At 47.0% G+C, this 141,545-nt stretch overlaps 5 protein-coding genes across 7 annotated transcripts; 3 read left to right on the forward strand and 2 right to left on the reverse strand.

Annotated features, from left to right (window-relative positions):
- Positions 1-10,801: 10,801 nt before the first annotated feature.
- Sgk2 (serum/glucocorticoid regulated kinase 2) lies at positions 10,802-35,849 on the forward strand. 2 transcript variants are annotated; one of them, XM_052723994.1, is made up of 13 exons: positions 10,802-10,933; positions 12,100-12,261; positions 12,803-12,852; positions 13,370-13,427; positions 13,605-13,688; positions 15,894-16,022; positions 18,102-18,214; positions 18,483-18,519; positions 19,731-19,817; positions 23,460-23,555; positions 24,377-24,532; positions 26,930-27,019; positions 32,028-35,849. In XM_052723994.1, exons 2-13 carry the CDS (start codon positions 12,226-12,228, stop codon positions 32,190-32,192), a joined length of 1,101 nt encoding a protein of 366 aa, XP_052579954.1. In that variant the 5' UTR covers positions 10,802-10,933; positions 12,100-12,225; the 3' UTR covers positions 32,193-35,849. The 2 variants fall into 2 exon arrangements, with proteins under 2 accessions (XP_052579954.1, XP_052579953.1); XM_052723993.1 differs by having other exon boundaries at positions 15,891-16,022; positions 32,028-35,844.
- Positions 35,850-36,816: 967 nt separating this feature from the next.
- On the forward strand, positions 36,817-69,320 carry Ift52 (intraflagellar transport 52). 2 transcript variants are annotated; one of them, XM_052723991.1, is made up of 14 exons: positions 36,817-37,100; positions 39,424-39,636; positions 41,982-42,106; positions 43,431-43,518; positions 44,424-44,553; positions 44,983-45,058; positions 47,237-47,308; positions 48,321-48,447; positions 49,679-49,765; positions 55,718-55,786; positions 58,120-58,274; positions 62,754-62,841; positions 65,296-65,404; positions 68,630-69,320. In XM_052723991.1, the coding sequence occupies exons 2-14, from the start codon at positions 39,523-39,525 to the stop codon at positions 68,785-68,787; spliced, it is 1,398 nt and encodes a 465-aa protein (XP_052579951.1). In that variant the 5' UTR covers positions 36,817-37,100; positions 39,424-39,522; the 3' UTR covers positions 68,788-69,320. The 2 variants fall into 2 exon arrangements, with proteins under 2 accessions (XP_052579951.1, XP_052579952.1); XM_052723992.1 differs by lacking the exon at positions 39,424-39,636 and having other exon boundaries at positions 36,819-37,100.
- Positions 52,575-55,692, reverse strand: LOC128101147 (GTPase HRas-like). Its single transcript, XM_052723995.1, has one exon. The coding sequence runs from the start codon at positions 53,145-53,147 to the stop codon at positions 52,575-52,577; it is 573 nt and encodes a 190-aa protein (XP_052579955.1). The 5' UTR covers positions 53,148-55,692.
- Positions 69,321-70,575: 1,255 nt separating the features above from the next.
- On the forward strand, positions 70,576-113,350 carry Mybl2 (MYB proto-oncogene like 2). Its single transcript, XM_052725109.1, has 14 exons — positions 70,576-79,355; positions 82,795-82,888; positions 84,758-84,829; positions 85,813-85,905; positions 87,552-87,772; positions 93,010-93,169; positions 102,084-102,377; positions 103,872-104,288; positions 105,114-105,250; positions 107,452-107,551; positions 109,367-109,480; positions 110,245-110,346; positions 112,210-112,359; positions 112,829-113,350. The coding sequence occupies exons 1-14, from the start codon at positions 79,336-79,338 to the stop codon at positions 112,955-112,957; spliced, it is 2,103 nt and encodes a 700-aa protein (XP_052581069.1). The 5' UTR covers positions 70,576-79,335; the 3' UTR covers positions 112,958-113,350.
- Positions 113,351-118,172: 4,822 nt separating this feature from the next.
- On the reverse strand, positions 118,173-123,618 carry Gtsf1l (gametocyte specific factor 1 like). Its single transcript, XM_052723841.1, is given in 2 exon segments — positions 118,173-119,315; positions 119,317-123,618. Coding segments are annotated over 2 exon segments (537 nt in total). The 5' UTR covers positions 119,719-123,618; the 3' UTR covers positions 118,173-119,180.
- Positions 123,619-141,545: the final 17,927 nt, after the last annotated feature.

A 141,545-nucleotide genomic window follows, 5' to 3' on the forward strand; every position in this document is an offset into this window, starting at 1 on the left:
GGTGAGACCCTATCTCAAATGCTGCCCCCTTCCCAAATAGAAGGAAAGAGAAAATAAAACTGTAAAGAGGAAGATCCCAGAAATCAAAGATGGTTCAATTAAGAAAATCTAGGTTTACCAGGCGTGATGATGCATGCCTTTAATCCTAGTACTTGGGAGGCAGATGGATCTCTGAATTGGAAACCAGCCTGGTCTATAAAGCAAGTTCCAGGACAACCAGGGCTACACAGAGAAACCCTATCTAAAAAAAACAAAAAACAAAAAAATCAAAAAGAAAAAAAAAAAAGATCTAGGTGACAGTACATTAATAAAATATGGGGGAAAATGTGATAGTCTCAAATGACACAAAAAGGCATTTGACAAACTTCAACATTCTTCCATGAGAAAAATGGAAGAAAACATGAAAGGAAACTTACACAATATGACAAAGGGTATCTGCACACAGTCCACAGCTACTCCGCTCTCGGTGGTGAAGAGAGGAACATTTGTGTCAAAGGTCAAGAACAAGACGAAGACTCCTGCATTCGCTGCTGCTGTTCTGCCTTTATTAGATGTTTCAGTCAGAGAAACTAGATAAGAAAAATAAAATAGAATAATCCAAGTTGGAAAGAAGTAAAATCGCATTAAAAATAATATCTTATTTCTAGAAAAGTCCCAAGTCAATAGGAACCCTACAAGCTGCCAGATCAAGCTAATTCATCAGAGTTGCAAGACAGAAGATTAACACACAAAAATCAGTTGCATTTTTATACACCTGTAATGAGCAATCCAAAAATGTGTCAGCTTCCCACTGCTGTACTAATTATCCAATAGCAAAGCGCAGGAGGAATATTTCTTTTAAAAGTCAGCAGCTCTTAATGCCACTGAACTGCACATTATAGACAGTTAAAATGCTAAATACCACCATAGATAGATAGATAGACAGACAGATAGAGTTTTAAATCCCCGGTTCCTAGGTATCCACTGCCACCGATGTAATAAGCCAATTAAGCCGAATTCATAAATCCTGGTTTAATGAACAGAACAAAGCAATGCTGGGTGACCCTTGGAAAGGCAGGGGAAGAGTCACATGGCAAATATGGCTACCAGGCTTTAAGCAATCTGTTGCCATGGTCTTGAGCAGCCCCAGGGAGGGGCTGGCTTTTGTTGGCCTTACAGGGGGCAGGTTTGGGGAGAAAGAGAGATGGGGGAGAGGAGTTGAGGTGGAGCTCCCACCAGAACATATGTGTGTATGTATGTATATATGTATGTATATACATATATACATATATATATATATATCACAATAAAATAATTTGGGTGTGTGAATGTGGGCATGCATACACCTCTTTAAGTTTGTGTTTGAAGGTCAGAGGACAACCCTGGATGTTGATCCTCACCTTCCACCTTGTTTGAGACAGGATACCTCTTGTGTAACACTGCGTACACTAAGTTAGCTGGTCTGGAAGCTTCTGGTGAGTACCCAGTGTCCACTTCCTATATCCCAGTAGGAGCTCATTGGGGTGACAGGTGCTTGAGCTACTTTGTCCAGCTTTATAGGATTTGGGGGACCAAACTTAACTTGTCAGGCTTATCTGGCCATGACTTTACCCACTGAGCCATCTCCCTGGTTCACAATAAAATAGTTTGTGAGGGGAACGCATAGGGTCCTTTAAGCAGGCCATTAAATGAGAGAGATGTCTGGAGAATTTCCACAGTGATGGGAAAGGAAAGGCCGGTGTGATATCACACACTATCCATGAAGAATCAAGAATGAGAAGGTCCAGGAAGGTGGGAAGAGCTAAACAAACTCAGACTGACATATTAAGAAGATACGATGTTTCTATCAGAATTGTGTATGACAATACATAATTCTCAGTAGGGATATTCCATATGTAGTCAATAATCTACTATAATTAGGATAATTGATCCTATAAGATCAAATCTAGTAACACTATGTCTGTCTTAGTTTATGGGAGGACACTATATGACCCTCATATGAGATCATATCCCCATCATTAAGCAATATGTGATATATGTATGTTCTCTCTACATATATTGAACATATATGTGTGTGTGTGTGTGTGTGTGTGTGTGTGTGTATTCTACATTCAGAGGCAATTTTTCAAGCCATTTGTCTTAGTTAGGGTTTCTTTTCTTTTCTTTCTTTCTTGCTTTTTTTTTTTTTTTTTTTTTTTTTGAGACAGACTTTCTCTGTGTAAGAGCCCTGCTGTCCTGGATCTCGCTCAGTAGACCAGGCTGGCCTCGAATTCACAGAGATCCACCTGCCTCTGCCTCCTGAGTGCTAGGATTAAAGGCGTGCGCCACCATGTCCGACTAGTCACCATGTTTTATCACAGCGACAGAAACTCTAACTAGTTAGTCATGGTGGCACACTCCTTTAATCCCAGCACTCAGGAGGCAGAGGCAGGTGGATCTCTGTGAGTTCCAGGCCAGCCTGGTCTACAGAGCAAGGTCCAGGACAGCCAGAGCTGTTACACAGAGAAACCCTGTATTGAAAATAAGTAAGTAAGTAAGTAAGTAAGTAAGTAAGTAAGTAAGTAAGTAAATAAATAAATAAATAAATAAATAAATAAATAAATAAATTAAATAAATAAATAAAAACATCATGACTGTGGTGATGTGAAAGAAAATGGCCCCCAAAGGGAATGGCACCATTAGCAGGTGTGACTATGGTGGAGTGGGTATGGTCTTGTTCACGGAAGTGTGTTACTGTGGAGGCAGGCTTTGAAGGTTTATTTATGCTCAAGCCACACCCAGTGAGACAGTCTACTTCCTGTTGCCTGCGTATCAACTTGTAGAAGCTCCTTCTCCAGCACTGTCTGCCTGTACTGTCATGCTAATGGACTGAACCTCGGCAACTGTAAGCTGCCACCTCAATTAAATGTTTTCCTTTTAAGAGTTTTCCTGCTCAGGGTGTCTCTTCAGAGCAAGAGAACACTGACCAAGACAGTGACCGAAAGCATCCTGGGGAGGAAGGGCTTTTACTTCATCTTACACTCCAGATGACAGTCCATCCCTGAGGGAAGTCGGGGCAGGAGCTGAAGCAGAGGCCGTGAAGGAGTGCTGCTCTCGGGCCTGCTCAGTTTGCTTCCTTATTTTCCTTTTCTTGTTTCTACATCCTAACCAAAGCTTCCCCTCCCTCCCTTCTTCCCAGTCCCCCCTACCTCCCCTCTCCTCTTCCCCACCCCATCCACTTGTCCTCCACTGTTTCTCTTCAGATACAGGCAGGTACCCCATGGATATCAGCCAGCCATGGTGTATCAAGCTGCAGTGAGACCAAGTACCACCTCCTCCTCCACCAAGGTTGGATGAGGCAATCTGGAAGGAGGAATGGGTCCCAAAAGCTGGCAACACAGTCAGAGACACACCCACCACCCACCACCCACTCTCACGGCTAGGAGTCCCACACAAAGATCAAGTTACACAACCCTAACACATATGCAGAGGGCCTAGGTCTGTCCCATGCAGGCTCCCTGGTTGTCGGTTCAGTCTTTGTGAGCCCCTATGAGCCCAGGTTAGTTGGTTCTGTGTTTTTTCTTGTGGTACCCTTGACACCACTGGGTCCTACAATACTTCCTCCCCTTCAGTTTGCCTTCTTATACCATCCAGGACCACCAACTCAGGGGTGGCCCCACCCGCAGGGGTCTGGGCCCTCCTACATCAACCACTAATCAAGATAATATCCACAGACTTCCCTGTAGGCCAAGCGTATGGAGGCATTTTATCAATTAAAATCCCCCCTTTTTAGATATGCGTAGGTTTGTATCCAGTTGACAAAAACCAACCAGCACACCAGCAGATGAGGCAATGGTGGATTAATTTTGGAAAAAAGCAGAAATGTGTGTCTGTATAAAAAGTGAAAGGAGAAAACCAACTCCCCCAAAGTTGCCTTCTGACCTGTAGTTGTAAGGGCTGGTGCGATGACTCAGCAGTTCAGAGGACCCAGGTTTGGTTCCCATCCAGCGCTCACATCGGGGGAACTCACAAGCACCCATAACTCCAGTTTCAGGGGATCAGACAACCCCTTCCGGCCCCTCAGGTACCTGCGTGCATGTAGTGCATATACACTCGGGCACACATACACATAAAATATTGTTGCTGTTGTTTTGTTTTTTTTTTCAAAGAAAATGGAACCTGTGTTGACATGGAAAGATATACATGAGAAAAAGAAATACATTCCTGAGAAGTGAGTGGCTGAGCAATGCATACAGTATGATTCAGTTTTATATGCAGATGTGTCCACTAAGGCACAGTCCAAAGTCAAGAGATGTTGTCACTGTTTAATCAACAGCACATACCTCTAGAAATATAAGTGAAGATGGAAGTGTGTGTGTTGGGGGGGAAGCTTTCACTTTCTATTTAATGTTCTTCTTTCTGTATGCTGAAATTCTTGTATACAGTCTGTGCAATCGATACCATTGTGGGTGACCGCCTTTTTTTTTTTTTTTTTGACAGCTCTAGGAATGAGGGGAGGAGCTTGTGGTGGAAGAGGCAGGACTCTGGCCACAGTCCTGATTTGCTCCGTACACTCAGGCCAGCTGCCTCCCCTGTCTGGACCAGGGCCAGACATGTGCTAGTGTGTGTGTTGGAAAAGGTGGTGAGTTGAGGCCATGAAGAGCTCTGGAGGGCATGGGAGCAGTAGTTTTTAAGGCACTGGGCTTGACCATTGGCTTGTTGACATTTTTAACAAAGAGTCAACGATAAAGAGCTGTGGGAGCAGCTCGGGTAGAGTGCTTGCCTGGCGTATGCAGGGTGCTGGATTTGGTCCCCAGCACTACACAAGTTCTGGGCATAGTGTTACTGGCCTGTAATCTCAGCACTTGGGAGGTGGAGCAGAAGAATCAGAAGTTCAAAGTTGGTCTCAGTTATGCACGGAGTTGCAGGCTAGCCTGGGACACACGAGACACTATTTTAAGCAGAATGAACCTCAAACTCTAAGGTGCAGAGACGTCATAAGGACGGTCTTGTCCCACCTGTCCAGTTGCCTGACCCTGACCCCTGCCTGAGTCAGAATGCTTGGTCTGGCACCTTCAGAGCATGCAGTTGGTTCCCATGAGCTAGGACCAGCTGAGCCCTGGTACCTGACCCTCAGATTTCCTAATTCGGAGCAGGATGCAAGTCTTCACCCAACTGTCGTTCTTCTAAAACGATGCCAGGTTGGTGAACCCTGGGTGGTTAGGCACCAGCTCAATACAAGAGGGTTCGAGAGGGGTCTATCCACGAAGCAGGACACAGCAGGAATAAGCGCTCCATCCCTGGAAGTTATCAAGGAAGGGCTGGATGCAGGGGCAGACAGCCCTCGTTAAGGAAAAGGTGGGTGAGAGTTGGGTGAAATAGTTTTTTTATTGTCCATTTTCTGTAGTGATATATTGAGTACCCTAATAAAATCTGCCCGAAGATCAGAGAACAGAACAAGTCACTAGATTAAACATAGAAGCCAGGCAGTGGTGACATACACCTTTAATACTAGCACTCGGGAGGCAGAGATCCATCTGGATCTCTGTGAGTTCAAAGCCACCCTGGACTACACAAGATTGACTCAGTCTAGGAGAGAAACCGAGCCAGGCAGTGGTGGCACACACCTTTAGTCCCAGTTCTTGGGGAATCACACGCCTTTAATCCCAGCACTAGGAAGGAAGTATAGCTGGGTGGAGAAAAGTGTATAAGGCCTGAGGAGACAGGCACTGAAGGCTTTTCAGGCTGAGGAGTCCTAGAGGTAGGACGTGGCAGTGGCTTGCTCCTTTGTCTCTCAGATCTTTCAGCATTTACCCTAATATCTGGTTCCGGGTTTTTTATTAATAAGACTGATTTAAGATTCAAGCAACATTTGGTGCCCAACATGGGGCACGAACCCACAACCCTGGGATTAAGAGTCCCATGCTCTACTGACTGAGTTAGCTGGGCTGAGTTAGTCTTATAGTTTTTGCTATTAAGACCTTTAGAAATCCGAGCAACAATTCTCCCAGTTCCAGGAGAATGAGGAAGTGATTTAGATGATGACAAGTGGGAAAGCTAAGTGGACAAGCCTAACTTTCACTGGACTGTGGGAAGGGGGTGATCTGAGAACAAAAGTGTGACAGTGTCAGAAGGGACTTGGAAGAGCCTTCATCAAGGCTCCGGAATTCTCATGAGGCTCTGGGAGCCCAAGTCGCTTGCCCAAGGTCACACAGCTTAAGTTGTAGTTTTTTTTTGGTTTTTCGAGACAGGGTTTCTCTGTGTAACTTTGCACCTTTCCTGGAACTCACTTGGTAGCCCAGGCTGGCCTCGAACTCACAGAGATCCGCCTGGCTCTGCCTCCCGAGTGCTGGGATTAAAGGCGTGCGCCACCACCGCCCGGCAAGTTGTAGTTTTTTAACAGTTCAGAGGGTCCCAAGGGCACAGTTGTCCAGAAGCCAGTGATACAGCAACCAAGGTGATTCAGTCCAGCAGTTAATTAGTAACTGGAAGGTCCTGAAGCCGACTCCAGCTGGCAGGGCTGGGAGGTTGAGCTTGTGCTGGTTTGAGAGACAGGCGAGCGAGCGGGTGACAGGTCACTCCTGCTTGGGAAGGTTGCTGGGTGAGTCAGGATTGGGTACACGGAGGAAGCACAGTGCTCCAGGACCTGCGCTGGGACCCAGGGTTTCGAGGTGAGGGGCTCCCCTGTGAGCAGAGTGCCTGCCTTGCTCCCAGCTTAAAGCAGCATCTTCTGTATTCCAACTGACTGCCTAGGCTAGATGGCTTCCTAACTAGCCCTTTTCTGTCTTTTTCATGTCCTCCCCCCCCAACTTTATCCCCCTTCCTCCCTTTTCTCTACCGACTTTTCTTACTCCCTAACTCCCTTCCCCTTTCCCTACCTTCCCATCCAACTGACTCCTTCATTTCGTCTTCTCTGCCTAATTTCTTCTTCCTTCATGATCCAGCTAATATATTCACTTCATCTTCACTTTCATTCTTTCCATTTCTAGCTGTCTAATCTCTTCTGGAGATTCTAGGCTGTGGGTTTGGGGGTCAACTTGCCTGGGTTCAAATCCTATTTATATCATTTGCTGACATGGTATCTCACTCAAGTTATTTCTCTTCACCACGCCTCAGTTTCCTCCTCATTTAAACCGGAATAATAGGGCTGGGGGGTAAGCTTAGAGGTGGAGCACTTGGTTGGCAGTGCTGGAGTCAATCTTCATCAACACACACATTCTCTCTCTCTCTCTCTCTCTCTCTCTCTCTCTCTCTCTCTCTCTCCCTCCCTCCCTCCCTCCCTCCCTCCCTCCCTCCCTCCCTCCCCCCCCCTCTACACACACACACACACACACACACACACACACACACACACACGTGTGGATGATGACAATTCCTATCCTATGGGGTTTATAGGAACAAAATAAGACCAAGCTGGCCCTTGGGCTGAGAAGGCAGGTAAATGGCACAGTCCAGTGGACTGAAGCCAGGAACAATGACAGGAGCAGCTACAAGGAGAGGACACTGGGCAAAGTTTTTAGGGGAGGCAAATGATGACCCATGAAAGGGTTGGGCATGCAGGCCATGTTGGTGGAAGGATGTTCTCAAGAGAGAGATCTGTGTATTACTCCTTCCCTAGCCCACCATGCCGGTCTAGGGAGATGGAAGCAGACACACCAGAGATGCGGCAGGGGAAGGCAAGTCTAGATGGCAGCAAGTGATGGGAGGGATGGTATTAATGGCTCGGGGATGAGAGACGGGCTGGTGAGATCGCCCGCGGGATAAAGGACTGGCCATCAAGGCCGATGACCTGAGTTCAATCTTAGACCCTCATGGTGGGAGAAGAGAACTGACTCCTCCTTCAAGTTTTATACACACACACACACACACACACACACACACACACACAGAGAGAGAGAGAGAGAGAGAGAGAGAGAGAGAGAGAGAGAGAGAGAGAGAGAGTCAACAAATGTAATAATAAAAATAAAATAAAATAATCAGGAGAAGACACTGATGTCAAGTTGGGCCAGGTTGTATCTATCACAAGAGACAAGGAACTCTTAGGAACTGCAGGAGTGGGATGGGGTCTTAGGCAAGGTGACGGGAGACTGGGCAGTGAACATGATGAAGCTTGGTACTTTAGCAATTAAACAGTCACACTATAAGAAATTTTATACAATAGTTCAAAAACAAAAGCAAATACCCTGACCGAATAGCTAGTGGTCATGGCCTCCTGCATTTTATTGTAGCCATTCATGCAAATGTCCATTGTCTTTTTTTCCCACTTTAATAAAATTATTACCCCAGCGCACCCACCATTCTGAAACTTGCTTTCTCCTTGATAATTGCATCAGATGTGTGCCCAAATTTTGATCTATGTAAGCTTACACAGACAGAGGTTTGGGTTATATAACTTTTCATTTCGTATGTATACTATACTTGATCATTCCACTCCTTGACTTCATTAGTCAAATGTGTCATGAACATCGCCACTATTTCACACTGGTTCTAGATGGAAAGGATTCAGTAGTGAGCAAGCAAAGTCTGCCTTCATGAACTGATGTTCTAGTTTGAGATGGAAAATTAGAGCACTCGACTAGTGACATGATAAGAGGACATGACTCTAAGTGCACAGTCAGATACACAGCCTCCAGAGAAGAGGCCAGCTACTGTGGAGGGTGGACCAGTCAGCAAGATTTGCTCAGGACTTCACAGGCTCAGCACTGGATGCCCTAAGCCCCAGATAGACCAAGACAATCCGTCACCTGCTCTCAGTCAGCACAAGCCTCTCCTGGAGGTGTCACTGAAGCAGGGTCCTCTGCCATGTTATTGGAAGTCAGCCATGTATCGTCTGGGACAAGAGCTTTCTAGACAGAGGAAGTAGACACAAGGAGCTGAACCACTGAACTGGTTTATGGACATAGGAAATATATGGAGATGGAGACCCAAGGACTGAGCCAGGGTTGAAAGGGGAAGAGGAAGAGAGTCTAGTAAGGAACCCCAGGGCCTCTCAGAACCAAGTAGGCAAAGGAAGGGTGCCAGAGAAGATGCCAGAGCCTCATCTGAGCAAGATGAGGATGCAGGAGTCATCACTGGCTCTGACATATGAGTCCACTGTCCACTGATTCCTCAGGATGCTGGGATGAAATCTGCGATGAGTTCAGGAGTGGAACAGAAAAGGAGTGTGGATGAGGGGTGCGGATAGCTCCTCAGAGAAGTTCAATGAAAAAAGAGAGAGAGAAATGGGCTCTTTAGCCAGGGTGCAAGGTGAGGAGCTGAGCCAGCATGGCTGAGGTGGTCCTAAGTGCCAGGCAGGGGCACTTAGCCTACTGTTAGCTCCTTTATCTTGTTCTTCTAAAGTCTTGCCGCCCAGCGAAGACCCCATGGGGTTTTTGCTATTGAAAAGAAATGTCCTTGGTAAGGATGTGTGTTTTGTCAACATGTCACCGGCAGACTTGTGTATTGGTTCAACATTGCTGTTTTGTGGGAAAAGGAAACTGCTACTGTTTCCTGCAGTGTTCTTAGACCAACACATCCAGGTCCCTTGAATTTTAGAGTCTTTAGAATACCCCTCTGTGCCTACAGTGATTGTATAGCCACACAGAAAGCTCCAGGAAGACGGGGGCTATATGGCTCCCATGACTTCCTTCCTTCCTCAGAACACCTGCCTATGCCTCCTGATCCCCTGATAGAGGAAGGGACCCCTGAGAACCTAACAGTCACACCTAACAGCAAGGCCTTCCTGGGCCAGGAGCTCCTGAGATGTGAGTTCTCACACAGCAGAAGAGCTGTGAGCTAGCCAGGCCTGGGACAGTGAGCCAGAGCTCTTGAAGAGCCCATAGGGAAAACCTAGGTAGCCAAGTGCTCAGTAATCCAAAACCAAGGGCAGCTGGACAGAGAGCCAGCTTCAGCTTCCCCGGAGCACCTACAGGGTTTTGGCAGATGGATTGTTCCCCGTGGCCATAGCTCAGGTCCCAGGGACCTCTTTTCTAGACCAGGTGGTCTATATAGTGCCTGGTTAGAACCCTGGGTTCTAACAGATGGGCCCTTTATATACATATGCACTTGTTCACACACACACACACACACAGAGAGAGAGAGAGAGAGAGAGAGAGAGAGAGAGAGAGAGAGAGAGAGAGAGAGAGAGGTTATCCAACACATAGCAATATGGACACAGACATACAGTGATGGACCTATACATACATACATATATAATATATGCTGATATATACTACACAGTGACACACTGAATGTCTGGGGACATTCCATCAACTACACACACAGCAAAACAATGATGAACTCAGAACAGATGCACATTAATGTGTACATGATTCTGTCACACCAATACATGTATACTTTCTTTGTCTTTTTTTTTTTTTTGTTTTTTCAAGGCAGGGTTTCTATGTGTAGGCTTGGCTGTCCTGGAACTCGCTCTGTAGACCAGGCTGGCCTTAAACTCACAGAGATCTGCCTGCCTCTGACTCCCAAGTGCTGGGATTAAAGGTGTGTACCACCACTGCCCAGCACATGTACACATTCTTACACACACACACACACACACACACACACACACACACACACACACACAAATATCTGAAATCTGTAGCCACACTGGCACACTAGAGACAAAGCACATCTCTGCACAAAATACTTGCAGGGAGCACATTCCCTGACCCACATGGTCACACATTCTTACAGTCCCCAGTGGTCCCCAGGTTCTCCTGGGACTGGTGCATAATCCTTCATCTCCTAGGGAGAAATGGTATCCCAGAGAGAACAGAGGTCTCCCGTCCCATCCTAAGCACTGCTGGATCCTGGGTGACATCACCAGCCCCCTCACTGCTGCCACTTGCTGGAAGTTCTGAGCTCTGTGCTGGGGGCACCAGGCACTGACACTTGGCTCTTGTTGGGAGAACAGAGAGAGTCTCTCTTGTCCACGGCCTGTGCTCGGCTCCAACTGCTGCCTCCCTTGGAGATCTCTGCCCAGGCTGGAAAGGTATGTGGGACCCGGGCAGCCAGGGCCAGGCACAGGACCCATGGGGGACAACCTCGGGAGGGATGGCGGTGTCTCAGGCCGGCTGTGGGAGCACAGCCTGGTGTGCATCGGAGAGGCCAGGAAGCACCTCCCTCTGCTAGAATTCTATAGCCTGCTGTGCAGGAGTTTGGCAGGGGGAGGCCTCTAGACCAGCCTAGCATGGAATTCCCTTCTATTGCAGGTATTTTCTGGGCTGGGTGGCCTCTGATCTGGTAGATGTTCCTGGCCACAGGTGAACGGGTTTCAGTGTCCCACCTAACCACAGAGTGGTGCCTCTAAGACCTTTCCTGAAGAGAAGGTGATCTAAGAGATGCCAAGCTGGGGTCTTTGAATGAATAATTTGCACCAAGCCCTGTGGGAGGTACAGCACCTATGAGGTTCCAAACCCCTGAACCAAACCTTAGACAGTACACTTCTCCCACTGTGCTGCTGGCTGCATGGACCAGCTATCTAGTCCTTCTACCACTTGAACTCACACAGACACTGGCTACTTACGGGATTACATGATTCTGGCCCAAAGTTTCCAGTGTAGTTGCGGTTACTGGACTCTGGGGAAAGTACCCAGGCAAGACTGTATTCAACACAGAGCTTATCCTGGGACTGTCCACAAGAATTCAGGACTGCCAACATGCCTATGTGTGAGTCTGGAGAGCCCAGGCTATCCCAAAACAGTAACAACCAAGAAAGTACTGTTCTAAATCATGTGTGGTAGCACATGTCAATGTTCTTATCATTTCTGAGGCTAAGGCAGTTCAAGGCCAACCTGGGGTATACAGCAAGCAAGCTCAAGGCCAGCATGGGCTACAGAGCAAGGCCCTGCCTAAAAAAAATAGAGAAACAAAAATACACAAAGCCTCTTTCAAGGTCTCAGTGCCTCACTGAGAAGAGGAAATATTCAGCTTTAGGCCTGCAAGAGTCCTGCCTGCTCTGGAGGCCATCTTAGAGTTCTGGAGCTTCTGTTAATCACAAGAATCTTCCTGTCCTGGGTGTCCCCAACCTTTGCAGAGACACTGCCAGGCAGGGACCCCCTAGCTGTCCCTCTCCATCCCTTCTGAACTGTTTGGTGAGAAAGGCTGGGTCTGGCAAGTGTCATTTGTCTCATTCATGTGTGGACCTCTGGCCTTTAGGGTAAGAGCTGCTGAGGCCGTATCTGAAGTTGAAGGTGGACAAGAGGGCAGCCCTGCCTGGAGGCCAATCTCCTTTGTGCCTGGTCTTCCCTGTACCCCCAGAGCCTACCTCATCACAGCTACAGAATGGCCTCCAGTCCAGCTGGAGTTCCTAGCCCACAGGTGAGTGGTTCTTATTCTTCCCCCCAACACCCAGCACCCTGCACCAGGGACTCACATTCTCCCAAGGCTGAGGAAATCTGTAGAGATATCAGCCAGCCCTGTGGACTTTTAACCAGAACTTGTATCTGCCAGGTTACTGTAAACTCACAGAGATGGCCATTTGCAAGGAAAATTGAAAAGAGATTTGCCTGGGGGCTATAAGAAGTAGATTTGGTTAGAAAAAAATATGCCATTGGTTGTGAAAATACATAGGTTCAAATCCCACCTTGGCCACACGTAAGGCCTTGGACAACTCCTCTCTGGCTTCAGTTTTCTTTCCTTATGATTGCTGTGATGGCCAGCAGCCTCTTAAGGTCATTAGGAGAAGCAAGTGTGATATGAATGATTAGATGGAGGAGTGGGTGGGTACCAGGGAGGAGAACCAATAAAGGAAGAGGTAGGTAAGCTGATTAGCAGTAATGTTGGCAAAACCAGAGCCTAGGCCAAAGGAAGAGGAGGGAGCTTGCTGATCTTCATCGCCTCTTTCTTTTAATGTCTTCAGCCCTCTAGGGCCAATGGGAGCATCAACCTGGGGCCATCAGCTAACCCAAAGTGAGTTCTGTTTTCCAAGACAAAATTCCTACCTGGCTGTCCCATGGCTGGCTCTCTTTGCTTTAGAAAAAAAATCCAAGGTCCCTGGTGTACTCAAAACCTTTACCAGCTGGACCAGAATCCCTTTCACCCTGTGCCTGCTCAGCTTCATCTCTCATTAACTTCCCAGCTTTGGCTCAGGCTGCGCTCTCTACCTGGAATGACCCCAAACATCTTCATGGTCAGCAACTCTTCACCTTCAGGCCCTTCTCCTGGCCAGGGGCGGGGGTGGGGGTGGGTGGAGGAGACTGCCTTCTGCACCATGTACCTGATTGTCTCTCTTAGTATTAACTGGTCTGTGCGCTGGGCTGGGTGTAGGGAAAGGTATGTGAGGATCTGTCTTCTGAGCTTCTTTGGGCTGTTAGACATAATGTTCTTCAGGGGCGAGGCCATGAGGCTCCTGAAAGGTCACCTGAAATTCAGAGACCCAGCTTCCTGGGATTCCCAATGCTGATCTTTATTCTTCTCCTGTCCACAGTGCCCGACCCACAGACTTCGACTTCCTCAAAGTCATTGGCAAAGGGAACTATGGGAAGGTAAGGAGAGGAGAGTAGGGCTGGGGTCTCTCCCTTCTGCTGCCTTCCACCTGCTGTCTTCCATTAGCCTATGCAAAAGGAAGGCTCACATACCACATACCTGCAGAATGAGTTGAGGGTGGGGGCTGCCAGGGGAACCCATCATCCCCGATATCTTGTGTCTGTACTTTTCTTCAGGTCCTACTGGCCAAGCGCAAGTCCGACGGAGCCTTCTATGCAGTGAAGGTGCTGCAGAAGAAGTCCATCTTAAAGAGCAAAGAGGTACCAGAACTCAGGAATGGTCACTTCCCCTCCTGCGTCTTGATCCCCAGCCTAGGGTGGCTTCCCAAGGTGGTTCCATCTCCAAAAGGTCCAGTGGGGACAGCTCAGAAAGTCCAGCTGGCACACAGGACCCTAGCCTTTTTAAAGGAAGACAGGCCAAGCCGTCTCCCTAGAAGCCTTCTGGAAGATGAGAAGGTCTTTACCTTCCAGTTGTTAACAGGATCCACTGACAGACCAGCTCTCTGCCCTCTCTAGGTGTCAGGCTCTCCATGAACATACTGTGGGCTCACACTGCACCCTCTTCAAAGGTCCCTCAGCCCGGCCAGCTTGTGTAGGCGTGGAGTTTTACTGTCCCAACGGCCTGCTCCCAAATAACCAGCAGCTGTTTCCCAAATAACTGACTCAGAGACTTAATATAAATTATAAATGCTTGGCCAATAGCTCAGGCTTGTTACTAACTAACTCTTACAACTTAACCCATTTCTATTAATCTATGTGCTGCCCTGAGGGTTGTGGCTTTTACCTTTATCCCATTTTGTGTATCCAACTTATTCTCCATCTGCCTGGTGACTCTTCTGACTCTGCCCTTCCTCATCCCATCATTCTCAGTTTGGCTTTCCTGCCTAAGTTTATCTTGTTCAGCTCTTGGCCAGTCAGCTTGTTTATTAAACCAATCATAGTGACATATATTCACACAGTGTACAGAAGGATTATTCCACAGCAAGCTTAGATCTCTAGATGCCTCAGTAACTTGAATCCCTTCAACACAGGATAAAGAGAGGATAGAATGCCAAGTCAAACTACTCAGGAGACAGAATGATTCATGCCAACAAGGAGGGGAGGTCTTCTTGCATAGGTGGTCTTGAACTGACCCTGACAGTAAACAACATTCTGATTGTTTGAAAAGAAGGTGGCATGCCCAGGGGCTAGGGAGATGGCTAAAGTGACATAGTGCTCTCTGTGCAAGCATGAGGACCTAAGCTTGATCCCACAAAACCAACATAAAAAAGCTAAGCATGGCAGCATGTATCTCTAATCTCAGTGCTCTGGAGATGGAGAGAAAGGACCCCTTTGTCTTGCTAACTGGTTAGACTAACCCAATCAGTAGGCTACAGGTCCAGTGAGAGATCCTGTCTCAAAGAATAAGGTTGAGAGTGCTGGAGGGAGGCATCCATCATCTACTTCTTGTACACACACACACACACACACACACACACACAAACACACACACACACACACACACACACACACACACACACACACACACACACACACACACACGGGGAAGGGCAGTCCAGATGTATAAAATAGCAGGATCAAATGTTGTAGAATATTATTTTAAGATGTGTTACGTTTGTCTGTGCTGTAGAATATTTGTTTAATGATGCAAAGATGTGTTAACATTTTTTAATGTTGCTTTTGTTTAACTCTGTGAAGCTGTGTTACTTTGTCTGTCTAAAATACCTGATTGGTCTAATAAAGAGCTGAATGGCCAATAGTGAGGCAGGAGAAAGGATAGGTGGAGCTGGCAGGCAGAGAGAATAAATAGGAGAAAAAAAGAAAAAAGATCAAAGAATGAGAGAAGGAAGAGGACCTTGGGAGCCAGCCACCCATCCACCCAGCTACACAGCCAGACACAGAGTAAGAAGGAAAGAAAAGCTATACAGAAACAGAGAAAGGTAAAAAGGCCCAGAGGCAAAAGATAGACGGGGATAATTTAAGTTAAGAAAAGCTGGCTAGAAACAAGCCAAGCTAAGGCTGAGCATTCATAAGAAATAATAAACCTCTGTGTGTTTTATTTAGGAGCTGGGTGGTGGGCCCCCCACAAACACTGAAAGAGTAAAACAACCAGCTATAATCAAAGGCATGAGTATAGGTATTCACGGCATTTTTTTTCTAGAGAGCTTCCCTGGGACTCAATTATCTTGTCATAGTATATGCTTTGCTTGTTACCCAGGGGCAGGGTTTCTGAAGTTACACTAGTACGAAGTGGCTGGGGATGAGGCTCAGGACACTGACCTTTAAGTATTAACAAGGAGGCTAGGCCTGGCTTGGGGACAAAAGAGAGCCAATGTGGGTATTTGAACTGGGGCAGGAAAAAGCCTTGGGCAGACACCTCCATAAACCAGGCCACTGGATTGTGCTGCAATTAAAGGAGCTGTACTAGACTGTGACATGGACCCTGTCTGTGTGACTCCACAGCAGAACCACATCATGGCAGAGCGCAATGTACTGCTAAAGAACGTGAGGCACCCCTTCCTTGTGGGCCTGCGCTACTCCTTCCAGACCCCAGAGAAGCTCTACTTTGTGCTTGACTATGTCAACGGAGGAGAGGTGAGTGGACCTCAGGAAGGGAGGGAGCTTTGATTATAGCTGGTTGTTTTACTCTTTCAGTGTTTGTGGGGGGCCCACCACCCAGCTCCTAAATAAAACCCACTCCAGAGTGCTCTCACTGAGTCCCTACAACAGACCCACGTGGTAGTCTAAAGAAACTGAGAGGCTCAGCTCAGCAAGTCACGTCTCAAGACAACCAGTCTATACCAAGTCCTTTTCACCCCTGCTGCTGCAGGGGTGTTTCCCACACAAGGTGGCTCATAATCACGTCCGTAGACCTTAGGAAAGGGCTCTTCCAAGAGAAGTGTGTGGTCACTATTTCCAATACTTCCTTTTCCCACACCCAGGCCACAGGCCCACACCCATCACTATCATTTTTTAAAATTTTATTTATTTCTACGTATGTGTATTGTGCATGCCTATTTTTATGTGTGGGGCAAACGTGTAGGTACATGTGTGTTTGCACATGGAGGCCAGAGGTGGATGTCAAGAGTCATCTTCAATTTCCCTTCCATTTTTTTTTTTCAACAAATCAGGGTCTCTCAACCAAACCCAGAGCTTGACAGTGTAGCTAGTCTTGCTAGCCAGCTTGCACTGATGATCCCGTCCCCATCTTGTGAGGCTGGAATTACAGGTAGGCAGCCATGCCCCCCTGGTATTTATATTGATCTCTGGGGACCCAGACTTGGGTCCTTATACTTACACAGCAAGTACTTTAACCACCGAGCTATCTCTCTAGCCTGATGTCACTATCCTCAGTAGAGACCCGAGCCACCTGCAAACCCCAAAGCAGGGCAGGGACAAGCTGGGTACCATCTTGGACTTTGCTTTGTCTCACCGAACAAGGGGGCAAAATTTAGTAGGGGCTTTCCTCAATTGCACCAGGTTTGGCCTATCACCAAATGTTTTTCAGCCTGAGTCCAACAGGGGAGGTTTCATCCTCCACATCCCCAAGTGATGGCTTTGCAATCAACAAAGCAGACCAAACAGGGAGATCTAAGCTGAGCTCAATGTGACATCCTATGCTTGGGTTGGAGGAAAAGCACGTTTTTGTTGAGTATGGTGCCTCACACCTATAATCTCAACAGTGGGACACAGAGGTAGAAGGACTGAGTTCAAGGCCAATCTGGGTTGCATAGAGTCTACCCCTCCCACCCTACCCCAACCCCACACACAAAGTATGTTGTAGCAGGAATCTTAGAAGGTCTTATTAATAAAATAAAACCTGAGGCCAGTTATTGGGGTGAATGCTGGAAGATCAGAGAAGCAGAACAAGCCACAGCTACCTCACTTTGCCAGTTCCTCAGCTGATCCTGTTTCCTCAGACTGGAAGCTTCTGAGTCCTCATCCAGAATGGGTCTCAGCTGAACTGTAGCTCAAAAGCCTAAAAGTTTAACCAGCCAAATGCTGCTAGTTTCTGGTCTTCACACTTTATATATCTTTCTGCCTTCTGCCATCACTCCCTGGGATTAAAGGCTCACTTCTTGGGATTAAAGGCGTATGTCACCATGCTTGGCTGTTTCCAGTGTGGCCTTGAACTCACAGAGATCTAGAAGGATTTCTGCCTCTGGAATGCTAGGATTAAAGGCGTGAGTGCCACCGTTTTCTAGCCTCTGTATCTAGTGACTGTCCTGTTCTGTGACCCCAGATAAGTTTATTAGGGTACACAATATTTGGGGGAACACAATACCACTACAGTATGTCTTGAACTACCTGGTTTCAAATTCCAGCTCTGCCAACTGGGAGATGTGGGACCTTAGACAATCCATGTAACTCCTCCTCCTTTGACATGGAACTGGCGTCACGGCTGAGATCTTGAAGATAGTCATGAGGATTAAACAAGCGCTGTGAGGGAGGCTGACTTGCAGCCTGGAACACAGTAGCTGCTTAATTATGCTGACTGAAGGCATGGAGAGCACACGTGCCCTGGGGGTGGGGTCAGCATGCAGTCTTTTGGTTCAGGTACACTGAAGTGTACACTAGGGTAACTGGCCTGCATGGAGTAGAAGGTCTTGAAGGCTCGTGTCTGGTGATCTAGGAGCTGGAATCCAGCCACCATCTCACTGTCCCCTCTCCTAGCTCTTCTTCCACCTGCAGCGGGAGCGCAGGTTCCTGGAGCCCCGGGCTCGGTTCTACACTGCAGAGGTGGCCAGTGCCATTGGCTACCTACACTCTCTCAACATCATTTACAGGTGAGGCCTGCTCTCAGCTCACAGTCAGTCCCGGGACCTTTTTGCTCCACCAGGCAGGGATTATGTGGGCCATGAATCTCACTGAACTTGGTCCTTTTACTGAGGTGGTCTCTTATTTAGGGTTGGGGTGTCCTCCTTTCTAGAGTCAAGTACCCAGCCTCCCTGGGTTTTCTTTTTTGCCTGTGGGAGTGTCCATGAGTAGTTCTCCTGCTAGGACCCCAGTTCCCAATTCATTGAGTAAATGGCTGTTTTCTCTTATTTTCTGCAGAGACTTGAAGCCAGAAAACATTCTCTTGGACTGCCAGGTGTGTGGGGTGTGTGTGTGTGTGTGTGTGTGTGTGTGTATGTGTGTGTGTGTGTGTGTGTGTGTGTGTGTGTACATGCAGCACAAATCTGTGCTATCCAGCCATGGTCTGTGTATATTGGTATTTATGCATTATACATATATACATATAATAACATACCTTCTTGTATGTATTGTGTACATATGTGCTCATGCACATATTTATGTATATAAGTATGTGCACAGGAGACTATGTGCATGTATGTCAGTATAGATATATATATGCAGACCTATGGTGGGGGGTGGGGGGTGTGCCACATGTAGCCAGATAGAAGCTAGGGATCTGTAGACCTTCCATGTTTCCTGATTCCCTGGAGACAGACCCTGAGATGGAGAATGGAATGTAGGTTTCTTGGGGAACACTCTCCAAAAGATATAGCTTTAAGGGGGATGAAGAAAACAGGGTGAGCAGAGGGAGAGGGGCAGCCACAGTGTGTTTGCAAGAGAGACCTCAGTACCTCTCACAGAATGGGAGCCCTAAGCAGAGATGACTCTTCTGCATGGTGATAAATTGATACAAGGGAATTTGGACCTTCATGGCCCCCACTGCTCAGTTGCTGGATGTGGATTGCCCGCTAGGGAGCAGCATAGTTTTGGACAGGAGTAAGTCCCAGCAGTGAGGATTAGGCACGGCAGCTCCTAAAGTCTGATAGCCTTCGGTATCTGTCTCCTTTCTCCATCCTCACACCCAACTAGCATTGGTGGGCTTGACTTCTCAGTCTTCGGCCCTCCATCAAGGGATTGCTACCCAGCAGAGAACATCCTGGAGCTGCTACTGTTGTAGACATGGACCTAAGTCATGATGAGCTAGGGCAGGCTGCGGTGTCACACCCCAAGCCTGTGCCCTCAGATCTCCTGGCATCCAGGCCAGGAGCCCTGAGTCTGCATGAAGCATGCAGCGTGTGTCTCCTCACCACGCTGTACAGCCTGCATGAAGCATGCAGCACGTGTCTCCTCACCATGCTGTACAGCCTGCATAAGGCATGCAGCGTGTGTCTCCTCACCATGCTGTACAGCCTGCATAAGGCATGCAGCGCGTGTCTCCTCACCATGCTGTACAGCCTGCATAAGGCATGCAGCATGTGTCTCCTCGCCATGCTGTACAGCCGTTGCTCTAGGGTGTGGCATCTGAGCTTTGACCACCAACCCCTTCCTGTTTACTCTCACCCACAGGGACACGTGGTACTGACGGATTTTGGCCTTTGCAAGGAATGTGTGGAGCCTGAGGAGACCACATCCACCTTCTGCGGCACCCCCGAGGTATGTGAAAGATCTGTGGAAAAGGCTGACCGTAAGTGGCTGAGGCCACAGCCCCTAAATAAAGCCACCAGGCTACAGCAGTGAGGCCTCACTCCATCCTCACAAGCTCTTCCCTGAGTCAGCCTACAAGGAGCCTTCATCTCCTCATGAGTGTTAAGGAACCAGCTTTTGGAATGGTGGGCTCCCAGCTACCTCTAGTGAGTTCTACTACTGCTCAGTGGGATGTGAGGTTGCATGCCACTTGGGGGGGTGGGGACAGGAAGATCAGGAGTTTGAAGCCAGCCTCAAGTATATAGTAGGTCCCAGGTCAGCTGGACTTCATGAGACCAAAAACAAATAGATGCAAACCTTATGTATTTATTGTGATGTTGGGGGTTGAGCTCAAAGCCTCAGGCATGCTAGGCAACTACATTTTAAAAGTAAAAAGATGTGCTGGAGAGGTGGCTCAGTGCTTAAGAGCACTGGTTACTCTTCCAGAGAACCTGGGTTTGGTTCCCAACTTCCACGTCAGCTCACAAGTGTCTATAGCTTCAGTTCCAAAGTATTCAATGCCCTCTTCTGGCCTCCATGGATACTGCATGCAAGTGGTACAAGCAAAACACCCATGCACACAAAATTGAAATAAATCATGTATGTGTATGTATTATGTATGTATGTGTATGCATGTCTGTATGTCTGTATGTATGTATGTATGTATGAAGACAGGGATGGAGAAATGTCTCAGAAGTTAAGAGCATTTGTTGCTCTTGCAGAAGATCGGGAATCAGGTCTTAGCACCCACATGGCTGCTCACAGCCAATCCTCCACAATAACCCCAGTTCTAGAGGATCTGGCACCCTCTTCTGGTCTCTGTGAGAACTGCACACATGTGGCATACATGACATGTGTAGGCAAAACACCCATAGGCATAAAATAAAACAAATCATTAAGAAAAGTACAAAAGACAGGACTGGGGGGTGTGGCTCGATGGCAGAGCACTCACCAAGACCCTGGGGTTGAATCCCACTAACACACACACATACACACAAAGTAAAAAGAAACAGGTCATGCTAGGCATGGCGACACATCCCTTAATCCCAGCAGTTGGAAGGCAGAGGCAGGCAGATCTCTGTGAGTTTGAGACTAACCTGGCATAGATAAAAAGCTCCAGACCAGCCAAGGCTGCATAGTTAGATCCTGTCTTGGGGGGGGCGGGTGTGGAGGGAAAAATGGGTGAAACAAACTTAACAAGGTATTTTATTTAGCTCAATATATCTCAAATCTCCTCATTTAAATATATAATCAGTGTAAAATTGTGAAATAGGGATGTCAAGCCATATTTCAACAGACACAAATCTTTCCTTTTCTTTTTTTTTTTTTGAGACAGGGTTTCTCTGTGTAACAGCCCTAGCTGTCCTGGAACTCACTTTGTAGACCAAACTGGCCTTGAACTCATAGATCCACCTGCCACTGCCTCCCTAGTGATGGGATTAAAAGCATGCACCAATATGCCCAGCTAGACCCAAATCTTGATTCTCTGCAAAAGCAATTAATTGTTCAATAGCCACATGTGGCTAGTGGCTGCTGTGTAGGATGGTACTGCTCCATAGGGCCACATCTCTGACCAGGAGAGAGTAGCCTGAGAGTTAAGGTCAGGGCTTGCAATTGTTAAACATAAATATGCCTCCCTCTTTCAGACAGAGAGTCTAGAAGGCTACAATTTGTAGATTTCTATAAACCCTGTACTTACCTTCATTGAGAGGATGAGGCATGAGGATTGTAAAAAAGTGCCTCAAAATAACAATAATTAGGACAGGTAATATAGCTCAGTGGTAGAGTGATTGCCTGGCCTGCATGAGGCCCTGAGTTCAACCCCAGCACCACAACAAACAAACAAACAAACAAACAAACAAACAAACAAATAAATATAAATAAACAGCATTGCATGTCTGAACCTGTCTATCTGACCTGCCTTGGGTTTAAAACCTTTCCTTGAACTCCCACTGGTCTTGAACATTGGACCTTGAACCTGAAGGGTCCCTGTGGGTTGGATAGGCACCAGAAAGGGGCAGAGGGCTGAGGCTGCAAAGTGGAGCAGCGCCTCTCTGTTTAGTCTGGAACAAGACATAAGAGCCATGCTATTTGTCTCCACCAGCCTGCAGAGCTGTGCCTGGACCTTCAGGTGGGTTCCGCCAGTTGATACTCAGGGAACTGATGGTCAGGTAACCTCTCCCAGAAGGGACCATTGTCTATGATTGTGCATGGGGTGTCCACTGGAGAAAGCTGACCCCAAAGCCTGACAGCAGCCAGTCCTTCAACGGGTGTAACTAGCATTAGGGAGCAGGGGATAAGGAATTGTGACTCATGTAGGAGACATCCCTTCTTCCATGACTGCCACTGCTGAGTGCCAGGCACACAGACCTACATTTGTTCCCATGTCCCCAGTAGGGACTCCATGTCCCTATTTTTATTTATTAGTTAATGTATTTTGTGTGTGTGTGTGTGTGTGTGTGTGTGTGTGTGTGTGTGTGTGTGTGTTGCATATGCACATGTTCATGTGGATGTGGACAGGTTCATATGCACATGTATGCATATGGAGGCTAGAGGTTGATGTCGGGTGTCTTCCATAAGCACTTTCCACATGATATTTTTGACATAGTGTCTCAAACTGCACCTGCAGTTCATTGATTTGGCAAGACTGGCTGGCCATTGACCAGGGATCTGCTTATCTCCCCCACCACTACCCGGTATCACGGAGGCTACATATGTGAGCCATCTCACCTAGCTTTTATGTGACTGCTGGGGATCTGGATATAGGTCCTCATGCTTACAACAGCAAACATTAACCAATCGAGCCATCTCTCCAGCCTCCACTCCAACTATGTTTCCATTTTAAGGATAAGGGAGCCAAAGTTCTGGCAGGTCCAGTGCTCTGCCTGGACCCAGACACAGAAGAGGGCTCAGGGCGTCTGATTCTCTTCCCTTCCAGACCCATACATCCCTTAGGGTAGCTGTGTCTGTTGCTGGGACTCTGTTCCTTAGCAGCAGAGAACCCCAAGCCAGGAAGTCACTAAACCCTTGCAACTAGCAGAAACAGACCTGCCTGTGGTTTTTCCCTTGTACCAGGCACGGCTCCTGGCACATTCCCATCCACCAATGTGACCTGGAATACCACCCCTTTCCTGACCATCTCCCATGCACTAAGGATTCCAGAACAAGTGCATGCCACATTCCTTTAACTTTGCCCCGTTGTTGCCCTGCTATATATTGTGAGGTGCCGCCAGGGCTTTCCCAGTGCTAGGATACAGATAGGTGACCACAGGTGACCGTGTGCAAATGAGAAGGCACTCCCTGCTTCTGAATTACCATTCTAGCTTAGCGAGTAGATCACAGACTGGTTGTAGCTCCCTTCGCCCTCTGGCTGGTACTCCTGTGCAATGTACAGTGTGCACAACTCTACAGGGCAGTCTGGCCGGATCTCCTGTATGTCCCCAGTGCACTGCAAAGAGCCTGTCACCAACCAGGCCTCTGGTGAATGGATGCTAATGAACACAGGAGAAGCCATGAAACTATGACAGCAGGAGCAACCCCCTTCAAGTGCCTTCTTTACAGATATAGACACAGAGGCTAGGCATCCTCCAATAACTGTACTTCCGCCAACAGTACCTGGCCCCTGAAGTGCTTCGTAAAGAGCCTTACGATCGAGCGGTGGACTGGTGGTGCTTAGGGGCAGTCCTCTACGAGATGCTGCATGGCCTGGTGAGTGGACAGAGATGTCTACAGGGCACATGTGTCCTGGGAAAGCTGAGGCTGGTCCCCATTTTATGTAGCTTACTCTAGCTTTGCACAGGAAATTAAACGAGCTATCCATCTACCCCGGGAAGGAAAGATGAGGCCGAAGTGAATATGAGGAATGTATATCTTTTGTAAATAGTGTTATTTTCAGTTACCATTTATAACACGCCCTCTTGGCAGAGCATAGAGTTACTTTTATTGTACTAAGAGAGAAACTGAGACTGAAAGGTCACGGTGCTGGTAGATTGGGAGCCATCCTGGGCTGTGTGCTTAGGTGGAAGCCTGTGTGGACCTGCCTGAGGCTGGCTTTACTCTGGGCTGGATTCTCCAGCGTGGCATGCTGTAGAAGGACTAAGCTCTGTGGGTTCTGAAGGACCAGTGGGTAGAGGAGCTGGAGGAAGAGCAAGGCGGGATAGACCGTGGGTATAACTTAGAGTCCTGCTCTTTTCTTAGCTGTGCGGTTTAGTGGTCCCCAGACTTGTCTTCTCTCATCTGCCTATCTGCAGCCTCTGGCAGAAGATGGCTATGAAGTCATGAAGAAATGATGAGGTTGGGAGGTCCCAGGACCTCCAGGAGCCTCCTGTGCATGGGCAAAGTCTGTGGCTTTCTCAGCGGTACTCCCCTGTGCTGGAGGCCTGGAGGTCCTTTCTCTCCTCATCTGCCCCACGAGCTGTGGTACTAGATGCAGGCCTGGCTACACACTCCTGGCTATCCAGTTTGCTCTAACACTCACCCCTTTCTTCGGTTTCATGGCTAAAGCCCAACTTCTCTCCCTGTCTCCCCAGCCCCCCTTTTTCAACAGTGACGTGGCCCAGATGTATGAGAACATTTTACATCAACCACTACAGATCCCTGGAGGCCGGACAGTGGCCGCCTGTGACCTCCTGCAAGGCCTTCTCCACAAGGACCAGAGGCAGCGGCTGGGCTCCAAGGCAGACTTTGTAGGTGACCAAGCAGAAGAGCACAGGTCCCTTCCTGCATGGACAGCTCAGAAGCACCTGTGGGGGAGACTGCTTTCTGTTGCCCTGTAAAGCCAGGAGCTGCTAGTTCATTTCCCTAGAAATGACCTTTTCTGCCAGTTGAACTATCTCTGTATGTCTGTGTCTATCTATCTCTGTCTCTGTCATCTCAGTCTCTCTTTCTGTGTGTGTGTGTGTCTTCTCTTTGTGTGTGATGTATATGTATATGTGTGTGTGGAGGTCAGAGGTTGATGTCAAGTGTCTTCCACTTTATTTCTTGGGACAGGGTCTCTCATGGAACCTGGAGCTAACTGATTGGCTAGACTGTCTTTTCTCCTCAGCTCTGAGATTATAGACTATGCCATCATTCTCAGCTTTTGCATACTGCTAGCCATCCAGACTCAGGTCCTCATGCTTGTCTACCAAGTGCTTTACCAACTGAGCCACCTCTCCAGCCCCTGACTACTCTTTTAGAAGTACAGTTTTTTAGCCAACCAATATTCGCTGAAGCCTTATTCGGGACCAGCACTGAGCTAGGTGCTAGGGCTTTAATAGCCTGGGTCCCTGATGTGATTAAGTTTGAAGGTGGAAGGAAACTAACAAAACTCAGAGATTCTGTACGATTGTCACCAAGTGTGACATGTTTTGGGAAGGAAATGAACAATGAGCAGAGATAGACGATAAGGGTGTATAGGGGTGGTGCCGTTTCACACTGGCATGGCCAGGCAGGTCCCCTCTAGGGAGGCGACAAGCTGAACTTGGAATGTGAGGAACCATGCAAGGAACTGGATGAAGGCTCCCCGGCTGTAGGCACAGCATGTGTAAAAGTCCTGTGGTCTGTACAAGGAGGAGAACAGCAAGAAGAGAGTGTGATTGCTGAGCAGAGGAATAGAGTGATCTACACTTCTAGAAGCTTCCTCCTGCTTCTGCACGGAGAAACTGCATAAATACCTTGCTTTTCACAGATGTCTGAGCAATTCACTTTGCCAGACATCTGGCTGGATGCGTAAGATATGGGGATAAATAATTCATAGAATTCATTGCCTGTTCCTTTCATTCCTGTTTTGACACATACATGTCTTAAGAAAAAAGATTACAGCATCACTTTAAAAATAATCTTAAACCAGTCATGCTGGCTCATGCCTTTAATCCCAGCACTCGGGAGGCAGAGGCAGGCAGATCTCTGTGAATTCAAGACCAGCCTGGTCTACAAAGCCAGTTCCAGGACAGCTAAGGCTATTACACAGAGAAACCTTGTCTCAAAAAACCAAAAAAAAATTTTTTTTTCTTATTCATTGCTCAGTGTAAGATTATTTGGGGGTCAGCACGCTAGTTTGGGTGTAAGATGCCTGCCATCAAGCCTCACAACCTGAGTTCAACCCCCAGGATCCACGTGGTGGAAAACGAGAACTGACTCCCAAAAGTTGTTCTCTGACCTCCACCCGTGGCAGAGGCAGGCAGATCTCTGTGAGTTTTAGACCAACCTGGTGTAAAAAGTGAGTTCCAGGCCAGCCAGGGCTACATGGTAAGACCCTGTCTCAGATGAGGAGGAGATGACTGCAACCCCGATGGCCGAAGCATCTAAAGGATAGGGTCCAGGACTGCTCACCCCCACTCTGTGGGTGGCACAGCTTTTTGACACGTGTCTGGTATATTACAAGCGTTTGTAAGCATTCTGTACACCGAAACCTCTCCATGCCAGGTACTGTGATGTGTGACAACACTTTGGCTGTTTACCTATCCGTTCCCCCGGCCAGCTTAAAGATCTGGGCTTCTGTGGAGACAGATCCCTTCCTTCCAAAGAGGAGTTTGTATCTTAGAACATGCCCATGACTCTTGAAATAAGTTATGCATTCACAGAAATCAAACCTCTAAGAGGCAGTACTGACGTGAGGTGTTGGAGGATTGTTCAGCGTGAAACAGACAGAGGGAAGAGCTGCAGGGAGGGAAGGCCGTTTAGGAACAGAGTGAGAAACCATGCCCAGGACTCACTCCTCACTTCTGAGTCCCTGGAAATCTGCAGTTTTTCCTAGAGCTTTATTTCACGTGTCTCCTTTGGTGAGCAGGTTTATTCTATTTCCCTGGATTGCATTCTGGAAGAATCAAGATGTATCAATGTGTGTGACAGTGGGAGGCTGTCTTCAAGCCAGAGCCTGATATGCTGTGGGTGCTGAAACCTAGCCATGAAAGGCACCTGCGGCTGCAGAGGGAAATTTGGGTTCAGATGATTCGGGAGATAAGATGTCTGTCAACAGAATGCTCCCTGGGCTGAGCAAACCAGCCAGAGCTGCGAAGTTCTGTCTAGTTGGTGGCCAGATGTGGGCACCAGTTGGGGAGCAGCTGTGGTAAGGACTGCTGACCAGTGTCTTCTCCCTGCAGCTCGACATAAAGGACCATGTGTTCTTCAGTTCCATAAACTGGGATGACCTGTACCACAAGAGGCTAACTCCACCCTTCAACCCAAATGTGGTAAGTGAGCCCAAGGGTCTCTCCATATTTGGGCTTCTGACTTTCCAGGGCTCTCGGCCAACTCCCTTTATACAGCTGGGGGAAGCTGAGGGGCCAAGAGTCTCAGAGATTCATCCAAAGCATCAAGAGTGAGAGCCGGCCCTAGCTGCCCTGGCCCCTGATGGCTAGTTCAGACTTAGAAGGATGAACTGTGAGCTGATCCTTCATCTCGAGCACTGTAACCCCACCACAGAGCTGATTCAGGGTTTGTTTTTGAGGTGTAGTAGCTCAGGCTAGTCTTCAGCTTAAGATCCTCCCACATAGCCTTTTCCTGATGATAAAAACGATGTGTATTTCTTATACAAAGTGTGCAAAATGAAGTGGAAGCAGCAATAGAGAAATGGCAGGGTGTCTCACCAGGCAAGGAGAACCACCGTTGGTAGACTTTCTTCCATTCCTCAATACTGCCAGGATTCATCATTCTCTAATCATTCTCTATTCACATTTTTCCTTTGGGGAGTTCCTGCCCGTGAATGTGACATTAGATTTGTTTTTCCTTTTTTTTTTGAGACTCTGTAGTCTAAGCTATCCTAGACACTATCTCACTATCCCTGGCTGACCTCAAACCATGGTGATCCACCTGCCTTTTGAGTACTGGGTTTTGAGTACTGAGTACAAGAGTGAGCTACCATGGCCAGCTAACACCAGTTCTGTGTGTGTGTGTGTGTGTGTGTGTGTGTGTGTGTGTGTGTGTGTGTGTGTGTGTGTTATAAAGACTCTAGCCTGTCTGAGCATGGCAAACATAGCCCTGACAGGCTTTGCCCTTCTCCCCCATTCCCTCTGCCTTGCTAAACACCATTAGGTTACATTCCTAAAGCTAGCCACCAAGGTCTATTCCATTATTTGGCCACTTCCTCCTCCTGAGTCTGACTGCCAAGGTCCAGCTATCCAAGTGCTGAAGCCCAGCAATCAAAAGCCCCCTTTGGCTCACCTAATTAACATGCCCAATTCAAATGAAACACCTCATCCTAACACAGGGTTCCCCCTTTTGCCATTTGCCTATGTGCCATGTCTATCTTCTCTCTATTCAGAGACAGTCAGTCCTTTATCCCCCTTGGAACAAATACCCCTTACCCCTCTCCCATGTGCCCTTCCCTTCTCCTCATCCTCTTCCTCCTGTCTTTGTCTCCTATTTTCTGCCCTTTGTCTCTCTGAGGCAAATACATCTTCTTTGTCTGAGAACTTGGTCTTGGGGGATCCTGAGCTAACACCAGTCCCTGAACTGTAAACACACACCACACACACACACACACACACACACACACACACACACACACACACACTTTTTTGAGACATTTTCTATGCAGCCCTGGCTGTCCTGGAACTCACTATGCACACCAGGCTAGCATCAAACTCAGAGATCCACCTGCCTCTGCCTCCTAAACACTGGGATTAAAGGCGTGCATCACCACCCCTAGCATATGACTATATTTAATGTAATGCTACGTTAGAAATGAAAATGAATTTGAGGAGCTGCAAAAGTAGGCAACTTCATGAAAATGATGAAGCAGTTGAGGGTGCCTCTATAGGTCAAAGTTGGCTTGCCCTGCAGAGGCGAAGGACTTCATGCACCATGACCGACAATGGTGAAATTATTGGCAGTGGGATTTACATATCAGAGGGAAGTTTGGAAGCAGACTTAAGGAACACTGGCTACTGCTGCCTCTTAGCCTGTCTGTATAGGTGTGAAGCTATCACCAAGTGCCTAAAATCTCTACAAATACACAGTTTCCAAAGGCAAACCTAGAACTAAGAACCTAGGGCAGTGCTGATACTCACTCTTGGGACAAGATCATCTTATGAAGTTTGGATGCTTTCTCCTGAGGGAGAGTTTCTTTTAATGGAGTGTTTCCTTTTCTTTGATATTTAGTTGTGATGTGTCAGCCTTGTCCACTTCTGACAAATCTGGCTCATCACTCATGCTGATTAACAGAAAGATTGCGGACTCCAGGGCTCACACGAGGCCACCAGTATGAGACACTGCTTGCTGGGGACCAGGGTCCAGCACCAGGTTCTTGATAAAAATCAGACAGGATACATTTAGTCCAGGGTCCTGAGATGTCTCCTCCTTTTTGGATTTTATTTTTGTCGTGTTGGATTTTATTTTGTCTTTTGTCGGGAATGGAACCTGAGCCTCACACATGCTGGACAAAAGTACTCTGCCACTGAGCTACGCTGCAGTTCTATTTCTTGGGACTTAAACTGACAGTAAGGAGAGTGCTAAACATGTACCTGTTCGTGTACACAACTCTCAATTAAGAGGTAATAAGAGATAGTATATCCTGGATCCAAATATGAGTGACACATATTGAAAACACGGATTTAGCTTACCTGGAATTCCATGTTCCAACAGGACAGGTTTACGAGCATTTTCTAATAAATGTCCTAAGTCAAGGCCCTTTTCAAATATAGTGGTGGAAACATTAGGTAGGTGTGTTACAGCAAAATAGGCAAATCTCTGCTTTAGGCCTTAGATGCCACCTAAAGACATTCTTACGGTCTCTTATACATTCCAGAGGTTTTTATCTGTTAGCCATGGGTTGCTAGATCAGACACAGAGGTGGGCAAGGAATGGCTGTTAAGGGGGTGGGGAATGGCTAAAGACAGCCCAAGGTGAATGGTAATGAGGCCCTAGACCAGCAACACTCCAACCTCTCCACAATTATCGATGCTTTAATCAGTTAATTGGGCCTATGTGCAGTTCTTTTCAGGAACTTTGGTTCACAAGAGAGAATGTTCATAGAGTTCCAGGAGAGGATACAGGAAAATACAGTAATGTATGGGCATTAGAGTGGCACATAATAGAGGCTTCCTGCTTCTGCTATTACTTATGAGACCTCATACACATTTCTCTAGTACCACATTTTTTATTTGTAAAAAAAAAAGGAAACTATTTGGTCATCAAGAGCTACACAACTTAACAAGGTTAGGCAAGGAACATGGGTGAGATTCACATTCTGGTCCAGGAGCTGAGCCCTGGGCTGGACCACTGCACCCTATGGCCCTTCTGAGAAGCTGAAAGTCCAAGACCTGCATGCTAAAGCAGATCTGCAGACCCTTCCACACTTGTTCACCTGCTTATATCGTGAGACCCAGGGGCAGTGTCTTTTCCTCTGCAGAACCACCACGACTGGCTTACTCATGCCCTCTAAAGTAGGGAGCTTCGAATAGCAATCTTTTTCAAGATTTGACTTATTTATTTTTAACTATGTGTATTATGGAGGTTAGTATGTGCAGGAATGTGGTGGTATTGTGTTCCCCAAAATATTGTGCACCCTAATAAACTTATCTGGGGTCAGAGACAGAACAGCCACTAGATACAAAGGCTAGAAAATGGTGGCACTCACACCTTTAATCCTAGCACTCCAGAGGTAGAAATCCCTCTGGATCTCTGTGAGTTCAAGGTCACATTGGAAACGGCCAAGCATGGTGACTCACGCCTTTAATCCCAGAAAGCAAGCCTTTAATCCCAGGGAGTGGTGGTAGAAAGCAGAAAGGTATATAAGGCGTGAGGACCAGAAACAAGAAGCATTTGGCCTGGTTAAGAATTTGGCTGGTTAAGCTTTCAGGCTTCTAGCAGCAGTTCAGCTGAGACCCATTCTGGATGAGGACTCAGAGGCCTCCAGTCTGAGGAAACAAGACCAGCTGAGGATCCAGAGAGGTGAGGTAGCTGTGGCTTGTTCTGGTTCTCTGATCTTCCATTTCACCCCAATAACTGGCCTCAGGTTTGATTTTATTAATAAGACTCTTTAAGATTCCTGCTACACAGGTGGGTATAGTGTAGGTGCAGGCTAAGCTCAGAAGAGGGCATCAGATCCCCTGGAGTTGGAGTTACAGGTGGTTGTGTAGCTTTCCAAGGGGTGCTGGGAACCACACTTGGGTCCTCTGCAAAGGCAGCAAGCACTCTTAACTACTGAGCCATCTCTTCAGCTGCTGAACAACAATCTTCTATTTGGATTCTATAGGGTTTTTGGAGTAGACCAGAGCAACTTGTCTCGATGGAGCCCTCAGGTCTGTGGTTAGCAATGAAAGAGCTGATGCTGGTGGTCTGGAATTACCTCACTTGTGTGTGTTTCCTGAGTCCTCTTTACCTGAATCAAGCCAGTCTGAGTTTGTGTACATGGTGGCCTCAGAGTACAAAATAGACAACTCCCAAGGTACCCTTTCCAAGCCTTTGCTTAGTTCTTTGGCAGTGTCATGACTGGCCCATCTTAAAAAGATGGGTATATACATTCTCTCTCTGGAGTGGAAGTGGAGAATCTATTATCATTTCTTTTCTTTTTGTTTTTGTTTGTTTGAGACAGGGTCTGTCTATGTATCTCTGGCTGTCCTGGAACTCTTTATGTAGGTAGACCAGGCTGGCCTCCAACTCAGAGGAAACCGCCTATCTTTCCTCCCAAGTGCTGGGATTAAAGATTTTCAGCACTATGCCCAGCATCATGTCTTTTTAAAGACAGGATCTTATGCACCTCTGGCTAAATTCGAATTTACTATGTAGCTGAAGATGATCTTGAAGTTTTGATTCTCCTGCCTCCATCTCCCAAGAGCTGGGATTTCAGGTGTGCACAACTATGCTGTTTGTCTGTGACCATTTTTTTTTGCCATTTCCCATACAGATCTCTGTCCAATATAGCTGAACAGCCCCAGTTGACTCTATTATCTAAGACTTAGCAGATCCCTAGATGATCCTCCTGCCTCTATCATATAAGGTCCTTGAGAGTAGAGGCTTGCTCTGTTTTGTCCTCCCGTATTCCCAGTGTCATGAACTGGGAATGTGGTAAGCACTTAGGAAGTAGACATTGACAAATGGCTTGTCTGAGGATTGGTGTGGAGCATGACAATCACTACTAAGCATGAAGGACCAGGAGGCGCTCAGAGAGGAAGGCCTGACATCCTTCTCCCAGGCTCTGGAATCCTTGGTTAACTCATATCCCGGTACCTCCTTTCCAATCTTGGCTTCTACTGACAGGAAGGACCTGCTGACTTGAAACACTTTGACCCAGAGTTCACCCAGGAAGTTGTGTCCACGTCCATTGGCTGCACCCCTGACACCATGGCCAGCAGTTCTGGGGCCTCAAGTGCATTCCTCGGATTTTCCTATGCACAGGAAGATGATGACATCTTGGACTCATAAGAGACAAGCATTTGCAAAGCCACCAAGACCAGCTGGCAACTGCAGGGACTGCCTTCTGCTGCCAGCAAGACACATGAAATTGATGACTCAAAGAAGAGGGAGGTGCTTTCCATCGTATGAAAAACCAGTGCTGGGCTCAGGCTGGCAGGGATGGGTCACTGGGTACCCAGGTGTCTGTAGTTCCGATTCACCCTTCTTGAGAAATGACTTCTGGGTTTGGTTTTTGTTGTTGTTGTTGTTGCTATGACAAAATATCCAAGAAAAGTAACGTAAAGAGGATCTACTTGGGCTCACCATGTCAGAGGTTTCCATCCATAGCTGGCTGGCTCCATTACTGTGGTCTTTAGCCAGAGCTGAGTCATCTTGGTGGAAGGAGTGGTACAGAAAGGCTGCTTACCTTATTCCTACCAGGAAGTGGAAATAGAAGACTGGGCCAGAAATAAGATTTACCTTCAGAGTTATGTCCCAAGTGACCAACACCCTCCAAGTGGGGCCACCTTTTTAGTTATCATCGCCTCTACATGCCATACAATTACGAATCCATGAATGGATTAAATCATGTACCCTATCAGCTGAACATGGGAACCTTCAGAAAACACTTCCGATCCAAACTATAATAGCTTTGAATAGTGGGGTTACATGACCACAAAATAGTTACTGGTACCATAGCCACCCTTGTGTTCTAAGCAAGATAAAAGGAGGAACGGGACAGGAGTGGGTTGCAAAAGGCCACCATTAAAGAGTTTCCCAGAAGCACAGTCCAGTGGCTTCCTTTAGCACATCATAAATCCCCAGCCCTACTTAGGGGAGCCAGGGCACAAGCTACCTCTCATAGCAAGGGAGTTCAAACACTGAGGAAAGAGGAAAATGTTGCATAGGCAACCTGCACGCTGGGAAAGGATGTCCTGGTACCTGAATTTTTATTTTAATGTGTAAAATGATGAGATGTAGTGTATTGCCTTCAGTTTCACATTTCTCTGTGTGGACAGTGTCTTTGTTTTGGGTGGTATTAGATGAACTAGCTATTTGTTACTAGGTACAGTTGCCTCAACACCTTTCAATATTCAAGGAATTCTCTACTTTTGATGCTCGATGGAGGGTGGTGGCTACCTCCATTTAGAATAGCACAAAAAAAAGAAAAAAAGAAAAAAGCCAGATTCTGACTTCCTCATCTGCTATGGGATGTCTTTCTGTAAGCTGTGAATATGTGTGGCTCCCATTGGATAATAAATAAAGCTGTATTGGCCTATGACAAAAAAGCTTACAGCCAGGCAGGAAATCCAAGCAGACATACAGAGAGAAGGGCAGAGTTGGAGGAGACACTAGCTGCTGCCCAAGGAGCAACAAGTTGCCAGCAGACTGGTAATGCCATGGTCACAAGGCAACATATAGATTAATAGGTGTGGGTTAATTTAAGGTGAAAGAGTTAGCTAGCCAGAAGCTGAAGCCATAGGTCATGCAGTTTGTAATTAATATAAGCCTCAGAGTGATTATTTTATCAGTGTCTGCAGGACCACAGGGCCTGGTGGGATTGGAGAAACTTCTAGTTAAAATTGGCGCCCAATGTGGGGCATGAACCCATGACCCTGAGATTAAGAGTCTCATGCTCTACCAACTGAGCTAGCTGGGCTATGGCATCCTGGGGACTCCTTGTGGCCAGTGCCTCCTTCATGTCATTCCAGGGGCTGCACTGGGGACTGCAGATGCTGCCCACCCTGGAATCTGCTCAGGACAGCTGGATGTGTCAGAATGTTTTTGTTTCGCTGATGCACAGCCTACTCTCTAGAGCAGGGGTGCTGGTCGGGCTGTGGCTTTATCATCAGATGGTCACCGACTCAATTTATGGCCACACATCATGGGCAGTGGTCCTAGCAGTGTCAGTGGGTTATTTCCTGGTGGATGGAGTTGATATGCTGTGGAATCAGACCTTGGCCCAGGCCTGGGACCTTCTCTGTCACCACTCATTCTCCTCTGAGCTCAAGCAAGGCGTATGGTCCAGAGATGCATCTGTGCCAACCTGGGCCCAAGGACAGGACTAGGAACTCTCTTTTGAGTTCCTTCTGTAAAAGAGGTGATAGTGAAGATTGTAGCATCCAGTCCTCAGCATACCAGGGCTGTGGCTCTGCTCCTGGAAGCCTCGAGGTTTTCTTTGAAGATTTCAAAATCTTTTCACACACTCTTTGTTTACTTAGTTGTCCAAAGTCAGCCTTGGAACACTTCTCTTGGACAAGTTGTGGAACAGATGTTCATGTCTGTTAGCATTTTCATCCAGATGATCCTATGGTAGTAATTACTTCCCCTTCCTTTGTCAATCAAGAGACAAGGTAAGAGAGACTTCTTGCTTGAAGGCCACACCACTAAAACAGGCTGAGATGTGGAAGTATTTGACCGAGGGCTCTACTCTGTAACCTTTGGACAGGTCTGCTCCTCCTTCAGGCTGTTAGGGCCAAGAAAAGACTCAGCATCTCTCATGAGAGATGGGCACAGTGCACATGCCCTTAATACCAGGGAGGCAGAGATGGGTGGATCTGTGAGTTCTAGGACATCCTGGTCTACATAGTGAGTTCCAGGTAGTCGGGGAGATACAGCGAGACTATATCTTAGAAGAAAAAAAAAACCTCTTAGATCAAGGCAAGAATTGGCTGGAACAAGCCAGAGTGATAAAGAGGGGTCTTAGAGAGACCCTCACTTCTGGTCTGGGTCTGATTATCAAGTTCATGTGTTTTACCTCAAGTACAGAGCTGAAGCCTTCAAAAGAGGTCAATCCCCTGGCTAGCTACTAAACTCCAGGTGTTCAAGATTCATCATTTCAAAAGGTAATTCTGGCTGGCGAGAATATGAGCATGTCATGTATGTTCAGGTATGCCCATGTGGGGTAGGTCATTCTGTTTTATTTGAGTTTCTTCTTCACAAACCTGTATCACAAAGTTCAGGGTGGCCTCATTAGCTTGCTGGTTTGGGGACAATGGGAGGACTTCCTAAGAATCAGTGTATGCTGGCGATTTCTATTGCCTTTCCCTCTATACTTTGTCCCACTCCTTTCCTCTCAGGTTTGTTCCCTCTGTCCCCTGCCCTAGGAATTAAGTGGTGAGGCAAGGCTGGGACTCGAATCATGAAAACAAAACACCGGTAACATTGATCTATTGGAGATCAAAGCTGAGTCAAGAATTACTATTAAAACTTGGTATGGAAAGCTGATTTCCATCTTACCTAGTGCAGATTAACTGCTAGAGGTGGGACACAAGGAGAGAATAAGTACTCCCACTTTGGGAGTGTAACTCAGAAATCTGAACATGCTGTCAAGTCCACAGTCAGCTGGTTCTGTTCTAAGATTGTAAAAATCACAGAATATTTCACCAGGATAGGAAATAAAACTGAAGAACAACTACACTATTAAACTGATTGTGTTATATCTATGTTTATTGAAATATCCAAGGTTTAAAACATATATCTCTATATGTGTGTGCATGTGCATAAACATGCCACAGGGTACATGTAGAGGTCAGAGGACAACTTACAGAAATCAGTTCTCTACTTCCATTATGTGGGACTCAAGGATTTAACTCAGCTTCTCAGGTTGAAGAGCAAGTGCCTTTTAACCAGCTGAGCCATCTCATTGGGCCCACCCCAAGTTTTATAAGCGTCATCTATAATCCTCAATAAGAATTTAGGAACTATTCTCAATTTATGGATAGGATACACTCAGATTCAGCAGCTTGTCCAATTTCACCTGATACAAGCCATAAGTCAGAAACTGGATTTGGGAGCATCTGACTCTAAAATCTTCTAGCTCCTTCTGCAACCTGGTACAGTAGGAGAAAAATGCTCTGGGAGGCGCTCTCTGCTCTACTAGCACTTCTAGAACACACTGACTGTACACAATGGTCCCGTGACTTGCCCAACTCGCTTTCATTTGCATCCTTAATTGCACACTGTTCAACTTGGCATGCTGTGCAGAGCTCCTCTAGAAAAGTCTCTGGGCTGGGGATTAACTCAATGGTAGAGTGCTTGATGTGGAAGGCTCTGGATTTGATCTTCAGTGGGAGGGTAGAGATAATTCTCCTTCACACTCTTTCCCACTTTTTAAATTCGTAGTGACCGTAGTTGTGAAAACGCCAGACAATTTGTGTATTTTAATATTCTAAACGCCTACTGTTCTATGCAGGAAGATGTATATAAATGAAAATTAAAACCCCTGGGGCTCCTACACTCGCCTGCTCCAAGCCTTGAAGCTGCAGCCGCTTTGTACACAAATCCACAGCCCTCTGGATAAAGGCAGAGTGCTCTCCTGAATAGAAGGGTGTCTGTTTTGTGGATGCAGGCGTTCCTCGTTTCCATAGTAACTGTTTGCACACGCATTTCCCTCTGCCCGAAATGCTTGCCCAAACTCTACATCTCCAACCTCTCACAACTCCCTAAGGCAGTTTTTCTAAATTTTGGTAAGATCTGGCATTGCAGGACTCCTGGCCTCCCAACCCTCTCATATACCGCAACCCTGCAGGTATTTCGGCCTCTCCCAAAGCCTGCCCAGACGCCCTGCGCCTGCGTCCTGGAGCCAGGCCGGGGCGTGGCTTGCCGCCGCAGGCCGACTGCGAAGCCCACACAGTCTCCGCCCTCAGGGAGGCCTGGGGCCCTTTATCGGTCTTTAATGGCGGCTGTAAGGAGATGAATGAAAGGGACTTCTTATTAAAACGTGAGTCCTCAAGCTTGGCTGCTCCCCTCACCCGTGGAAACGGTCCAGCCGGGCACTAGCCCCGCCCCCTACCCATCAGCCCCCGGCGCTCGCTGCCAACTGGCACTGCCAATCTGTCGCTCTGTCGTCATCACACCGCTGCGGAAGTCGCTCGGGGCCCAGAGCCACGCCTTCTCGGCGCGCGGCCTTGGATACCTGGCGGCCTCTGGCCTCAGGTAAGGAGAGGTGGGGTTGCACGGGCCGGCAGGGCGCTGGGCGGCCTGGGCTTCATGACGGCTTCGCCATGCCGCTCTGGAGACCCCTAGGCCAGCCTTATGGGAAACCCGAGGTCGGCAGAGGTAAACTGAGGGCGCGTGAATGGGCTGGGAAATGGTCCTGGAAATGATCTAGACTGTCTAGCTCCTCAGACTTGGCGGGTTTGTCGTCGTCATGCAGAGTATCAAAGAACCCTGGACGAGGCCAGGCCGTGGTGGTATAGACCTTTAATCCCAGCACTCGGGAGGCAGAGGCAGGCGGATCTCTGTGAATTCGAGGCCAGCCTGGTCTACAGAGCGAGTACCAGGACAGGCTCCAAAGCTACATAGAGAAACCCTGACTGTAAAAGCAAAACAAAACATCAACAACAAAAAGAAATAAAAAAAGAACCCTGGACGAGGAGCCTTGTCTTAGATTCAGCTATCATTGGTGCCGCCCTTTTTTCCTCTGAAAAAATTTGATTTACCTAGTAAGGTTATTGAAGAGAAAATAAGAGAATAAGGTTGGACCTTATTCTACACAAACATTGTTTATTATTATTGTTATTGTTATTATTTCTTTTTAGCCTTTTCCTATCCTTAAGGAAACTCATTTTTAATTCTAACAGGACAGGACCCCAGATCTACTGCTCTCACCGGGGGCTAAACTACAATAAACTGCTAACTCCAAGTGTATTCTCCCTTAAGAGCCATTCAATAACCAAAGAAGGTTATTCACTTTTGCCAGAAATCTGCTCTTTAGCAAAACAAACAAAAAAATGGCAGAAGCAGAAAAATATAAATCCCAGCACTGTGATGCTTGGGTTCGTTGTTATGGTGTAATATAGTAATAAATCAATGTCATCACTAATGTGATCGGTAAGACTTTCCAATCAGGAAACTGGAGGAGGCAGGAAACTGCATTGTATGTACACAAAATGAAAACAAGCATGCACAGGATGGTATGGAGCATAAAAATACAGCTTTGTCATGTGGTGCAATCATGACAAAATTTTTTATTTCATCGAAGGGGTTAAGGATGTAGCTTAGCACTGAGTGCCTTTGTGAGGCTCTGGGTATCTGGTCCACAGCACAGAAAAAAAAATGCCATTGGAGAGGCAGCAGCATGGTGGCAATGTGCCTGTAATCCCATTGCCTGGGAAACCAAGGCAAGACATTAAGAAGTTCAAGGTTACCCTCCACTACATAGTACATTAGAGGCTAACCTGGGCTATGAGACTGTCTCAAAAGAAAGAAAAAATATTGAAGTTATCTCATATCAGCTTTGAAAATATGGATTGGGGGGCTGGAGAGATGGCTCAGTGGTTAAGAGCACTTGCTGCTCTTCCTGAGGACCTGAGTTCAATTCCCAGCACCTACATGGTGGCTCACAACCATCTGTAATAGGATCTGATGCCCTCTTCTGGTGTACAGGCATATTTGCAGAGCACTCATACATAAAATATACTCATAAAATATAAATAAATAAATTTAAAAAAAAAGAAAATATGGATTGGTATTGGGCAGTCTTCTAGTAATTTAGGAAAAAATAATGATGTCCATTTTGAGGATCATAATTAGTTTCAAATGGACCAAGAGTGTTTTTCATTTTTAGTTTATGTGTATTTGTTGTGTATGTGTGGGAGCACATGCCATTGAGTACTTGTGGAAGTCAAAAGACAACCTGCAGGAGTCATCCTATGGGTTTTTCAGGCTCAGTGGCAAGTGCCTTTAACTACGGAGTCATCTCTCCAGTCCACAGATGGAGCCAAATTTCAGTGTCAAAAAATTATATCACATTTGCCTGCACAAGACCTATTGGGCCTGTCAACATTGTCTCATAGAGAGGGGAGGGCTCAGGAGGCCTTTCCATCACTAAAGCTCTGTGGACACTTAAAAGTTGCTAGGGCAGGGAAAGATATTTTCTTCAGTGGTGTGGTACTGCCACTCATTTCTCACATTCCCATAAGCAATACTAACTAAACTCATTTATTTAAAAAAAAAAAAAAAAAGACATGAAAGTTGAGGGAAGACTATTTGGGAAAAAGAAGGGAATTAGTGGAAGGGAAAAAGCACAAAATGGGTATATGATAAAAATACATCCTGTGCATGCATGAAATTGTCAGATTAATATATGCTCATAAAATCTTAATAAACAAGAATTGTGAAAATTCAAGAAGAAAACATCGTCAGATATACTTACAAATCTTATCACAGCAAAAGCTTTTCTAAATGCATTGTGCTGTCCAGAAGCCAGAAGGAGAAATATTAATACTTTTGGATCTATAAACCCTGTGTCCTGCAGAATTAAGCCAGAAGGTTACCAGAAGCCAAGGCTAAAGGCGAATAAAATTTTAAAAGTTTGATGACATAAAATCCTATGGAAAAGTGAGCAGACAAGAAAATGAGAAGAAATACAGATGACCAATGGCCAATACAATATTTTCCTCATGTCTGCAGAAACTGTGCTAAGACTGTCAGTGGAGGCCTGAAACCACAACAGCGTCGAACTGTGCATGTGTGTGTTCATATTTGTTTAAAAGAACTAATATTATGGGGGCTGGAGAGATGGCTCAGGGGCTAAGAGCACTGGCTGTTCTTCTAGAGAGCCTGGGATTAATTCCCAGCACCCACATGGTGGCTCACAGCTCTGCAGTAATGGGATCTGATGCCCTCTTCTGGCATGCAGGCATACATGCATACAGAGCACTCATACATAAATAAAAAACAATAAAACGTAGGTGAATATGGTTTCTCAAAATACTTTATTCTAGACTTACCTTTGTGATTGAGATGACACCTGTGCGATAGTGCCTGTGTGATGCAGTGTAGCTAGAGTTTTCCTGACTGGCCCACAGTCAGGACAAATCTCTGACACCCGCCAGTCCCACAGCCACTCAGACCCGACCAAGTAAACACAGAGACTTATATTGGTTACAAACTGTATGGCCGTGGCAGGCTTCTTGCTAACTGTTCTTACAGCTTAAATTAATCCATTTTTATAAATCTATACCTTGCCACATGGCTCGTGGCTTACCGACATCTTCTCATGCTGTTTGTCATCATGGCGGCTGGCAGTGTCTCCCTCACCCAGCTTCCTGTTCTCTCAATTCTTCTGTTAGTCCCGCCTATACTTCCTGCCTGGCCACTGACGAATCAGTGATTTATTCATTGACCAATCAGCAGCACATTTGACATACAGACCATCCCACAGCAATGCAGTGAAGTAAGGAGAATGACATAGGCATTGTGACATACACCAGATCAGGATATTGCTATGGTTCATTCAATATGAGCCCTGTGATTTCAAGAACATCAATCTGATTGACAGAATCGGTTTCTGGGTGACTAATAGCTAGATAGTGTGTGTAGCATTGATAGGCTACACAAAGGAATGCCTCATGTCCAGGGCCAGTTAGTGTAGGATAGTGTTAAGATTTCATCATACTACCCAGAATGGTTCACAATTTGAAATTTATTTCTGGAACTTTCCATTTAAATTTTCAGACCACATTTAACCTTTGTTAACCCTTGAAAAGCAAAATCTCAAAAAAAACAACAAAAAAAAAAAAAAAGAAAAGCAAAACCATGGATAAGAATATTATTCTGTTTTGTTGGTAAAGATGACAAAAATAGTGTTGTATGGGAACAAGTTGTTAATGGAAGTATAAATTATTAGTGTTTTGAAGGGCAGTTTGCACATTTTTTTAACCATTCAACAGATAGTAATCTAATGCTGCAAAATATATAAAATGTCACATTCAAAATGTTTTTAGAGAGATGGAGAGATGGCTCAGCAGTTAGGGGACATACTGCTTTTGCAGAGGACCCTGGTTTGGTTCCCAGCACATCAGGTGACATATAACCATTTGTAAGTCTACCTCTAGGGGATCTGCTTTCTGGCCTCTGTAGGCACATGTACATACACATACATACACACATACATATAAATAAAAATAAAATGGGTCTAACTGGGCATAGGAATACAGGCCTTTAATCCCAGCACTTAGAGGCAGAGGCAGGTGGATCTCTGTGAGTTTGAGGTCAACCTAGTCTACATAATGAGTGTTAAGACAGCCAGAGCTACATAGTGAGACGCTGTTCTAAAAAATAAATAAAATAAAAATAAATAAAATTGGCCGGGCGGTGGTGGCGCACGCCTTTAATCCCAGCACTCGGGAGGCAGAGCCAGGCGGATCTCTGTGAGTTCGAGGCCAGCCTGGGCTACCAAGTGAGTTCCAGGAGAGGCGCAAAGCTACACAGAGAAACCCTGTCTCGAAAAACCAAAAAATAAATAAATAAATAAATAAATAAATAAATAAATAAATAAAATTAATCTAGAAATGTCTTTAGTATTTTACTAACAAAATTGAAAACATATCACTAAATTTATGATTGGTTAAATATTTGTGTTATGTCCTTAAAACAGACTACTTTAGTTATTTGAAAGAATTGGTCTATATGTATTGACAAGAAAGGATGTCAAATATATGGTATGTTTTGGAGTAGCATTGTAAGATTTTATTTCATAAAATTAAGTTATGCCTGAAATGATGTAGAGAGCTATACTCCACACGTGACAGTGGTGAGCAGTGAGGAATTACTTTGGAAATATGATCTCAGTATACAACAGGAGGGTGGTGGTAAGCAAGGTCATGAAAGTAGGCTGGTAGGAGAGCCAGAGAACATCCTGAAAGCTAAAGCCAGGCACAGACTGGATTGAGTTTGGCCACTGGTTTTTCAGCTATGATTATGCATTTCACTCTCAACCTTTGAGAATCATTAGGGTTTTATAGGTATCCTTCTCCAGCGTTATGGGGCACTTTTTAAATGCTGCTTCTCTGGTTTGTCTTTATCTGTAAGGTAACCATGGAGAAGGAGGTGCGGAGTACCATTCTTTTCAATGCATACAAAAAGGAAGTATTTACCACCAACACTGGCTACAAATCTTTGCAGAAAAGACTTCGGAGTAATTGGAAGATTCAGAGGTAACCATGATCTTGGACACTGCTAAGTGATAATGGTGGCCTGATGGTAGAACTGAATAGTCATTTTTTTTTTCCTTATTTTTTTAAATTCCCACGAATAGTCATTTCTTAACTTCGATTGTTTGGGTAGGAGGGGCTCAATTTAAAAATATTGACTGCTCGGTCATTATTTTGAAGGTCAGACAATATTATTAAGTTGCCTCTCATAAAAAACATTCATTATATAAGCCGGGCGGTGGTGGCGCACGCCTTTAATCCCAGCACTCAGGAGGCAGAGCCAGGCGGATCTCTGTGAGTTCGAGGCCAGCCTGGACTACCAAGTGAGTTCCAGGAAAGGCGCAAAGCTACACAGAGAAACCCTGTCTCGAAAAACCAAAAAAAAAAAAAAAAAACATTCATTATAATTATACATATATATTTTAAGATGTCAGAGTTTTCTCCATATTTTGTACTTGATCTTAGCCAAAAGGCAGAGACGTTATTCTCCATATTTTAAGTTGGTTTAAAACTTCAACTTCAGGAAGGAAAAATGAGAGTTAAATGAGAATGTCTGTTTTTATTTTATTTATTTTATTTTTTTTTTGGTTTTTCGAGACAGGGTTTCTCTGTGTAGCTTTGCGCCTTTCCTGGAACTCACTTGGTAGCCCAGGCTGGCCTCGAACTCACAAAGATCCACCTGGCTCTGCCTCCCGAGTGCTGGGATTAAAGGCGTGCGCCATCACCGCCCGGCAAGAATGTCTGTTTTTAAATGTGCTTCCTTTAAATGTCTTTTTCCCCTTGTGGTCATGAAGATTGAACGTGACCCCTTGCATAGGCTCAGCAAGTACTCTACTGCTAAGTTACAGCTCCAGGCTTTAAATGTTTTGTTTTGTCAATGAGTGAAAACATGTAGTCATGTAAGTTAAGGTTAGAGCCAGGCATGGTGCATGTGCCTGTGATCTCAGCACTTGGGAGGTAGCGTAGGTGGAGTAGGAGTTCAGGGTTAAACTTGACTGCATAGTGAGTTTGGGGCCAGCCTGGACTATGTAAGACCCTGTCTTAAAATGTAGATAACTTAATGGAAGAGTTGATTGAATTAATATTTGGAAGACTTCTTTGTACTTTAGTGTGAGTTAATTTGAACTCCTTTGATTATTGGGAGTATCTGAACAGGGGCCGGATGCCTCTAGGGCACTTGTGAAGGGGGCTCTCACTATGAGAGAGAGGCTGTTCTAGGCCCCCTAACTGTCTCAGCCTTTGTGGTGTCATATAGTTAAGAGGCTAAAATAACTTATAAATTGGTTTAAATTATGGATCTAACTTGCTTTTAAAATCATATTTCCAGCTTAAAAGATGAAATCACATCTGAGAAGTTAATTGGGGTGAAACTATGGATTACAGCTGGACCAAGGGAAAAATTTACTGCAGCTGAGGTAAGGAATATTTATACAGAATATTCACCTAGAAAACAAGAGAGGACACCAGGAGCAAGCAAGGGCCTAACATCGTGGATTTGAGTCTCCTTTCTACACCTACTATGTTGCCTTAGAGTAGACATTTCCCCTTTGTGGTGATGAACTGTGATAATAACCCAGAGTCCTAAACCCACGGGGAAGGTAGATAAGGGTCAGGCACATGTCTTTGCCTTCATTTTACTTTGAACATAGGAAAACTCCTATGTAGCTCAGGCTGGCCTCAAATCTGTGATCCTCCTGCATCCACCTTCTGAGTGCTGGAATTACAGGTGTGCCCCACCATGCCCAGCTTATCAATCCATTTAAACCCATAACAACAAAGGTGGCATTTATAATACAGGTGGATGCTAGTCCTAAGTGCTGGGTCCTCTTACAGGTGTGCAGCACCACACTGTTTTATACGTGCTAGGGAGTGAACCCAGGACCTAGTACCTGCAAAGGAAGCACTTTTGTCACCTAAGCTACATCCCTGGCCCCTGTTTGAGCATTTTAGAGCTTTAATGTTCAAAGGTAGACTTAGAGATAGATCTTTTTGTGTGTTTTTGTTTTCGTCTTTTTGTTTTTTGAGACAGGGTTTCTGTACATACTACTGGCATCCAGAATCTCTCTGTGTAGACCAGGTTGGCCTCTAACTCACAAAGATCCTCCTGCTTCTGCCTCTGCTGGGATTAAAGGCATGCACCACCACACCTGGAGGAGATAGATCTTGTATAGTGAGAAAATTTTATACTATTCTGTGAACATTGAAATGTTTATAGATTTGAGATGTTTGTTTCTAGATACTTAAGACCTTATTCATGGTGTGGTTATTTTAAACAAAAGTCTTTTGACCATATTCATAGTTTGTTTTTCCCTTCATACAGTTTGAAGTCCTGAAGAAGTACCTTGACAATGGTGGGGATATCCTTGTGATGTTGGGAGAAGGAGGAGAATCCAGATTTGATACCAATATTAACTTTCTTCTAGAAGAATATGGAATCATGGTTAATAATGGTGATTATTATCTTAATACATTTTATTTATTTGTGTGTGCATGCCTGTGCCATGATGTACATTTGGAGGTCAGAGGACAGCATCGGGGAGTTGGTTCTCTCCTTCCACCATGTGGATTTCAAGATTCAAACTCACGATGTTAGGCTTGGTGGCAAGCACATTTACTCACTGAGCTGTCATTGGTTTGGTTATTATTATTTTAAACAAAGGTATTGATTGCCGATTTAATGTTTGTATCATAGCTCTCTTGATCTGCTGGTGCCAAGATGGCATGGTCACCCCATTCCTAGCTCACTAGTACACTGAACCTTTGGTAAAATGGGAGGGATTTGAACAGAGTTCTAGGTTCCTTTTTATTTCAAAATTCAGATGAGTCTGTATCAAGCTTGTTTCTAATCTAAAGTATACCTTCCTCTTTTGCTCCATAAGATGCTGTGGTTAGAAACGTCTATTACAAGTATTTCCATCCGAAGGAAGCTCTGGTTTCAGATGGAGTGTTGAACAGGTAAGGGTGTTGAAAAACAGCATACCCTTCATGTGGCTTCTGTTCTTCTCACACGCCTTTTCACTGCCACACCTCCCTCCCTTCTTGGTCTTTTTCCTCTATTTATTTCTTATTCTCCAAATTATATTCTTCCATCTTTGGAAACTTCACATTTACCTTTGGTCAGGATACTCTGCACTCCAAGTAAAAGAAAACCCTATCCAAGCGGGATTAAATAGTAAAGAAACTTCATTGCTTTGTCTCACTGGGAAGTGCAGATGTGGGGTAGGCTTTGAGTATGGCGCGACTGAAGGACTCACAACCTTAGGACCACAGTTCCTTTGCTCTCAGTTTTGCGTGCCTGTTTGTTTGTCAGGGTCGTCATCTTCTCCCCCCACTTTATTTTTTATTTTTTATTTTTTTTTGGACCAGGTTCCCGTATGTAGCCCGATCTGGTCTCAAACTTGTGATCTTCCTGCCTCACCCTCCCAAGTGCTGGATTACAACTGTGTGCCGTTCCAGCAAGTTTTAACAGGTTCCTTAATTCATAACTACTCGCCACACCATCTGGAGATATCATGATATGATTTGGTCTCACTGTTCCCTCAAGAGCAGCTCCAAGGTTTGCTGTTTGAGCCATCCTAGGTCCCATGTCCATCCCAGACTGACCCTGATGTCACCTCATGGAGACTGAGACTGCATCAGCTTTCATTGTTCTGGATTCTAAAACAGATGAGGGGCTTTTAGAATTGCGAAATGAATACATGAGGTGGCAGTATCAGATGCCTCATGAACTTTTTCCCATGTTGAAAATTGTTCATTCTACACTTGAGCTTGCCACGTGCAAGGACTCTGCTGACCCTAGTTATACAGTGTAGAATGTGGATCTAGGATGTAGACCCTTTCCTTAGGACTGAAAATGGAGGCACTGAGACTGTGGTATACACACCTGTAATCCCCACACTTGGGAGTCTCATACAGAAGGATTGGCTCAATTTTGAGGCCAGCCTGGGCTAAGTAGTGAGTGCCAACCAGTGCTTCGTGGAAAGACCTCCTTCCTTCTGTCTTTTCTTTCATATGATAGATTCATTCTTTGAGAATTTCATACAATGTATTTCAGTCATATTACCTCCCTCCTCCCCCTAATTCCTTCCAGATCCACCCCATCTCCCTACCCCTTCCAACTTTGTATCCTCCCTCTTTTTTTAAGACTTTCTTCCTAAAACAACACAAAAAAGAGCTGGGTGGTGATGGCTCACGCCTTTAATCCCAGCACTCAGGAGGCAGAGGCAGGTGGATCTCTGTGTGTTCAAGGCCAGCCTGGTCTACAGACTGTGTTCCGGGACAGCCAGGGCTACACAGAGAAACCCTGTCTTGAAAAAACAAAACAAAACAACAACAACAACAAAAACCCAAACAAACAAACAAAACAAAAAAGGAACTGAACCAAGTATTTGTCCAGTTGATTTCTTTTTTGAGTCAGTCTCACATAGCCTAGACTAGCTTTGAACTCCTGATCTTGCTACTTCTCTCTCCTAAGTGTGGAGATTTCACAAGTGTACCACCAGACCTGTTTATGTGGTCCTAGGGATTGAACTCGGCCTTGTGTGTGCTAGGCCAGCACTCTTCCAAGGAGGTATATCCCCAGTCCAAGCCTAAGTTTTTTGTTGTTATAGTCACTTTGGTTTTTTTCTGTTGCTGTTGTTTTGTTTTTAGAGACATCATATATAGCGTTAGGTAGCCTGGACCTCACTCTGCAGACCAGGCTGGTCTGGAACTCATAGAGATCTATCTGCCTTTGCCTCCCTAGTGCTGGGAATAAAGGCCTACACCACCATGCCTGGTTCAAGCCTAATTTTTTTTTTTTTAAAAACAGGGTTTCTCTGTATAACAGCTCTGGCTGTCTTGGAACTCCCTTCATAGACCAGGCTAGCCCCTAACTGAGATCCGCCTGCCTCTGCCTTCCAAGTGTTGGGATTAAAGGCGTGAGCCACCATCGCCTGGCTAAGCCTAATTTTTTAATGTTAATTTTTGCAAGTGTCTAAAAAGAATGCGGGTATGTGGTTGTGTGCTTTTATTTACTTTTTAAAAACTGACAAAGTACAGGGTCCTTGTGTCTGGTTCATATTTACTGTTGATGAAGGCATTGTGAAATCGCCAAACTTCTTTGCTTAATAGATTTTAATGTTTTCCTTTTAGGGAAATTAGCCGAGCTGCAGGAAAGGCTGTGCCTGGAATCATTGATGAAGAGAGCAATGGAAACAATGCCCAGTGAGTGTGTTTCTGCAGCTCCTTGACGAGGAGGGAACTCTTACTTCCAAGAGTTGCCTTCTTCAAATGAAGAGTTTTCTGGTTATAAAAGTAGTTCCCACCAAAAGAACTCCAGCCACCACCAGCAAAAACCCAGTTGGGAGCTGGAGAGATGGTTTATTGGTTAAAATTGTATACTGCTTTTGCAGGACCTGAGGTGACTCCTCAGCATCTATATCAGGTAGCTTCCAGCAACCTATAACTCCAGCTTCAGAGGCTCTGACGCCTGTTCTGGACTGTGTGGGCACCTACACACACATGCACACATGATTAAAAACCAAGAAAATAAACTAAAACCCCAACCTATGGTACTGCTTAAAAGGAAGCAAAGAACTTCTGCACTGTAAATCTGTGCTCTTCCCCTCCAGAGACTCATTGTGTCTTAAGAGTATGGAATTTAGATTTCCGGGTTGGTTGGTTGTTTTTTTTCCACATATAATGGTATAACTAAGTACTTGATTATTTTGAATGACTGGATCAAGTTAGCTACATCCTAATTTATCTAAGTAGTGGTAAATGTAATTGCCCAACTTCACATGACTAATCTGTTGTCAGAACTTAGATTCAGTCCTCTGTGGTCTGTGGCAGAATGTACTTTTTTTTTGAGACAAGATCTTGCTGTGTGTTCCAGGCTGGCCTGGTACCTGCTGTGTAGTGTGAGCTGGCCTCACCGTCTTCTTCTTGTGTCAAGCCTTTGAGTACTAGGATTACAGATGTATGCCACATGCCCTGCCAGAGGCTGTACTTGGTTGGTTTTTATTATATTTTTACTTACTGGGGAGGGGTGTTGTGTACACATGTACAGCAGCGTGTGTGTGGAAGTTGGAGAACAGCTTGCAGTCATTCTCTCCTTCTCCTGGGTGAGTTCTAGGGATTGAAGTCAGGACCGGTGGCAAGTCTTTTCCCCTGCTGACCCATCCCATGGCTCCTACGCTCCATTCTGTAATCACTGGATGTGTTTGCTTTCTTACAGGGCTCTCACCTTCGTCTACCCTTTTGGTGCCACACTGAGTGTCATGAAGCCAGCAGTGGCTGTTCTGTCCACGGGCTCTGTCTGCTTCCCACTGAACAGACCCATTCTGGCTTTCTATCACTCGAAGGTATTGACTTTCTTAGATATGGGAGGGGTATACTTTTGTTATTGACGTAATAAAACTACTTTGTGATGGGCACATGCCTTTAATCCTAGCACTTGGAGAGACAGGCAGTTAGAGCTGTAGTGGTCTACATACTGAGTTCTTTTTTGGATTAAAAACAACACAACAAAATAGTAATTTTTTCCTGTGAAATATTTGCTTTTTATGAGGTAGAAGCTGGTCTGTTTTCCCACTGAACAATTGGATTTATTTCTAATTATCTGTAATTATGACCAGGGATTGTGTGTAGACTCTCTGTATGTTTTGTATTGTTGGGGGGTTTTGTTTTGTTTTGTTTCTTTTTTAAAAAAAATTTTTTGCCTTTGGATGCGTGTATGGTGTGTGTGTGTGTGTGCATCTGCATTTGTGTGTATGAATGAATGTGGGCACATGTGTTCATTGGCACACAAATGGAGGTCAGAGAACAACCTTGGAAGTTGGTCTTCATCCTTGACTTTGGGACAAAGTCTCTTGTTCTTGCTATATGTGCAGGCTAGCTGGCTCACAAAATTCCAGGGATTTTCTTTTTCTCAACCTCCCATAACCACACAGGAATGCTGTGGTTATAGACGTGTGTGCTACCTCAGCTGGCTTTATCTGAGTTCTGGGGATTCAAACTCAGGTCCCCATGCTCACACGACAAGTAGTTTACCCTCCAAGCTATCTCTTCAGTCTTGGCTGCAGATCCAATGTTAGTAGCAGTGTAGTATAAGAACTCACTTAATTGAAATCTAATCAACACTGATTGTCATCATTTTTTCATATTTATCAGAAAGGCAAAGATACTTTGTTTTCATTTGTTGGCAATTAGTAATGTAGGAGTTGCTGAGATGGGTTAGTAGTTAAAAGCACTTGCTGCTGTTTTAGAGGCCCCAGTTTGGTTCCCAGGACCCACTTGGGGTCTCACAACTACCTGTGATTCTAGTTTCAGGGGATCTGATGCCCTTCTCTGGCCTGCACAGGCTGTTACATTCACATGGTGCACATGTATTCATGTAGATGAAGCACTCCTATACATAAGTGAAAAATAAATAAGTCTTTAAAGGGTAATAGTTTTCATAGTCGATACTTTTCAAATGTTAAGTCTTCGTGTGAATTGGCATTTATTGGTGTATCAGACATTTGCTAATGTGATAAATGATACATGCAGTGTGTTTCGGGATCTAAGTATCTGACATTGCTTTGTCACCAACAGAACCAGGGTGGGAAACTGGCAGTGCTTGGCTCATGTCACATGTTCACTGACCAATATTTGGATAAAGAAGAAAATAGTAAAATTATGGTAAGCTTTTCTCTTTCATCAAATTAATGTACACTTCCATGTCGTTAGAAAATACTGAAAAGTATGTTTATTACTCATCGACATGAGTTGTGCTGAACATATTAGATGTCAGGCACTAAAAATACAAGTTGAGTCGGGCATAGCGCGTGCTTTCTAGAAGTTTATGGTATGTCAGGAGAGTGACATACAGACTGGGGAGTCTAGAAAAGTATTGGGGAAGCATGCTGAATTGGAGTGATGGCTGACTCTGGGCAAGTCACGAGGAGCAAGGGGCAAAGCAAGTAGCTTAAGCTTACGCTGAAAGCACAGGGAGCTCTTGCAGGGTTTGTGGCAACCTTGGTGGTCCTCAGACCCCTCCAGATGTGTGGACGCTGGGAAGGAAGAGGGCAACCAGAGCAGTTAGGAGGCTGATGGAGTCACCCAGGCAGGTAAGGACGATGACTAAGTGAAGGTTGTGACTAGTGAGTGTAGCAAGGGCTGACAGCATGAGTTAGTGAGGGGTATATATAAGACTCATCGATGATGAGGAATGAACTAAGAGCCTTTGCTCTGTCTGCATATCTGGAAGAGCGCGTGTCTTGTGAGGAAGCTAATGGGGAAATGTGGGGACCTGCCCCACCGGGAAACTTAGGTCACCTGTGAAGAGGTGGCCTGAAACTGAGGAAAGGCAAGTGCACACCACTCGTCCATTCCCCAGCCTCCCTCTTACCTGGAGACGATCAGACGCAGTTGGGAGTCAAGTCAAGCAAGAACTCGTTTATTGATAGGCAGTAAGCCTCTTTTATACCAGAAAACCTCAGAACCCCAGGAGGGGGTGAAGGACCCAACCAGTCATTTTAAAGGTCACCCTATTTACAAGTTGTTTATGCCCTGACATCATCTCCTGTTTTTAGTATCTTATCTTAGCATAAATAACTTGAGCTCGGGGGCTGGAGAGATGGCTCAGAGGTTAAGAGCACTGGCTGTTCTTCCAGAGGTCCTGAGTTCAATTCCTAGCAACCACATGGTGGCTCCCAACCATCTGTAATGAGATCTGGTGCCCTCTTCTGGCATGCAGGCAGAATACTGTATACATAGTAAATAAACCTTTAAAAAATATTTATAAAAAAAAAAATAACTTGAGCTAACTTTCTTTCTCACCGTTTGTCTTTAGTCTCCATACAAACAACCCAAGCTAACTTTTTCTTAGCCATCCTTTGTATCTATTCTCTGCACAAACAGCTTAAACTAACTTCCTCTGGTACCATTTGTATCCACTCTCTGCATAAACAGCTTAAAGCTTAAGCTCTATTTATCTGAATTTCTCTCGGCACCCTCTTTGCAGCCCATGTATGCCCCACAGATTCCTACTTTTTGTTTTTTAAATAAGGTGAGCTGTTTATCTGTTTGGCATTCCCTCCCCCAAACCCCCCCGCTACCCCGCTCCTTTTTTTTTTTTTTTTTCAAGTCAAACCTAACATTTATTGAGAACACAGAAAATCAGTTGACAGATTAGCCCTATTGTCCTTGAGTGATTTTGTTATGAAGCAAACACAGTATAGGTTTTTAGTCCTAACACTAGTTAAAAATTTTAGGGGATTTCTCTAAAAAGTCTTTTTTACCAATGTCGTGGCCAGGAGAAAAGACTTTTACTATCTGAAGTACTGACATGAACATCTACAGGGAGAAGAGTTAAGAAACCAGTTAAAGTTACAAAGAGAGAGTTATCCTTTCCTACCCCTACCCCCAAAGATAGCTGGTGATTTCCAAAACGAGGCTGTTTTAGTCACATTCAGGAATTATTAGATCAGTCCATCTTTGAGTCCAGTCCCATGGAGAATTGTCAGCCCCACACCTCCAGAGAAGGTTGGTGTTGAGTTGTCCTCATCATATACGGTCACCAGTGTCCATTATGCACTTGGCCTCCAGCACATAATTCTCCTGAAACTCCCAGTCCAGGACCCAGGGAGTGCTCACCTCTAAGCTGTCTGGGTTGCAACAGAAGGGCAGATTCTCCCCTTCTTAGAGCCTAGAGGTCCTGGGATTTGAGGGAGCTACACCCTGGGAAGGAGTCTTTGATGAAGGAGAAGTACACATGGGCATAGTCTGGCCAATGATATCCGTCCTTCTGTTGGGTTGTGGACCCCAGGAAGACCTGGAGAAAGATGGTGAGCAAGGGGAAGCCACCATTGTGAATGTTGAGCTGTTCCCAGGAACTGTGGTCCAGGCTTTTGGTTGAGGTAGAGAAGGTCAGTGTCCTCTTAGATGTAGATCCAGTCATCCTCATGTAGCCGTGTGCAAAAAGATGCTGGCCCAAGTGAAAAGCTTGGGACTTCTTCAGCAGCATAGAGCAGAGGTATGCCATTCGGCTGTTCCACGTACAGCCTCTCTCAGTAAGCATCCATTGAGAGAGAAGTAGAGGTCCAGCGGGGTTTTGCTCAGCAGCGGCAGCAGCAAAGACAGTTTTAACCTCAGCCCCGGGGCGCTGGACGTCGCTTTCGCCATTGGCTGTGCGTGTGAGGGCTGCAGCGGAAGAGCAGGTGGGTCTATGGCAGTGGGGTGCGGCCACACCAAAGGCCATCTCAGTACAGTCACCATTGTCCCCAGGCTCCGAGGATGTTGAGGAGCCAGTAGTGGGGCCCTGGAAGTGGTAGCGGATACTGGAAGCAGGTAGTAGAGTTCTCCTGGGGTGGGTGTCAGAGGCTGCTGTAGGGAAGATGGGGAGGCCGAAGGATGTGGGGGCAGCAGTGGTGTGGGAATGAGATCTCTGGGCTGTAGCAGGAGCCAGGAAGAGCAGGACAACCATCAGCTGGAGTACCGCCATCTGATGTCACAATAGCACACACTTGCAGCTCATGTAGCCAGGGTCACTCCTATCAGGAGGGTTTAGGTCCCGTAGTTTGTGTTGCCGAATCTCACGGACAAGTGTGGAGAAGGCATCCTCCACACCCTGCCGGGTCCTGGCTGAGGTTTCGATATAGGGGATGCCATAGCTGTGGGCAAGGTCCTGGGCCTGCCAAGACTTAACAGTACGAGCAGCTAGGTCACACTTGTTCCCCACCAGCACCATTGGTACATCATCCGAGTCCTTTATCCGTTTGATGTGCTCCCTGTACTGATGGATGTTGTTAAAGGACTTGGTGCTGTTGATGGCAAACACACAGAGGAAACCTTCCCCTGTGTGGATGCATTGGTCCCTCACGGCACCACATTCCTCCCGACCCGCTGTGTCTAGGATGTCCAGCAGACATGTCTCCCCATCAATGACCACCTGTTTCCGATAGAAATCCTCTATGGTGGGGTCATATTCATCTACAAAATGATTCTGGATCAGCTGGATCGTCAGGGCACTCTTTCCCACACCTCCAGCACCCACCACCGCAAGCCTGTATTCTGTCATCATTTTTTGTAGGGACTGTCACTCCAGGAGTTCCTGCCCCACAAGGGGCACGAAGGAGTGGCTGGGGAGCAGAAGGCCCTGATTGGGGCCCTACGCTGGTGTCCTTGTAGCCCTGAGGCCAGAGTGTGATGGCCTCAGGGTGCAGAATAACTGAATATGGGTGCTAATTCTCTCTTTTGTTCTATTAAAACAAAAACATATTTAAATTTAACAGCTATTTATCAGAGGATATTTGGCTCTGGGGTTAACTCCCTGCGTTTGTAAAGGGGGTACCTTTAGGAAGGGTTGGCATGCCTTGTATGGACTGTCTTTTAAGGTCAATATCCTAAATCCCAATGTCAGCTTGTTGACTCGCCAGTTTCCCTTGGACAGAAATCCTGGAAGCCCAGAATGCCCCCTCATATGTTGTATGGGCATTTCTGTCCCTCCAGTAATCCCTTGAGGGCAACCATGAATGGGGAAATTAACTACATACTCTGTTGGACTCTATCTATGAACTCCGGTAGGGGTTTGTTGGGTTTTTGTCTTACCCCTACTATGGGAGATTTGGTAGACCCTTCATCTAATTTGTTCCAGGCTACAAGTCCCGTTTGTTTAACCTGATCTTGGTACAGCCCTTGCACGACCACCTGTTGGACTCCCGTAAAGTACCCTTCAACTGTACCTGCTAGCATGCCATAAGTGATAGGGATGGGGGGGTGGTTGGGCACCCGATTGGCCTCTACCCTGGTCTAGCATTCCTCCTTATCTTTAGCCTCCTAGGGGTGCCACTCTAGAGGTCTATTAGGGCTGGGGGCCGAGTTTTCCCCTGACCCATACCTCCCAGTGAGGGGCTGGTTGTAGAGGTCCATATTACAGAGATCTCTCCTTAATGCCATGTATGGTGTTTGAGCGACCTCAGCTCCAGGGTCCAAGGTGGAGGGCCAGAATCCCTTGAGGCCCAGGGATCGGGCACAGTGATTTTTACTTTTGCTTTAACCTCTACTGTATATTTCTCTGTGAATTTTGCACGCTCCTTGCCAAATTTGGCCCCAATTTTTTTTTCTTTATTCTCAGAACCTTCCCAGTCCTTTTTGGCCCCTGGGGGGGGGGGTGTGTTTTCCTTTCTTTCTTTTCTAACCCTTGGGGAGAATCATTTTCCCTCTTTGACTCCTGAAAAGGGGGTAGCAGAGAATCTGGGTGAAAAGCCACCTTAAGGGCTGTGATAGTGGGGTAGAAGCCCAGGGTGGCAGTATGCCGAAATGTTTCCCCCTTTCTCTTGCCAACTTTTCCATTTGGGCCCAAGTGCTGCAGGAAAAAGGTTGGCACTAGGCACCCAAAAGGCAAGGAGAATTATAATCTCCCAGGTGGCGACAATATTACTTTTAGAAATTTCAAGCCCTCTAGACTTAAACATATAACGCAGGACCTTGAGGGCTGGCTTATCACTTGAGGAGGTTGCATTACCCATACTGAGGGTTTCACTTACCCTGGAAGACCGCTTGGCCTCAGCCGAAGTACTTCAAGCCCCACATTAGGGCACCAGCTGTGGGGACCTGCCTCACCAGGAACTTAGGTCACCTGTGAAGAGGTGGCCTGGAACCGAGGAAAGGCAAGTGCACACCGCTCACCCCCGTTCCCCAGCCTCCCTCTTACCCGGAGACAATCAGAGGCAGTAAGCCTCTTTTATACCAGAAAACCTCAGAACCCTAGGAGGGAGTGAAGGAACAAACCAATCATTTTAAAGATCACCCTATTTACAAGTTGTTTATGTCCTGACACCATCTCCTGTTTTTAGTATCTTATTTTAGCATAAATAACTTGTCTTTAATCTCCATACAAACAACCCAAGCTAACTTTTTCTTAGCCATCCTTTGTATCTATTCTCTGTACAAACAGCTTAAACTAACTTCCTCTGGTACCATTTGTATCCACTCTCTGTACAAACAGCTTAAAGCTTAAGCTCTATTTATCTGAATTTCTCTCGGCACCCTCTTTGCAGCCCATGTATGCCCCACAGGGAAACAAGCATTTTCCTAGTGTCTGCGAGACCTGAACACCATAGAATTCCAGCAACTCACCTGCCAGAGGAAGATGTGTCCACTGAGCTTCTCTGTTAGTGGGACGAGCCCTGCTCATCTTACATTGTAGTGGGAGGGGGACTTAGAGGTCTACCTGGTTCTAGGGCCTCGACTGAGCTCCAAAACCTAAATGTCTGCTTTTGAAAAGTTGAATTTTTTTTGTTTTGTATAATTATGATTTTGTCATATTATAATAGCCAAAGTTAAAAAGGTGTGTTTTTAAGAGTTTAGCCTGTCATCCTAGTAAACAAAGGTTGCTTTAGGATTGTGAACAGGTTTTAGTAAGTTTTGCTTGTTACATGTTAGAATACCCTAAAGCAAATGATAATAAAGGTTGCATAGACTGAAGAAAACCTGTTAATTTCCAGAGATTTTACTGACAGAAGGCTGATCATCCTTTTTAAAATTACTAGTTGTCTTTTCTCCCCTTCTCAATTAATTTGTCTAGCCTGACCTTGAGCCTTCCCAAACAGCCAGGTGTCTAACTAACTATATTTATCATTTTAAATGCAGGATGTTGTGTTCCAGTGGCTCACAACAGGAGACATCCACCTAAACCAGATTGATGCTGAGGACCCAGAGGTAGGAGACTGAATCATCAGAAGACTGACATGGAGAATGAGGCCAGCTTCTTAGAACCACTTCAGAGGAATAGATGTCTCTTAACTCAGCCCCAAGTCAGTTGGAAACAAAGAGCTGCTGCTTGGGGAAAGGAAGGGCACGTTATAGAAAGCCAGATAGCAATAGTTGAAGCCAGTGCTTCCATATAAATATCAGGATTTAAAATGGACCCTCGAGGGCTGGAGGGATGGCTCAGAGGTGAAGAGCACTGGCTGCTCTTCCAGAGGACCTGAGTTCAGTTCCCAACAACCACATGGTGGCTCACAACCATCTGTAATGAGATCTGGTGCCCTCTGCTGGCCTGCAGGCATACATGCAGGCAGGACATTGTATACATAATAAATAAATAAACAAACAAACAAACAAACAAATCTTAACATACATACATACATACATAAATAAATAAATCTTAACAAAAAATTTGACCCTCTAGAAGATTGCTGGGCTAGAGAGATGGCTCGGTGGGTAAAGGCCCTTGTTGCCAAACCTGACAGCCTGAGTTCAATCCCTGGGACCCACATGATGGAAGGAGAGAGCCAGCTCCTTTGTATTGTCCTCTTGCTGCCACCTGCATGCCTTGACCCATGTGTCCCCACACATACAATAAACAAGTAAAATGCAAAGTAAACATAAAAAGAGAACAAGTTAGGACAGCTAGTCATCCTGGGAGTACTCTTTATGTTTCTGTTTGGATGTGTGAGTCTTGATGACTGAACTAGGATTTCATGGAGGGCCTCTGGCCAGGAAGTGAAAAGAGATGGCTGGCCTGTTTCTGTCTTCCAGGTTGTGTGCTGGGCTGTGTCATGGCACAATTAGTCTCCTTGCCATTGCTCTCGCCCTTAGCCCACTGTCATTGGAGACTGAAGTTGTTAAAGCTGCCCCATGTTGCTGGGAAGGGCAGTTATCTGTCTGTTTCTTGATTTAAAAAAGTTTGAGGAGTGGGAGAAGTTGTTGGTTTTTTTTTTTTTTTTTTTTTTTTTGGTTTTTTGAGACAGGGTTTCTCTGTGTAGCTTTGTGCCTTTCTTGGATCTCACTCTGTAGACCAGGCCGGCCTCGAACTCACAGAGATCCACCTGGCTCTGCCTCCCGAGTGCTGGGATTAAAGGCGTGCGCCACCACCGCCCGGCTCATTTTTGGTTTTGTATTTATTTAGACTGGGTTTCACTGCATGGTCTTGGTGAGCCTAGAACTCAGTGTGTAGACAAGGCTGTCCTTGAACTCACAGATAGCCACCCACCTCTGCCTTCCAAAGTACTGGGATTAAATTGATGGTAGGGCTACAGAAAAAAAGTGAATGCATTGTATTATTTCTATAATGCTCAGGCAAGTCTCCTGTGCTGAAGGTAAAGATTTTTGTGAAACAGGACTAGCTGTTTGGTTTGTTTGTTTTGTGGTGGAGGTCAAATCCTGAGTTTCCCATATGCAAAACATTCAATGTCTGAGCCATCCCCCAGCCCTTCAGATGACCAGCTAGAGTAATAGGTAGTTGTGAGCCACATGAAGTGGGTACTGGGGACCAAACGCTGGTCCTGGGGAAAGCTCTTAACACTGAGCCATGTTTTCCCTTTGCTTATACTGCCCTTTATTAAACAGTGTCCTCTTGAGATGGACATTTAGATTCTCCTGGTCTTTTACTATTACCAGCATAGAGCACATCTTCACTGCTTCTGAACAGTGCTAGGGGATGTCCCTGGCTAGGGGAGAAGGACTGGGATATAGTGTGCACAGGGTAGGCCTGTTTGCATTGGTGCTACACATGCTCATGCATCTCTAACAGGAGAGAGCAGACATGGCCCGGATGCTGGGGGAGAGGGGGTGTATGTTGTAGTGGGAGTTTATGGACTTTGTCTTTTCGCCTCCAATTTCTCACTGTAATAATAAAAAAAAGTTGTTCGTTAAAAAAGTCTTAAGGAAAATTGTTTTGAATGGTTGAAGTGATAAAGGGGTATTGCCTCAGATGGAGATGTGAGTAAACTTGAGAGAAAAAGTTGATTGCTTAGTATTCAAAGTGAAAGACCATGATAGTAAAAGGAGAATGCCAGAGTCAGCACGGCCCCAGCTGTGTTCAGCTGTGTGTAATTGGAGAGTTGGACTCAGTCAACTTTGGGGTTCAGTCCAGTAGCTGTTTTCCTCTTTCGGCTTGAGGTGTCTGATGGGAGTTGTCAGTGATGGCAGTGGTGAGATCTCTCGGCAAGGAAATAGAGGTTTCGTAGACTGAGACCTGAGATGGTGGCTGCTTGTCAGAGTGAACTCCCATTTACTTGTGCTGAAAGGAACTCTCTTTTGGCTTTTAGATTTCCGACTACACGATGGTACCAGACACTGCCACCCTTTCAGAGCAGCTCCGAGTGTGTCTCCAGGAGGGTGATGAGAACCCTCGTGACTTTACCACCCTCTTTGACCTGTCCATTTACCAGCTGGATACCACCTGCCTCCCCAAGGTCATCAAGTCAGTACTGAGGCTGCCTGGGCTCCACACTGCAGTCCACTGTTTGAAAACATGAGCCTGAAGATTGTAGTTAGGTCATGTCAGATTAACAGGAGAACGTGTTCTCAGATCTGTGATGAAGTCAGTAGGGAAGTTGGTGTTGGGTGCATGCATGAAATAGAGGAACTACTACTAATTACTATCCCCCTGTGTCCCAGGATCTAAAGGGCATTTAGGATAACCAATACTTTTCTACTTTGCCAACAACTTTTCTGGGTTTAGCATGAGTGCTGGGTTCCAAGAACTCCTTAGTAAACAGATATATTTGGTCCTCTTTAGAAGCACTTAAACAGAGCAGAGAGAGCACTGAGTCTCTTGGACTTATCATCACAGCCTATGAGGCACATGCCCGAGAGCCTTTAAACCTCAGCTACTCTTCCTAGCTCCACTGTTAACACTGCATCTACAGTGAGTCTCCATTCTTCCTGACTCTGGTCATTTGACAGGCTGCTGCAGTATTTTGAGTGCTAAGCCCAGCTCAGTGGAAGAGCACTCACCTAACATGTGAGGCTCCCAGATACTGGAAAAAATTGTTTTGGCTATTTCAGGAATACAGATTGAAGCATGTGCCTCTACTAGACGTCTTTTCTAGTTTCCCACAGATTGGACCCTGGTCCTGTCTCTCAGCTGCTCCCTTGCCAGGACTTATACAACATGGGTAAATTTCCAGGGCTTTGTTAGATAATGAGGCTTGCTGTAGAGTCTCGTACTCCAGCGGATTCAGTTCCTAAAACCATTCTCATCCCTGACAGCACACAGCTTGGCAGACACAGGTTCAAATAAAGAAATGTTTGTTGAGTGGGGTGCACTGGCACAACCTTGTAATATCAGCACAGGGTGCAGAGAGACTGAAGGAGGATGACTGAGTTCAGACTCAGCCCAGACTACATCTTACCTGTCTCTTAAAAAGTCAACTTTGGAAGCTACTTCAAGTCTCCACACCTCTGCTTCCTCTTGCTTCAGTAATTATGCCACAGTCTAGAGTGTTTTGAGGCCTAATGAAATGAGTTCTGCGACCCTGCACTGCAGGGTCAGAAAACTTGTGATGTGTAGTGGGTAGCTGTTCCCCACATGGTGTGTAGTGGGTAGCTGTTCCCCACATGGTGTGTAGTGGGTAGCTGTTCCCCACATGGTGTGTAGTGGGTAGCTGTTCCCCACATGGTGTGTAGTGGGTAGCTGTTCCCCACGTGGTGTGTAGTGGGTAGATGCTCACCATGTGGTGTGTAGTGGGTAGATGCTCACCATGTGGTGTGTAGTGGGTAGATGCTCACCATGTGGTGTGTAGTGGGTAGGTGCTCACCATGTGGTGTGTAGTGGGTAGATGCTCACCATGTGGTGTGTAGTGGGTAGATGCTCACCATGTGGTGTATAGTGGGTAGATGCTCACCATGTGGTGTGTAGTGGGTAGATGCTCACCACGTGGTATGTAGTGGGTAGCTGTTCCCCACGTGGTGTGTAGTGGGTAGATGCTCACCATGTGGTGTGTAGTGGGTAGATTCTCACCATGTGGTGTGTAGTGGGTAGGTGCTCACCATGTGGTGTGTAGTGGGTAGATGCTCACCATGTGGTGTGTAGTCGGTAGATGCTCACCATGTGGTGTGTAGTGGGTAGATGCTCACCATGTGGTGTGTAGTGGGTAGATTCTCACCATGTGGTGTGTAGTGGGTAGATGCTCACCATGTGGTGTGTAGTGGGTAGAGGCTCACCATGTGGTGTGTAGTGGGTAGATGCTCACCATGTGGTGTGTAGTGGGTAGATGCTCACCATGTGGTGTGTAGTGGGTAGATGCTCACCATGTGGTGTGTAGTGGGTAGATGCTCACCATGTGGTGTGTAGTGGGTAGATGCTCACTATGTGGTGTGTAGTGGGTAGAGGCTCACCATGTGGTGTGTAGTGGGTAGAGTCTCACCATGTGGTGTGTAGTGGGTAGGTGCTCACCATGTGGTGTGTAGTGGGTAGAGGCTCACCATGTGGTGTGTAGTGGGTAGAGTCTCACCATGTGGTGTGTAGTGGGTAGGTGCTCACCAGTTGTTGTCTTCCGTCCATGGGACTCTGTCCTTTTGTATTGTCTGTAACTCTGCTAAGTAGTGCAACTCCTTGTCCAACTTAATTTTCCCCTTATTCTGTTCATGTAGTATTTCTGAGACAGGGTCTGGCTTGTCTTGAACCCATAACCCTCATTGCTAGGAGAGGTTCTCCCCCAGGCACCCGAGAGTGTGCAGACAGTGACTGAGAGCAGTAGCTTAGCTGATTGCCTTTCTCTAGACATAGACCTCACCCCTGCCTGAGGTTGTAGACTCACTGGCATTTGCTTCTCTCACTTAATTTTGAAAGGCCACAAATATGTATTAAATGTACATGTGAGGCCAGGTACAGTGGTGTCAGGCCTGTGATCCCCACCCACACTTGTGAGGCTGAGACAGGAGGATTACATGTGGAAGACAAATAAACCCTGTCTCAAAAACACTAAATGAAAAGAATAAGGAGAAAAATTAAATTGGACTAGGAGTTGTGCCAACTTGCAGAATTACATACACTACAAAGGACAAAATGAATGCCAGGGCCAGTGAAGGCAAAGCAGAAGCCACACAGCAGCCGCTTGAGCTTGGCTCCTGAGTCTCTGATGGCCTCACCATTCTCCCCACTGTACTGTGACAAACAAGGAGTCTTTGCTGCCTCCTAGAAGCTTATTCTTGAGATTAGGTTTTACTTTGTACTTCAGGTTGATGTGAAACATACAGTGTCCCAGACTGGCCTTGAACTTGCGATCTTTTGCCACAACCTTCTGGACACTGGGATAGGCATGTCCTACACAAGCCTGACTCAGCTTAAGATCCTTTCCAAGATAACTGTGTGACTTCTTCCCTCTCTCTTACTCAGGGCTTCTCTGACCAGCCCCACTTCTTGCCTCCTTCCTGTCTTTCTATCCTGGATTTGTTTTTCTTCATACTACGTACTGACACCTGCATGTTACCCGGTTTTCTGTGTGTCTGTTCCGTAGCATGTAGGTCCCAGGAGAACCCCCTTTGTCCCTCCTTGCTGTGGTGCTTATGACAGTTAAAGCTGCCTGGCACACAGCAGACAGTGAGTCAGTACTGCTGAGAAAAGTGTCCCCATGGGAGTCGATATCATGAAGATGTGTTCACTTACCAGAAGCAGTCTCATACTGGACTGCTGTCTCTCGGTAGTGAAAACAAGTCTGGAAACACAGTGAGTTACAAGAGGCACAGTATGCATCAGGTAAAAACCAAAGCCCGTTGAGAGGACAGTTGAAATTTAAAAGGAAGTTTTCCTTTCAGTTCTCAAATAAAACTTTGTGATTCCCTAGAGAAGTATCTTAGAAGATATCCTGTTAGGCAGAGTAACACTCTTAAATTAAATTATTTTCCCTTTGCATTATATTTTATTTAATTTTATGTGTCATAATTTGGTTTGTTTCTGTGATAAACACCATGACTGTGGGCATTTACCCAACCACCCCCACAGTTCCCCAGAGTTTTCTTGAGTGTGAGCAGCAGGAAATATTAGATAGAAGGATTTATTGCGGAGAATCTTGCAGAGATAAACAGATAGAAAATAAAGGATAGCCTCGAGAGGGCCTGGAACCTTTTCCAATGGGCCCCAACTGTCTCTGCCCCAGGGTTTTTATAGAGACGCCAAGGGGTGGAGCAAAAGACCTCCTCCCCCAGCACAGCCAAGTGCAGACCATCTCAGACACCTGCACTCAGGCCCGTGGTCTAATCATCCTCTATGCGGACCTGCTGGGTAAAGCCACGAGGAACCCGAGAATGGGCTCACACACATGACCAAAAGCAGCTTGAAGAGGAAAGGGTTTATTTCATCTTATACTTCCTGGTCACAGTTCCTCGCTGGAAGCTTTCTTATAAACTCTGGATGTCTGCTCAGAGGATGGTACTGTTCACGGTGGGCTGGGTCCTACTGTATCAATAGCAACCAATAAAATGCCCCATAGGCCTGTCTGATGGAGGCAGTTCCTCAACTGAGGCTCCTCCTTCCCAGGTGTGTCAAGTTGACAAACAAGATTAGCCATCACAGTGTGTGTGTGTGGCACGTGCGTGTATGTGTACGTGTGTACCCATATGTGGAAGTCAAAGGATAACTTACAGGAGTTGGTTCTCTCTTTCTACCATGTGGGTTCTGGGAATCAGACTTAGGTCATCAGGCTTGGTGGCAAGTTCTATACCTGCTGAGTCACCTCACCAGCCCAGAACAACAGGTTTTGTTTTGCTTTGCTTTGCTTTCTGGAAGTGATGAGGCTAGAACCCAGACCCTTGCACATCTTAGGCATATGCCCTATTACTGAACTGTTTCCACGACTGTTAGAGCAACACACTGTGTATTTTCTGAATAGTGTTGATGTGTGCCTTAACCACAGTGTCTTACCTTTATTCCCACATTTTTGTCATCTTACTAACCCAGGGCTCATGAGGAGCTAAATGTGAAACATGAACCACTCCAGCTTGTCCAGCCTCAGTTTGAGATGCCGCTGCCGGCCCTTCAGCCTGCGGTGAGTAATTGTGTTTGGGGGCTCCTGCTGCAGAGCTCACTGCTTGCCCTCCATGTGGGCACCTTCATAGAGTCCCAGTGCTCTACCTTTAAGCACATACAGACATCACATCTGTTAGCATTCTATAGGGACTTCTACATGGGGAAAGTGACCAAGGAGTCAGAGCATGGGCTTTCCTAGTGCTTAAACTTTTCCATCTTGGGGCTGGGTGGTTGGAAGGCATATATGAGACTGTCTGAGTGCCTTAATTACTTTTCTATTACTCTGACAAGACACTATAACCAAGGTAACTTGTAAAAGAAAGCATTTAATTGGGGGATTGTTTACAGTTTCAGAAGGTGAGTCCATGACCGTCATGATGAGGAGCATGACAGCAGGCACGCAGGCAGGCATAGCATTGGAACAGTAGCTGAGAGCTTACATCTGATCCACAAGTAGGACATGGAGAGAGCACAAGACTGGGCCTGGTGTGAGCTTTTGACACAACTCCTCCAACAAGGCCACACCTCCTAATCCTTCCCAAAACAGTTCCACCAACTAAGGACACAGCATTCAAATACATGAGCCTATGGGTGCTATTCTCATTCAAACCACCACATTGGGTAAAGAGGTAGAAAATCCTTGAGGTGCCTTCCCAGGCATTGGGTACTCAGATCCTTAGTTTAGTTTTAACAGCCTGGGGCCATACAGCCACTGTATGACTTACTAAGGAGATGTGAACAGACATGTTCACCCTAGAGAGCACTGATGACAGACCAAAAACATGATTCCACCCAAGTCTACTTTAGTAAGCCAGTGAGTTTTTGTAGTGGCTTACTTACATGAGCATGGGTGAAGAGTTATTCACAGGAGGGCAGGAACAGGGTTACTTCTCAGCCAGCTGCATCACCAAAAAGCCCAACCCCAGCATAGGTGAATTTTCAGGAAAGCTGCATCTTGGAGTTTTCTACCCACCTTGCAGGCAGTTCCACTTGAGAGTAGCATCCAACTCTCCAAGTAATGTACTGCTTATTTAACCTCCAGATAGATTGTGAGTCTTGTAATTTTGTGAGCTTCCTGAGACTTGTAAGTTTTCTAACTGGTATGAGTCTCTATTTTCCCTTCTGGGGGGAATGTTTCAGTTGAGAAAAAGAAGCTACAGAACAGCGGCCATATGTAAGGCATTGTGTAACTTTTGAGTACTTTATTGTCTTAGGGTTTCTATTACTTCAACAAAACACCACGACCAAAAAGCAATTTGGGGAGGAAGGGGGTTTATTTGGCTTACATTTCCACATTGCTGTTCATCACTGAAGGAAGTTAGGACAGGAACTCATACAGGGCAGGGTCCTAGAGATAGGAGCTGATGCAGAGGCCATGGTGGGGTGCTGCTTACTGGCTTGCTTCTCATGGCTTGCTCAGCCTGCTTTCTTATAGAACCCAGGACCACCAGCCCAGGGTGGCACCACCCACAATGGGCTGGGCCCTCCCCCATTGATCACTAATTGAGAAAATGCCTTACAGCTGGATCTCATGGAGGCATTTTCTCAACTGAGGCTCCTTTCTCTCTGATGACTCTAGCTTGTATCAAGTTGATATAAAACCAGCTGGTACAATTATTAACCGAACTTGTGTTATCTTTCCCTGTCCCCATACATTCTGGCTTCAATTTGCTAACTTGAAATTGCTGATGGTGATATTTATATCGTGGAAGGCATCAGGTTACTTGTCATGAGTGTAAGGATTATGTCCTTAATTACGTCACCAGCCTGTGATGGAGTCCCAGCCTAAAAAGCGAGAGTGCCCTCTGTGCGTGCCACCCCCCCCCCCCCCAGGTAACCATGGCTTGTGACTCTCCTCCAGCACTCTCCTCCGTTGGCATGGCCGCCACAGGCGGCAGCCAGCCATGAGCACCACCACTTAACCAACAATGAGAGCTGGTAGTTACTAGTTTACCAAGGATCCATACCTATGAATGTTAAGTTTAGCCCTTTCTGCACTACATCTGCTTCTCCAATGACTTCTGTTCCTAATGAACACATAATAACTAGCTGGGTGTAATGATGTACACCTATAATTCAGGACTCAGGAGGCTATGGCAAGAGGATCACAAATTTGAGGGCACCCTGGGCTATACAACAAGATCCCGTCTCAAAACAAACAAAGGCATGATTATATAGGAACAGGTTGTGGCATCAAACGTTCCACACCAGCCTAAGCTCTGGGTTTTTGCTGAATTCATGGCACTGCTATATTGGCTTGGTCAGTTTAGTGGTGTAGTTAAAGCTGGTTCTGCTTGATTGCTCACAAGAGACTCGGCCTTACTTGACATAGGCCTAATGGATGAGGGCAGCTGGAGGTGATGGAGTTGGGCTGGTTCCTCCCAGGGGAAGGGCTCAGTCAGCCTCTTGTTGCTTCTTATTCTTGTCTTGTTAGGATCTGAGAGACTTTGCTTAAAGCCTTCATTTCTTCTAGGTCTTCCCTCCTAGTTTCCGGGAATTACCACCCCCTCCCCTGGAGCTGTTTGACTTAGATGAGACATTCTCCTCTGAGAAGGCACGTCTTGCTCAGATCACCAACAAGTGTGAGTATTAGCCAGTTCCATTGTTTTCTTATGACCTTTATATACCGTGAACCTCTATGACCTGCTGTAAGCGAATGTTTAAAGATTGTTTATGGAGAACCAAATTCAAGCACATGGATAAAGCTGAACATGTCTTCATTCATGTGAATGCAGTCCTCTGAGGTGAGGTAATCTAGAACATGATGCTAAGCAGAAAAAGTCCGGCTCACTTTTGATCCCCATAGGCCCTTAGTTCTGACCAATTGAGTGACCGTAAGATGAATACTAACCTGGCTTCTACCCTACAGATCTGGGTCACAGGACCATGTAGATTAAAAAGAGCCACAGGCTGGCAGATGGCTCAGCAGGTAAAGGTGCTTGTGAAAGCATGATTGCCTGCGTTCACATCCTGGAACCCACTTACAGGTAAAAGGAGAGAACCAACTTCATAAAAGTTGTCCTCTGACCTCCACATGGATGCCATGGACTAGCTGCTGCCCCAACACACATACAAATAATAATAATAAAACAGTTAAGTGTTCTTTAAAAAAAGAAACAAGAATAGAAAGAGAAGTCAGGGCCAAAAGACTTGTGTAGACTTCAAATCGGAGTGTCCTTCTGCCTGTTGAACCTCCTAATATGCTCTGCTTCTATACAGTGAACAGGCCTGCACCCAAATAGCAAGAGACATAAAATGAACCACTCACTGTGAAGCAGTGACCCCACCCCGGGAATACGATTTAAGAAGACATATGAGCATACACAGATGACATTATTTATTTTTAAAATGCAATGAGCTGTATGTTGTGCACACCTTTAATCCCAGCACTCAAGAGGCAGAGCCAGGTGGATCTCTGTGAGTTTGAGGCCAGCCTGGTCTACAGAGCGAGATCCAGGACAGGCACCACAGAGAAACCCTGTGTCCAAAAAACAAAAACAAAACAAAAAAAAAAAAAATGAAATTGGGAATATCCTTCATGTTAACTAGCAAATGAATGGTGGTCACTTGTTTCACATTTAATCTGTGGTGTGGAGCTTGGCTCATGTAATCCCAGCACTCAGGAGGCTGAGACAGGAGGATCATTGTGTTCAAGGCCAGCCTGGGCTACAGTGTACAACCCTGTCCCAAGAAGAGCTGTAATAACTATCCATCTTAGATATAGGACTGCTAAGGAATGGCTTCACAGAAGTCTGTTGTAATTACTGGTACATTTTTCTTGGTGTTTTTCTAATTTTCAGGGCATGGGATGAAGGTTGAGATGGGCTCATATAGCTGACCTTGAACTCAATATGTAGTTGAGTCTGACTGAACTTCGGATCCCCCTGTGTCCTCTCCTCATCAGGCCCTGCTTTTTTTGGGGTTTTTAAAACAGGGTTTCACAGGGTAATGTAAGTTGATTCTGAAACTGAGCTGGGTCAGTTTGGCTGGCCTCAAACTCAAGAATCCCCTGTCTTAGCTCTTTGAGGACAGATGCAAACCACCTTGTATCATGGCCTGCTTTTCTATGATAATCTACAGTAAACGGTGGGGTTTTGTTTTTGTTTTACTAAGGACTGAACCGATGACTTTACTTTTCTATAATGCTCTTCCGGTGAACGCCCCTTCCTTTCTCCCGTACTAGACATTGATCCCGGTGCTGCAGCCCAGTGCTCTACCACTGAACTAGATCCCTAGACTTCTATTTTTCTTTTATGTGACAGGCTCTTCCTGTGTCACCTAGGCTGGTCTCAAACTTGTAATCCTCTTTCCTCAGTCTCCCAGATGCTGGGATTCTGGGTGTGTACCACCATGGTTAGCATAAATGCTACTTTGAACTTCATACATCACCTTTTCACAGTGACCTTTATATTTAGAGCCTGGTAACCTGAGTTCCTTCCATTTCTTTTGTGCTTTGTGGTGTACCAGTGCTTGATTTGGGGAGTGGGAAAACCAGAACAGACGAGCTTTACTCTGATTAGGCTCGTCCTTTTAGGCTGGGCATAGTGCTCACTCCTGTAATCCCAGCACTCAGGAAACTGAAGTCAGGCATAGTGCTCACTCCTGTAATCCCAGCACTCAGGAAACTGAAGTCAGGCATAGTGCTCACTCCTGTAATCCCAGCACTCAGGAAACTGAAGTCAGGCATAGTGCTCACTCCTGTAATCCCAGCACTCAGGAAACTGAAGTCAGGCATAGTGCTCACTCCTGTAATCCCAGCACTCAGGAAACTGAAGTCAGGCATAGTGCTCACTCCTGTAATCCCAGCACTCAGGAAACTGAAGTCAGGCATAGTGCTCACTCCTGTAATCCCAGCACTCAGGAAACTGAAGTCAGGCATAGTGCTCACTCCTGTAATCCCAGCACTCAGGAAACTGAAGTCAGGCATAGTGCTCACTCCTGTAATCCCAGCACTCAGGAAACTGAAGTCAGGCATAGTGCTCACTCCTGTAATCCCAGCACTCAGGAAACTGAAGTCAGGCATAGTGCTCACTCCTGTAATCCCAGCACTCAGGAAACTGAAGTCAGGCATAGTGCTCACTCCTGTAATCCCAGCACTCAGGAAACTGAAGTCAGGCATAGTGCTCACTCCTGTAATCCCAGCACTCAGGAAACTGAAGTCAGGCATAGTGCTCACTCCTGTAATCCCAGCACTCAGGAAACTGAAGTCAGGCATAGTGCTCACTCCTGTAATCCCAGCACTCAGGAAACTGAAGTCAGGCATAGTGCTCACTCCTGTAATCCCAGCACTCAGGAAACTGAAGTCAGGCATAGTGCTCACTCCTGTAATCCCAGCACTCAGGAAACTGAAGTCAGGCATAGTGCTCACTCCTGTAATCCCAGCACTCAGGAAACTGAAGTCAGGCATAGTGCTCACTCCTGTAATCCCAGCACTCAGGAAACTGAAGTCAGGCATAGTGCTCACTCCTGTAATCCCAGCACTCAGGAAACTGAAGTCAGGCATAGTGCTCACTCCTGTAATCCCAGCACTCAGGAAACTGAAGTCAGGCAGGAAGACTGTTACAAGTTTGAGGCCAGTCTGGACTGTAACATGAGACTGTCTCACTAAAGAACAACAAAATGTGCCACTTTTGTCCTTATTTATGAAAACACATCCAAGTCCCCAGAGTTGCCAGAATGTAAGTCCCATGATCATATCATTCTAGGAAGAATTGAGTAATCTCAAGAGGAAGGGAACACCTCAGAAACGGTGTCTGCACTCTGGAAAGAGTGGGAATGAAGGCTTAATCAAACTGTACTGTGTTTAGGTACTGATGAAGACCTCGAATTCTATGTCAGAAAGTGTGGTGACATTCTTGGAGTAACCAGTAAACTTCCAAAGGATCAGCAGGATGCCAAACATATCCTTGAGCACATCTTCTTCCAAGTGGTGGAGTTCAAGAAATTGAACCAAGAGGCCCACTGACATGGCGGCCCTTCAGGTGATGTCACCCATATAGACTGTTTACAACATTCATTAGTTCTGCAAGTACTTACCAAGTGTCTACAGATGAACAACATATGACGATCCCTTCGAGAATGAGACTTCTATTCTGGCTGGAGGGTCTTAACACATAGTAGCAGAGTATATAGGCAAGCACTTAGTGGGCTGAAGGATGGTAAGTGCTGTGGTGTAGAAAAATTGAGCCAGGCCAGAGGGATCCAGTGTTCGGTAGAGTGAGCAGAGTTGGCCCAGTACACATGGATGCCAAAGTCTGGGCTGCTGTTTGCTCCAGAGCCTTCAGCTGTACTCGTGTGACACATGGTTGCTGTGGGCAGTGGGCAGAATCCCCGTCCTGGAGTTGTGAAAACTTCATCCTTGGGTTAGAATCAACCATCAAGCCAGCTAATTCCCTCTTGTCCCAACTAATGGTGATTCCAAATGTCAAGTTAATGTTCAAAAGACCAAAGAGTTCCTATTTCAGGCTCTGAACTGAAATAAAATAAAATTAAACTCTGTGTTTACTGTCTCATCCTGGAACATGATATTGATATAAGTGGAATGACATTTCAGGACTTCTGGACTGTGCCTCTTAAAGCGCCTTCTGACTGCTGACTGGTTTTGAATTCATCCTCCCTACTAACGTGTCTGTACTTTCTTTTCTCTAAGCAGTGGAAGGTTTGTGCATCCTCTGGAGTGCCCAGATGGAAGAGGTGATTCATTTGCTTGAATTAAATCTAGGACTGAACTTTTATAATTTATGAAATGGTCTGTCATTAATATCTTTTTTTTTTCTCCTCATTGCTGCTCAAGATTTGAGTCTTTTATTGAAGATATACTGATGATCAAACTTGTTAAAATACTTTACAGATTTCTGGGCTGGTTCAAAGTCAGATGAAAGCCTAGCAGGAAATAATTGCTTAAGCTAAAGCTGAACCTGTGCACTAATTTGAAAGAATACAAAAGAAGCTGAACATGTGGTCCATGCCTTTAATCCCAGCACTCAGGGAGAGGCAGGTGGATCGAAGCTAAGATGTGTGGCTGTAAAGTCTGAACTGTGCATATGAATTGGAGCCACTGGGATAGCTTGTCAAAAAATGAACAGCTTTTAGCCATGGCTCATGCAGCACTCAGGAGGCAGAGACAAGAGGTATTGTGCAAGTTCAAGGCCAGCCTGATCCATATAGTGAGTTCTGGGTCAGCCAGGGGTGCGTGTGAGACTCTGTCTCAGAACTGGAGGGTGGGGAGAGGAAAATATTTTTAGGCATTTTAAACTGGAAAAGATTGGGGGTATGACTCAGTAGTAGAACACTGGCCTGTAATGTTCAAGACCTTATTTTCAGCCCACAGCACCTCCCAGAAGTAGTTAAGAGACAAATGACATGATATGTAAACCTGACTGAATCCTGGCTTGGAAAAACATCTACAAAACACATTTTTAAGAGCCAAGCATGATAGCATACATTTGTAGTCCTGGCTTTTGCAAGACTGAGGCAGGAGAATTGCCAGCCTGAGCTATGGAGACCTATTGGTGAAATTATTAAGGCCACTCCACGTAGTTAAAAGGGAGATTTATTTAATGGCATAACTTACAAATGAAGGGATAGGTAGGTGGCGGGTTCTGTGAAAGACACACCTGCCTCTCCCTGAGTGCTGGGATTAAAGGCATGGACCACATGTTCAGCTTCTTTTGTATTCTTTCAAATTAGTGCACAGGTTCAGCTTTAGCTTAAGCAGTTATTTCCTGCTAGTCCGGCGTTGTTCTCTGGAGAACTCTCCTCGGTCTGCCTCTAGAGTCCCGGTCCAAGCAGGAAGCGAGGCCGCACAACCGGATCTCGGTCTTCAGGGTCCTCTCTTCGCCCCGCCTTGTAGGCGTGACAGTTACCAAAGCCTCAATGGGGGTTGGAACTTCCAGATCAAAGCTGGAATGGCTACCCACTATAGAGACCTTTTCTCAAAAAGAAAGAAAGAAAGAAAGAAAAAAAAGTGGGGCTGGAGAGTGGTTAAGACTACTCTTACCAGAATTCCATTCCCTGAACTCACATGGTGGCTCACAACCATCTATAATTCCAGTTTCAGGTGATCTGTCCCCTCTTCTGGTTTTTATGGATACCAGGCATGCACATGGTGCACGTATCTACATGTAGGAAACACACACACACACACACACACACACACACACACACACACACACACAAAACTAACAAAAAAAGGGAAAAATTTAAACATATGAGGGACAGTCTGAGTTCATAAGATTTGTAACAGATGAGATGACATAATGAAGTGTGTAGGGAACAAACACTCTTTACACTGATCTGTACCCACCCTCTATAGCTTTAAATTCAGAACGTGTGACTCTTGTCTACAGTCAAGCACTTACAAAGCTAAGGCAAGAGGATTGTTCAGGGTTGAGACCAGCCTGACATGCCAAGTCAGTTCCAGGCCAGCCCGGGGTATGTAACACATCCCTGTCTCAAATCAAAAGAAGCCTCAAGCCACCTCAGAATGTCAGCTAGTGCAGTGTGGACTCCTGTAACCCTAGCTGCTCAGGAGGCTGAAGCCGCAGGGTCTAGGCCAGACTAGGTACATGAGAAACCCTACCCCACGACAACAACACACACACCACACTAGGCGTCAGAGGGCTGTTTCACTCTGTTCCTGGGGTGGTTCATATGCCTTACAGAAGTTTAGGGAGTGTTTGTTGTTTGATTGGTTGCTCATTTTGTTTTGTTTCATTTTTGTTTTAGAGACAGGGTTTTTCTCTGTAGCCCAAGTTGGCTTCCAACTCCTGATGATCCTCCTGCCTCAGTCTTCTGAGTGCTAAGATTACAGGCATGGGCCACCCTGACTAGCTTGAAGTTTAGGTTTTCTTGTTTTTCTAAGTTAAGATTTCATTTTTTATGCCGGGAATTGTGGCACATGGCTCCAGCACTCTGGAGGCAGAGGCTGTCAGATCTCTGAGTTTGAGGCCAGCCTGGTCTACAGAAACTACTGTTTCAGGATAGAGGGTTACACAGACGAATCCTGTCTCAGAAAAAAATCTTATTTTTTTTTATTTTATGTATGCATATGTTTTGCTTGCATGTATGTGTGTGCATCATATCTGTGTCTGGTGCCATTGGATCCAGAAGAGGTCACCAGGTCTTCTGAAACTGGAATTAACCATGGTCGTGAGCTGGGTACTGAACTCTGGTTTAGTTTTTAATTTAAAAAAAAAAAAATTAACAGTGCAAGTCTTGAGCACTGAACTAATGGTGTAAGGGGAAAGAACTCTACCTTCTTCATCCAGCCAGCTCCTCTCTTTGGAACCAGTGCTACCCATACATAAATAGAAATATATGCTTTAACTGTACAGGCAAAGCAAAACCGCGACATATTAAAACCTGCCACGCTGGGGTTGGGGATTTAGCTCAGAGGTAGAGCGCTTGCCTAGCAAACACAAGGCCCTGGGTTCGGCCCTTAGCTCTAAAAAACAAAAAAACAAAAAATAAAAAATAAAACCTGCTATGCTGAGAACTCCCGGCCTGGGACTCACTGCGGAGAGGGGCACAGCTTGAGGTCTCTGCCGCTAGGGGCCGCCAGCTCCGCCGACCCACACCGTCAGGCTGGCGAGGTCCAAGCGCCCTCTAGTGACACCAGGCGGCGCGGCGCCTCGCTCCTGTCCGCTCTGGGAAAGAGCCAAGGTGCTAACATGTAGGTCTTCCGACTGCACACTTATTCCCGTGATTCTGGAGAGAGACCCGTAGAGTCGTGCAAAAGGACAGAACTTACTGTGTCCCGCTGTTAGCCTTTCCTCTCCCCCACAAATTGTCACGGTAGATGGGATTGGAGTTCCTGGACTTCTGTACTAATGGCATCAACCATCTTGTTCTCTTGGACTTCTTTCAGCATAATTTTTTGTTGTTGTTGTTTTGTTTTTCGAGACAGGGTTTCTCTGTGTAGCTTTGCGCCTTTCCTGGAACTTGCTTTGTAGACCAGGCTGGCCTCGAACTCACAGAGATCCGCCTGGCTCTGCCTCCCGAGTGCCACCACCGCCCGGCTAGCATAATTATTTAGAAATCAATTTCTTTTTTGTTTGTTTGTTTTCAAGACAGTGTTTCTCTGTGTAGCTTTGGTGCCTGTCCTGGAACTCAGTTTGTAGACTAGGCTGTCCTCAAACTCACAGAAATCCGCCTGCCTCTGCCTCCGGACTGCTGGGATTAAAGGCGTGTGCCACCACCGCCCGGCTGGAAATCAATGTGTATCTGTAATTTGTTTACCCAGTCGTTGAGTGTTTGAACTGTCTTCAGTTTGGAACTGTTATAAACATATAGGAGGAAGTCTTTGTGTGGACATACACACTTATCTTTTGAAGATCTGATCATACAATAGATGTATAGCTGTTAGGCTTCTCTTTGTGTTCTGGGGAAGTTTTTATCTTGGCTGGGTTTGTTTCTTTGATTTGAGGTGTTTGTTTTTGAGATGGTTTCACTATAACCCATGGGGATCTGGAATTTACCACGTAGAACAAGCAGGACTCAAGTGACGCCCCTGCCTCTGCCTCTGGTGCTGGGGTTGCAGGTCTGGGCCACCAGGCCAGGTTTATGTGGTGTTTGAGATCACACCGGGACCTTCATCCTGTCCAGTACTCAACCAAGCTTTTCCCAGCCCATCCCCCACACCCCGACTCCTGCTTCGTAGGCCAGCTGTTGGGTCTGCAGGACCTTTGCCTCTAGCTCCTGAGTGCTAGGAGTATAGGTGTGCACTTTTTTTCATTCTCTTCCTTCTCTGACACAGGGTCCTTTTATGTTGCCTAGGCCGCTCATGGACTCCTGGGCTGTTGACCCTCCCACACCAGCTTCCTCCTAGCTGGTACTGTAGGCCTGCACCATGACTATGTATGTGTTTAAGAAACAACTATAGAATAAAGCGAATTGAAAGTTTAAGGTTGGCCCAGTGTGGTGATGCACACCTTGGCAGGTGGATCTCTGTGAGTTCAAGGCCAGCCTGGTCTACAAAGTGAGTTCTAGGACAGCCAGGGCTGTTCCACAGAAACCTTATCTCAAAACAAACAAAACAACAACAACAAAAGTTTAAGGCTGGCTATAGAGTGGGTTTCAGGCCAGCCTAGGTTCCATGGAAAGGCCACCTCCCATCCCCCCCCCCCTTTTTTTTCCTTTTTTGTGTTTGTTTTTCAAGACAGGGTTTATTGTATAGCTCTGGCTGTCCTGGAACTTGCTCCCAAGTTCTGGGACTAAAGGCATGTGCCACCACCACCATCCTTCCTTTCTTTTCTCTTCTTTCTTTCTTCCTCTCTTTCTTTCTTTCTTTCTTTCTTTTTTTTTGAGACAGAATCACACTATTTAGCTCTGGGTGGACTCAAATTTACAGTCCACCTGCCCCATCCCCCACCCCCAGTGCTAGGATTACATGGGGGCACGTGGTAGTTTCAATAGGTCTGCCTCCCACAGATTCATGTGTTTGAATGCTTGGCCCATAAGGAGTGGCTTTGCTGGAGTAGGTGTGGCCTTGTTAGGAGAGGTGTGTTACAGTGAAGGCATGCTTAGAGGTCTTATATGCTTAAACTATGCCCAGTGTAGAATACAGTTCATTTCTTGTTGCCTGTGGATCGAGATGTAGAACTCTCAGCTGCCTCTCCAGCACCATGTCTGCCTGCATGTTGCCTTGCTTCCCACCGTGACTATAATGGACTACACCTCTGAAACTGTAAGCCAGGCCAGCCCCAATTAAATGTTTGTGTTTTCCTTTATAAGAGTTGCCATGGTCTCCGGTGAGTTTGAGGCCAGCCTGGCCTACAAAGCAAATTCCAGGACACCCAGAGCTGTTAGATAGAGAAACCCTGCCTCAAACAAACAAACAAATAAACAAACAACAACAACAACCAAAAGTGCCTTGGTCATGGTGTCTCTTCACAGCAATGGACAGTGCATCAGTATTTCATGAAATTTTCCTGGGGAGACTAGAACGTCCACTCAACCCGGACAGGATAACCAACAACAGACCAAAGTAACAATTTGCCCAAAGTCTCTTTTGGTGAACCAGTGAGTTTACTGGGCTTCCTTGAAGAACTCACTGTACCACTGAGTCTCCCCCCACTGTGGAGACCACTCCCTCTGATAGCTGTGAAGATGGAGTTCCCCCAGAGTTAACCTTCCACACTACATCCTCTCTGGCAGTCTACATGAAGCCCGAGCAGAGATACATATAGGTGGGAGGGAGATGCAGGAAGGAGGGCTAAAATCTCAGGGGAGGCTCTAATGACCCCACCCCCACCCCCAGCTATGAAGAAATGTCAGCAAGCCATTGAGGGACACTTGGAAGTAGTCACAGCTGCTCTGATGAAGATATTAAGGGCTGTCAGGCTTGGCGATCTGTCTTTTAAGACAACCACCATGCCTCTTTTCAGAATCTCATGATGTAGCCTTGGCTAGCTTGGAACTCACTATGTAGACCAGGCTGTCCTGGAATGCTTGCCTCTGCCTTATGAGGGCTTCATTAAAGGTGTGGGCTACTGTGCCCAGCCTTTGTCTGTTCGTTCTTTCTTTCCTCCTCCTCCTGTTTTTGTTTTTATTTTGTTGGTGGTGCTGGTCGTAATGCTAGAGATTGTACCCAGGGGCTCATGCGTGCCACACAAGTGCTGAGCCTCTGAGCTAATCATTAGTTCTCTTACTTTTTGAAAGCTCTCACTAACTTCCTGTGTAGTACAGGCTGGCCTTGAACTTGTTATCCTCCTGCCTCAACTTCCTAAGTAGCTAGGATTACAGGTCTGTGTTACAAGAACTGGGTCATGTCCAGCTTTTGAGCATCTTTTGTGCTTTTGCTAACTGAATACATTCGGATTTGTAGATGATCAAGATTTGTGACTTGAAAGGAGTCAAGAATGGCTTTGAAGTCTAGCTAGTCTCTATGGATCCCCCTGCCTACCTCTCCTTTTGGTCTTTTCCTTCATCCTTCCCACCTTCTTTCCTTTTTCTTTTGATACGGGCTCTCCTTATCTAGTCCATGCTAGTCTTGAATTCTCCATCCTCTGGCCTTAGTCTTCCAGAGTGCTGGAATTTCAGACATGCACCAGTATTCTTCAAGGAGAATTTTCTTTTTTCTTTTGGTTTTAGGGACAGGGTCTCCTTGATCTCAGTCTGGCCTGGAACTTCCTGTGTAGTGTAGGCTGGTCTTGAACTTGGGATTCTTCTGCCTTGGCCTTCCAAGTATAGGGATTATAGACTTGTGACATGCCTTGCATAGATTTTCTAATCTTTCTCTTCCCTGAGTGTTCTTTGCCATAACCTACATTGTCCCTCTTGGAAATCCCTAAATAACCCAGCTCTGAAGAGCCTAACATGAACCAACTGGGTGAGTGCACACAGCTTCAATCTACCAGCCCAATACCTATGTGATTAGTCAATTTACCGAATGGCTTTTGGTCTCAGTTTTCTTATCTTTCAAATGTGGGTTGCAGATGTAGGATGTAGCTTGTTTATAGGTAGAGTCGTTGCTTGGCAGGCTGAAGACCCAGAGTTTGAAGCCCAGCACAAAGCAAAGCAAAAGCAAAACAAATGTTGCTCAGTAGGTGGAAGCCGTGACTCCAGACAGAAAGGCAGGCGATACTATACATTGTTTGCCGTCAGTCAGTGGTTTTGTGTCCTACCAGTTGCTTGGCTAAGCATGTCTAACAAGAAGAGTTGATCTTTGTCTTCCTGACACAGGAATAGCTTTGAGTTTGGAGCCCAGGGTGGGGCAGATAATTGAATGGCTGAATGACTGGAGCCTTTCCATCCCTGGAGGTCCCGTCCAAGAAAGCCTCCCAGCACTGTTCAGAATATGTGTTATCTGCCTTGAGTCTAGAGACCACTCCCAGGTGTGATGGCACCCTGGATGCTGGGAGTCCTCTCTCCAGGGGCTTGTGTTGGTGTGTTGATAACTAGAGGACATACTTGTGGAGCTCACCAGATTCCTTGTGACACTAGAGTGATTTTGCTGCTCAAATTCACAATCCTGACCTCCAGGCTCTCTCTGGTGTACTGGTTAACTGTAACTGGTGCCCCAATTTCAGGTCCCAGGTGGACTCTGCATCTGCTCTCTGCCTCTTGCCTTGGGCATATATCTTATGCAAGTTTCCGGATCCAGTTTTTGCCCAAAAGGAGATTGGTAATCTACATGAGAGTGTGTGCAGCCTGCACAGGAGTTTCTTGGACCTCACAAGACAGGTGTGATGGCAGCTGGAGTCAGAATAATAATCATAGTACTAACAGAAGGGGTCCAGGTGTTGAGAGAGAGGCATGTGGGAAGCCCTGGGTCTAACCTCAGCAACAAAACCAACCTAACAGTAATATAATACTAATTATGTGCCATATATATTCATATATTTGATCCTATAACTGCCATATAGGGTAGGTATCTTTGTAGTGCATGGTTTAAAGGCTCATACACCACCCCAAAATAGACTGTAGGAGAAAATAGTTCACACTCCTTTGGCTTGCTTCGACCTGGCTGTTCTGCACCGCCTGAGGACTAGGGAATAACTTTACAAGGCAAACCTTTAGTAAAAGAAATTTATATTAGTAAGGGAAATCTCCATTAGCCAGCGTTCCAGGACCCCAGCTGCTGCCAATAGCTTTTTTTCAACTGGGAGACTTATATCTGCATGACAAGAACATCTCTATTTGCCTTACAGTTCCTTTCCTTAGCCCCAATAACTTGTGTCACTACCACCCCGACAGAAGCCCTAGGACCCCATTCCTTTCTGTAGTTCAGGAAGCTTCAATCATCTGAGCCTTCATATGACATTATTTTTTGGGACTCCCATGGATATGTAACTAATCAAATAGGAGTTTTTTTCCTTGTTATTTCCTACCCATTTAATTTGTAAACAAGCCAAAGACACTAGGGGGAAGCCACTTTTCCCTTTCCTTACTATAAACTCTAGAATTAGAGTTTGGCGAAGTCTGTGCCTCCCTCAGTTTCTCCATCTGCTAACAGGTAAGACTAGTATATAGCTTATTGGATTGCTAGGAAGATGAAATTTATTAAAATTTGTGTGTGGAATGGTGACTAATACCTAGTTAAAAAAATCTAAGATTTTGATAAACTTTTTGTAGATGAGGAAACTGAGGCACAAGAGGAGTTTGATAATTTGTCTGAGATGATGCACCGAGGGAGAGGAAGGCTGGGAATCAACCCCTGGAAATCTGGCTTTGAACACACTAGCAAGAAAGAACAAATGTGCACGTGATTTCTTTTGTGACGTGATTTCCTTTGTGACGTGATTGGTGGGGAAATCCTGGAATTAGGCCAGGTGGAAGGAAACTTGCAGCTCTTAAGTCTTCATTCAGCCCTTGTAAAGGAAGTTTGCAGAATTGGACTGTGTCCAGGTGGCCAGTAGATTTTAGAGGAAGGATCTGAGGCCTGAGGTGGGCCTAAATAAAAGGTGTTTGGCTGGGGCTCTCCCAGGCTCCCGTCCTTCCAGGAAGTCCCAGTAAAGTGACACTCAGTAGTTGGTAATAAATGACAACCTAAAATGGAAAATCCTTGACAACAGAGTTTAAGTCAACAAAAATTGAACTTAAGTCAACAAACACTGACCTGGGGGTTCCTACACCTCGTAGGAAAGGCTGCTGGAATTCCAGGATGCTCACAGTTCAGTTGGGGAAATGCAACGTCAGCAAGTACATGGGCAAGAGACCCCAGAGGTGGGAGGTGCGGGAAATTACTAGTCCAGATAATGGCCCAAGCAAAACCTGGGAGACTAAATATCCCTCTCTGGGACTGGTGTGGTGATCTGGAAGACCTTTACACACTTGAATATGGAGTAGAAGAATTAACCCCCGAGAGAAGAGAGTTTAAGTTTGGTGAGAGAAATGTTAGCATTTTTAGCTGGTTCTCTCAGAGGCAGCTGAAGAAGCAAGAAGACTGCAAGGGAAAAGGGGCAAACCCAGAAAAAAAAAGCGTGGGGGCTAGAGGGACAGTTGCCTGGACTGGAGCAGTGACAATTTGGGCGGGAAGTTTCTCCCATCTGACTCTCCTCATTTGGTTCTTTGTTGTGTATGTTGCTCGGGGGTCTAGCTAATATCCGCACAAGGTTGGAACCCTCGCCTCATTGAGTCGCAAGGTGTGTCTATCTGGAAGTCCTCGCATCTGCCCAGCCAGGCCCGCAGGCTCTGTCCCTGCTCCTGCTGACTACTCCCTTCCCCTCCTTAGTCTCCGCCCCTCCTGTAGGCTCCTCCTTGGGCTCTGGCGCCCGGGCTCCGCCCCTCGTCTCGTCCACCCCGCCCCTTCCGTACGCCCCGCCCCCGCGCTCGCGCGCCAGGTCCGGGCGGCGCCGACGCACTTGGCGGGAGATAGGAAAGTGGTTCTGTGCGCTCCCGAGGCAGCTGCAGTTCCTGAGAGCGCGCGACGAGACCTGCAAACACACAGACGCCTCAGAGCGCCGCCTGGGGCCGGGAGCGGCCGGAGCAGCCCGAGTCCTGACCCCGGCCCGGCTCCCGCTCCAGGCTCGGCCGGTGGGCGTGAGGGCGCGGCGCGGCCCGGGCCGGGGGGATGTCTCGGCGGACGCGCTGGTGAGTTCTGGGGTTCTCGCCCCTCTCCTTGGGTCTGCAAACAGGAGGTGGGGGGTCCCCGCGGGAAATGCACCCCGCGCGGCCGTCCGGTGCAAGGGCGCCGCCCGATGCAGGGGAGCGTGCCACGGTAAGGGGCCCTAGGGACCCCTCGCTCGGATTTCCCGGGCCTTCTGGGCCCAGGAGCACGAAAGCGCGGGTTCCCTCCCCGAGACCCGGTCCCGGCCCTGGGTGAGGTCCATCATCTCCCGCCTAATTGCAGGGTGGGGAAGGAAGGCTGGTGCGCGCGGTGTCAGCTGGAGGTTCACTACTGGGCCGGGAGAATGTCTCTCCAAGTCGCAACGAGTGGGGAGGCAGAAGTCTCCGAGACACTTGTCGTTCAAGAGTGGCTCGAATTTGCTGGAATCCCTTTCTTGTTTGCATTCTGGGAAGCACAAAGCCCCTGGGCCCTCTGCCGGGTGTGAGACCGGGGATTCATTGTCTCTTGGGGATTGGGCGGCCGGTTCGGTTTGGTTTCAGAAACCCTCTTCCTGTCCCACGCTAGTTTTGGGGCTCAGTAGAGACTGCTGATGTGTAACGAGACTGCTCTGCCAGCGGTCGCTGGGCCAAAGGCAGGAGCCGCGTTTCCCTCTTACTAAATTTCCCCAGAGGGTAAGTGACTGGGTCAAGCCTGGACCTTTCGTACACCTGTGTATCTGGGGGCTAATTGCGGGGCTTTCCAGCCTCTAAGGAGTGCGATAATGGGGTCCTGCCGTGTTCCCTCTGGGTCTCTCCAATTCAGAACACTCATGTCCTCAGATGGCCGAACTGGGCTTAGGATGAGGATATGAACAGAGATGCCTAGCTTGCTTACTTTCACAGAGTTCCTCATTGCTTGGAAAGTATTCGGTCCATGAGCGCTGGTCAGGGTGGGTTCCCATGCCCCAGTTTCTAAGGCAATTCAGTGGCCAGGAAGAGTCTCTGGACATATTAACTCCAGGAGTCCCGGGGCTCATTTGGAGGGACCCTTGTGAAGCATGGGCTCAGTGCCCCTGTATCCTCACAAGCCTCAGTCCTTTTTCTGCCACGTTATAACTCTCTTGTACCCCAGTGCCCCACTTTCCTCTTGGCCTCTGACTCACCTTTCCCTGGCGCACAGCCCAGAATGTACATGGGCAAGAGAAAGGGTATGTGTACAAAAATGTGATTTTTTTTTTTTTTTTTTTTTTTTTTTTTAAAAACCACTCACTGGTCTCTACAAGCTGTGATTACTAGGGAGGTGAGGGTGTAAAGGTGTGGAGCCTGACGCAGCATAACCCTGGTTGGCCTCAATGTTCACATCTGTTAAATGGAGACCTTGAGAATGTGAGAGGGGGCATCGTGTGAATGCCATCATCTGCCATCTTTTTAATAGTATCGCATTACACAGCATCAGAACTTCTCTACACAGATGCCTTTGTTCCGGGACATTGGGTGAGCTTCTAATAGAATCTGGGCCTCGCCGGGCGGTGGTGGCGCACGCCTTTAATCCCAGCACTCGGGAGGCAGAGCCAGGCGGATCTCTGTGAGTTCGAGGCCAGCCTGGGCTACCAAGTGACCAAGTGAGTTCCAGGACAGGCGCAAAGCTACACAGAGAAACCCTGTCTCGAAAAACCAAAAAAAAAAAAAAAAGAGAGAATCTGGGCCTCGTGCTGGGTACTGGAGAAGCAAACTCAGTTGTTAATACTTAGTAGATTTTGTCTCCTGCTTTACAGTGGGTAAGTGGTGCGTGCATTGGGTCAGAAGTGACAGAACAAATCTGCGTTCCAGATCCAGTGACATGTATTGTTAGGTTTGGAAACTTCTTTTCATTGTAATTGAATTTTAAAATGGGTTAGTAGGTAGCTTCTCTTTGCAGTATTCATTCATTCACAAATCCACTGGTGCCCTGGGCAAATATTTCTTAAGGTCTTTCTATGCCAAATTCCAGGTTGTGAAGGTGGAGCTGACCTTTGTGGGTGATGTCAAGACCAGAGGTTGGAGCTGAGGTCAGGGCCTGGTTTTCCAAAGTGCTTTGGGGGTGTAGGAGTGACTGGGAAGCTCTGCTGCCTTTGGGGGAAGAAAGGGAAGGTGTGTAGACACCATCAGAACCCATTTGGGTACAGAGCATGGCTTGTTTTGTTTGCAAATTTCTCTGCTTTTCCCAGCAACAGATGACAGGCATAGGAGTATGTTTGTTAGAAAGCAACGCGATGCAGGTCCTGGGGAATTGGGGAAGGATCAACATCTCCTGTGAATAACTGTTTTCCTTCCTTCCTTCCTTCCTTCCTTAATTAAGTACGAGTGTGGTTATATATATGCACTTGGGTGTAGGTGCCTACAGAGGCCAGAGCCATGGATCTTCCTAGAGCTGGGAGGTGGGGATAAAGGGTGCTGGAAACTGATCTTGGTCCTCACCAGGAGCAGTATGTTTCAACCCAATGAGCCAGCTCTGCAGTCCCTGACTAGCATTCTTGGAGGTTCATAGTGTGATCTCCTCTTTCAAAGCATTAAACTAGATAGTAGGAGTTTGGTAACAGTTAAATAAAAATCCCATGTTACTGGCCCGTGGTGGAGCAAACCTTTAATCCCAGCAGGGAAGCAGAGGCAGGCCAGTCAAGTTCCAGGATAGCCAGAGCTACACTGAGAAACCCCTTCTTGAAAAACAAAACAACAAAAACTTCTTTGTTAGTTTCTTTAAAAGCCTTCAGACTTCAAATGATTATATTCTGATTTTTTCTGTCCATCACATATAGGCGAGAATTGGAAAGGGACAGGCAAGAATGAATGAAGTGAGGCTGGGTGCGGCAGAATATGCCTTTAATCCCAGATAAAGTGGATGGAAAAAGATAGTGATGACATGTTTTAGTTGTTTCCTCTAAGTAATTAGGACTTTTAAAATCTTGCATGCTTGATGATCTTGAAAATATCCAGTGCTAGCGACTGGAGAGATGCCTCAGTGGTTAAGAACACTTATTGCACTTGCAGAGGATCCAGGTTCAGTTCCCAGCACCCACCTGGTAGCTCACAATCATCTGGACCTCCAGTTCTAGGGAATCAGGCACCCTCTTCTAACTCTGCATGCACTGGGTATAGATTGATGTGGTGCACAGACATACATGCAGGCAAAGCACTCATAAACAAAATAAATTTTTTTTTTCCCCGAGACAGGGTTTCTCTGTGTAGTTTTAGTACCTGTCCTGGATCTCACTCTGTAGACCAGGCTAGCCTTGAGCTCACAGAGATCCACCTGGCTCTGCCTCCCGAGTGCTGGGATTACCAGTATGGGCCACCACACCTAGCCTGTACCTACTTTTGGAAAGTAGAAGAGAAAGGCCTGCCTCCCCAAACCTCCCTATAGTTGACCTGACCCTGACCATACACTACCACCCCCAGGTAAAGGTATGTAAACATGCTGTCCATGACCTTTAGCTTGCTTCCACAGTGAGGAGCTGGATGAGTTACACTACCAGGACACAGACTCAGACCTCCTGGAGCCGAGAGACAACAAATGCAAGGTCAAATGGACCCATGAGGAGGTGAGCCACAGCTACTCCATGGAGCTGGGGAGAGGGTTAATGGCGGCTGGTGGCGTCTAATGTCCCCATCTGTGGACAGTGAGGAAGTTGATGGGCCTTCTGCTTCTCCCCTTTGCCTCCTCAGACTCCAAAATCTGTGGTTTATGGCATGGTCCTCAGGCCTCAGGACCTCCATCTCTCTTAAGTGCTTCTTGCCCTTTATCTTGGTCTGATAAATCTGCGGTTGCGTCCTCATTCCAGAGAGTAGGTAGTTTATAAAGACAGGTTTAATCACCTTTCCATTCTGCTGTGCAGCTAAGGAAGTCCTTTTTCCTCGTGGGGACTCTGTTTCCAGACAGGGTAGGGTTATGTAAGAGGCAGTGCCATACTGGCTTTTATGACAGACTTAAGATACCAACTGAGTGATCCATGCATTGATAATCCGTTCTGACAGCAGAGATTAGATGACTTCATCACCTCCAATCCTCCCAAGACTGCCTCTTCATACTGCATGGTGGGGACATTTGACCCTGAGAACCCTTGGCTGCTAGGAAGCTAAATCTATAGTCTTGTAAAAAATGTTTGTCATTACTTTAAAAATTTAAAACAAAGTAATTTTATTATTTTGTATGTGTGGGCATTTTGCCTGCCTGTGTGTAGGTGCAGAGGCCAGAAGAGGGTGCCAGGTCCACTGGAACCAGAGTGACAGACAGTTGTGAGCAGCCATGTGGGTGCTAAGAATTGAACCCAAGTCCATGAAAGAGTAGCCAGTACTCTTAACCGCTGAGCCATCTCTCTAGCCCCTTTTAATTAATCTTATGTATTGTTGTTCTTGTGTGAGAGAGGGCTGATGTGTACTACACATTTTCTTTTCCTTTGTTCTATTGTGTGTGTGTGTGTGTGTGTGTGTGTGTGTGTGTGTACAACATTTGGAGGTCGGTTCTCTCCCATCTGCGTCCTAGGGAACGAAGTCAGATCGTCAGACTTAGTAAGTGCCTTTCCCCACTGAGCAGTTTCTCTGGCGCTTTTTCGTTTTGTTTTGAGATCGGGTTTTTCCACAAATGCTGGGCAGGCCTCCCAGTTTGTTATACAGCTGAGGATGATCTTGAATTTCTTACTTTTCCTGATGTAGGTGCCGGAGATAGAGCGCAGTGCACACTGGCAAGCTCGGTAGCAGCTCGGCTGCCTTCCCAGCCCTGAGTGGGAGAGTGAATTGTTTTTTGTTTGTGGGATTTTGTTGTTTTGATTTGATTTGAGGTGGGTCTCTTGTATCCCAGGCTGCTCTGGAATACCAGCTACCTGTATACTTTATGATGGCCTTGAACTCCTCCCGATATTCTTTGCTTTTGTCCCAAGTACAGAGGTTAAACTAGACGCCCCCCACCCCCCACCCCCACCTGGCTTCTGTTTTCTGAAAATTTCCCATTGTGAGTCAGCCCACCAATACTTTGTAACAAGCACACTGGACCTTGATCATCCACTGCCCAAGTGCATAAGTGCCTCTTGGTGATGGAACCCCTGAATCACTGAATCAATCCTAGGGGCCCTCACTGTCAGCCTCTCCAGCAGGATCCCTCTTCCCTCCCCCTTCCTCAGTCTAGCTCTCTCATTTTTTTTAAAACCTGTCTGCCTACCTACCTGAAGAGTCAGTCACCACAGCTCCCAGCATCTCCTCCACTACAGAGTGGCGATAAGCGCGCTTGCCTGAGGCATTGATTACCCTCTCCTCCCTGTCAGGCACATCTGCTGCTGCCTGCCACTGTGACTGATACTTGACACTTAGTAGGCACTGAGTTCCTGAGTGAATGTATGAATATGGCTGTATCGTGGCATCTATAAAACTTTCCACACACACGTGAGCTAAATCCTGTGTCTTTCTTCGGTTGGCAGGATGAGCAGCTGAGGGCCCTGGTGAGGCAGTTCGGACAGCAGGACTGGAAGTTCCTGGCCAGCCACTTTCCTGTGAGTACCGGCCCTCCCCCAGGGCAAGGGCTCCGGTGGCCTGCTGTGAGTTGTTTAGAAAGCAGAAGTGAAGTGAAGCCTGGGAGGCTGGGTGCCAGTGGTGGTGCATACACCTTTAATCCCGGCATGCACATGTGGTGGGCGAGGGGCAAAGGGCAGAGGCAGGCAGATCTCTGAGTTCAAGAGGCCAGCCTGGTCTACAGAGCGAGTTCCAGGACAGCCAGGGCTACACAGAGAAACCCTGTCTCAAACCCCCCTCCCCCCCCAAAAAAAAACAAACCAGAAAACCACAAACCAGAAGGCACCCAGTGAGAAGATTCCACACAGCTGCTTTAGTGTGTCCTCTATCCTAGGCCCAAAGGCTGTTTGTATTTCTTCCAGCAAGTCAGGAACAGCTGGATACTTAGCTCTGGGCCATGAATTGAAACTGAGGGCGGCATACTTTGAGGAGAATTCAAGCTGAGGCTCCTGCCCAGGTGGCTGTGCCACTACACCAACATTCCAAGCCCTCTGGGGAGAGAGCTTGCTTTTACACACCCTCCCAGGACTGCAGGAATCTAGACAGGACAGTGCACAAGGCTGCCACTTAACTGATGGGGTTCCATAGGCATCTCAGGCTATATCATCATACTTCTCTCTGCCTCCCCCGTTTCTTCCTTGTAACCTTTAAAGAATAAAAATGGTATCCAAGAAGAAAACAGGAATCACTAATAAGTCCCACGAAGCTTTTATAGACTTTGAGATAGTACACCCCACACACGTTCTAGGTACAGAGGGTGGGAGGTTCCTTTCTACAGGGCCTGGGTTTATCCTTTGAAGCAAAAATAATGCACCCTTGTTCTGGTAGGTCAGCCTCTGGCGTGTGGTGGGTGAATGGCACAGGACGCAGCTACCTGACATAGGCTTGTACATTGGTCCCTGAGCTCAGGGCTCCACCAGAGTTCAATTTTATGGTCCCAGAGTTATTTCTGTTCCTGTCCCAGAACCGCACAGACCAGCAATGCCAGTACCGGTGGCTGAGGGTTTTGAATCCAGACCTCGTTAAGGGACCATGGACCAAAGAGGAAGACCAGAAGGTAAGTGCTGGCTAAAGGGCCGGCATACACTGTGAGCTTCCACCACCGCCAGGCACTGGGAGGTGTCGGAACACTCCTGTAGCACTCTGCTTTAGTCCTGAGTATCTTCGGGGTGTGTGTGTGTGTGTGTTCTGAGAAAGACCAGCTTTATAGCCCTGGTTAGTCTCGTATTGGTTGTGTAGCCGAAGCTGGCCTTGATTCAGACCTCAGCCATCCTGAGTGCTGGGGCTTGTAGTGGCCACGTCACCCCACGAGTTACCCAGCTTTTAACTGGTAACCTTACCTGTCACATAGAACATGGAAAGGTAATGAAATGTCTGGTGCACATAAGGGGCTTGCTCAGCCAGTGGCAGCTGCCACTGATGCTATGATAATTTGGTAGATGCTGTGATAATGGTTATACCACAAAACTCAGAGGCTTTGCTTTTTTGGTGCTTCAGATGAAACCTATTGCAATGCTGGGCAAGCTCTCCACCGCTGAACTTACTTCCCCTCTAACCCCTTCTCTAGGATTTTTTTTTCTTTCTTGTTTTTGAGACAGGATCTCGGGTAGCCTGGGATGACCTCAAACTTGCTAAGTAGCCAAGGCTGGCCTTGAACTCCTGTCTCTATCTCCCGTGTGTTAGGATTACAGGTGTTTGCCACATTTGGCATTTTAATGCTTTATTTCTGTAGCATCTGTAGTCCTGTGAGGTGGGTTATGTCCATGTTAAAGCTGAGTAAAATCAAGGCACAAAAAGGATTTGACATTCTCCAAACTATGATCACCCTGGGCTGCTTTTCTGGAGCTCCTTTATAGAGCTCTGGTTCATCTCGCTGGTGTTAGCCCATAAGATACCATTCCACCTTGGTAAACACAGCACCCAGGAAAAGCGGGGGATAAAAAAAAGCACTGTCCTAGTAGATGCATACACCCATCCAAATGGGATGTGATTACTAAAACATTTAAATCACAGCAAACTGGGCATGGTGGCACACGTCTCTAATCCCAGCCCTGGGAAAGTGGGAGCTGAAGGATCAGATGTTCTAAGCCAACTTGGTCTACATAGTGAGATCCTGTCTCAAATTTTTTTTAACTACACAGAAATGAAGTAGAATATTTCCACACAAAAGTCCCTTTTTCTGTGAGTATCTACTCTTCCCTGGTTGTGGCTATGTGCACAGGAGAATATGTGTGTATCAAGAATTGAGGAGGGAGCTGGGCAGGTAGTGGTGCACACCTTTAATCCCAGCACTCAGGAGGCAGAGGCATGTGAATCTCTTGAGTTCGAGGCCAGTCTGATACATAGATCAATTTCCAGGACAGCCAGAGCTACACAGAGGAACCCTGTCTCAGAAAAAAACAAAGAACTGAGGAGGGCCTAGCTTGAGTTGCTGTTACTGTTAGGGTTTGTGTCCTGAACAAAAGAGCCTTTCTCAGCGGGGTTGAAGACTGGAGTCTAGTTCTTGGTGCCATGACTTGGGCTCTACCCTTGTGATTTCCACAGAAGTATCAAGAAGACTTGATCTAACTCTCTAGTGTGAATGGGGCTGACCTCATAGGCTTGTACCTCTCTAAAGTCCTGCAAAGTGAGGCCCATCTGGATATGGCGATGCTTAAGTGGAGGTGATTGAGGGGCTGGTTCTTCACTGATGTTTTCTTCAAGGTCATTGAGCTGGTCAAGAAGTATGGCACAAAACAGTGGACTCTGATTGCCAAGCACCTGAAGGGCCGGCTAGGGAAGCAGTGCCGTGAACGCTGGCACAATCACCTCAACCCTGAGGTGAAGAAGTCCTGCTGGACCGAAGAGGAAGATCGCATCATCTGTGAGGCCCATAAAGTGCTGGGCAACCGCTGGGCTGAGATCGCCAAGATGCTGCCCGGGAGGTAGGTAGGGTGCAGGCAGGGTGCTATGCCCAGTGAGTGAGGCCCGTGCTTGGGATGGAGTGTCCCAGAGTGCCATGAGCAGTCCCATGTTTTTTAACATTCAAATAGCCTTGTCTTCAGTCTCCAGGTCGCCCAGAGACATGCATCAGAAGGGAGAAAAGTAGATCTAAAAAGACTGGACTGGAAAGTCAGGTTGTGTCCTGTTAGAGGGAATATGATGGAAACACCAGTTTCTGTCCCCATTTCCCACTTTCTACTAAATCAGACTCATCTTTTGTTTTTGTTTTTTTTTTTTTTTTTTTGTTTTGTTTTGTTTTTTCGAGACAGGGTTTCTCTGTGTAGCTTTGCGCCTTTCCTGGAACTCACTTGGTAGCCCAGGCTGGCCTCGAACTCACAGAGATCCGCCTGGCTCTGCCTCCCGAGTGCTGGGATTAAAGGCGTGCGCCACCACCGCCCGGCTTTGTTTTTGTTTAGAGACAGGGACTTGCTTTTTTTCCCACACTGGTGTTGAACCCAGGCTGACTTGGAACTTGTGACCTTAGCCTCATGACTGCTGAGGATGTGGGTGTGCACCACAATGCCTAGCTAGTATCCGTATGTTGTTCGAGTTAACAATAAAAAACCCAGAACCAGATATTAGGGTGAAAGCTGAAAGATCAGAGAAGCAGAGCAAGCCATAGCCACCACCTCTTACCTCACCAACTCCGCAGCCTGAAAAAACTCCAGCCAGAAGGGCTTCTAGCTGAAAGGGATGCTTCTGCCGAAAAGCCTTAGTTCCTGTCTCCACATGCCTTGTATACCTTTCTCCACCCACCATATCACTTCCTTCTTAGTGCTGGGATTAAAGGCGTGTGATTCCCGAGTGCTTGGATTAAAGGCGTGTGCCACCACTGCCTGGTTCTATGTTTAATCTAGTGGCTTGTTCTGTTCTGTAATCTTCAGGCAAATTTATTAGGGTACACAATATATCACCACATCCATATTTATGAATGATACGTTGTTGTTTTTAAGGATATTATACTTGTGGGTTCTTTTTTATTTTTGTTTTTTGTGTATGAGTGTTTTGCCTGCTTGTTTATACCATGTGCATGCCTGGTGCCTGAGGAGGCCAGAGGCATTGGTTGCCCTAGGACTAGAGTTAGAGTTGTGAGCTATCTATCCTGTGTATGTTGGGAATCAAATCAAGGTCCTCTGGAAGAGTAGTTGGTGCTGTGAGCTGCTGGGACTCTGACCCTCTTTCCCTCCCGATGCCCCATTCATTATATCCTATTGCTCTGTTTTCCTTTCTGTTGCTGTGATAAAACACTGACCTAAAGCAAGGTGTGGGGGAGGGGGGGGCCCTGGTGGCGGCCTTCATTTATTTGTCTTCCACTTCCAGGTCACAGTTGAGGGAAGTAAAGCAAGAACTTGAAGCCCAGACCAGGGAGGAACGTTGACTGCTGGCTTGTTTTAGCTCACTTGCAGGCACTTGCCCCTACCCCTCTTCCTGAGACAGGGTCCTGACATAGCTATCCCAGAACTCTCTGTAGACCAGGCTGGCCTTAATCTCACAGAGATACCCCTGCCTCTGCCTCCCAGATGCTGGGATTAAAGGCCTGTGCCACCACTGCCCTGCAGACTGCTAAGTAGTTAATTTAAAAAAACGAGGTGCAGACAACTTGATGTGGTGGTGTGCGCCTTTAATACCAGCAGTTTGGAGACAGAGGCAGGTGGATCTCTTAGTCCAAGGCCAGCCTAGTCTAAAAAGTGAGTTCCAGGACAGCCAGGGCTATAAAGAGAGACCCTGTCTCAGGCAGGAAAAAAAAAAAAAAAGCTAACTAGTATACTTATTATATCCCGGGACCCCAATGTTTAGTTAGGGTAGCAGAGCTAATGTTACTACCTGGAACATAGTGCTCAAGTACTAGTACTATCCATGAGTGTATCTCCTTATCTGGCTACCGTTTTTCCTAAGTGGTCCCCCTTCACAGGTGTTTTTTGTTTGTCTGTACTTTTAATCTCAAAGACAATTTTGTTAGCATTTAGGAGAAACGTGGTACAGGTAGGTGGAAGTCCCATCAGCCACCAGGAGATGGAGAGAAAGTCATGCCTTTGTTTTGTTTGTTTGTTTGTTTGTTTTTGAGACAGGGTTTCTCTGTGTAATGGCTCTGGCTGTCTTGGAACTCATTTTGTAGACCAGGCTGACCTCGAACTCAGAGATCTGTCTGCCTCTGTCTCGTGAGTGCTGGGACTAAAGGTGTGTGTCACCACTGCCCGCCGTAAGTCATGCCTTATTAAGAAAGGTAAAAACAGCCGGACGATGATGATGCCTTTAATCCTAGCACTCTGGGAGGCAGAAGCAGGCAGATCTCTGTGTTCTAGGCCAGCATGGTCTACAGAGTGAGTTCCAGTACAGCCAGGGGTACACAGAAAAACTTTGTCTGGAAAAACAAAAAGAAAAACAAAACAAAACCAACCAAACAAACAAATGTAAACAAATAGAAAAAAAACAGCACTTGGGAGGCAGAGCCAGGCGGATCTCTGTGAGTTCGAGGCCAGCCTGGGCCACCAAGTGAGTTCCAGGAAAAGGCGCAAAGCTACACAGAGAAACCCTGTCTCAAAACCAAAAAAAAAGAAAAAAGAAAAAAAACAAAAGAAAGGTTGAAGCAGGGCTGGGGAGATGGAGTACTTGCTGCCCTCGTGGAGGACCTGATTTCAGTTCCCAGCATTCACTTGGTGGCTAACCACCCTCTGGAACTCATTTCCAGAGGATATAACGCCCTCTCTGGCCTCTGCATGTGTATAGTCCACAGACTGCAGACAGGTACACTCATTCCTTTGTGTTCATGACTGCTACCCTGTTGTTAGATTGGATGTCTTTTATCCCTCATCCTGTTAGATTTCTCCTGTGTTGTTTACTTTCTTGTTTTAGTGGAACACATCCTTCATTAACATCCTGAGCTCTGTCCTTGATTTTGTCTCACATGTAATAGATGATTTAAGTAGATATAGAGTTTGAAAATAATTTTTGCTCAGAATATTGAGAGCATCCCGTGATTTCTTCATCTTTCTCCTGTTTTCTCTTTGATTTCACTTCCTGAGAAGTTTCTTGGTTTTTTTTTTTTTTTGGTTTTTCGAGACAGGGTTTCTCTGTGTAGCTTTGCGCCTTTCCTGGAACTCACTTGGTAGCCCAGGCTGGCCTCGAACTCACAGAGATCCGCCTGGCTCTGCCTCCCGAGTGCTGGGATTAAAGGCGTGCGCCACCACCGCCCGGCGAAGTTTCTTGGTTTTTAACCTTCAATCCTTTGGAAATTATTTTAAGAAGTTTTGTTTTCTAAATTCTTACTCCTTTTCTGGACCAGAACCTTAATACATGTTTGCAGCCATTGATTTCACTATTGATACTGTGTTTAAAAGATCAAAAGACAGCCGGGCGGTGGTGGGGCACGCCTTTAATCCCAGCACTCGGGAGGCAGAGGCAGAGGCAGGAGGATCTCTGTGAGTTCGAGGCCAGCCTGAGGCGCAAAGCTACACAGAGAAACCCTGTCTCGAAAAACCAAAAAAAAAAAAAAAAAAAAAAAAAAAAAGATCAAAAGACAGAAATAGTCTTCTGCTTTGTGTGTTTGCCTGATGCAGTGGTTCTCAACCTCTGGGTTGAGACCCCCTTTTATGGTCAAACAGCACTTTCACAGGGATCACCTGAGACCATTGGAAAACACACAGATACTTTATAATTCATAGCAGTAGCTAAACCACAGTTATGAAGTAGCAACGAAAATAATTTCATGGTTGGAGTTCACCACAACATGAACTGTACTAAAGGGTCGCAGTGCTAGGGAGGCTGAGAACCACTGGCCTAGTATTTCTTGCTCTTTGTTTTGCCCAACCATATTGATTTAATACAGGAGGTTTGCTTTGGAGGATTGCCGATCTGTGGTTGGCCCTTCACAGTTAGGAAGCAGTCAGTGAACATAGTTAGGAAACGCACTGCACACTGCTGGTGCTTATCTGCTGATGACCTTTACTGCCCAGTTTTGTTGTCCGCTGGCCCTCTGAGAGGACGCTCTAAGAACTGATGCTTTTCTCTGGAGTTACTTACTTCCCCAGGGGTAGATGATTCCTGTAAGGAGCTGTTGCCTGGGGTGCCGTGCCAGGTAGAAGGGCATTGGGAATCTCACCTCCAGGGTGCAGATTTCCGTGGAGCCCCAGTGTCTGCCCTGTGTACTGTGTCCATTGTGGCCACTGTTGCCTGGTTAGGTCTGCAGTCAGATGCTGTAGCGCTGAGCTATACCCCCAGCACACAAGTCGGGTTATTTTTAAAGAGGAAACATCTTTCTTCCTGCCTGGAGGTCAGGGTCAGGAGCTGGAGGTCAGACAACCACTCTGCTTAACCTGGGCTTGTCTGAGCTCATTCAGTCTGGTTGCTCCAATCCTGGGGCTCCTGGAGTTCTGGTAGGAGCCGTGGGAGGAGCCTTGGGGTGAACTGATTCTAGCTAGAATCTTCCGTCAGGACTCCAGTCTCTAGCTGTTGCTCCCCTGACCGCTTTCCATTTCTGAGAACTCCTAAATCTGATTTGCTGCCCCTTGTTTTCCTGTCCTTACTTCGCTTTTGTTTTCTTGTGTTTTGTTTTGAGTCCATCCTTTGTCATGGCAGTGGGAGGAAGAACAAAGAGAAGAGGCCAGTTGATAAAGTGTCTCTGGAGTCTGAACCGCCTAGTTTCATAACTTTAGTCCCCGTGTGTTTTCTTTGGGGGCCTGCCTTGTTTCTTGGTTGGGGACTTAGAGCCCCTTCCCTGTATGGCATGGTTGGCCTTGCACATGCCGTTCGCCTCAGCCTCCATCTGCAGTCACCTTGGTTGCTTGGTCCTGAGTCGCTCTTTTCCTTTCCCACAGCTGCTGGGCTCTGACAACGCCCCCTCCGCCCCCCCCCCCCCACACACACACTGCTCTGACAGCCTGGCGTGCATTGCCGCCTTGCCCTGTTGTGAGGCCCACCGGCTTGCTGTCAGCTTCACTGCTCTTTCTTCAGAGAAGCTTTCTGGGTCAGTCCAGCTTGCACTGCGTATTCCATGGAGATATATGGAGATTTGCTAAGCCATCGAGGGCTACAAACAGTGAGGCTTCATTGTAGAGCTGAACGGTGTTCACCGCGCGTTCTGCCGAACCTTCACTTACAGATGTGGGTGGGGATAAGCGGCAGCAGGGCGGGAGAAGCCTTCAAGCTGCTGTGTGTCAGAGGCCCCTGGGTTTCCCCGCAGGACGGACAATGCTGTGAAGAATCACTGGAACTCTACCATCAAGAGGAAGGTAGACACAGGAGGCTTCCCAAACGAGTCCAGAGACTGCAAGCCTGTCTACCTGCTTTTGGAGCTTGAGGACAAGGACCGCCACCAGAGTGCCCAGCCTGTGGAAGGCCAGGTGAGTGGTCACCTGCGGCTCCGTCTCTGGGTTCCATTCCAGGGTGGTTGGTTTGCTGTTTTCCCTGGTTATCTGACTCTCTCCTCAGTACCTTCCCCAGAGCCACTCACTCATTTCTGCCCTGGGGTCCAAGTGTGACCGTCATGTTTCTAGGGCTTTCCTTGTGACAAGCTAGCCCTAGTTGGCCTGCAGGACAGGAAAGCGGTCAGATAACATTTTGAGAAGTGGGTTGGGGAGGAGTTCTCAGTCTCCTAGCCCTTTCAGCAACTTTCCTATTAAAGGTCTTTCCAGTCTACAAACTGAAAGTGTGCTTGCTATGTGGTGGTGGCGCACGTCTTTAATCCCAGCACTCAGGAGGCAGAGGCAGGCGGATCTGAGTTCAAGGCCAGCCTGGGCTACACAGAGAAACCCTGCGCCCCCCCCCCCCCCACCAAACCAAACCATTTTTATAGACCTTTTTTTCCGTGTGTGTGTGTGTGTGTGTGTGTGTGTGTATGTGTGTCTGTGTGTGTGTGTGTGTGTGTCCGTGTCCATGTCCTAGAGCCCATGTGGAGATCAGAGGACAACTTATTCATGGTGTCTTTTTCATTTTCTTTCTCTCTTTCTTTCTTTTCTTGATTATTGTTCTCTTCCTCTGCTGAAGTCACCTTTTGATGAGCATTTACATGAGACACACATATCTTCACACTTCACCCATTTGGAGATACCACATACTTCTTCCCCAGATGTCTTTCTTACCAGTTTTCCAATCAACTCTTTTTTTTTTTTTTTTTTTGGTTTTTCGAGACAGGGTTTCTCTGTGTAACTTTGTGCCTTTCCTGGGACTCACTTGGTAGCCCAGGCTGGCCTCGAACTCACAGAGATCCGCCTGGCTCTGCCTCCCGAGTGCTGGGATTAAAGGTGTGCGCCACCACCGCCCGGCCCCAATCAACTCTTTCCAAGTCTCTAACCATCCAGCCAATCCATTGCATGGATGAATCAATTAAGTTGCACATCTTGTCATTTCTCCTTCCAAACAAAATGTATGGCCATGTGTACTGCCTGAAGTTCTGTGAAGAATTCCCTTCACCAGTGTCTTCAGGATTATTCCAGAAAGGGCTTGTAATGCTGCAGCTGTCTACTTCTGGGTGGTGCCTGCATAATGTGCAGACCCATCAGTAAACCAGACTCTAGTTTTCTCTTTATCAGTCAGCCAATCATAGAGCCCCATGAGGCTACAGGTTCATGCTTAGCAGTAAACAGTGTTGTAATGGGAGTAGAAACCATAGGCATTTGGGCAATCTGCATGTAAACTTGCTTGTACCTTCAGGACCTGCTTGGGCCCAAGTATATATGAACTTTGATTTGACAATAAATTGCTGCTGTGAGCCTCCTACTTTATGGCGTGGTGAGTCAGATAACACCCAGCTTGTGATGAGCAGCACAGGTCACATGGTAACTTGGTGGCCCATTGTTAAATGTTCAGTTTCCACCAACGCCCAATAGCAGGCCAAGAGCTCTAATTGTCTGCAGATGGTGGAGCCTTGCTCTCAAATCCCAAAGGCCTTTTCTGTGATTCACCTAGAGGGGCTTGCAAACAGCATCCTTGTCTGCCACTGACACCTCAAGTACCACCGGGTCTGCTGGATCATGTGGTCCAAGTGGTAGAGCAGCCTGCACAGCAGCCTGGACCTGTTGAAGAGCCTTCTGTTCCAGGCCCCAGTCAAAGCTAGCAGCTTTCAGAGTAATACACCCAAATGGGGAGTGTGCTGTTCCTAGACTCCAAATAGGCCCCACTAAGCTTGTTTCTTTGGTGGTGGGAGGGGCCAGGTGCAATAACTTATTCTTCAAAAGGTGGTTCTGATTTCTGCATGCCCCACACTACTAGATTTCTAAGAATTTCACTGAGTTAGAAGGCTCTTGAATTTTGGTTGGATTTATTTTCCATTTGATGTGTGTATGTGTTACCAAGTCCAAAGTGGTTGCTACCTCCTGCTCACTTGGTCCAATCAACATCACGTCATCATTATAGTGCACCTGTGATATTTTTATGGAAGAGACAGATGATCAAGATCCCTTTTGAGTTATGACACGGGCCTGGGGAGTTAATACATCGTTGAGGTAAAACTGTAAAGGTATACTGCTGGCCTTGCCAACTGAAAGCAAATTGGCAGTCCTTATGGACAGGTACAGAGAAGCCATTTGGTCCATCAGGAGCTGCATACCATGTACCCCAGGAGATGTGTTAATCTGCTTGAGTGAGGACACCACATTGCAATTGGAGTCACTACCTGATTGAGTTTTTCATAGTCAGCTTTCATTCTCCATGATCCATCTGTCTTCTGTCTGGCCAGACAGAGTTAAAGGGAGATAGGGTGGGAAACACCGCACACACACACACACACACCCCCGCCCCCTGTTTCGATTCACTATGTTCCCTGCAAAGGCAACTCTAAAAGGTTTCCATTTAGCTTTTCTAACCATCATAGCCCTCGCTTCACAGGTCAGGGACCCAGTGTGAGGATTCCGCCAACTTGTAAGTAACTTCTGAGTATCCCAGTTATACTTTCTAGAACTGGGGAAATAACTACAGGATGAGTTTGGGGACCTACTGGACCTACTGTGAGTTGGACTTCATCCAAAACTCCGCCTGTCCTCCCTAAGCTCCTACTTTACCTGGAGGGCCACAGTGTGTCTTGGGATCTCCTAGGAGTCAGCGTCAATTCAGAACGGATTGTTTCCTTTCTTCCATTGTATAGTTACATAGATCCTCTGGAGAAGGGCTGGAGACAGACTAACAGTAAAACTCTTAGGTATTTTATCAAGGTCCTTCCCCAGGGGGACCCAGCAAGTTCCTTCATTTAAGGGGTTCTGGGTCTACAAACTGGCTCAAGTCTGGATATTGGTTCATGGGCCAAGATTCTCTTTTTGCCACAATCCAATGTAGCCTTTCTTTCAAATCATTTGTTTGATAATTTTTCTGCTTATGCAAATCAAACAAAAATACAGTAGGCTTTTTAACTACTTCATGCCTGGAAACATCATAACTGAGTAGCCAGTACCAAAGGTCCATAACAGTCCCTTTGCCTGTGCTGACCATTAGGAGTCAGGCTTTGTCTATGCTGCCCATTATAACTACAATCACCTTGCCTTTGGCAATTGAGTGCTACTACGTGGCCCATGCTACCTTGTGGCCCAATTAAACCCATTGCATTTAATTCATCCAACTGAGCAGGAGCATCTCCAACTCTTAGGTGTCTGGCACAGGAAAAAGGTGACAACGAAGCTCTTCAAATGTGCTGGTGCCCTCTCACCTTGCATCTTACAGGATTAGTGAAGGGCTTGTCTTCTGGCCCTTCACATGGTGGAGGATTAGGTTTATACATTGTACCCACTCGAGTATTGCAATTTCCCTGAGCCTAAAAATCCTTTTGTCAACACGAAGCTAGGGATGTCAGACAATTCCAACTCATTTTCAGTAGGCCATCTTTTGACAAATGTTTCAGCCAACCATTCAAACAAACTTGTGCCCTCCCGCTTTTATTGTGAGATATTAATAATATGATATTAATAATATTCTAGGTTTAAAAAAGAAAGAAAAATAAGAAAAGAGTATAGATATGAGGTAGATCATCGAATCTATTCTGAGAAAAAAGATAAAGAAATAGGATAAATGGGTAGATCACTCAGTCTACACTAAAGAAAAGGTGGAAGATATAAAAATGACAAACGGTAGATTACTGAATCTATTATGAAAAGAAAAAATACTTTTAAAAAGGAACTACTTGTTTTAAATAAGCTAAGTAATGAAAATTTTTTGCCTGAATCTGTCAAATGTTAATGGATTAGACATCGTTAAAGTAATCTTGACTTATTGGATATAATTTTTCTTGTATTAGTTATAAGCTTTTTTAAATTTTAGACAAAAAAGGGGAAATGTGGTGTTATTGTGTTCCCCAAAATATTGTGCACCCTAATAAATTTAAATAGATATTAAACCTAGAATCTTCCTTCAGTGGACCCATTTCAATAAACTCAGCCTGATCAAGTTTTATGTTCTTTTCACCATTATCCCACACCTTTAAAATCCGTTCCCACACATACTCCCCAGACTCCTGCTTGAATGAAACTCTGCTTAACAAACTCATTAAGCTCTTAAGTGGTATAGCATACCTTCTTGTGAACTACACTTTCTGTCTCCTCTCTAGGAACCTGCTTAGCCTTAAGTATGGATATAGGTCTAATTGGTGGGCTCTGAGGGACATCAGTATTGTCTTGCCTGGCATCTCCTTTAGGGAATGTCACTGCTGGTTTAGCAGATAATGAAGGATTAATTTCCTCAGTCAAAGGTGGGAAGGACGGTATATTTCAGGGTGTTGGGGTGTGAGTACATCTTCTGCTGAGGGTGGAGAGAGTGCTTCCTCAGGTGAGATAAGCCCTTGAAAATCTGAGGGTTCAGCCGGGCGGTGGTGGCGCACGCCTTTAATCCCAGCACTTGGGAGGCAGAGACAGGCGGATCTCTGTGAGTTCGAAGCCAGCCTGGGCTACCAAGTGAGTTCCAGGAAAGGCACAAAGCTACACAGAGAAACCCTGTCTCGAAAAAACCAAAAAAAAAAAGAAAAAAAGAAAAGAAAAGAAAATCTGAGGGTTCAAAGTTCCCAGCCTCACTAGGGTCCTCCCACGCATCCCCTTTCCAAGTTACAGGATCCCATTCTTTGCCATTTAATGACCTTACTTTAACTGGGACACCTTCCAAGGCTGGGCCTTGAACTCTTAAATTTTTTTGTAATTCAGCCATTAGAGTGAGGCTTGCTTTAGCTTGGTTTTCCACAGCTGGAGCCTGTGGCTGCTGGAGAGATTTTCTTCAAGAGCACACTGAGAAACATTTAGGCCTGTGGGTCGAGACCTTTCGGTGTGGGGTAAACATTCACAGGGGTCGCCTAAGACCATCGGAAAACACAGATATCTACATTACTGTTCATAACAGTAGCAAAATCACAGTTACGAAGTAGCAACAAAAACAATTTTGTGGTTGGGGGTCACCACACCACGAGGAACTGTGTTAAAGGGTCAAAGGTTAGGATGGTTGAGAGCCACTGCTTTAGACTGTTATGTGCATCTGGAGTCGGTCAGTTTACCACTTAGTTCATTGTTGTCCTCTATCAAATTCTGAGATGTTGGAAATGTAATTTTATCACAGAACAGAGCACATTCTTTTCCTTTGTCAATTTATCTAGAGATGTTAGGAGCAACCTACCAGCATCATCATTTTCCTTATTTATAAAATCTCCAAATCCATTGTCTCTCACTATTGGTGAATCAGAATAATCAAATGTATTTGTCTTCTTAAGTTTATAAAATAGTTCACATCATGGGCTTCCAATACATTCTGCGCTTCTAGGAGAGATGTCAGTAACTGGAAAGGCTTTAATAGCTGTAGGTGGGGGTTGGGGATTTAGCTCAGTGGTAGAGCGCTTGCTAGCCCTGGGTTCGGTCCTCAGCTTGGCAGGGGGTGGGGGGGGTGGGAGGATAGCTGTAGGTGTTGGCAAATTACAAAGCCTGTTCAGATACTTAAAACATTCATCCTTATACTTCTATTGTTCTAGAACCATTTCTGGTACCAAAAGCTGTATTAGGTAGGGTTCTCTAGAGGAACAAAACCTATAGAATCTGTCTGTCTATTTATAAATATAGAAAGGGGATTTATTAGAATGGCGTACAGGCTGTGGTCCAGCTAGTCCACCAATGGCTGTCTACCAACAGAAGGCCCAAGAATCCAGTAGTTCTTCAGTTTACAAGGCTGGATATCCCAGCTGGTCTTGAGTTACAGCAGAATCCTGAAGAAGTAGACTAATGCCAGTGAAGGAATGGACTTGCCAGGGAGAGTGAGAGCGAGAGCAGACAGGCAAAGAGCAAAAGCTTCCTTCTTCCCGTCCTTATGTAGGCTGTCACCGAAGGGTGGGCCAGACTAACGTGGTTCCACCCACTTGAAATGATTTAATTAAGAAAATCCCTCACGGGTGTACCCAGCTGCTTGGGTTTTAGTTAATTCCAGATGTAGTCAAGTTGATAACCGAATAGCCACCACACTATTAAACTGTGTCTCCAGTAATTTGTTTTTTTTACACTCAATCTTAACTAAAAGGTCAAGGAACTGATTTATTTTTTAAAAATTAAGATTGGAGTTAAATTCAGTGAACAGCCCCTGCATTGTCTTGTGCTGTCTGTGAGCTGAGCTGGTCACTGATGGGTATGTCTGTTTTGTACCCCTCTTACTGCTTGGAGGGAACTTGCTTATTCCAGCTCTACACCGCCCTACTAGAGAGTTAGAGCACGTTTTTGCCTCTATTTCTTGGGATTCCAACTTCTGGGAATCTGATCCCCTGATGTCAACTGCAGCTATGTAGGGGGATGTGATATGAAATTGAAATTGTAGAGAAGGATGGAAGAAAGTGGACATCTCTAGTCCTGACTCCCTGAAGGTCCCCTCACCAAAGAAGTCTGCTGCTGGCAGTGTCCTGCTTATCTAGGCAGCATGCTTTCCACCTGAGATTTCTGAGGGAAAGAAAAACCGTCCACCAGGGAAGCCGAGAGCATGAGGGGGAGTGGTACTGCTGAAGACCTGCTTGCTCTGCAGGAAGTCAGTTTATTGGTGCCCCTTTCTTCCTTTACACTGGAGTGTTGTCTGAAGGGCTGGCCGTGCCCGCTGGGTCTCAGCCCCACAGGGACCAGAACACAGGAGACCAGCTCAACCTTCGTCTCACCCCTTCCTCTCCAGGTGAATTGTTTGTCTGCTTTTGTTCTCATTTTTTTAATGATTTATTTTTTTATCTTAAGTGCATTAGTGTTTTGCCTGTGTATATGTCAGTATGAGGGTGTTGGATCCTGGAGTTACAGACAGTTGTGAGCCGCCATGTGGGTGCGAGAATTGAACCCAGGTCCTCTGGAAGAGCAGTCAGTGCTCTTAACTCCTGAGTCATCTCTCTAGCCCCTTGTTTTCAGTTTTTTATTGCATTTGTTTTTCTCGTGTGTGTGTGTGTGTGTGTGTGTGTGTGTGTGTGTGTGTGTGTGTGTGTGTGTGTGTGTGTGTGTGTGTGTGTTGGGGAAGGGGTGTTCATACGCTGTGCAGGTAGAGGTGAGAGGACAGCTTGCAGATCTCTCCTGCCATGTGGGTCCCAACGAACAAACATCAGGCTTGGCAGCAAGCGCCCTTATCCACTGAACTATCATGCCAGTCCAGCTTTTGCTTTTTGAGCCGGTCTCGTGTAGCCTAGTCTGACCTCAAATTTGTGGGAATCCTGGGCTGGGCTCATTTCCTAGGTTGTGCTTTGAGAATTATAACTGTGAAGGATTTTCCTCAATTTCTATTTTTCTGTCACATGTTGGGAGAAGCATTCAGTAGAGTTTCAGGAATAGTACTAGGAGTTCTATGTATACTTGGGATTGGTTCCAATCCCATCCCATTCCCAAAGGGCCTTGCCTATGCTAGGTAAGCACCCTCCCACACCTGCAGCTCGAAGGCTTAGCTCATTTTTCCCGTTTGCCTCATTTGCATTAACTTACTGTATTACTCTGTGTGTCCATTTAGGATTTACTTCATTTAGGGCTGGGTGCCTGGGCCCACACCTTTAGTCTCAGCACCCTGAAAGCAGAGACTGATCTATTTAGAGACTTAAAAGCCACCTGGGACTACATAGAAATCCTGCCTCAAAAAAGAAAAAGAAAAGAAAGAGAAACTGAGAGTTAACTACATTTTTATCCCCTGGAGGCTCTGTGCTTCTGCTTGTATTTCCTAAGATAAAGGTATTCACTTATGCTCATGGTATGTCTGCTTCTAATTCAGGGACTTCCACATTGATTCTGAACCTGGTGGTGGTGGTAACAATTTGTTGTTGGCTTGCTTTAAAAAAACATTTTTTTTAGTGGCTGGAGAGATGGCTCAGAGGATAAGGGCACTGACTGCTCTTCCAGAAGTCCTGAGTTCAATTACCAGCACCCACATGGTGACTCACAACCATCTGTAATGAGATCTCGTGCCCGGGCGGTGGTGGCACACGCCTTTAATCCCAGCACTCGGAGCCAGGCGGATCTCTGTGAGTTCGAGGCCAGCCTGGGCTACCAAGTGAGTTCCAGGAAAGGTGCAAAGCTACACAGAGAAACCCTGTCTCGAAAAACCAAAAAAAAAAAAGAAGTTTATAGAAAAAAAACAAAACATTTTTTAAAAAGCGCGCGCGTGTGTGTGTGTGTGTGTGTGTGTGTGTGTGTGTGTGTGTGTGTGTGTGTGTGTGTAGCCGGGCATAGTTGCCCATGCGTTTAATGCCAGCACTCGGGAGGCAGAGGCAGGCGGATCTCTGAGGGCTGTTAGAGAAACCTTGTCTCAACAAACCAACATGTGTGCCTAAATGGTTTGTTTTGTTTGCTTGCTTTAAACATTTTAAAACATTTTTGTTGCTTTAAAAACCGTGTGTGTGCATGTGTGCAAGCATCATGATGTGTGTGGAAGTCAGGATAGCATCTGTTTTCTCTGTCGTATGGTATGGGTCTTACGGATCAAAGTCAGGTTGTCCGCCCAGCTGCAAGCATCCTTATCTGCTGAGCCACCTCTGTAGCCCATGCTGTTGTAGAATTCACTACTTGGCCTTCCAAGTTCTGGGATAACAAGTGCTACCATGGCCGGCACTGATTCAGGACCTCTGTCTCATCTGTAGTCCATGTTCCACTCTCCCATGGACAATCCGCAATCAGTTATTTATCCGTAAGTCTCATTAGCACGTGTCATACTGATATTTTTCAAATGTACAGTATAGTTGGAATGTCTCTCAGTTTCTCTTCATCCTAGTTTCCTTTATGTTTGATTTGTATTATGTGTTTTTAGATAGAAACTTACAGCATAGTCTGTTTCAACAAAAATGACGGTGTGCCTTGAATCTGACAGGGAAGTCTTGTGACCGGCTGGCCCCTGGCGCCCTCTACTGTGAAGGAGGAGGAGAGCAGTGAGGAGGAGGCTGCAGCAGCTGCTGCTTCTGCAAAAGAGCAGGAACATGAGCCTGTCCCCCCTGATCTGGGAGAAGTGCATACCCCAGAGCCCCCGGAATCCCTCAAGCGTGAATATCAGGAGGACTCCTCGCCAGAAACCAGCCTGCCCTACAAATGGGTGGTAGAGGCGGCAAACCTCCTCATCCCTGCTGTAGGGTCCAGCCTCTCCGAAGCCCTGGACTTGATAGAGTCGGTATGTTGGTCCCAGCACTTCTCTTGTGAACTTGCCTTTTTTTTTTAAGCATTTATTGACCGATGAAGTCGCACAGCTCTGAGCAGGCTAGAAACACCAGTGAGGTCATTGCAATCCTTGCCCTACAGCATGGAATGGGGTGAAAAGGATTCTCAGAGGGCAGTGAATTGGCATCATATGGTTAGGTCTCACTGGAGAAGGGCACTGGAAGTGCCGGGAGTTCTGGTTGCCTCTGGAGCAGCACGTGGTTTGGCTGCTCAGCCCAAGGCCATGCTGTGATTCGGTGTTGGAGGTTGTGCTTCTTATGTGGCTTTTCCTGGGGAGACAAGTACCTGTTTACCCAGATGCGGTACCAAGGGCAGATCAAAGAACGATTCCACACAGCTCTAGCATGCTGAACTAATGAGTTCCTGGATATACTTAGAGGATTGTGGGTATCCTGTAATCCCACAAGACTGCCGCATCACTAGACAGCTGACCCAGCATGAGTGATAGACTCCGGCAGTATCGCTGGAGCTCCCAGCCCAATGTGCATGCAACTCTCAGGGCAGAGTCTCTTCTCCACCAGCAGTTATTTACAGCTTTAAAACTGCAGGGAGGGGCCTCGTGGCTCTTGTAACTTTCCTCTAGGAGGGAATGTGTCATTTCTGAGAAAATAGCTAAACAATGACCTTGTCTGAGAGCCTGTGGGTGGGGCCACCCCTCTGATGTGATAGCCAGTTTTAGGCTGTATCAGCTAGGAGTTAAATCCTGACATGTGACTCAGACTCTTTTATGGTTTCCTCCTGCTGGAGTGGGGAAGATCAGGGAAAGGATCTACAAAACCTACTCCCCATCTCCCCCAGCATCCTTCCCAGGCATTCCTGCAGGATAAGCTTCCTAGTTCCAAGATGCCATCAGTTTCCTGGACCTCCGATCTCTGAGGTCAGGGTGTGGGTCTGAGGTCAGCCTAGCTGCAAGCTAGTGTCTCCTCTCAGGAATGAGCTGCCTCTGGATCTACACAGGCCACACCTCCAGGATCAAAGTGGAACCTTCTGTTTGCAGAAGGCTTTGGGTAAAGAGGATGTGTGGTAATTCTCTGTGCTCTTCGGAGCTTACTGTGGATTCCTTGATGTAAAAGCAGGAAGGGAGCCAGTGGGATGGCTCAGCAGATGGAGGCACTTGCCACCAAGTCTGACCATCTGAGTTCAGTCCTCAGGACCCACATAGCAGGAGGAGAGAACTAACTCCTTCAGGTTGTCCTTGACACTCACGTATAAATAAATGCAATGAATTAATTAAAAAGCAAAGTCATGCTTCTTATAGGTTGCTATGGGGATTGTAAAGCTGTTGATGGGCAAGCATCCCGTTCAAACTTTAGTATATGTAGAACATTGAGGAAATGAAATGTAAGTGGTAAAGACTGATCCCAGAGATGAGAGACTGAATTTGATACTGGTGTATTTTCCTATAATGAATGAAGTCCTGCTGTATTCTAACCCCCCTTTCTGGCAGGACCCTGATGCTTGGTGTGACCTGAGTAAATTTGATCTTCCTGAAGAAGCGTCTGCCGAGGGCAGTGTCAACAGCAGCCCAGTGCAGCCCCAGACATCACAGCAGCAGCAACAGGCACTCTTCTCCCGACAGACCGCCACACCAGGGCCCAGCATGACTGAGTATCGGCTCGATGGCCACACTATTTCAGACCTGAGCCGGGGCAGCCGCGGGGAACTGATCCCCATTTCCCCCAGCACTGAGGTTGGGGGCTCAGGCATTGGCACACCACCCTCAGTACTCAAGCGACAAAAGAAACGGCGTGTGGCCCTGTCGCCTGTCACGGAAAACAGTGCCAGCCTGTCCTTCCTGGACTCCTGTAACAGTCTTACCCCCAAGAGCACACCTGTCAAAACCCTTCCCTTCTCTCCTTCCCAGGTGTGTGGGTCCCTCTGGCTACCTTGGTTTCCACCTATAAACACCTAGTGCTCCAGGGCCTGGCACAGGTCCACACTAGTATTCACTGAGTATCTGCCTGTGCTTGGTGCTAGGGACCCAGTCTAGGTGAGCAGAACCAGACCTGGTCCTGCCGGAAGGAAGCATGCACTCTGGGTATACACAGATGGGTGATAAAATGGAGAAGAGGCCGTGGTGCTGGGAGTGGGGCTGGGTAAGGACAAGTCACTTGTCCTGTTGCTGTGTCCCATCAAAACACTTGATGAAAGCAGCTGAAGAAATTGACAGCTTTATTTTGGCTGCGGTTCCAAGGTGTAGTCCACCATGGCAAGGACGTCATGCGGCCAGTCACACTGCAGCCAGTCAGGAGGCGGGATGATGTCCTGTTCGGCTCCCTTTTTGCTTGTTATTCAGTCCAAGACCCCGGGCTATGGACTGGCACTGCCCACATTAGGGTCGGTCATCCCCATCTCGTTTAACCTAATCTAGAAAAATCCCTTGCCGACAGGCCCAGAGGTTTGTTCCCATGGTGATTGTAAACACCATCAAGTTGATAACTAGGAATCCAGGGGACTCCCAGGGGTAGAGGAATTCCTTGCATTGAGAAAGCTGCAGGGCCTCGCTGGATGGTAGATGGTAGAGGAAAGACAGAAGGACTGAGTTGAAAGAAGTCTTTGTTGGTGTCCTACAGGTCAGGACAAGACCTCAACTTAAAGAACAGGCATGGAGAGGGGTGTCTGAGGATCTGTTCCTCTGTCCATCAAAGGCCTCATCTTGTCATGTGTTCTATCTCTTCTTCCCTGGCAGTTTCTGAACTTCTGGAACAAACAGGATACCCTGGAGCTGGAGCCCTCACTGACGTCCACTCCGGTGTGCAGCCAAAAGGTGGTGGTCACCACACCCCTGCACAGGGATAAGACGCCCCTGCACCAGAAGTACCCATCGTGAGTTCCACCGGCCACCTGCCCACCCTGGACAAAGGGGAGGTGCTCGGATCCTGGGGCGTGGACACCGTACCGCATTTTCCTTGTCTGAAGAGCCTGGTTCTTTACCTTCTTTTTCCTTACTTTTATTTTTTAACTTGATAGCCCTGGATCTCAGAAACAGTGTTCAAATTGCCACAAAAAAGCTAATATTTTCCCTCTTTTGATAGCATCAAGTATGGATCAGATGTGTTTGGAAGTGCACCTTGGGCTCTATCTGACTCAGGAGCCTAGAGCAGTGAGTGCAGTTGTGTCTGGCCTCAGTCTGCTGGAGGAAGGGCTTTTACAGTGTGCCTACTTCTTGTGGCACAGTGGAATTCTGGGTAGATGCTCCTCTCTCTGTTGAAGGAGCTAGTTAAGGAATTTTGCACAAGGTAATGAGATGACTTTTCAGAAGCAATTTATTAAAATCCACTGGTTAGAAGTCACTCAATCTGGTAGCGATAGTGTTGTGAGTAGTTCTTACATTCAGACAAGAATCCTGGACTTCACATCTGAGCCCTTTAGCAGGGATGCTGAACCATGGCAGACCTGGCATTTTCCTTCTGCCCAGTCGAATGTGATTAGAGGCCTGTGTTGTCGATCTTACTGCTTTGTAATTTTGTATTTGTGTATATTACATTTTGTTCTGTGGTGCAGCTAGGTTATTTAGAAGTGAGTCTTTTGCCGGGCGGTGGTGGCTCATGCCTTTAATCCCAGCACTCGGGAGGCAGAAGCAGAGGCAGGCGGATCTCTGTGAGTTCGAGGCCAGCCTGGGCTACAGAGTGAGTTCCAGGACAGGCTCCAAAGCTACACAGAGAAACCCTGTCTCAAAAAAAACCAAAAAAAAAAAAAAAAAAAAAAAAAAAGAAGTGAGTCTTTTAAAGGATTTATTAAGGACAGAGCAAGGTGGCCATGGTGGTTCGTGCCTTTAATCCCAGTACTCAGGAGGCCGAGGCAGGTAGAACTCTGTGAGTTCAAGGCCATCCTGGTCTACATAGCAAGTTCCAGGCCTACCAAGGCTACAATAGTGAGACCCCCATCTCAATAAAAAAAAAAGAAGGAATAGAACTCATCCAATGTGGCTGATGAGACTGAGTGACATCCCCAGGCCTGTATGTCACTCTCTGCAGCTCATGTGACCGCTAGGCTCCACCTGGATGTCCTCTCCCTATTTTGTGGTTCGGAGATAGATAATTAACTGGAATAGCCCTCAGATCACTTTCCGCAGTTGCCCAGTATCACAAATCGCCACCACCACTGTTCATCTGTTTTCTGTTGTGAGAGGGCACATCTGCTTCTTGCTGTTCGTTTTGACAAGAGGTGGAAATTTTGCCTTATTTATAAGTGCGGATTATTATCACAAATTCTTTTGATACTCTTCCAAAGATTCTTTGTGATGCTTTCTAAGGCACACCAGGCAAGAATTATTTCGACTTAAATTCCAAATTGGTGGGGCTTTGTTGCTAGAAGGGGTTTTATTTCACGCATCCTGTGTTTGGGGGTGTGTTACTGTTTGAGACAGGCTCTCCCGTGTCCTACACTGGCCTCAGACATAGCATGTAGCTGAGAGTGACTGTGACTTACTGTCTTCTGCTTCTGCCTTCCAAGTGCTGGTGTCACAGGTGTGTGTCACCATGCCCAGAACGTGTTCCCTCATGTCATAGAGGTTGTGGCTTAGTAGAAGGGAGGTACCAAAGCTAAAAGGTAGCAGCATGCCTTTGTGTAAAGAGCAGCATGGCCCCTGAGTTGTGGGCAGACAGAGTGAGAACATGGAGGAACTGCAGATAAGTTCTTCCCGCATTTCTGCCCCTACCACGGTGATTTGAAAGGACCTGTGGAGATCGTGGCTGCTCCGCCTTGTACCTAGTATCACATACTTTCTGTAGAGAAGGCACACAGGTTTGTGGCCTTTCCGGGCCTGCCTCGTCTCTGGGAAGTTCCCAAACTGTACTTCGATGGGGCAGCACCCTCTAGCATTGTCACGGTCTCCTCCCCACTTTCCTGTCCTTTATCTGAGGATAGCCCTTCCTCTAGGACCCTGACTTAGACTTGTGCGGGAAGGTAAGCAGGTTCCATTGGACCAATGAAAGAGTATGTGGGGGTTTGGGGGTCACTGGTCATGACCAGGAAAGCGGGAGTCTGCTCTGTCCTTTTGCTGAGCCTCCTCTGGCCTGTGGCAGGTTTGTAACCCCAGATCAGAAGTACTCCATGGACAACACTCCCCACACGCCAACCCCGTTCAAGAATGCCCTGGAGAAGTACGGACCACTGAAGCCCCTGGTATGTGACATGGCTTCTGTGAGTCTCTGTGGGGTGGATTCACGTAAGACCTTTCTCTCTGAGGTCTCTATAGTCTAATAAGGTACAATTTCTCTTTGTCACCTCATCTGCATTTCCTGAGTACCTTAAGTGTGTTAGGCAGGCAGACACTGGCTGGTGGCAGAATTAGTGGTATCTTGGTGAAACAGTGTGTAGGACAGGGGATGTGAGCATTAAAACACATGCAACCTAAATAACTAAAGAGCTTACTGTAAAGAAAAGGTTCAAGACATGCATAGTGACACACACCTGTAATGCCTGTACTTGGCAGCTGGAGGAGGCAGGCAGATCAAAAGTTCATGGTCATGCTCAGCTGCCTAGAAAGTTTGAGGCTAGCCAGAGCAACATGAGACCCTATTTAAAAGGTAAAGGTGGGAAGGTGGAAGCCAGGTATGGTGGTCCATGCCTATAATCCAGCACTCAGGATGCCGAGGCAAGGAGATGATGAGCCCGTCTGCACTTTATGGGGAGGAGGGAAGGAAGGGCTCAGCAAAGGTAAAGGTTATCTTGTTGACTCTAGGTTAAGTGGGGTTTCTAGGGACTGGTACATGTGGCAGAGTCACGATTACTAGTTACTGCTGCCCCTTATTAGAGTAGGGATGCTGTCTGTTGAACTAGGTCACCTATCAGGCTTGTTCTTGGCAGGTGCAGTTTGTGTTCAAGGGCTTTTTGTATGGCATTTGAAGTGTCACTGAGGAGTTCACTCTCTCCTAGTCTTTGCTACCCGAGGTTGGAGAGGTTGCTTGGAGCTTCTGAGCCTGAGCAATGGAAACACACCCTAATGTCCCAGTTAGTGTGGAACAAGGACAGAAGGAGCCTGGGTGTTTGGTGTATGTAGGTTCTTTGTTTTGGAGATAGCTTTTGTCTGTGATGCCCAGTGTCTTGGGTTTCGGTTGCTGTGGTAAAACACTGACCAAAAGAACTTAAGAGAGAGAGGGTTTATTTCAGCCTACAGTTGGAAGTCCATCACGGAGGGAAGTCGGGGCAGGAACCTGGAGGCAGGAACTGATGCAGAGGCCATGGGGGAATGCTCTGTACTTGTCTTGCTCCTCATGGCTTGCTCAGTTGCTTTCTTACACACTCCAGGACTCCCTTCCCAAGCGGGGCACAGCCCACAGTGGGCCCCCCCAAGAAAATTCCCTCACAGATTTGCCTACGCCCCTTCTGTTTGGAAACATTTTCTCAGGTCAGGTCTCCTCCTCTCAGGTGACTCTAGTTTGTGTCAAGTTAATGGAAAACTAACCAACACACTCTCAAGACTATCCTTGAACTTGCCCAGACTGATTCCTCCTGCCTTGGCACACAGTGCTGTGGTTATAGACAGGTGCTGTCTGAATTTCCTGGGTTCAAGTGATGCTTCTGCCTCGACCCATGAGTAGCTGGGACTTTGGGGAAGGCCAGGCTCAAGCATCTGGATTATATTTTTGGTTGTGAGCCTAGCCTTTAACGGCTGAGCCATCTCTCCAGCCCAAGCATCTGTATTATAATAACTGCTGTGGCCTGAGTCAGGCTCTTGGTATGAGCCCGAGTTTTTACTCTATAGACATGAAGATGGGGCTGTGTGGGAGTGTAAGGCTGCGCCTCTAGACGTGTAGGCCTTCGGGGTCAGGGTCTTCATTTGTCCAAGGCAGGACTATTCATGGTTATGAACAATGCTTGTGAAGTCAGTGTCCTGGTGTAGGCTCCCTTTGCTTGCCTAGCTAGTACTGTCTACCTCTCTCAGACCTACACGGCCTGAGTGGGCCTCATGAGGATCACCCTTGCCTCCATCCACAGCCCCAGACTCCTCACCTGGAAGAAGACTTGAAGGAAGTGCTACGTTCGGAGGCCGGCATTGAGCTCATCATTGAGGATGATGTGAGGCCTGAGAAGCAGAAAAGAAAGCCTGGGGTGAGTGGCCTGAGGACCCTTACTCTGCCTGGGCAGTTGGCATATGAAGTCAGCCCTGAGGTCAGGGAGGACCCGGGAAGTACCTTTCCTCCTGTGCTATGAATGATGCCCTCACTCATTCGCCATTGTGAATGGACCCTTCTGAAGTGGGCTTGGGCTGAGGTGGGGGGCGCAGTAGTGGTCGGGTGAGACTTACAGAGCTCAGTGGATGGAGACGGGCATGCAGCACACCTCATGGCCATCTGAATTCATGTGGGAAGAAGGGAGTAGAGGGGAACAGGTTCCAAGTGTTCCTTTCAGATGGTAGTGAGCTAGGAAGAGGTGGGTACCTTGGCCGTGAAAGCAGTGTGTGGGGTTTCCATCAGGTGAGGTGGGATTCACAGAGCCACCTGGTGAGATATCAGATCAGGGCCTGCTTCCTTCCCATTGCACTGTCCAGCTCCTCTAGCCACAGGCGGCACTTCAGAGCTCCTTGCTTTTGTGCTTTTTCCTAGACTGCTCTCCCTAGGGAGAGATGGTAGTCAAAGCCAGGCAGTGAGGCTGGGAAGGACCCACAGTGTCTGGCAGGGTAAGGACCGCCTGGGTCAGAGTCCAGTGTAGCCAAGGTCTCCTGGTCTTCCCATATCACAAGAGCAAGACCTGCTAGCTATGCCTTGAAGATTCCACTCTTGAAAGTCCTGATTCAGTGACCATGGCCATTGAGGCATTGGCCATGGCAAACCTGATTGCTCACGCTAACCATCCTTTTCTTTCCCAACCCTCAGCTGCGACGAAGCCCTATCAAGAAAGTCCGAAAGTCTCTGGCTCTTGACATTGTGGATGAAGATGGGAAGCTGATGTCTACACTGCCCAAAGCTCTGTCCTTGGTAAGGGGCTGACATGACTACCTGCCTTACAGGGCTTCAGGAACCTTCCTCTGCAGCTGTCTAGTTATAGGGAGGAGTTTCTGGTTCTCTGGTTGGGCCTGGTGTAAGGAAGATTGGCAGGAGATGGCAGATCTGGGCACCCAGGCTGAATTTCACTTTAAGAGTTCCGATGTGTCTTTCCTAGGCTTTATTTGACAGGAGTCATATTGCTAGAAAATTTTGGCCCCCCGGCACCACCCTTCCCACTGAGTGTCAACCACATGTGCCCCAAGCACAGCTGAGTGGTTGAGGCACATCAGCCCTGAGCAGCTCCTCTCTGGCCTACAGGCCAGCCTTGCTCCTCTGGGCGTAGAGCTCACCCCTTTAAGAGCCCAGGTGCTGTGCTACTGGTGCTACTTGGAGCTGATGGGATGTGGCCTGGCTTGACCTGGTGTATAAACTGATAGCATGGCAGTTCCATTGTATGGTTAATGGGAAGGGTTTTTTTTTTTTTTTTTTTTTTTTTGTAGATGTGTGAGAGAATAGCCAGAGACGTTTGGAAGAGTCCAGAGCAGAGAAAGTATAGGCTGAACATAGACATAGACTAGACATGATGACCAGGGCTGTCCGCGAGAGAGGGGAGGATAGAAGGGGATAGAGAATAGAGAAAACAGTGAGAACAAGAGGGTTAGAAGGAGAAGGAGGAGGAGCTGCCAGGAGGGAACTGGGATTTGGGGTGAGAGAGGAGATGAGAAGGGCTAAGATGCTAGCTAGCATGGGCTCTGAATGAGTAACAGGTCCTTGTGATGCTGAGGGAGCCTGGAGCCCGGCATAAAGAAGCTTTGCTTTACTGATAGGCACCACAGGTAGCCATAGGCCCCTTCTGCCAACAGTAAGGGAAATGGCTCCTTTTGGTAGAGGGGAACCGGCTTCACAAGTTCCGGGGCAATGCTGGCTTTTTTTTTTTTTTTTTTTGGTTTTTCGAGACAGGGTTTCTCTGAGTAGCTTTGCGCCTTTCCTGGGACTCACTTGGTAGCCCAGGCTGGCCTCGAACGCAATGCTGGCTTTTATCTAACTGCCAGAAGTCCTCTTATAGTCTAGGTCAAGCCCATTTCAGGGTGTTTGGACTGCCTTCTGGAGTTTGGGGAATTGGAGTTACCTTTGGACCTGGCACCAGTAGAGGCAGTGAGGAGGGGCCGGGAGCACGAATGAAGGGTGTGATTGCTAAACAGATCTTAGAGGTAGTGCTGTTGTCCTTCTAGAAAAGCCTTTTCCAGGGAGCACTGCCAGGTGGGGGGACTTGCTCCCTTCGGTCAGAACTTCGGTCGCCTCTATTTGAGGCACATACTTTGTTTTGTTTTAAGCAGTGCTGGGGGTTGAGGCCAGGGCCTCACTCACTCTGAGTGAGTTGAGGACTGTGGAGATGAGCTCTGCTGTGGAGATGGGTATGGGAAATAATTAGCCTGTGGTCTTGGCTTCCTAGGCCCTGGGCCCCAAGTGGAACATTAAGACGGCAAGCCGGTGAGCAGAGCAGGGTACTTATGGGCCCAGGGCACATTCCACTTGATGCTTTTGAGTGTTTCTGGACCAGGAAGCCTGGAGCACCATGTGGGGCCTCACGTGACAGGAGCTGGCATTGCTGGGCTCTAAAATGATCAGTTCACAGATACTCCTTTAATCTTTTAAGATTAAAGGGATCGTGTTTAAACTCCATATCTGAAAGGGAACTGAGGCTCAGAGAATGAATATTCTGCTCTAGATCTCAGCAGCGCGGGTGGGGTATGGGTGGGGTGCCAGGATACCAGGTTGTGTTTCTGTTTTATTTTGTTTTCTCCTGGCAAAGATCTTGTGGCAAAGTGGTGACTAACTGGGTTTTGATTTCAGCCAACAAGTGTCCCATCCAGTTCCTCTAGCTTCACTCTGCCAGGTATCAAAGAGGACAACAGCCTGCTCAACCAGGGCTTCCTGCAGGCCAAACCTGAGAAGGTGGTGGCCACCCAGAAGGCCCGGAGCCACATTCCAGCCCCTGCCCCTGTGAGTGCTTCCTGTGGCCGTTTGCCTGGTTAACTTTTATGATCTTGGCCCAAATGCTACTTCCTATGGGAAGCCATTCCTGATCTCCCCTGCCTAGATGTGCCCAGCCCCGTTTCCTTGCTGGGGCCTGGACTTAACCTGTCACCGGGTCAATACCTGTGTTTGGTTTGCTTAGTGCTCTGTCATTGACAGCAGCTGGTCTGGGCCCTTGCATCCCAGTGTCCTCATCTGCCCAGCCGTGGCTTCTCATGAGGCCAACGGGTGCTGTGCATTTCCCCTGCCTCAGCCTCCTGCTTCACTGTTGTTGAGCCCACAGATGGGGCATGACTTCCCCGAGACCACCAAAGAAAATGGAGGGAGCATAGGCCGGGTTCCGGCATCCAGAGGGAGGGTCCTAGAAATGTCCCCACCCTTACTAGCCAGGACCACCAGGGTTTGTTACTGAGCTTACCCTCTCACCTCCTACCAGATGACCAGCGCCTGGAAGATGGTGGCCTGTGGAGGCACCAAAGACCAGCTCTTCATGCAAGAGAAAGCCCGGCAGCTCCTGGGCCGCTTAAAGCCCAGCCGCTCATCTCGGACCCTCATTCTGTCCTGAAGGGGCTTAGAGGGCACAAGCCTGTTTTCATGTTTACAGGGGCTAGGGTGGGGGGGGGGTGAGGTATGCCTCGAAATCACATTCAGGTGATCAGCTTCAGGAAGTCGTCTGCTGTCAGCCCCTCAGACTACTCAGTGGCAGCGGAAGTAACACACTATATCCTGTCCCCAGGTCTAGCTTCGTGAAGTTCCTGGTGCTAACAGAACAAAGTCCCACTCCTAGGCCTGTCTGTCCTGTCCCCAATGCCACAAGGAGCCCTGTTAGCTTCTCCCAAGCTCTCAGCAGGCCTGGCCTCATCTCACCCCTGCTTAGGATAGGGGGTGTGGCTAGGAGTGTTCCTTTTCTCATCCCCTGTTGGTACATTCTTTCCACAATAAAATGCCGTTCTCCCTATGCAGCTGACTCTGCCTTCTAGGCCTTGCTTGAAGTGCCTCAGTGGCTTCAGTTGACATAAAGGCATGTGGACCTTTGTCCTCAGAGTTACCAGCTTTGCCCAGTGGGTGTCTCCGCAAAGCTCCCAAGAACTCATGGTGTGGGTGGATGGAGACTGGTTTGGAGAGGCTGTTGGAATGGTGCATTCAGCTTTGTCTTAATGCCTCACAGCCGTACGGTACTTGGCTGGGGCCATGGGTGGCTCTGGGCCTCCAAGGAGATGCTGCTTTAAGCTGAGCCAGCCGTTAGGTAAGACCATTACTAAGGAGAGGGCTGGCAGAACCTCCCAACCCTGGCCAGTGTTCAGAAGGCTACTTAGCCCTGGGGCCATATATCTGAGGTTGTGGCATCAATTGCCCAGGCTGTTGCCTCCCTTGGTTAGGTTCAGTGGGTAGAGCATGGTCCCTAACTGGTGATCAGTCGTGAGCTTGAAGAGGGAGATGCTGAGCCTAATGTCTAGATCAGGAAGTGTTGAATAGCTTGCATGAGTGTCCTTGGGTTGGAGGTTGGAGGTTTGATGAACCCGTGGGAGGTTAAGAGTCACACCCTCTTCAGTAGGGCAAGAAATAACATCTGAAGACATGACCGAGCCAGCACACCACAGTTCAGACACTTCCCTGCTCTTATGCAAGGGATCTTGGGGACAGGCCCTGCTCTTCCCACTCTACCTCCTATAGTCTATGCCTGAGCCCCATGCTCAGGTAGGTTCTCACTGAGCTGCACCTGCCTCACCCCTGTCTGTGTGTCTGAGCCCCATGCTCAGGTAGGTTCTCACAGAGCTGCACCTGCCTCACCTCTGGGCTTGTTCGTACTTTTCTCACTCCTAGGACCAAGAAGTGATTTACACGGCGAAGGGGCTACATTGGCTCCTGGTCTGTGCTAGAGAAGGTATGGCAGAAATGAGGCCATCAGGAGGCAGAGGATGAGGGCTGCTAGTGCTTTTCATTCAGTCTGGGCTCTCCAAGGGGTTGATGCCACCTGTATTTACAGTGGGCCTTCCCTTTTAAACCCCTGGAATTTCCTCAGACATACCCAAATGTGTGTTCCTAAATGTCAGCCAAGTTAACAATGAAGAGTAGCCACATAGTGTTTTTGCCTTTCTGCCTTTTTCTCTGTTATAAAAGGCTGTCTGTGTAGGTGGAGTTTTCCTATCCCACCAGCCCACTCCCAAATTACCACACAGAGACTTAATATATGACTAACTAGCTCTTACAACTTAACCATTTCTATTAATCTATGTGTTGCCCCAAGACTTGGGGCATTTGGAGAGGCAACTCTGACTCCGCCCTCTTTCGCAGCCTCCTCTGTGGCTGGCTGTCCTGTCTGTATTTCCTGTCTAGCCACCAGCCAGTCAGCTTTTTATTAAACCAAGTGACAAAAGATTATTCCACAGCATATCTGCTTCCTTGGGGAGGAGGCCTGATCTGCCTTGTTTCCAAAGGTTTCCACCAAGACTAGAGTATCCTGGCTGCCTAGAGATATAGATTATTGGGTCCAAAGACCTTGGAGAGGAGTCCAGGCCTGTGGAAGTCTCTGGTTACGCTGACGAGCTGGCCTAAGAGACCCCAGGCTCTCCACCCAGCACCCTTTCCCACCTCTGGTCTTATTCTCAGCAACTATACAGAGGGAGAGCCTGCCCTGAATGGGAGGACCTAGTGCCGCTTACTTGTGCCAGGGAGCCAGCTGGGGCGAGTTTGGAGGGACCTTAGCTGTGGAGAGGCCTTGCACCCTTCACCAGTTGGATCCACCCAGGGCTGGTGCTTCCGGAATGTGAGCATAGGAGTAGGAACAGTCTGGAAGTTGGACAGGGGTGAGCCAACAAGATCGAAATGGTGGCCTGTATATAAAAAGGCCCCAAGGTCAAGACGACAGGCTATGCTTAGATGCAAGGAAGGGGAAAATCCACAAAAGGAGGCGGAGGATTCCTGCTGTCACTGAGAGTCTAGGCATGGTAGTGTCTTAAAGTACCCAGACGAGCTGGTTACAGGCTTTGAGGAAGCAATCAATCCAAATTTTAAGCTACGAATTGAAGGTAGTTTGTTGTATAGCAGTTTCAGTCTCCCAGTTCTTGGGGGATGACAAGGGCTGAAGCAGGCCTAGTCAACAGCTGATGGCTGGAACCTGGGTTTGGGCCATCCTGCAGTGAGGGAGAGGGTTTGTCGGTGAGACTTCACCGAATGGCGTGGATGGCCAATAACTCCGGGACTGCTAGCATTGGGAGAGCTTCCCTGATCTAAGTTTGCTGAACCACTCGGTCGTTTACAATCAGCAGCTGATGGGAACTTCCCATACCCAGCATCAGGTACCAGAACTGGGATTCAGCCCAGACTGAGCCCTGCAGAGGCTGTCCTCATAGCCTCCCAGGTCACTGCATTTGCATTTGAAGTTTTTACTTTGACATTTTAAGTGCACAGAAGACCTGTCATGATCCCAAGCTTCACTCTGCTTCCCCAACATTCACCAAATGGTGGTGCATTTCACGAAAACCAAAGGATGGCTGGTGTAAAACCTTCCATAAAACTCCAGACTTCATTTGGATTTCACCTGTTTCTGTGTTCAAGCCAGGATACCACTTTGCATTTAGCATATGCATTTAAACTTCATTTTGGAAGACTTCAAGTTGATATAAAAGTAGGCTAAAGGTGTAGCAAGTGGTGGTGTGTGTGCAAAGCCCTGGGTCCCTAGTAACAAGTAAATATGCACAAAAGACACTAGAATCCATTTATGTAAAAGATGATAGATCTGTTATTTATGACCAATTTACTCATAATCCACACCAGTCTTCCTGGCCTTCTGCAACTGTCCCCCACTGCTTCCCCTGGCTTCCCATTGGCAGTTCTCTACTTAGTGTACTTAAATTCTTATTAAATTTTATTATTTGGGACTGGTGAATACTTGTTCTTCTAGAGAACCCACGTTCGGGTCCCAGTATCCATGTTAGGCAGCTCACAACTCCCCGTAACTCCAGCTCCAGGGCACCTGCTGAGACCTGGCATACATTTCACTGTCAGTAGGATTGTGCAGCAAGTGTCTTTACCTACTGAGTAATCTTGTCAAACACACCCGGGGTCTCCGGGGACAGGGGCACACAATATTAACTTTATGGAAACAATTGAAGAGAAGCAAACATGTAGAGTGCTGTGGGCCGCAGGAATACATCACAAGAACTCAGCTGGTTATGGCAAAGTCACTACGTGGAGGGATCAGGGAATTCCTCCAGAGGAAGCCAAATCCCAAGGAGCTTTTGGTGTGATTTGGCTTGTTATGTATCAGCTGTCTTCTGTTATGAAAATCATGTGTGCCTTCATAGCTTTCCCAACTGACTTTTCCCTAAGAAGGGCTAACAAACAGTGTGAACTGATCACTCTCTGGACATACACATTCCAGGTATTTGGAGAACAGCCTCAGGAAAGGCTTTCTCTGGAATCAGATTCTCCCTTGGCCACTTTCAAGGACTAACAGTAACAACAGTCCACATGCAATTCTCCTGATTTTAAGATAAATTCCACAAGGAGACACCACCTAGGTCAGGTGGATGTTAAGTAATAGCTTTACACAATTTAGCTCGGACCCTCCTTTCTTACAGCCTTACTAACTTTATAGACCTTTAACTCCTTACCTAACCACTCCTAGGAATATTTAGATAACTTTCTGTGCTGACAGCTGTGTTCAGCCAGAACCCCAGTTCAAGCCTCCCTGTAATTACCATCATTGGCAGCATCCGGCCAGGACCATCCCCAGATGGAGGAAAGTACCTTATCAGAGATACCTCTATACTCTCTAAGAACAGACTTAAGCATCCAGGCTACCTGTTTGAGAAGGCCTGGCGGATGTGCCAATTAAGCGTTACTTCCTTCTTTCCCAAATCTTACCTCTAGTTCCAGATCTCCCTTTAACTATCACCAGAGGCATCTAGCTTTACACAGGTTGCCTAGCGACTGAGCACACTTTTCCCCCACCCTACAGAAAAATGGCAGATAGCTTGGACAGATAGGAGCCACAGGAAAAAAGGCAGTTTTATTTTCTCCCATTGACCTAGCAACTTACAGATTCTTAACATTTTCTAGCAATCACGTTTAAGATTATAGTTGAGCACATAAGGTCCCTCTTTTTAGATATTACCCGAATTTAGCCTTTAGTTAATTCATTTCCCCATTGGTCACTTCCCTTTGGGGTTGCAAATGATAATCAACAGTTATTGCCCCTCTATGTGATTCTTATCACCCCTCCATTTGACCCTGGAAGCCTGGCTTTGCACTACAAAGGGATTACTACTTGTAAGTGTATATATACTGGGACTTCCAGGGCACGTGGAGGACAGAGAGACAGAGAACCGGGAGGAACAAGGAGGATTTTGACCAGAGAGTACGTGTGGACAAGATGGAAGATGAGGAAGAGTCAGATGGGGAAGTACTAGCTGGGTAAGAACAAGATGAAAAGGACCTAGATGAGACAGAATTAAGACGAGAGAATTAAGATAGAACATAGAGGGAACAATTAAGATAGAACTTAGAGGGAACAGTAGATAAATACATAGAGAAATCAGCCAAGAAAGGAGCTAGGCACGAGAGCAGAACTAAGCTGTGTATATAGGATGTTATGCCAGAGGAATTAAAGCAAGTGTGTGCTGAGATTCTATTTCCCGAAAATAGTCCTCGCCGTTAGTAGTTCTCTCTCCTGAGCCCCTGGGATGTATAATATTAAGGCTGGTCCCTCTAATATTATACAAGAGTGGAAGGTGCCCAAGTTACGCTTAAAAAAAAAAAAAAAAAAAAAAAAAAAACTTTCCTCCCAAACTGGATGTGGCATGACCCCTGTGACCTCGGCAGAAACAGGAAGTTCACAATTCAAAGCCAACTGGACTATATGGTTACTTCTAGGCCAGCTACACAATAAGACCGTGTCTTCAGAAGATTTCTTCCTTAAAAACTTATATATAAAAAAAACCCTAATTATGGCTTCTGGCTGCTGTTATATATATTTAAATAAATATTTAAGCCAGGTAACACATTCACATGTATGCACAGGCGAAGAAACGGGGAGATGTCATCCTTACTCCTTGGTTACCTCACTGTCTTCCATTGAGGCAGTCTAGGGAGGAAGCTCTTTTATCAGGTGATAGCCACTTAGACCTCTGGGGACAGATTCCCATTGTATCTTGTGTGTGCCATGTAAACACAGGCACGTATATCATGTTTCCTCTCTGGCCCTGTAAAACTGGCATACTATAATGTAGACTTTTCTAGGCTTTTTATCAGTTAAACTCAGGGTTTGGCAATCTACATCCCACTGGCCAAATCTAGCCTGCCTCTTGTTTGTGTAGATAGTTTTATTGGAACATGGGGTCACTGGCGTAGGTGTTATCTCTGCCTGTTTAAGAACCAAGTAGCTGCCAGAGAGACTGCAAGGTGAGCTGAGCCTAGCTATAAACTTTTCAGAACACGCGGTGTCCCGCTTCCAACACAGTTTCTACAGCTGGCTCATTACAGTACCTTCTCTCATTGGCGAAGCCGCAACATCACTCCCCCAGGTAGGCCCTCCTTATGAGTAAGTCAGTGCTGCTATAAATCACACCTCACTGAATAACTGCTCGGCCTCATTTGCCCCATGTGGCTGTCTGCGCAGGGTGAAGTCTTAGGTGTAGAATTACTTGATTAAAGCCTGTGTGTGATCGTTTTCATCGCTACTGTCAAAGTGTTGCCCATGGGAGTTGGTTAAACTTACATTCATTCTCACCTATGTTATAAACCCCACCTCCTTCACCTCAGACCTCCTAAGCCCTTTGAAACAATCAAGAGCAGGGCCGGTTACTTTGCAGGCTTTTATTCTGAGATTCGTGTCTATCCACGCATTTGAGAGCCCTCTTCGCGCTGCTAGAGGTTTGCCCTCCTCGTCCTGGTCTGAGGATCTTCTGGGGGTTGGTCTCCTCTCTGTGACTCTTGAGTGTCACTTTCACAAACAAGTTTTTGGGGAACAAAACTCTTAAGGACGAACATTGGGTGACCGTTGGCACCGTCAACATTCCATATATCCGGGTTGGAAAGCCAAGGGACCTGTAGCGTGTCCTCGTTCTGCGGCTGTGGGAGACTCACGTGCAGAGGGCTCAGAGTGTCCTCTTCCTCCATGGAGCTTCTGTTGACACAAGTAGCTTCGTGTTCAGCCAGCTTCCTGATGGGGACCACGTGGCAGGCGTTGTATTTACAACTAGCCATCTTTTTGGCTTTATTGGGATTCTTCTTCCTGCATGATGCCAGGTGGTACTGGAGTCTGCTGAGTGGGATTCGGTGGTGAGGGTTATAAGGACAGATTTCTATGGATTCTGGCTCCATGGGGACTTGACTGGAAGCCAGGTGTCCTGCTGCCAAAGGCTAGATGACACACCTCTCAAGGAAAAGCCTTTTTGTAAGAAAGATTGTGCTGTCTTCTGCTAGGCTTTGACTCTTGGGACTCTAGAGTGAAATTCTTACTCTTCAAGTTCCGTCAGCAACAGCTACGCAGAGAAGACCAGCAGGGGGCCACAAGAAAAGTTAACTCAAGCAGATACAAGAGCCCAAAACAGTAGCTTCCAGGGAGGTGAAGTTAGCAGGTTACAACCCATCCACTCGAAGGGCTGAGACCCTGTGTTGTCAAGGGACAGAATGGGTGGTCACAGTGGACAGCTTATGACATCAGCAAGGGGCTGGTCATTGCTTGGGGGAGTGGCTTTGAGGGAAGCGGCTATTCAAATTTGTTTATGACATCAGCATTGCCGTGTGCATCTTCTGACTATTAGTATATTTAAACCCAGGATACATTGGTTTAAATCAGCTAACTTTGTGCTGTCTTTCAAAAATGTTTGTTACGTGTATTTATTTGTATGGAGTGGCGTGTGGTGACACTCTTGTGGAGGTCGGAGAAGAACTTGCAGGAAGGACTTGGTTTTCTTCCTCCACCTGGGTTCTGGGATCAAATTCAGGCTATCAGATTTAGCAGCAAGCATCTTGACCCAATGAGCCGCCTTGCCAGTCCTTCCTGCCTCCTTTTCTTCCTTTGTCCCACCACTCTCTTCCTCCCCGCTCCCGAGATCAGGTTTCATGTAGCTCAGGCTGGCCTGGATCTTGATAGGTAGCTGAGGATGACCTCCACCTTGTGTGCTGGGATTATAGATGTGTGCTACTGTATCCAGTTTACGTGGTGCTGGGGACCAGACCCAGGGCCTCATGCATTTGTGGCAAGCAGTCTGTGAACTGAGCTACATCCTCAGTCTTTATTTTCTGCTCTCTTTGGTTCATTTTTTTTCTTCCCCAAATTTGAAATCCTTTTTGCCTCAGCCTCCCAAGTGCTACAATTTCCGGTGTGTGCAGCACACCTGGCATCATCCCTTATTTTAAGTACACAGTGTTGAAGAAATATTTCCACCTTCCTCAATTTGTACACTTTCCAATTGTTTAATTACAAATTGAAGTATCCATGGATGCTTTACTGATTTTTATTTGTTTGTTTGTTGTTTTTAACAGGGTTTCTCTGTGTAGTTTTGGTGACTGTCCTGGAACTCGCTCTGTAGACCAGGCTGGCCTCGAACTCACAGAGATTCACCTGGCTCTGCCTCCCGAGTGCTGGGATTAAAGGCGTGCGCCACCACTGCCTGGCCCAATTTACTGATTTTTTTTTTTTAAATAGATTTTTATTTTGTGTGTGTTTTTCCTGCATGTGTGTAAGTGCAACTGTATGTGTGCCTGGTGCTGGTGGAGACTGAAGAGTGCTCTGGATCTTCTGGACCTGGAGTTACAGACAGTTGCAAGCCACCATGTCGGGGCCTGGGTCATCGGCTATAGCACCAAGTGCTCTTAGAACCACTGAAACATCTCTCTAACCCTTGATTTATCCAACTTTAAAGTTAGTATTTTACCCTTTCTGGAGCAGGTAAAGTTTTTCTTTGGCCTTTCTCTCTCCCTCCTTTTCTTCCTTTTCGTGCTGGAGACTGAAACCAAGGTTTTAACAAGTGCTAGGCAAGCCCTACCACTGAGCAAAATCCTCAACCTCTTTTCCATATTTGAAACCTGGTTTTATTATTATCATTTATTTTTTCTGAAGCAGAGTTAGGGTTTTATAAAGATGTTTTGGAGGGCTAGAGAGAGTACTCAGTGGTTAAGAGCACTGGCTCAGGTCCCAGCATACCCTTGAGAGCTAGCAAGCATCTGTAATTCCAATTCTAGGGGATCTGATGCCCTCTTCTGGCCTCTGCGGACTCCTGCATGCATGTGTGCTTCTCAAAGAGTCAGAGAAACAGACACACCAAGGATGGGAATGTGCTTGCGAAGGGAGAGTTGCTTAAGCCTGATTTAGCCGCTTCCTTGGGCTTTGCTGCTGTTTGCCATTCCTATCTTTGAGATTTTGGTCCCTTTCTCCTCCGTGCCTCTCTTGCTTCTCAAATCTGTACCTCTCTGATATTCTGGCTTACCTTGCAGCTTACACCCGCCTGGGGAATCACTGTCCCAGTTCAAGGTCATCTTCCTGACCTCCTTTTGACAGATGGTTCTGTCTCTGTTTGCCCAACAACACCCTTGTTTCACCATTTTTTCCTTTAAAGATTGATTTTGTTTATGAGTGTCTGTGAGTGTATGCTGAATGCATGTGGGAAGAAGATGTTAGCGGTGAGCTCCTGATATGGGTGCTGGAACTGACCCCAGGTTCTTTGGAAGAGCAGCAAGTGCTCTTAACTGCTGAACCAATTCTCTAGCCCCACCTTTATTTATTTTTTTTAAAGATTGATTTGATTTTTTTATGTGTATGAGTGTTTTGCTTTGCTTGCATTATGTAAGTGCACCAAGTATGTACCTGGCGCTCTCAGAGGTCAGAGAGGGTGCTGGATCTCTCAGGACTGGAGTTACAGACAGTCGTGATCCTCCGTGTGGGTTCTGGGAATTGAACCTGGGTCCTCTCTAAGAGCAACAAATGCTCTGAACCACTGAGCTAACTTTCCAGCAGCCTCCTCCCCTTACTCTTGAATAGTGTTTTCCCTGATTGTAGTGTGTTCCTCTTCACTTGAGCTGAGTCCACTTGTTTTTATCATGCTACTCACGGAGCTGAGAGTCCAGATCAGATACTCATGCCTCCGTGTGTGTGTGTGTGTGTGTGTGTGTGTGTGTGTGTGTGTGTGTGTGTGTGTATACTCATGTACGTGCATGCACAAACGTGGAGGCTACATGACTATCTCAGGTATCATCTTCAGAAACGTTGCCCATCTCCTTTGAGAAAGGGTCTTTCGCTGCCCCGGATCTCACCAGTTAAGCTAGAGTGGCTGGTCAGCAGGTCTCCACCTCCCAGCTCTGGGCTTATACGAAGGCAGAGCTGTGTCCTGTGGCATTTTCACCTGGGTTCTGGGGACTGAGCCCTTGTGCTTGTGAGGTCAGAACTTTACTGATGAGCTGTGTCTAAGCCCCTTCCTAACTTCTTTAGAATAAAATAAAAAATTCCTTGTTTACGTCTGTCTTACAGAATTTTCATTGTTGGTTTTTCCAGTCTAATATTTATTGAAATGAGTTATTTCTCTTTCTTTTATTTATTTTTGTATACGTGCTACTGAGACTTGAACCCATGTCCATGCATAGGCTAGGCAAACACTCTGCCGTGGATTTATGTCCTCAATTTTTTTTTCATTGTTGAATATGAGACACAGTTTTACTAAATTATCTAGGCTGGCCTTGAACTCACTCTGTACCCTAGGCTGGCCTTGAATTTGCTCCAGTTAACTAGGGTTAGCAGGCCTGGCTTGGTGGGGATTTCTCTCTTTTATTCTTTTTCTATTGTTGAAATACATGAATGGTCCATGGCTGAAGCCGTGTGAGGAGATTTCTGATGCCTTGTGAGAAAACTCAGGTAAACAAGAGTCTTGTAACCTCTGTCCCTCCATAACATGGGCTGTTTTTGGAATGTGCTTTCGTGCCCTGCCAGGTGTAAAACGCAGGTGGGTTACTTTAGATTACCCATCATTTTACCCATTCCTCAGAACGATGTTTCCAAGCATGAGTTGACTATACACAGCTTGAGCTAATGTGACCTTGCCCTCGTGACTGTATACAGCCTGAATTCATGTGACCTTTGCTCATATGACCTTGCTTAACTCTCAAGAATACTCTGAGTATAAATTGTCTGATTCTCTGAATAAAGTTGGCTATTGCATGAAACTTTGGTCTGCCTCATTTTTAGGCTCTGCTCCCCCAGGTTCACGATGCCAACTAGAGCAGTAACACTATATTTATTTATTCGGCCCCTTGAATCTGTGTGTGACTGTCTCGTGTTGGTTTCAGAAAACATCCCGCCACTCCTCCAATGCTGCTTCTGCCTCCTCCTCTCTCCTCTCTCCCCGAGGACCCTGGTGCTGCACTCACTGTAGTGCCCAGCATCTCCTACCCTCTTCTATATGTGTCCTGTGCCATCAACTATAACTTCTTCAGATCTATGCTTTAGCTCACTGTTTCTTCTCTGGTGACAGATCTGTTGCCAGAGACCCCTGCTGTATCTTTTATGAGAGTGTGTTGTACATGCGTGTGCATGTTTGTGTGTTGCATGTGTGAACAGAGGCTACAGGATGACATTGGGTGCCTTCTTCAGTCACTCTCCACCTTATTTTTTAAGTGAGACGGGTCTCTCACTGAACCTGGTACTCTCTGGGTTTTTTAGCCTTTTTAAAAATTTCATATGTATGGGTGTACTGCCTGCATGTATGTCTATATACAATGTGCATGCAGTGCCCACAGAGGCTAGATGAGCGCTTTGGATACCTAGGATTGGAGTTGCAGATGGTTGTGAGCCATCCTGTGGGTGCTGGGAATTGAACCAAGGTCCTCTGGAAGAGCAACCAGTGCTCTTAACCACTGACAATGCTCCTCACTCTACCATAAGTGCAGGTATTTGAGCTGTTCCCATTGGTGACACTGGGGTGTGCACTGGCTGGTTTTATATCAACTTGACACAAGCTAGAGGCACAAGAGAGGAAGGAGTGTCAGTTGAGGAAACCCTCCATGACATCCAGCTGTAAGGCATTTTCTCAATTAGTGATCGATGGGGGAGGGCCCAGCCCATTGTGGGTGGTGCCATCCCTGGGCTGGTGGTCCTGGGTTCTATAAGAAAGCAGGCTGAGGAAGCCTTGAGAAGCAAGCCAGTAAGCAGCTCTCTTCCATGGCCTCTGCATCAGCTCCTGCCTCCAGGATCCTGCCCTGACTTCCTTCAATGATGAACAGTGCTGTGGAAGATGAATAAACCCTTCCCTCCCCAACTTGCTTTTTGATCAAGGTGCTTCACTGACCTAATCAAGACAGGGTGTGTGGTTATTTAAACAAGAACGTTCCCCTATAAGATCAGATGTTTGAATGGAGTACTACTCAGCAGTAAAAAAACAATGACATCATGAAGTTTGCAGGCAAATGGATGGAACTAGAAAAATCATCCTGAGTGAGGTAATCTAGACCCAGAAAGACAAACACAGTATGTACTCACTTGTAAGTGGATACTAGATGTAAGGCAAAGGATAACCAGGCTACAATCCACAGCCCTAGAGAAACTAGGTAACAAGGAGAACCCTAAGAGGGACACATGGATTGCCCTGGGAAGGGAAAACAGATCTCCTGGGTAAACAAGGGACAGGTGAGGGGGGGCGGCGGGGGGGACCAGAGGGGAGGGCATGGGGAATGGGGAGTTGGGGGAGGGATGGAGAGGGAGAGAAACAAAAGCAGTATCTTGATAGAGGGGGCCATTATGGAGTTACCTGGTGCTAGGGAAACTCCCAGGAGTCCACAGGATGATCCCAGCTATGACTTAGCAATAGTGGAGACGGTGCCTGAACTGGCCTTCTCTTATAATCAGACTGGTGACTACCATAATTGTCATCATAGAATCTTCATCCAATAACAAGATCATGAAGGGGGAACCCACAGAGACAGCTGACCCGAGCTCGTGGGAGCTCATGGACTCTAGACCAACAGCTGGGGAGCCTGCCTGGGACTGACCCAGGCCCTCTTCATGTGGGTGACAGCTGTGTAGCTTGGTCTGTTTGCGGGGCCCCTAGCAATGGGACCAGGACCTGTCTGTGGCGCATGAGCTGGCTTTTTGGAGCCTAGTCCCTATGGTGGGATGCCTTGCTCAGCCTTGATGCAGGGGGGAAGGAGTTTAGTCCTGCCTCAACTTGATATGCCATGCTTTTGTTGACTCCCATGGGAGGGCTGCCCCTTTCTGAGGAGTGGATGGAGGGGAGGGTAGAAAAGAGGTGGAGGAGGGAACAGGAGGAGAGGAGGGAGAGGAAACTGGTTGGTATGCAAAATAAATTTAAAAAACTTAATAATTTAAAAAAAAATTAGATGTTTGAATACGTGGTTCTCAGTTGGTGGCATTGTTTGGGTAGGTTTAGAAGGTGTGGCCTTGCTTCTGGTTGTGGCGGGTTTTGTTTTTTTAATGTATTTTTTTTATGTATATGAGTGCTCCATCTGCATATATGCCTGCATGTCAGAAGAGGGCATCAGATCCCATTATAGATGGTTGTGAGCCACTGTGTGGGTGCTGGGAATTGAACTCAGGACCTCTGGAAGAGCAGCCAGTGCTCTTAACTGCTGAGCCATCTCTCCAGCCTTGGTCATGGTGTTTTATCACTGCAACACAAAAGTAGTTAGTACACATCTGTCTCCTCCACCCCAGCACTTATAGGAGCCAACACCCAGCTCTTTCTTTGGGTGCTGGGGCCTGAACTCAGGTCCCCAGGCTTGTGCAGCAAGTACTTCACCCACGGAGCCGTCTCCCCAACCCCTCCCCATTGCTTCATAATTTGGATGTTTAGAGTTTATGCTTCTAGGGTTCTGGTTGTTTTTCAAATCTGCCACACTGCCTTGAATAGTTTCTTGCTCTATGCAGACAGATATGTTGAGGTTTGCCATTTCAGTTTTTAAAGCTTGATAAGCTGAGTTGATTGAAAGCTGTGTTTGAAGCCTGCATGGACCTGTTTTTGCAACTTCATTTTGGTTTGAGGGAGAGAGGGTCCTATTATGTAGCTCAAGTTAGCCTTGAACTGGCAATTCTCTTGCCTCAGCCTCCTAAGCACTGGGATTATAGATGTGTGCTACCACTCCGAGGTGACTAGCTTTATTTGGTAGCTTAGCGTTCATTGTTTTGGAAAATTCCTTGTAGGGAAAATTCTGTTGTTCTAAAGTGAGATAGATGTGTTCCTTTGAAGAAGCTTGCCATGTAGAGATAGAGCCAGGGACCACCTGCACCCAAGTCACAGCCTCCTCAGCTGAGTACCCTTCTGTGCCTTGTAGGTACCGGCATAGGGAGGGGCTGGCCTGCAAACATGGTCTCGGCCTGCCTTCCTTTGTCTTGTTGCTCTGCTGCTACCCTGGGAAGCCTTTCAAAGTCTCCTTGGATGGAAAGAAGGGTTCAGATGCATCCCTACATCCATGAAGCTGGAGCTCTTGGTACCCCAGATGAACATGGGAAACATTCCTCACACTGGGGGATCCTTGTTACTCTTCCTCTTGCCCCACACAGGACTGAACCAAAGTCCAAATACACATAATTATAAGTGGTTTTTTTGTGTATTGAGTTTTTTTTTTTTTTTTGAGGCAGTGCTTCAGGTATCTCAGACTGCACAATGTAACTAAGAATGGTCTTGGAGTTCTAATTCTCCTGCCTTCTATTCCCAAGTGCTGGGAGGAGGAGGAGGAGGAGGAGGAGGAGGAGGAGGAGGAGGAGGAGGAGGAGGAGGAGGATGTTATTGTGTGTGTGTGTGACCACGCCCAACTTATGCAGTACTGAGGATGGAGCCCAGGGTCTCATGCATGCTAGGCAAGTGTTCTACCACTAAGCTACTTCCCTAGTCCCTGTTGATCCTCTGACATTCTGCTCACCTCTCTGCTTTTAGGTTGGCACCTAAAAAGGAGCCTTGAGGCTGGAGACATGGCTCAGTGGTTAAGACACTTACTACTCTTGGAGAGAATGCAAGTTTGGTTCCCAGTACTCATATCAGGCAACTCACAACTGCCTGTAATTCCAGTTTCAGGAGATCCGATGCCTTCTTCTGGCCTCAACAAAGGCAACACCCTCACATAAACCTTGAACTTCTTACAGGGTCTGAGTGTGAGTAGAAAGACCATATTTTTGAGTGGTCATATTCCAAATCATAGGTAAGTACAAAAGTAAATTACAGTCACTCTATGTTAATGCATACATATAACACAATTCTAAATAATAACTATGGGAGCTTTACTTTATGGACTTGATCTTATTTTAGACCAAATCTCTGCTTGTTATTTTTTTCCAAAAGTGGAGCAGGGCATGACTATCTTCTAGGATCTGTATTTCCAGGTCAGGAGTCAGCAAACTATGACCTGTGGCCAGGGTCCAGATCTGCTCTTGTAAATAAAGTATGAAATCTTGAAACCTCATCATTCCTACTTGTTTATATATTGTCTACTGATTGCTGTGACTTTGAGTAGTTTTAACAGTTCAGATGTTTGCCAGCTGGCCCATTAGAGAGCTTGCCACCCCAGTTCTTGCTGAATTTTGTAATCACTATGTGAGTTCTTTCCCAATACCTTATCAATATCAGAAAGCAGACTAATTTCTCAGATTTATTTTATTTTAGAGTTTTTGATTTTTTGAGAAAGGGTTTCTCTGTGTAGCCTTGGCTGTCCTGGAACTTACTTTGTAGACCAGACTGGTCTGGAACATACAGAGATCCACCTGCCTCTGCCTCCTGAATGCTGAGATTAAAAGCATGTGCCACCATGACCCAGCAATTGGTCAGGTTTAAATCCTCCTGGACACTAACTTTTGTGACTTGGGCAGGGGGCATGTGTGCATGTGTGTACATGATGTATTCATAGTACCTTGAATTTTCTAATCTGTCATTGATTTTTTTCAGTAAATTTAGTAGTTTTCTTTATTTTGGACTTTGTGATGATTAATATTGTCAACTTGACAGGTTCTAGAATCATATAGGAGCCTACCTACACATGGGCTGCACTGTCCTATGGGCTGGCATTGCAGAGTGAATAAAAAGGAGAAACAATCTGTGCAATAGTGCTCATCTCTCTCTGCTTCCTGATTGCAGATATAATGTGACCAGTGACATCCACCTGTCATGTGTCCTTCCCCATGATGGACTGTGACCCAAAATGAATTGCCTTCCTTATGTTGCTTTACTGGGCACTTTTCTTATAGCATGAGACAAGTAACCGATATTTAAATTTCATATCCTTCTTTATGGGCCATTTTAAGTGACATTTGCCCATCTTTCCACACCTTGGTCCTGGCGCTCAGCTCCTACAGGGTCTTGACATCACTGGCTCTGGCTCCACTGTTAGAGCTGACGTGCAGTGACCTGTCTTGGCCTCTAATGGGTGGAGGGCACAGCAACATGACCTCTACTGGCCTCGTAGAAAGACATGGGGGTGGAAACCCAGGCTTCAACACAGGCATCCAGAGAAGGTAGCTTTCACAGCTGTACCCCTTCCTTGTCCTTGTGGGTACCACCAGGACAGGCAGGGCCAGGCTGTAGTAAGTTCAGGGGCTTACAGTAGTAGGTAAAGCACCGTTCCATGCAGTAGAAACGCACCATGCCCTGCTGCGGCAGGTGCATGGGATAGGGCTTCAAGGGGGATCTGCTTGTGGCTATCAAGAGGGCCTTAGCTAGTGGAGCCTCTGGAGCAGTTCATGCTTCCATCTAAAAAGAGAAGGGGCACGTGGTGAACCATGTGTGTGTGTGTGTGTGTGTGTGTGTGTGTGTGCGCGCGCGGTGAACATGAACGTGCGCGCGTGTGTGCATTGTGTTTTATATGTGTGTGATGTGTGCATGTGTGTGTGAGCAGGTGCAGAGGCTCAAGGAGGCATTGAGGGTTTGCCCTGCAATGCTCTGCCAAATTCCTTCAAGACAGAGCTCTCACTGAACCCAGAGCTAGGCTGGTACCCAGCCTGTCCCAGAGATCCTTCCATCTCTGTCCCCCACAGTGCTGGAGTTATGGTTTTGTGTATGGTCACGCTTGGCTTTCTACATGGGTGGGATTCAAACTCAGGTCCTCATGCTTGAGCAACAAGTGTTCTTACCCATCTTCCTAGCCCCTTGCCCTGGCTTTTTAAGTTGCCACCAGGAAATGATAAATACCACTCCCACTGACCTTTCATTGTTCAAAATATGCTAACTTCAAGGGTCTAGGACATATGACACTTGCAGGTACCAAGCCCAGAAGAAGAGCAGAACTTTGTCCACAGTCCTGAGGACTTTCCTAGTCTTGTTGCCCCAGTACGTATTTTTTCTCCAAACACAGAACATACTCTCACCTCTGCTAGGGAGAAAACTCAGGTCCTGGCTCAGAGTGCGGGGGCTTTTTTTTTTTTTTTTTTTTTGGTTTTTGGTTTTTGAAGACAGGGTTTCTCTGTGTAGCTTTGCGCCTTTCCTGGAACTTGCTTTGTAGACCAGGCTGGCCTTGAACTCACAGAGATCTGCCTGCCTGCCTCTGCCTAAGTGCTGGGATTAAAGGCGTGGGCCACCACCGCCCGGCATGTGGGGCTTTTTGAGGTTGGGCAGGACCATGCCTCAGGTGGAGTTCTATCATTCCCTGTGTGCAGGGAAGTAAGGAAACACTCTACAGAAATTTCTGGTTTGCTCTGCTCAGAATGTCTCTTTGGTAAAGTGTGACGTGCTACCATTTTTGTGACAGATGCCCTTTCCATGGAGCCTGCGGCCCAGTTCAGGTAGGAGCCATGGCACTAGCCCTTCAGGGAACCAGCAGCTGCATTGGCTCTTGCTCCACACAACCCAGAAGGTGCCTTTTCATGATGGGGACCCAGGCTGCAGTTTTCAGACCCCTGAAAGGCCACATGTGGAGACAACAATGGCAGCATTTCATCTACCCTGGAAACCACATCACAGGATGCAGGCTCGGAGGGTGTTTAATGGCCAAACACGCATTAGCACAGCAGGCAGATGTTAAGTCCATTAGTGACAAAGGGAGATCAGAGTGCTTGTGCTTCTGAAAGATGTCTTGAGTGGTCCTCCAGCCTGCAGCCTGCTCCCAGCCTCTTCTCTGAGCCTGGGACCTGAGAGGTCGCTCACCATGGTAACCTGGGCAGAGAGAAGGATGTACACACACCTGTCTGGATAGTGCGTCTCAGGCCTGTCCACATAGATAGGATCCATAATGCAAGTGAGATCTGCTGTACTTTCTGACCTGCATCTCCTTCCAAGAGACGCTACGGAGAGTTGGTAACCTAGGCACAGAGAGGGGAAGGCTACAGCCTGTGCGGAGACAGCTTTCCGGAACTGAAAACCTGTGTATCAGAAAGGGGTCGGTGAAGGAACACCATTTACACAGCCACGAAGAACTTGTCATCCTGTGTGGGCGCTTTACGCTTGCCCATACCTGTGTGGGTGCTTTACGGTGCTCCTACCCGTAACACCCTGCAGCCCGCCCCACCCCCACCCCCACTCTGTAAGTAACATTAGTAAACTCGTTGGTTACCCCCGGGGAACTGAACTTTGGTTTGTCATTTCAACCTTAGGAGGAATCGGGTAGATGTTGCCTAGGGCCCCCCACCTGGGGTGAAGATCTGTACACATCCCCTTTTCTAACTGTCGGCTCAGTCACATAGCAGACTTCCTATAACTTTCCAGCTCTCACAGTTCTGAGACGAGCAGGCACCAGCTGTCAGTCAGGGGAGAGTGCCTCCTGCTCACCTGTGGGTCTGATGACCGCTAAGTACACCTCATACTGGCAGTGGACTATAATGATTTATTTCTCACACTCCCAATTTATTTGGTTTTTGATTATGTGTGTGGGGGGGTGTCTGTGCCTGTGTGAGTACGGATGCCCCTGGAGGTGCAGAAGAGAGAGCCTGGGGTCGTTTGGAGTTCTGTGCAGTCATGAGCCACCAAACATCGGTCCTGGGAACCACTGGGTCCTCTGCAAGAGCAGCATGCACTCTTGACTCCCACTGTGTGCCGTCTCTGCACCCCACTATTCATCACAACCCCACTCTGTGCCTGGCACTAAACCACCTTGCTTTTCTCGTGCTGTATGTGTGTGTGTGAGTTGTATTCTCCCTCCCTACCTCCCTCCTCTCCTCCCCTCCTCTTCCCCCTCTCCCCTCCTCTCTGAACTGCTCCTTTAATTGGGGTCCCACTAACCTGGGGCCCTCACAACTGTTTGCAAGGAGCTACATGTGAGGCTGGTCCACTTTGATTCTTGTGTGTTCTACCCATGGATTTCACCTTTGTTTTTCTTCTCGGGTTTACCTCTTTGTTTGTTTTCTCTCTCGGCTTAGATACTTCATTTGTTTCCATTCTTCCTTGTCTAATGACAAACCACATAGAATGAGGGGAGCGAATGTTTTGGTTACATTCCCCAACTTTCTCTCCCTGGAGTTTCAGGTCTATTATGTTCTGAATAGCCTATAATTGCCATTTGTTTCCTTTATTTGATGTGAGTGATTAGGAAATAAATTTCCAAGTGATTGTTCCTTTTGTTTACCTTTTTGGTTGACATTTCTGCCTTTATTGCTTTGTAGATAATGTGGCCCGGCAAGCAATGCCTTCTCGGTGATCCTGAGGTGCTTTTGTGACCCAGAACCTTATCAGTGTTCGTCACTTTGAACCCAGGAAGCCAGTGTTCATTTTTGTTTACAACATGGGAATATCTATGTTTTAAACTTCAGAGTTGCTTTAAATTATTTATTTGTTTAGTGTGTGGGCGCATGTGAAGTCTCTCTTCTCCCTTTCCACCATGTGGGTCCTGGAGATTGAATCAGATTGTTAGGCCTGGTGCCAGGAACGATGAACCGTCTCACCGGCTTGTTCTTAAATGTTCATAGTGTTGACTGCGTTTTAGTCCCCCCCCCCCCCCTTCTCCGTTTCTCCCTCCTCCATTATGGCAAATGCAATTGGCCCTTTCCCATGTACTGTGGGAACTCAGGTTGCTATTTTTTCTTATTGTTTCTGCGGTGATGGAGCTCAAACTGAGGCCACTGTGCTCGCCCGGGGAGCGCCCTACAGCTGAACCGTACACCCTCAAGGTTCTCTTTTACAGCAAATTCTTTTCATAAATACGTTTAATCAAGGTGGCACAGAAATGAGAGGGGCGAAAAGATGGTGGTACTCAAAGATCTGAAATGTGGAAAACGCTGATTATGCTCTGTTCATGAAGAAAAAGTCATCCAGCGTCAAAGACTAAAGCAAGGTGGTCTGGGCACCCTCGCACGGACATCGCTAGCCGGTAGGCGGTGCTTGCGGCTGACCTCAATTTGGGAAGCCCGCTGCTGCTATGCAGCGATGCACCACGAGAGGGCAGCACCTCCCTGGCCTCCGTTGTCAGGTGGCCTCTGTTGTTGGGCTGGAGATCAGCCCAATAGGGAGGGATTCTTTCACTGGGAGAGATATTTAAGGATCCTCAGACTGAGGTCTGGGACACACCTCCCCTCAAGATTACCTGGGCATTTGGCAATTTGTAGAGTGGTTTTGTGGGGGGTGAGGTGGGGGGCAGGGGCTGAATTCAGTGTTTTGGAAGGTGTGAGTGGGCAGCTTGGGGATTTGGACAGCAAAGTCTTGACAGTTTGGAAAACGGTGCTTGGGGGGGGCGGGGAGCTGAATCCCCAGGGCCCGAGTCGGTTGGTGGTCTCTGTGTGTATGTGGCAAACAGTTAAGTGTGATGGACAGCTGGAGGTTTGTCTTATATTGTGGCCACTTTGTTTTTGGCTAAGTACTAGAGGTTTTTGTTTTAAAGCATTTTCTTATCCTTCCATCTCATATAAAGCAATTCCTTCTTATGTATGTGGGAGGGTATATATATATATATATATATATATATATATATATATATATATATATATATATATATATGTTTGTGTGGGTGTGGGCATGTGAGTGAGGAGGCCAGAGGCTGAGGTCAGATGTCTTCTATCCCTTCCCACCTTATCTTTTGAGACAGGATCTAACTGAACCTAGGCTCACCAGTTTGGCTAGGCTGGATGGCCAATGAGCTATAGGGGTCCTCCTGTCTCTGTCCCTGAAACATCAGAGACAGACATTCATCACCATGCTTGGCTTTTTATGTGGGTGGTCATGTTTGCCTGGCGAGCACTTTATTGACTGAGTCATCTCCAGAACCCACTAACCCCCTCTGTATCCTTTCCAGCTGTGGCGAACAAGATGCAGCATCCCTGCCCTTCTCAAGCCCATATTTTTGTGTGTCTAGGAGCCATAGAAGAGCAAAGATTCATTTAATATGAAATTACAGTTTACAGCAGCTGCCTTGAAGGGTGCTACTTGCTACAGGAGTTGTGTGACTCAAAGTCCTTCCTCCCTTAGGTAGTTAAGCTTGGACTGAGAGCCACTAGGCAGGCACTCGGGGTGTTTTAGGCACGAAAATCTCATGTGCAAAGCCCTGAGATAGGAGTGAGCTTATTCTGTGCAGGAAAGTGCAAGTAGGAAGTGTGGCTGGAGCAGGAGAAAGTGGACAGTGGCTGGAGCTGGGTGGCAGGTGGGGACTGGGGCCCTTCAGGATAGCAAACTGGGGCAAAATGTCTGTATTGTAAAGAGGATTTGGGGTCATGGTGCACTGGAAGCATCATGGTGATCAACCCACAGAGTGGAAGAGTGAATGGGATATGGTAGAGTTGAGGGGGATGCATCTAGGTAGAGGCACAGCGGTTAAAGACCGAACCTGGGGATACACTGGGCAGCTGCAGGACCAGCTGAGAGGCATCCTCTAAGCAGGGTGAAAGCTACCGTTTGGTGGCCATCTCTCGCTGGAAACAGAGTGCAACTGGAGAACATATTGTTCTCTTTAACTAGGCCACAATGACTAATTATTAGACTCACTTCAAAAGGTTACTCTGCGCAGACATGCGATTAGATGGAGAAGAGAGTTGAACCCCAATTCATTCCGAAACCCCAGCAGATAGAACTTGTGTGTGGTTTCTGAGCGCAATGACTGTGAACATTCTCTTTAACTCAGCTGTGGCCACAGGCGTGACACAAAAACAGAGCTCTGCATCCGCTCCCTGGAGCATCTGGGGCAGCTTGTGGCAGAGCTGTGAGATCTCTGCCCAACTGTACAGGTGTGCGATTGGGAGTCCGTGCTGGGGAGGCAGGGTACCAGACCTGGACCTGGGGAGCTGTTGCTAGGTGTGGCTTTGTCCCATAGCAACCACATCCCATCTGGCCCAGGCCATCTAATCTCTCCAGTTTTGTTGCTCAGTGACATTCATGAAGGGTGGGACATCTGGGTGGCACCTTCAGCTTTCTGGGCTTTCATTTTCTTTTGGTCACTTTAGTGTTCTCTCAGAGACTGCCTCATCCATGCACCATCCCTTCCTTGGAAATCTAGTGACTTTAATTCCTGTAGTCCAGACCCCACTGAGACCAAACTTCTTGCTTCCTTCCCCAGTGGTCTGATCTGGTGATGTGTGAGGCCACCGTGGTCCAGTCTGGGGGATGTCAGCCCCCAGTGGTCCCAGATAGGAATGTACAAGCACCCTAGATCTAACCTGGAGATGCAGCTGGTCTGATGCCCTATAGGCACAAGGCATCCTGGAGGCCCCCGAGCCCCTCAGCTTTGCTTCCTCCTCATGGGACTGGCAAAGGAATGTTCATGAAGTTAGTGTCAGGGCCCAAGATGGACTGGGGCTTTCTAAGGATCAAGCGCAGTGTTAGACACTTGGCCACATTTCTTCCTCCCCTGGCGGTGTGAAGTTGACAGTCATTCCCACCAGAGGAACAGAGAGGCTCAGGCACTTTCTCAAGGCCACACAGTAAGCAGGGTGGAGATGGCCCCACCACTCAAGCCTGCCTACTCCTGCCCTGCTGCCCAGCCTTGCAAACTGACTACCTTCTCAGTTAATGTTCACAACAGTAGTGAGGCAGACAGCAGACACCAAGGTCTAGAGGCCTCTTTCAGAAGCATTATAGAGTCATTTATTTATGTGCATGTACCTGTGAACACATGTATGTCATGGTACACGTGGGCAGGCCAGAGGGCAATGTTCGAGAGTCTGTCCTCTCCTACCATGTAGATCCTAGGGATGGAACTTAGGTCGTTAGGCTTGGTGGCAGTTGCCTTTACTCACTGAGCCATTTTGCCGGCTTGTCAAAGGCTTCTTCACAAAACAGAATGGAGACTTGGTACCCTCCCTTGGCCCTTCGGCCTCGTTTGGAAGTCAGGAGGTCTCCCTGCCCACATGGGTACATTAACTTTCCACACGCCTCTTCCTGTGGCCAGGCTCACTGGTGAGATACTTTCTGTCCTCACCTGGAGTGGAGAGCTCCCGATGCAGGGCTCTGGCCATGTGCAGCACGTTGCTGTGGTAATGTTGGAAGCCCCTAATTGCTGGAGCACTGGCCTTAGGCTTGAGCCAGGCTAGAGCCAGGCGTACTGGTGTGTTGGAAGACATTGCTGGCTGGCCAGAGGAAAGAGTACCCCCACACTGGTGCCTATTTTGAGCTGCCTGAAGATGCTGCCTGCTGGCCCTCTGACGCTGCAGAGCTAAGCGGTGGCATCTGGACAGGACAGCAGGAGGGGCAGTTATCACATCAGAGGTTACATTTTCCGGCTACTGATTATCCCCAAGATGAGAACAGGCTGAAATTGAACATGAACCACTGTTCATCACCATTGGTGATGCACTTAAGACCATTATTGCATCATTTCACTGAACATGAAAGGCTCCGCATAAGTAAAAGATTCTTGCTCCCAAGCAGATCTCTCTAGGAGTGTGAAGATCCCCAGACAAGCAAATACAATTTTGCAGATTATTTTCTAAACCTGACCATTTTCCACCACTTTCCCACCACAGGAGAGTATAGTCCCAGCTCAGGATGGAAGCCCCCAAGGGGCTTTTACTGTGTGTGTGTGTGTGTGTGTGTGTGTGTTCATGCATTCATGGGTGTGTGCATGCACGTGGGAGCCAGAGGTTGATCTTGGGATTTTTTCCTTAATTGTTTTTTTTTTTTTTTTTTTTTTTTTTTTGGTTTTTTCGAGACAGGGTTTCTCTGTGTAGCTTTGCGCCTTTCCTGGAACTCGCTTTGGAGACCAGGCTGGCCTCGAACTCACAAAGATCCGCCTGCCTCTGCCTCCCGAGTGCTGGGATTAAAGGCGTGCGCCACCACCGCCCGGCCCTTAATTGTTTTTTAAACCTTTTTAAAATAAAAAGATTTATTTTAAAATTTGTTTCTGACTCTGTGTGTGTGTGTGTGTGTGTGTGTGTGAGAGAGAGAGAGAGAGAGAGAGAGAGAGAGAGAGAGAGAGAGAGAGAGGGAGGGAGGGAGGGAGGGAGGGAGAGAGAGAGAGAGAGAGAGAGAGAGAGAGAGAGAGAGAGAGAGAGAGAGAGAGAGAGAGAGAGAGAGAGATTGAGTGCAGGCTGAACATGTTAGAACCCCCTAGAGATGAGGCTACAGGTGGTTGTGAGCTGCAGACCTGGGCACTAGGAATTGAACTCAGGTCCTCTGCAAGTGATGCACTCTTACCCATGAGCCATCTCTCCATCCCTTTCACCTTATTGTTTAACTCAAGGTTTCTCTCTGAACCTGGAGCTTTGTGATTTGTCTAGACTGGCTGGCCAGTGAGCATCAAGGATACTCCCATCTCTACCTTCCCAGTGCTAGGGTCACAGTCACATGCTGCTGTGTCCAGCTTTTTCTTCCTTCCTTCTCTCCATTCCCCCCCCACACACACACATGCACTTCTTAAAATGTATATTGGTGTTTTGTCTGCATGCACGACTGTGCACTCTGTGTGCGCAATGCCTGCAAAGGCCAGAAGAGGGCACCAGATCTCCTGGAACTGGATAATGGTGAGCCACCTGACATGGGTTTTGGGACTTGAACCCAGGTCTTCTGGAAGAGTAGTCAGTGCTCTTAACTGCTGAGGCATCTCTCCAGCCCTGTGTCCATCTTTGTATGTGAGTGTTGGTGATCATTTTCTACTTTCAAAACTCACAAAGGCTCTCTCCTCCAGCCCCAGCCCCATGGTGTGTGGACTTTCTTTTAGATTTTGTGCTGAGTCCTTTGGGCCCCTCCTTCCACACCCGGACTTTGGCTACCACTCACCAGTTTTTAGTACCTGGAGTTTTGCCTTTTCTGGAAAACCACATCTTTCACAGAGAAGATTGCTCTAAGTTTGACTTTTGCGTTTGAGATGCATTTGCATTGCATGCCCTGGTTTCATGCCTGTTGGTGGTGGAGCCCAGAGTATAGATGTGCTGTGTGTGGTTAGCGGGCACAGTCCCCGGGTAAAGGTTATTGCCCAGTCTGAGGTGAGAATAAGCTGCTATAACAGTTGCATTCAGAGTCTTCTTTCCTCCCGAGTAGGTATTCAGGGGTGGGGCTGCAAGCTGGTGGGGTGGATGGTCAAATTTTCTAAGAAGCTGCCAAGCTGCTTTCCTAGCAGCTGTAACAGCCTGCATCCCCAGCAATCCACAGATGAGCACTCCAGAAGCTCCGAGTCCTTGTCAGCACCTGCCATTGTATTGGAGAGTTCAGTGGCATGGGCTGTGGCCTTAAGGACTCAGGAGGCTGAGGCAGGATGCACTCTCACAGGATGTATTCAAGGGCAGCTTGAGCCTCATAGCAAGACCTTGTCTCAAAAATCATTCTAATAGATATGGGAGTATTCAGCATGGCTTTTATTTGAGTTTCTTTGAGAATCTCAAAATTTATTTAATTTGTTTTTATTTTGTGTGGCTGTGTGTGGACACATGTCATGGTATGTATGTAGCGGTCAGAAGACAACTTTTGAGATTCCATTTTCTCCTTCCATCATGTAGGTTCCAGGGATCAAACTCAGGTCACCAGGCTTCACAGCAAGTGCCTTCATCTGCTGAGCAATCTTTTTTGTTTTTAAAGATTTATTGTATTTTTATTTTATGTGTATTGGTGTTTTGCCTACATGTATGTCTGTGTGAGGGTGCCAGATTCCCTGGAACAGGAGTTATAGACAGTTGTGAGCTGCCATGTGGGTGCTGGGAATTGAACCCAGGTCCTCTGGAAGAGCAGCCAGTGCTCTTAACCGCTGAGCCATCTCTCCAGCCCCTGCTGAGCAACCTTACCAGCCCAGAAAAACATAGGAGTTTTAATTTTAGATTTTTGAGACAGGTTTGGCTATGTAGCCTAGGCTAGCCTCACAAGTCTCCTGCCTCAGCCTCCTTCCTTGCTGTGATAAAATATTCTGACAATGAAGGGAGAAAGGTTAATTCTGGCTCACACTTTAAAGTTCAAGTCCATCGTGGCAATCACACCCACACCAGGAAGCAGAAAACAAAGCAAAGCATGCTTGTCGCTCAGCTTCTATCCCCGTTTCCGTAGTCCAGGGTCCGAGCCAGGGAAAGGTGCTGCCCACAGTGGGCTAGTCTCCCCAACCAAATAAACACAATCAAAATAGTTCTGCACAGGCATGCCCTAGCCCCTTCTCTTGTCAAGCTGACAGCTAACACCAGCCATTACAGTGGTACGCCCAATTCCTGCTACGGCAGCGTCTTCAGCTCTCATCCACGTCGGAGCTTCCTCCCGTCCTGGGCCTGTCTTTCTGTCTCAGCAGCTGTGATTTCTCTAAACAGGATTCCACTTCCAGTAGTTCCATTCCACGCTTACATTCACAGGTAATGTTCTTGTCTGTTTGGTTTTTTTTGTGGAGGCTGGGCTCATGGAAACTATGTAAGGAGAATGATCTAGAATTCTGATCTTGCTGCTTACACCCCTCCACCCCCGAGTATTGGGATTATAGACATTTACCACTGTGCCAATTTACCATTTGCTGCTGGGGCTCAAACCCAAGGCTTTGTTCACGCCAAGGAAGCAATTCCAGCAACTGAGTGATGTTTCTAGCACACATTTGTGGTTAGTATGCAACGTTGTCTCGATCTCAGCAACTTTTTCTGGCTATGCGATGGTCCAGCCTCAACCCTCACCCCAGCCTCACCCCTCACCCCAGCGTGTGTGCCTTTTGAACACTTTCGTAGTGTATCTGAGACAGGTGTGATGATAGTTTGAGAGTTCTGGACATTTTTCCTTCAGCTCAGGGTCATAGTGGGATGAAGACCATGGAGGGGCAGGGTGGGGGGAGCTACTGGGATCGTGTCTGCTGCTTTTCCCCTTTGCTGTGATAAAATACTCCAGCAAAAGCAATCCAAGGGAGAGAGTGTTTATCTGAGCTCACAGTTCAAGGGTGCAGTCCATCATGGTGAGAAGTAGAAGCGACGGGAGCCTGAAGTATTCACATTCGGGAAGCAGCCAGCATGCATGCTTGTGCTCAGCTAGCTTTCTCTTGGAGCCCAGGGGATGGCACACACCTTCCTCCTGCCTCAGTTAACCTAATCAAGGTAATTCCTCACAGCTGTGCCTGGAAGTTTGCTGTCCAAGTGATTGCAGCTTCCGTGGCATGGATAGCCACACCGATCGCCACAGACCCTTCACGGTCTCCGGAGGGATTGCAGTTTCTTCCTTCTCACCTCTGAGATCTGGTAAACGTGTTACATTGGGGTTCTGTTTCCCTGGTCAGAGGAAAGCGTCTCTCTAGAGTTTGGGTCATTAGGACCCTTTGCCCCAGCCTTCTCAGGCATGCACCCAACAAGAAAAGCCCCTGCCTTACATCCCCAAACCAATCAATATAGGTGCTAGGTGTTGTCCATGGGGCGGCTGATGGCTGAGCCAGGCTGGTGTGATGGAGGAACAGGATAAGGACCAAATTGCCTGGAGTTTGTCTGGCGTCCTTAGTATTGCATGAGGGGGAGCAGGAGGGGCCAGAGTGGGCAGCCTAGCCTGCAGATGGGAATGCTGACAGTGGACGAGTGCCCCTGTGGCCGGTAACTCCCAACTCTCATCAGGATGGCTTCAAAATCTGTGTGTAGCTGAGGATGACCTTGAACTCCTCAGTTTTCCTGCATGCTCCACCACTCTGTTGTACTAAATTCTGGTTTTGGTGCATGCTAGGCAAGCACTCTACCAACTGAACTACATCAGTAGTGCCCTCACATCCCCAGCTGCCTTGGGGATGTGTGCCAGGATCCAAACAAAGCTTGTGGTTGAGGATCTGGAAGGGTCTGGCCAGTGGGTTAAAAGTCTGCCTCCATAAAAAGGTCACGTTACCAGGGACCATCTCTGGATGTTTCAAGAGAGAGAGAGATGGCAAGGCATATGATTGACTAATATGATGTACATTTATTGCATCCATGCTGCCTGTCAAGGCTTGAGAGATGCTCTCTTTTGTCTAATTAGCCATTGTGGCTATGTCTCCATGGTGACTTTTATGTCAGTCCTCACAATAGACACGTGTGCATCCATTAGAGGGACATAGTCCCCAAATGTAAGCAGTGGGCCCAGGCTGAAGTGGCTCTTTACAGCACAGGCATTGAGCTGCATTGGAAAGTACCAGAAAACAGCAGAAGGATGGTTGTTCTGAGCCATAATCAGGGGTGTGAAGCCTGGGAAGATGGGGTGCTCACCGCCCGATGGTAGGAACTTCAGTGGGAAAGAGTCATTCATTATTTTCTGAACAGATACCAAATATATTTTTAGTGAAGGAGCTGGGAAGGTGTTAAAAACTGGTTTGGAAGAAAAGCCAGGCAGCAGACCTTGAGTGCAGATACCTGAGAGTGGGGAAAACAGGGTGCAGGGGTGCACCCCCATAATCACAACACTCAGGAGATGATCAAAAATTCAAAGCCAGCCTTGGTTATATGCAAGTTCCAGGCTAGCCCAGCCTACAAGAAGCCCTTAAAAAATACAGAAGTTGGTTAACAGAGTGAAGACTCAGCTTCTCCTGAGAGAACAGTGGAGAGTTGACAAGATTTGGCCTTTGATTTTGGTTTTCTTCAGGGTTGGGGAACGAACTCAGGAGGACGTCGTGCTTGACAGAGATCAGTTCTACCTCTGAGCTGGAAGTTGTGGCCGAGGTTTTTGTCTTTCATTAAAAAACAAAACAAGAATGTGGAGAGCAAGGGATGTCTAGTTCATTCAGTGAGTGTTCTGATGGAAAGCTGGCTGCCCAGGACTGAGGACTCGATGGTACTGGACCACCAGACCCGCGCCTCTTGGGGGACTGTGCATGGTGGGGGGCAGGGACTTCTGGGGTCTGTCTCACTCTTGCCCAGTGTTTTCGGGGTCTGCAGAAGGCCCAGCTTGTGGTCAGTACAGCACATGCTGTGG

This window comes from Peromyscus californicus, unplaced genomic scaffold (assembly GCF_007827085.1).
Source record: "Peromyscus californicus insignis strain IS unplaced genomic scaffold, ASM782708v3 Scaffold_7__1_contigs__length_154581171, whole genome shotgun sequence".
Classification (NCBI taxonomy): domain Eukaryota; kingdom Metazoa; phylum Chordata; class Mammalia; order Rodentia; family Cricetidae; genus Peromyscus; species Peromyscus californicus.

Excerpts from the sequence above, each read along its gene's own strand:
- Sgk2 (XM_052723993.1), top strand. The coding sequence starts at position 12,226 with ATGGCCTCCAGTCCAGCTGGAGTTCCTAGCCCACAG. Across the intron at positions 13,428-13,604 it reads GCAAAGGGAACTATGGGAAG|GTCCTACTGGCCAAGCGCAA; the intron begins GTAAGGAGAGGA and ends ACTTTTCTTCAG. Across the intron at positions 19,818-23,459 it reads CCTTCTGCGGCACCCCCGAG|TACCTGGCCCCTGAAGTGCT; the intron begins GTATGTGAAAGA and ends TTCCGCCAACAG.
- Ift52 (XM_052723991.1), top strand. The coding sequence starts at position 39,523 with ATGAGAAGAAATACAGATGACCAATGGCCAATACAATATTTTCCTCAT. Across the intron at positions 39,637-41,981 it reads AACAGCGTCGAACTGTGCAT|GTAACCATGGAGAAGGAGGT; the intron begins GTGTGTGTTCAT and ends TTTATCTGTAAG. Across the intron at positions 42,107-43,430 it reads AGTAATTGGAAGATTCAGAG|CTTAAAAGATGAAATCACAT; the intron begins GTAACCATGATC and ends TCATATTTCCAG.
- LOC128101147 (XM_052723995.1), bottom strand. The coding sequence starts at position 53,147 with ATGATGACAGAATACAGGCTTGCGGTGGTGGGTGCTGGAGGTGTGGGA.
- Mybl2 (XM_052725109.1), top strand. The coding sequence starts at position 79,336 with ATGTCTCGGCGGACGCGCTG. Across the intron at positions 105,251-107,451 it reads CTGCACCAGAAGTACCCATC|GTTTGTAACCCCAGATCAGA; the intron begins GTGAGTTCCACC and ends GGCCTGTGGCAG. Across the intron at positions 112,360-112,828 it reads ACATTCCAGCCCCTGCCCCT|ATGACCAGCGCCTGGAAGAT; the intron begins GTGAGTGCTTCC and ends ACCTCCTACCAG.